Here is a 107,250-nt window from a genome sequence, read left to right on the forward strand (position 1 = left end):
CTCGTGCATATTTTCATCATCTTTTAAAACATCTTTTATTTCAGTTCTTACCCTAGTCATTGTCTCATGTATGTAGCCCATGGCGGGCTTCGCATCACCATCAACCAGTCGAAGCACTCTCATTAAAGGGCGTGCCACCTCCAATGCAATAATTATTTGACTCCAAAAAGATGTATTCAAAATAATTTTTTCAACCTTTCTCCCGTCCTTATGCTTTGACCATTTGCTTTGACTCCATTGCTCTGAAGCAAACATGGTCCTCAAGGCACTTTTTTGTTTGGCTAGGCTTCGAAAAGTGAGAAATGACGTGGCAAATCTAGTGATACCTGGTCTCACTAATTCTCTCTTCTTTATAAAAGACCTCATCATGCTTAGAATTATGGTGTGATTGTAAATAAATCCAACAACAAACATAGCTCTTGAAATCACTCCACAAAATAAAGATGTTGTACCCATTTCCTTAAGCATAAGATTAACACAGTGAGCTGCACAAGGTGTCCAAAACATATGCTTCCTTTTCAAAGTCAAGAAATGCTCAGTTGCAGCATAGTTGGCACCATTGTCAATGATAATTTGTACCACATTTTGGTCCCCAACAAAATCGACAATCTCATCCATCAAGCTAGATAAGTATATACCATCATGTGACTTGTCTGATGCATAAATAGACTTAACAAAAAAAGTACCTGTTGAGCAGTTAACCAAAAAATTAATGAATGCCTTTAATTTGCCATCGGACCAACCATCACACATAATAGTGGCCCCATATTTCTCCCACGCTTATCTATGAGAAATCAAAATTTTATTCACATCAAATAAAACATCCTTCAACAAGGGCTCCCTAACATCATGTAGTGAAGGAGGAATAAGTCTTGGGCCACATTGCCCAATTGTTTGGACCATACATGTAAAACTATCCAGAGTTATAGTATTAAAAGGAATGCCGGCCATGTAAATCCACTTACATACCGACTTCCTTTGTTCTTTCTTATATTTATTGTCAATTGTGGTTTGTTTTTTTTTTTTTTTTCGCTCCTGAACCACAATTTCTGGGCTAGGGGTCAAAAAAGAATCTATTGGCCCCTTAGAGAGAGGTGTTCTTCTCTCAGCACTGCCACCAATATTTATAACCCTTTCTCTTGAGGTTGGAGTATGAGTACCCCTTTGCCTCATAGCAACTTCAGACATATCATCATCATCATCATCAAATAATTGCATATCATCAAGCAATTCCTTTTTTTTTTTTTCTCTTTATCTTTTTTCAATCTATCCAAATATTCTCTAATCTCCTTTTTTATATCATCTGTAGCTTGTGGGCATGCTCTTATATTCCCAGAAATTTCGGCTAAATGCTCTTTTTGTCGAAAAATACCACTCATATAGGTATTTCCACATAGCAAGCATATTACACAATTTCTATCTTTCGGATTTTTTAGTTTAGCATCTTTCCAAGCCTGATCTTTGTTATTAGAATATTGGGAAGAAGACATTGTCCCAAAAATAAGTATAACAATATTATTGTACAAGAAGAAATAAAAAGTTACCGACTCTGTGAAGTAGTGCTCGATTTCTTCATGGCCTCTGAAATCCCCAATTTCTTATCACAAATTCACCTTAACATCCCCAAATCAACAATAAAATGCATCAAATGAACATCCAAGTATCAAACGGCCGCCAAATCGAAGATTTGGATGAAAAAACAATTTTCGCCAATTTTTTTTTTTCCTTCGATTTGATTGAAAAAAAGCCACAAAAGTGGCTGGAAATCTTCGATTAGGGGGTATAGTAACCCCCCAAACAGTTTCCCTAAACATTGGAACAAAAAAAAAACCATTTTGCCCCTCCCCGAGGGGCAAAATCAAATTTTTTTTTCATGGAAACAGATGCGGAAGAGATGCGGTCTGATGCAGCCATGATGCCGGATACGGCCTGATGCGGCGCATATGCGGCTGCATCTGTCAAAAGGTCATATGCGAACGGGATACAGATGCGAGCGCATCCCGCATGATGTGGCCGCATTTTAAAACACTGGTATGCACCTTAGCCCAAGTCGCACCTTGGCCCAAAAGTCGCTGCCATTGGTGATCTGCTCATTCCCTTGTCTCTCTAAAACTGGTACTTGCCTCTTTCTATCTCTAAACTCTCTGTCATGATCTCTCTATCTTCCTCTGATCTCTCTCACATCTATCTGCCTCCAATATCTCTCTCTGACCTCTCTAATTTCTCTCTTTCAGATATCTTTCATCCTTATCTCTCTACTTCTTGTCGTATTTCTCCCATATACGTATTTCTTCCATATATCCCTTCTCTCTAATCCAATGCATCCGCCGATTCTTAAACTTCCTCTGCTGCCGAAAAGAGACCTTTCTGCCACCAATCAAAACTGGTTGCCATCTTTTTGTAATCCTTCATTCTCTCTCGAAAGAAATTATCCTTCTCTCTGAAAGAAACACCAAAATTTCAAGCCTTTTACCGTCTCTCTTTAAAAAATCTATCATTCTTTCTAAATTACAGGCCTTCTACCGTTTTTCTCTCTCTAAGTTGCAGGCAACATGATCTCTCTGGTAAGTTGGGTTTGTATAAACTTGACAAATTTTGTTACAGCAAAGCTTCTCTCTGTTGCACGACTTTCTCTCTCTAGTGTACCACCAAGCCCTTCTCTCTATTACAATGGTTTTTCTCTCTCGAAGCAACAAGCTCCTCTCTTTTTATCTTTCCACAGATATAGCACAATAGCTCACAATAGTTACTAGTTTGGAGGCTCACAATAGACAAAATTATTGGTTCGAAAGCTCACAATAGCTCTCCAAGCCTCTGTCTCTCTCTCTAGTTTCCCCTGTCTTTCTCTCTCTAAAGTCTTCTCTTCTAATTGTAGTGTCTTTTGCCCTCACTAAATTGCTTCTCTTCTAATTGCCATGTCTTGTGCCGAATTTTAAGCATTCTTTCTTGCTCGATTATTAAACTAATCAAGTTACTGAGTCCAACAACTTACGAAATTATTTATCAATGGAAATACATTGAAAGGTTATTTCTCAAAGTGGGGAGAAACACCAAGTGGAATCATGTTAGAATGATTATGAAATAACAAGGTGTCAAATTTGTTTTTTTGTGTTTCCATGCTTTTTAAAATTAAAAAAAAAAATCATTGTTTTTACACTTTTCAAAGTAAATACATTCTAGAAAAAAATAAAGAAATTTCACAATGTTTGAAAAAGTTCTGCTTAAGTATGGATCTCGGCCCCTAGCCTATCTATTCAGATGTGTCCAAGTTGACTCGCCTGAGTTTGCCCTGAGTAGGTCGAGACCATTATAAATTCTCACAAATTAGGGAGAAAATGGTAAAAATTTAGAAAAAGTATAAAAAAAACATTAAGTCTATACAACATTGAGAAAATAATAAATTTAGATAAATCAATTTTATGAATTTAAATTACAAGGATGAATTTTACTCAAAATTTTGAGGCGTATTCTCTCAGTGAGAATCGATTCCTCCCATCTCTGTTAAACCTTCCTCAGATACCTTAAATCAAAACCTCCAAATCAAAATTCGGATTAAATTGGATCTGGTTGATAATGTCGTGAAGGATTGGTTTCCTAACATGATCATTGTCATTTATGGGGATTTAGATAATGGGAAGTCATCTGAATCTTGGGTGAGAAGATTTTGGTCAATCAATTTCTTAAGAAAAAAAAGAAAAAAGATTTTGGTCAATCAAACAGGTTTTGGTCTTCCAATGACCATGATTACTATAAATGTCATGTTATCCTGAAATATCAAAGATAATGTTAAGATTGTGTAAAATTTTGTGGGATGTTGAGATTGTGTGTATGCCTTTATTTATGACTCAATAGTGCATTTCAGTTTTGAATTTTTTTTTAGCTGGTGCCTTGTTGACTTGTGAGTTTTCCTTGATGTTCTGTCTTCAATTAATTTATTAGAATAAACCGATGAAAGTCATCTCTTAGTTTACATGGTTAAAAGTCTTATTTAAAGTTGATCCTTTAAATGCATCTTTTGTTGAGAATAATCTCTTTAATTGAGTTGAATGTACCTTTTGATGAGAGTTGAATGCACCTTTTGTTGAAAATAATGTCTTTAATTGAGTTGTTCTTGGTATTATGCCTTGCAGGAATCTCACCTTGGATTCATGGAAATGAAATCTTGGTCACAAGTGTCACTCTGCAACCATAAAGAAACAGCCCTACAATGCATTGATCATGTAAGAAGTGCTCTTTATTTCTTTAAGTTTTAGGTTTTAGCTCCCTTTCATATTCAAAGAATTTTGAATTATTCCTTATTGTTTTGACATGACTACTGTAGGTTTCTAATCTAATTGAGTGCTGTCTACAAAAGTATATGGATAGAGAAATGGTCAAAAAGGTCCTTTTTGACAGGAAGAAAATAAAGCCTTCAATCACAAATCTAGGTATTTACAGACGAATCCATTTACTATGCTCTCTTTCACAGTTGAACCCTCCTTTTTTATGTGCATAGCATCTTGGTTTTTCTTTAGTTCCTTTCATTTTCATATTGAAATATGTTTATTCAAGTGTTTTATTCAAAAAAGAAAAAAAAAAAAAGGTGTTTATTCAAGTGTTCTTTGCTCTGTGACTCATTTTCTTTTTAAATACTATAATATGAATTATATGTTGTTTCATGTATTGGATACTTAATATTTATGACCAAATGATGAGGAATGATAAGATATGAGTATTATTAAGTGCATTTCTTCTAGTCTTTTAGTTCTTAGTTTGCATTTTCATTTTTGAGAATCTCAAGCTCCTAACCATTATACATTTACTTCATCCCGTTTTACTCCGCTTCATGTCCACATTTTGTTTACACTTTTATAATGTATCACACAGCATCATGTGGAAGGAAAAAGATGTTATAACCATTTCCCTAACTGTACCTGCCCAAAAGAGCATGATATGGTATTCGTTTTAATTATACTAAAAGTCAAATTTTTTTTCCCAATATATTTTCTTTCACCTGTTATCACCTCCTTTGTCGCAGTGATGGTGTCTTGAAGATCTTCATGATATTTTGTTCTTGATTGACCACTTGAGTTTTCTAATTATAGATACTTGATTAATGTAAACTGTTATAAAATTGGCCCACTATACTTGCTTTTATGTATTTATTATTATTATTACGTTTTCTTGTATGCAGTATGTTATAAAATTGGCCCATTAGACTTGCTTTTATTTATTTATTATTATTATTACTTTTTTTTGGATGCACTATGAAAGAAACTGGAAGAAGAAAATCCTGATTTTTTCGAGGCCTACTATGTAAAATTGACCCTGATAGCTCAAATCACACAGTTCAATCAATTGCTTGAGGCACAAAATCAACGTATGAATCTTGAGGGACAAAATTAGCGTATGAATACTGCAGAAACATAAAAATTCTTGCAGCAACATCAAAAGGTCCTGTGCAAAATAAAATACAAAATGGAATCCATCTCATGGCTGTACACAGGTAGTGGTAGGTTTTGTGTGTGTGTGGGTGTGTCTATTGGATTATAAGCTAGCTTGTACTACTTAGAAGGTTTCCAAAAGACTCTAGGACATCACGCAAGCAGCGACCTGTGTGCGAGTGGCAAGTAAGCATCCCGTGCCTCCAGCCGTGAAATGCGGCTGTACAAAGCCGCCTCGGTATCGGCATTTGCAACTCTAAATGGGGGAAGCGAAACATGACAGAGCTCTAGAGGAGGAAGCCTACTCACCTTCATCCTCCTTTGATTGGTTTTCGCTGGAATAAGATGATTCTGATTCTGAAGAGGAAGAAGAGATGTCGTTGTCCCCCAAGGAAGTCCTTGTACTTTCAAAATGAGTTAAATCTCATACACACTTTCAAAATGAGTAATATCTTATATAGGAGATATATTTTTCAGTTCTGTTCATTGATAAGTATCAAAGCTCTATAACATCTGATTGATAGGAAATATATTTTAATTTATTGTTTATATAATCATTGAGATTTCAACTTAATCCTGCTATAGATTTGGCGTTGTCATCAAATTTGTAAAGGAAAGTTACATAAATTGTATGTACTTGATAATCTTGTAATTGATTCAGATCACTGGTTGGGATTATAGTCTTTTTTTCATCACTTGTTCGACTGAGTGAGACTAGCTTGACTCACTGTAAAAAAAAAATAAAAAAATAAAAAATAAAAAATAAAATAATAATAATAATAATATTGGGTTATTCTTTTGGTGGACAATTTGGTAGGTATTAATCTTATTCTACCATATGTTAACTTTTTTTTTTTTTTTTTGCCTGATTTGAGAGAAGCCCAATTTTAGGCTCATGTTTGATAATACTCCTGCTGAGATTGTTCATTTATACTGCTGATATTTCTCACACGTACTTGATGTTGCTCATGCGCCCCAAATAAATAATATAAAGGGGAATTTTATATTGTCTTTGATAATTGTAGTGTTACTTCAAATTTGAAGATTGCCTATTTCATAAATTTTTTTTTAAGGCATCAATTAATAACTGACATTGTTTATGAAATAATTGCAGCTCTCTCTGTAAAAGTATTGACCACATATTTTGGTGCCTTGTTTAGCTTCTTTAGAACTTAGAAAGAATTAGTTTACTCACACAAAACTTTGCAAATGGCAAGTAGAATTGTAATGGCTGAACTTTCTAAAGTTGAAAAATTGAATGGAAATAATTTTGGGATGTTGAAGAGGAAGATGAAATATCTTCTCCAAGATAGAATAATATATGTACTAAGAGAATATCCACCAGAAGTTGGTGATAAACCAACTGAAGAAGAAAGAAAAAGGCTAGAAAATTTTTTAGAAGATGACCTCATAGAATAGAGCAAGAAAAAAAGGTATACAGAGTTTCATCTGTAAACATAGATCTCCTCTTTTCTCTCTTAAAAGGGCAAGAAAAATATGGGTTACGCGATCACCAGCCTCACGACATCCCTTCTCTGATCTCGAATTGGTCTCACGCTCCAATAATTTTTGTTAACGTTTGTATGGTATTTCATACCCCTATCTTATCTCAGGGTCGTGAATGACATCAACTATGCAACAATTAGATAAAAGCTTTGTGACTTACACAAAAGTGAACTTTGGCTTCCACAAGGAAATTTCCCATTGAGTCTTCAAATTACATTTAACTAGTTGCCTTCAATAATAGCGGGTTCTTCAATGTATACTGAGAGTATATTGGCTTCAGCTCCACATAGAATCTTCCATTCTATGATTCCACGAGTTACAATTCTGAGCTGTACTTTATTCTTAATGGTCCCCCCTCTAGCACCCACAAAATCATAAGTGGATGTGTGATTATTCCATAAACTCACGGTAAATGTCCTATAACATAGAAAATCCGTTGGCTAACCCCAGTCCATTTAGCCAGTGATGCGTTTGAATTTTCTCAATGTGGGGATTGATAATGGGACTCAATACATGGGCACTATACAAGTCTGTAAAATAAGAAAAAGAAAGCCCTCTACCCCTTCTTATGGCCCATAATAACATACCAGGTTTAGTTTGCTTTAGATCCACCTTGGTCCAATATGAAATGTGTGTACAGACGTATTGTGCACATAGACAAACTGTGGATGATTCAAAAGCCAGTTACATTGATCGATTTATTTTAAGAAGCTTATTCTAGATTTATAAAACATAGTTGAAATTTGATTACGGACCAGGGGCTTATTGTCTGAACCAGGGGTGCCCCATGATTTGCGCTTTGTTCTGTTTGACATTTTAGATGTTGTGAAGCTGATTGAATACATTAAGAGTAGAACCCTTGTTATTATGGACATATGTGGTTGCAATAACAAACATTCTTCTTAACGTAGAATGACAAAAATAGCTGGAGATATAAATATTTCATTTGCGGACAGAGTGTACTTAAACTGTAGAGTAGCCTGTAGCCTGCTACAATTATGGTGTATTATTTATTTCTAGTAGAGTCTTAGTTTTCTCTTGGCTATGAGATGTAAAATCGCTAAAGCACATGTTCTAGTGATTTTGGTAGCTACTACAATTGTTCTAATTCGATGCTTTTCTATCTCTCAAGTCACTTGATGGGCCCTTATTCTGGTGACATGAGACGTAATATCACGCATGCAAGTCTCTTCTTCTCAATTACAGAGGCTCCTCCAATATGGCAACCACACATTGGTTGTGATTAGGCTCTTACATAAGAAACTCTCTCAGGTTGCAGACACATAGCACTTGGAATTTCAGTGTTTTAGGATCTGAAAATTTACAAGGTTAGCTTTCTTCTCTATGTAGGTTGTGTGCCATGGTTTTGTATAATTCAAATGTTTGCTGAGGGCTAATTTCAGAAGTTTGGAATTCAAATTGCTTTTATCCATCTTTCAGTTTTGAAACATTACTTTTTTATATGGGGTGTTTGAGGGAATGCCATGCATAAAAGAGAATTAGTTAAGTAGACTTCTGTTTGATTTGTCAACCAAAATGTTTAGCTGCTCCTGTGCAAATGTTTAGCTGCTCCTGTGCTGTTTTTATGCAAAGAGCGATAACTAAGTTTCAAGTGACACTCAACGAAATTCGAGTCATGGGCTAAGTATTCTGAGATTCAGAGGGCAAAGATGATCATATTTTTCAGTTGTCAAATTTTGGGTGAAGTTTATGTTTTGGCTTAGCAATAGGTTGGCTGGCTTCTATATATCAGGTTTTATATTACTCGAGTTTGAGCGCTTATATAATTGGACTTTCAGATTGTTTTGAGCCATATTCTTTGGTGTGATGGTTCTAAGAAATTAATATTTTTTACATGAGCCAATGCCTATCCATATTTATGAATTGTTCTACAAGATTGTGAATGGCATGTTTGAAAGTTTTTATTTTTATGGTTATTAGGACTTGAACATTAAAATTAATATGCTGTTGTAGGCATTGACCCCGCACCAAAACCCATATTTACCTCTCACCAAATGCCCATTTATTTGGGTGCAATCATAAGCTACTATCTGCGACTTCACACCATCCAAATGCACCCTTAAACTGGTGTTATGCGATCGGTGAAATCCCAGAATTCTTATATTCCGAATGGTCTGCTACTTGTGGATGAGCGCATCGTTGATAGGTCTCTTGTTGTTAGCTTATTATTGTAGTTACTCAGCTTGTTGAATGAATGATTCATTATATTTTTGGGAAATGTCAGATAAACTCTGTTTTGTTCTTTATATTTAAAAATGGGCAAGCTCCTTATGTTTTCCCTACAACATAAAACTTATATACTTCACCTTCTCCAACCCTCCATTCTGAATGAAGGGCTAAGATTGTCCCAATCACAATGTCACGTCTTTACACTATTTTATTTTTATTTTTTATTTTATGAACTATTTTGGCACCAAATTTTGGACGTTCCATTCTTCTATTAAACTCGTATTAGCGAAAAATATAAAAAAATATTTTCAATAAAATAAAATGACCAAAATACCCCTGAAAATTTTAAGGGGTATTTTGGTCATTATATTTTATCGAAAAATTATTTTTAATATTTTTTATAAGTGCGCCCCAATGAGAAGATGACACGTACCAAATTTTGTATTCATACAATTTGTATATAAAAAACTACAAATAAAATACTTTGAAACGTCGGATCTAATATCAAACGGTGAGTGGCTCTCTTGATCAAAATTGAATGGCTGGATGGTAGGGGGAGGATAGAACTTTTATGCTGTAGGGGAAGTATAAAAACCTTTCCCTTTAAAAATAGCCTTATATATTTCAGATTTTAGAATAAGTTTGATTTTTTAGAGCATAAAATATATTTGAACTTTTACCTCTTTTTCCATAGTTCAGACTAAGCTCAAATTTTGTATATTTATATTTCAAATTAGTATACACCTATAAAAAATAATTTAAAATAAGTAAAATTATTGAGAGAAAATATAGAATGAGATCATTTATCTTTGATACAAGGTGGTTACGTTAATCTTGACCATTAGATGTGAATTTGGGTGGCTGCAGTTATTTCAGTGACCAAGCTCAAACTTCAAAATAAATTTTCTCAAACTCTGTAACATATCCAAGATATCAAATTTCACATAAAATTATTGTAAGGAATTGTCACCGCTTTGTATGAAAGGTCTCATTATATACAATCCCAATTATTAAACTACCCTTATACTATTTAAGGTAATGTGGTATAAAATAATTTTATATATTTTAAATTATTTTAAATACTTTTTGCAAGTGTATGATGCTGATACGTATGAGCATACTAAATATGAGCCTAATTAAATATATTAAAAAATATAAAATTAAAATACACTTTTATATTCTTAAAAAAGGGGACTCGATTGTATGATACTAAATATATCGGACGTATCAACTTGGGAACATTATTTTTACCGGATTTTTGATGTGCACCTTACTTTTACTTCTACAGTATAATGTTCCAACCTTATATAAACTACATCCACTTTTTAAATATAAAAAAGTTAAAAGATTTATCTGTAAACTTCTCTGTAATTTTTTTATAACATTACATCTATATCCATGCATTTGCTTTCAAAGTCCACTAGGCTCAGCCATTAAACAGGTTAACTTAGACTGAAACTTCTGGTATTTCTTTCTTACCTATTCCACGCTATAAAATCTTGAAGGCGGAATAGTCTTCTGATTGTTTTGGTTTGTGATTATCACACTACTTATATAGTTTTCAAAATTACCCGCAGTCCTCCCGATACTATAGATCGAGTTAAGGAAAATAGCAGATCCCCTTCGAGAAAGAAAAAAAACCAAAGAAAGAAACATAGGCTCAGCTCCAAGCAAACTACAGCTCCAAAGAAGCCGAGGATTTGACTCGGCACCTCACCCACTCACTAACGTCCTAAAAATTGAGGTACTATGTCAGGCTTAGATGTTGAAAAATTATTAAAAAATAAGGTTTAAAGGCGGTTCGATGTTTTAAACATTAAAAGTTCAAAACATGAGGTTCAAAATGTGGTCAGACTTTTCAAACATCTAACTGCCTTTAAACCTCATTTTTAGGAGGTTTGAAACATTAAAAATACTACTTTGGAGGTTTAAACCTTTTTAGCGTATCAATCTACTCTCTCTCTCTCTCTCTCTCTTTCTCTTCCCTCTTCTTAACTTCCATTTGTGCATTTGTGTAATGCTTTTACCGCCCTCAAGTTTAGAAGGAAAGAAGTGACAGATGACTCAGTCCTTCTCTTTCATTTGTGGATTCCGAGTTAATGGATGTGAAATTCTTGAACTTGTAAACTTCGCAACAATTATATGATTTTCATTTATCCAGAGGAGAGGGTACCATGTACTTTTTAAATTCATAAAAGATGATTTCTATTCTCTAGAATATAGTTTGTTGGATTATCTGGAATACAACATGCCACTCTTAGCAGTATTTTTTCAAACTTTAACTGAGGTTTAACGGCAGTGTGATGTCTAAAATATGGAACTGTCATTAGACCTCATTTTTCAAGGTTTACGGCGGTTTAAAGTTTGGATATTGGACCGACATTAAAGAGTAATAGCAACCCAAAGCGGTCTAATGTGAGTAACATAGAACCGACCCTAAGATGGTCACCCGACTTGTCGTATACTCCCAAACTTCATTGAAAAAAAAAAGTATTTAGTCCGATATTTCAAACATTGGAATGTGGGCAAATTTAGAAAAAAATTATAGAAAATAGAGAGCTAAGAACTCCGCATATTATAACATATTTTTGGACCTTTTCGTTATATCAGTAAAATAAAACGGTACCGACATAATTTTCCCATGGTCGATAGAATCAAGAATTGGACAGATTTATAGTTTGAAAAGACCACCACCTAGGATGAGAATCATGGAAGCAAGGCCCTCCATACAAAGAAATAACAAAACTCTAGACTGAGCATGTTCCATCGAGACTACGAGATTCGGTGAGAACTCTTAGGTCATCTCCAAAGCTCTGAGACTTGTGCTGTGACAATAATATTTGTAGTTCTAATAACCAAAAGAGATTAACTTACGGTTACAACATCAAACTCTTAACCCTAAAAAGGGGAGCACAAGTAAAAATGAAAAGCGGCCACTCACACTAAGTTGGGCAATTAGATCTTAAAAAGGCATGGAGCCTACCATCAAATCTAATAACTTAAATGTATTTTTGTGTTTCCATTGCATCGAGGCTAGCTCATAGATTCCTAACAAAATAAATGATGAACTGAAAATTTGACTCGAATCTCATTTTTGTCGGTAAATGTTAACGACGATCGAAATTACAAAATGCTGAATAACTGTGTTCGTTGAAGAAAGCACGATTGTTTTATTAAAAGATCTTGACACGATTGTCTTAACTTGGTTTTTCAAATGTCCGCAATTCCCTATATAAAGGAAAATACCCTATATAATCCTAATGACTATGGGAAACCGATACACCTCAAGGTCATATCGTCCGTCCATCGAAATAATGGGTGGTGATGCAAGTGAGACCATCACAGACGTTATGTTGCCCTTCATGGGTAGATCCATAGTTTCTCCATCGCCAGCCACTTTTTCAATGGTTGATGATGATCCTAAATTATATTTCTTAAAGTCATGGTTGAAATATGCCTGGGTTGTGGTTGTGTAAATTGTGAAAGGTTATGGTTGAAGTTAGTTGTTATTCCTTAGATGCTGCGAAAAAACTTTGGGTCTCAAAGTTAAGTTTCCTAAACCTTCAACGAAAAAACTTTGGGTCTCAAAGTTAAGTTTCCTAAAGCTTCAATGGGTGGGATGTGACTTTGGGTCTCAAAGTTAAGTTTTTGAAAGGTGGGATGTGATGTTGTGTTGTGGACTTTTTCCCAATTAAATACGTTGGTATTGAAATCTTTGATTCTAAGTTGCCGAGATCGGTGTGGGATCTTGGGTTGAAAAGAGTTCACATGAAACTGGATTTATGGAAGTCAAATTTTTTATCTCTAGGGGACATGTAACTTTGATGTGTCTAATATGCTAGTTTATATGCTTTCCTCTTGTTATTAAAAAAATTGAATGGTTTATGCAGACTTTTTATGAGGCACTCTTGATGGAAAAAGAAAATACCATTTTCATCTCCTATAAACATATGGCTCTTGTGCTCGCTCTCATACAACCCATTGTCATGCACGCCCAACTCAAAAGGAAAATTTGAACCCAAGTGGGAGGGCCCATTCGTGGTAAAAGGCGTTCCCATATGTTGCTACCTTCTAGCTCAAGCTGATTCTGAAGAGGTTATGCCTCTAATAAATGAGTGATACTTGACTATATATATTATCCATAAGCCATAGTCTTAGCTACAAGACCTTAAACTGCATAGCACTATGGTCCATGTCGCATAACCTTGAACTGTTTGACGATGAGTCAGTCGCATGGCGTTAAACTGTGACATATAGTTTGTGTCACACGACCCTAAACTGTTTGACACCATCCAATAGCCCCATGATATTAAGCTGTGAGCCGAAGTTAAGAGGCACTACCCTATTTTGGTATCATTCGCATTTCCTTAAAAGGCATTCTCAAAATAAAAAGAAAAGATGAACATGGTGAAAATCTACAATGGAACTATGGGTAAAATATATCCCAAAAAAATAAAATAAAAAAAGCAGATGTGGCAAATCCGAAACAGCACCGTGGGTAAAAAAAAATGGCATATCAACCGGCGTGGCAAAAACTTGAAAGGATGTCACGATTAAAAAGGAAATAAAGATAGATTTGGTATCATAGACCTGAATAAAAAAGCCTAAAATAAAAATTTGGGTTCCGTGAAAACTGATTCTAGTGCGTTCCTCTTGACTCAAGCGAACTCGGCAGGGGACTCGAAGTCATAAGAGGTGATGAGAAGAGCACCTCGAAAGTGGTCTCTCACTAATCCTCGGCCCTAACATATGGCAAAGTAAATAAATAAAGGAGAAGTCAAGATAAGCACCTCCATAATTAAAAAAAAAAAAAAACAAGAAAAAAAAAAGAAGGGAGAATTTAGCTTTTGTATTTGGAAGTTGCAATTATTTTTGTCTCTTAAATTTCAAAATGAGTGGTTGTAAGAGTGCCAATGAGTAGACACAAAATTTTTTTAAAAAATTTCGAACTTTGTAACAAACCCCAAGCCATCTATTCGTAACAAACCCCAAGCCATCTATTTTGACATCTAATGAATAAAAATAATTATGATCTCCATATACAAAAGATAAATAGACAATCTCATTAAAAAAAAAAAGCTTCTTTTGTTCACTAAAGTGCAAAGCACATGATACATTACGGCACGTGGCTGTGGTATGCAAAGAAAGCAAGGGATGATGGCACATACATCACAAATGAAAGGCTCATCATCTCTTCGACATAGACAGCAGGCTACAAGTTACAAAACATGGCCAAATCTGTGAGAAGGCTACAAGTTACAAAACATGGCCAAATCTGTGACATTGGCGTAAGCTACCCTATCGGTTAGAATAACTTTAGCAAGAAATAGAGAAGATTAGGGAAGACCACGCTGCCAACGGCTTGAATAACAGTTAAAAACGGAGGCAGAATGTTTTTTTTTTTTTTTTTTTTGGGTAATCCAATAGCGAAGGCAAGCCCCACCCGTTTTTTCAGCTTGAAGGTGTTAGCAGAGTGATATCAATGAAATCACAATGGGGTGATTAGGAATGGGGGTGTGATCACCACAACCCAGCCATTTTTTGGGAAGGCGAAATCTCATGGCCTAGGTCATTCATATTGTGAAGAGTCTCAGTTTTTTTTGAAGAGACTCAGTGTTCATTAATCAATATGAATATGCATGCTTGTTTTATATAGACAATTACAGATGACAATAATAGAAATAAATCAAAAACATCTATACTATATCCAAACTTACCACAAAATACAAGATATTGTATCCACCCTTCAAAATATACTGATTACAATATACACTTTCCGTATTAACCTGATAGATAATATATACTTTCATTTCACACTCCCGCTCAAACTCAAGATGCTATGAGAGAGAATAGAGAATAGCTGGAGTTTGAACACTACGTTGCAGAAATGAACAATTGGATCTTCAGGTGCATAGCATGACCAGTAAGTAGTGGCATACTTAAAATGCTTGATCAACAAGTACAAAGGAACAACAGAACATGTCAAGCTCAAGCAAACAGAGCAATAAACCTCAGAAACATAAGGCAATTGGTTTATGTAAACAAAGAAAAGCTTTTCAAAAAAGAAACCACTTGGTTGTTTGACGGTGGAGAGAGAAGAGGCAACTGGTTTTGTTTGACGGAGCAAAAAGAAAGTGCTTCGAGCTCATAAATAAAAGGAAAATGAAAAATAGGTCGGAAATACTTGCTAGAAAAAAGAAAAAACGTACCAGAAATTACTGAGAAAGTGGATTCAAAAAATAAAAAAAGAGGCAGTTGCAGATTCAAATTGCTTTTAGATGGCGGTTTCTTGATTCAATCGGATGTGATATGATTAAGGAATAACTGAGTAACAAACTCGTCTTGAAAATCGACGATAACAGTACATGGATGCATAATGAACATGGAGAATATAAACCTAGCTATGATACATGTGAAGAGTCTCAATTTTCTCTTAAGAGAATCAATTTCCATTAATTAATATAAATATACAGACTTGTCTTATATAGACAATTACAAATGACAATAATAGAAATAAATCAGAAACACCTATACTATATCTAAACTTACAATCTACACCTTCTATAGTAACATGATAGACAATATGCACGTATTTCCCCACCAGCTTGATGAAACCTCTGCAGCTTCTTTTTCAAATCGGAAAAGAAAAAACGAGGACACTTATTAGATGAAAAGGAAAAAACACCATCCCTTCTCCCTTTGGACAAATGGAATTATGAATCGAAAAACTTGTCTCCTGGATTCTATTATCCGGGTCAGCTATTTTGCTGTTGGCCTGAAGTCCTTCTCTCCATAACTCAAGCCCAAGAAAGTTCAAAAAAAGAAAGAATAGGTGTATGGTGAAAAGAGAGGGTAAAAACCCTTTTTACAACCCGTAAAAGCACAACCTTTCATCATGTCACAAAGACCCATAGTTTTGTCAAAAGATGAGTGTTAAAAATTTACCAGGAATGCCCCATTCAAGGCCATAACGATAGGGGTGGCAATAGGTCGGATTTGGTTGGGTCCGGACTTGGACCTGGATTCAAATCCGAATAGTATTCAGATCCAGGTTTTGGACCCGGCCCCAACCCGTTGGATTAAAAAATTGGACCCATACCCATACCCATTGTCAGGTTCCGGGTCTGGTCAGGTCGATTGTCACCCTCACAATGAGTTTTTTTTTGTTTTGCCCTTATTTTACCATTATATATATATATATTATTGGCAACAAGGTCACAATCATCTACTATTAGATTTCAAGTTCTATGATTTGTTGTTTAATAGCTAAAGATGACTCTAAGTTTTTATTGTATACAATCCTAAATACACCCAAACAAATTAGGGATTGAATTATTTTATTTCCAACAATTTATGGGTATGGGTCGGGTCTAACCGGACCCCGACCCGAATAGAGTTCGAGTCCAAGTTTTGGTCTTGGACCCGACCCCCCGGGTCCAAATATTGGACCCATGTTGGGTATATCCGGAGGGTGTCAGATCCGGGTCCATTGCCATCCCGAAGACATGTTTCGCAAGAAGGCCAAAATTAAGCACAAGACTAATTTTCGAACACCCACCGAGACATCTCTATCACTCACTCGTGTCTTACTAGCACTTACCATCACTTCTTACTTTTAGGTCACCGTCTACCCTTTTCTAGGGTTGGAAACGGGTCGGGTATGGGTTGGGTCCAGCTAAGCTTAGATCCAAACCCGAATAGATTTGGGTCTAAGTTTTGGACCCAGACTCAACCCATTGGGTCTAAAAATTGGACCCATATCTGTACCCATCGGGTCCCGGGTCATATCCATCTGGTCTAGGGTCCATTATCATTATTATGGGCTTCGTTTTTTTTTTTGCCTTTTTTTTTACCATCATATACTTATATTATTGGTAACAATGTCACAATCACCTGCTACTGGATTTCAAGCCATGTGATTTGCTGTTTAATGGCTAAAGATGCCTACTAGTTATAATTATATACGATCCTTAATACACCCAAATGAATAGGGCTTAAAATAAAATATTTTATCTCTAACAGTTTACATGTACGGGTCGGGTCTAGTTGGACCCGAACTCAAACCCAACCTGCCAAGTCCAAATGCTAGACCCATACCCGAGCCGTGTCGGGTACACCCACCAAGTCGTGGTCCATTACCACCCCTACCCTCTCCTTCTGCATTCCCTCTTCTCATAACCCTAGTAAAAAGAAGACCTCACCGACGGAAGCCTTGCCTGCGGCCCATCACCTCTTAACTCCCTCTAGTTTCTTATCTACTTCCTACTTCCTTCTCCATCTTCGAGAAGTGGGGAACCACTACTCGCTCTACTTTCCTGTAGTTTCTCTTATCTCAGCATGTTAAATTTGGGTGACCAGGAGCAAGTCACAAGAACACTTGGCACCACCCCTTGGGAATGATTAGGACCAAGTCACAAAGACAATCAGCATGTTCCAAATTCCGGTTACCGGGAGCTAGTCATCAACACCCTCAACACCTATATGAATTCCAAATTCTAGTGACCAGGAGTAAGTCATCAAGACACTTGGCGTCTTTCCAAATCCCAAAATTTTAGTGCCTTGGGAGCAAATCATCATGACATTCGGTGTGTCGGTGAGCTCTAAGGACAGCTTCAAAAGTCACATTCAAAGCCCTCATCAACCCACCAAAAAGAAACAGCCATGGTACTAGAAGGAAATCACTCTTTCTCGTTTCGAATGTCATGCTTTTCGCATCAATCTAACATGTGAGATTCGAAGGGATACGCCGTTTGCACGTATTTCTGACACACATGGCAAACCCATACCAAAATGCCACTCGGGAACTGAAAGACAGGTATTAGGATGCACCACTCGAATATGAAGGTGATGGAGGTGCTCCACAAAAGCGACAGCCCGTGGCAGCAAACATCCAGGCTTGTCGTACCAGCAAGGATCTGGCATGCTACACAACCAAAAAAACTGCTGCAGATGAAGAGTATGGTAAGAGTTTGACTCCAAACTTAAGAGACTCTCATTCATTGTGTATGCCAGAGGGTCCCCCCGAATCAAAGCTATATAACCCAACAGATCGACCCTAAACCATCACAAAGATAGCCCTTAATGTTCCCAAGATACTCCCTTAATTTTAGCTCGAAAGAGTGTTGGGGTGAGAAGATGTGAAAGGTCAATATATGGATCACCGTACACACGCTGTTCTGGTGAGGCCAGATTACAAAAGAACCTTTGAAAATCAGCTTTTCATGGAATCAGGCCCCTCACAAATGAATTCAAAAGGCCCAAATACCTTAACCCTCAAATCCCATATCATTTCGACATCGTTAGCTGAAGGATTGGTGGTCTTGCATACAATTTGCAAGTTAACAAGTTAGATCAAACGAAATTAGACCAAAAATCTGAAGCGTTGCCCGTTTTCGGGCAAACTTGTTGTCGCAAGTTAACAAGTTGGATCAAATGCCATTTATATTTTTATAATGTTTAAGGGCATCCCAACAATTATATTCTTGCTAATTCAATACGCACCCTACCTCTTATTGTGACATAATGGAGGTATACCTAACAAATCAGTAGGTGTAACAAATCAGTCGGCTCTACGTTTTCTTAGAAATATGCAGTTGTGTGGTTCAAATCTTGGGCCGATGCAGCAAGGAACATCTTAGCTTCTTTTGGAAGATCGCTTAGTACTAGGTTGGATTAGATGTCTACTTGCGAGGGCACCATTTATCACTGAGCATCCTACTTCCCCCTATCTCTATTCCGAATCACAGTCATATGTATCCTAATTGGTATTCTCAGGAATATGTCCTATGGATTTTAAGTTCTCCAGGACCAAGAACTTACTCTAACCAGGATTACGAACACTATATATACCGATCTCCATTGCTTGGATAGCATGGGAACATATGCAAAGATCGTCATCAAACAAAGTTAGAAGTATTGCAACTTGTGAGTTACCTCACTATCGCTCCCTAGGAAGAATTGATTGTTTTTAGGGGGAAAATGTATCTTAGCCTTGAGAACCAGCATACCCCACCAGTAGCAATTTGGCATTCATAAAGGAGCGAGAACCGCACCCCCATCTGCATACACAAACTATCTGAAAGGATAATGTGTAGGCATGGCCATCACAGTGCTGGTGAATGAGTGTTTCCCTCAACATACACCACCCTCCCCCTCTTATTTATTTTTCTGTTTCCCTAGTCCTTGGCTTGGCCCCTTTCCTCCTAGCATGAATAAGTGCCTCCAACTCTGGACTTGATGGCAACTTGTGTGTTCTTGGAAGAATCCGCTAACCGACCCATGAAGAGTCGTGGTAACACACCCGCTTCTAAAACAATCACTAGAAGCAACCCATTATCCCATTGGACCTGCTAGAATCATGAAAACCTGAATTCCTCAATCCCCTCATTCTCATCTATTTGTGAGTCATTTGTTCAAAAAAAGAAAGACCAAAAAAAGCTCAATTAAATTAACCATAGATAAAATTCAGCCAGTTTTACTTTACAGCTGTTTTAGCAATCGATGGGGACCATTAAGTACATTGCTTAAATGAGAATATATCACATTTAATCTGCAACTGTTCATAAATTGAATTACTACTGAGCCTAACCTACGCTGACTCTCCATGGCAGCACCAGGTACCTTAGAATTTCTCTTCATCTGATTGCGAACATGGTCCCGTAATGGAGTCCACAAAAAATTCTGCATCTGGATTAAAACAAAAGTTTATAGCATCTCAGCCAGTTAGTTTCAATAATAATCAGAACCATGGCAGAATCATACATTTTAAATCCAATCCACCAAAAGCACGGAAACTAAAATTTCTAATGGGGTAAAAAATATCTATATGGTTGAGGTAGGGCACTTTTGTGATTAGAATATTGTCCTTATTTCATATAAAGCTTCTGTTAAATTTAGAGAGCTTTTGCAGGATTTCAGCCATATCTTTTAAAAACATATCCTATAACCCCAAAAAGGAAAGAAAATCAAAAGTTAAATGCTGTATCTGAAATCATCATGACATATTCGAACCATGCATAATACGAGAAAAGCTTTCTATAGAAACGTACCAAAAAGTATCCTGAAATTTATAATAAAGCTAACAATAAATAAACTCTTCAAAAAAGTTTATCAAAGGAAGTGAAATGAAAAGGAAAGGGAAAAAATTGGATCTTGAAATCAAATTCTAAAAAGTGAATTTTGGATAAAGTAATTTGCAAAGGACAATGCTAGGCAGTCAAAGCACAGCAAAGCAGGCCTGGCAGGCAAAAGTTAAATCAAGTTGCTTGCATTTCTACAGCGACTTTTTGATAACCTAATTCTTTGTGATCTTTGAATTTTTGAATCAATGTGCATTTTTTTGGATTTTTTTTTGAAGTATCCTTTGTGAATTTCACTTTACATATTCAGTAACAATACCTATATCATCTTGCTCAGGAGAATTGAGCACAATATCAGAACTCGAGGGCAGAAATGGTGAACCAGGGTAGTTCCCCAAGTCTCCAAGATCTGCACATGAAAAACCCAAAAAAAGAAAAGTTTCCAGCAAAGGAATCAGAATAGATATTGGCAGATATTCTGAATTTTGACAGAAGCAAGGCATTCAAATTTCCAAATAAATTCTTGAAGGAACTGTTTTTCTTATTTTATAATTTATACGAGGAACTATCATTAATCTAATGGAGACCAAAAACACCTGATTTTTTCTACCAAGGGAAAAACAATATCACAATCTCTCTATTTTTCCTCAGGCTATGAAGCCCTAAAAAACCAGAAAGCATGTTGTTAGAGAAGATTTAAGTTTCCACCAAGCATGCTCGTTAAAGCTATAAGTAGAGGTTTGCCTTTGCCTGATAAGAGAGAAATTGCATTTCAGAAAATATTTACGAGAGATCCAAATAACTTCTTAAAGTATCCCCAACCAAAAAAAAAAACAAAAAAACTCAAATACAGCACTCACATACTTGACGAAGAAAAAATAAATAAATAGAAACAGTTGAATCTGCATCTACAAAAGAAATGAACCACAGTATTGTAACATGTGTTATGAAATAATAGACCAAGAAATATAGATTTATCTCGAAAGCGGCATGACATTCCCTAGTTTAATATTTTTCAAAATTTCAATAAAATTTGGTTGCACCACTTGGAATGAACAGAACAGCTTAATGCCTGAATTATGCTCTTCTGGTACCCAGTATTGCTACCAAATAGTAAACACTATCCAAAATTTGACAACACTAAACTCAGGAATGTCGCGCAGATTTGACAGCAGAAACACAGAATTTGTTAAAAACAGGTACAATGCGCATATTTTGCCAAGTATCACTCAAAACTCAGACACTGCACTTTGCATCAAATGGCAATAAGGGCCAACATATATACATTGGCTAATAAGCCCAAGATTTCAGAAAATACATTCTATTAGTTTTTTGGAGTAGCCAAATAACTTGCATTTTAGTCTGCATATTCTTTCTGCTTTCACAGAGAGTTTACTCCCCTTAGACTGCAGTATAGCTAAATATAAGTCAGTTTTTTAACTTACTAGCAGTTTACTCCCCTCAGACTGAAGCAGTACACGAGTCAGTTTTTAACTCACTAGCCCCACAAAAAATTTGGAAATCTCAAGCATAGAAACTTGATAGTTGGTACGGTCTGCGTAGAAAAGCTAACCTTTTGTTTTTAAATATATGGAAAAAGGTTACCTGATAAGTTTGTCAAATCTGCAGTTAGATCTGAGAGACTAAAATTCCATGGGATCTGTGCAAGCGATCTGAGAGAGTCCCTTGCATTTCCGGCAGCCCCATCTGAGCCCAGTTGCAAACCGTTGGAGGTTGCCACTTCAGAAGTGAATGGAACCTCAATGGTTGACGACTCAACCCCCATGCCTGGAATCTCAGCGGGGGTGAAGGGAAAATGGCCACCTGATGTCACAGATGCAGGGCTCACAGGCATATCTGACATTGATGACATGGTGCTCCCCTGAGGAATAGCACTCCCCACCTCACCAGCACCAACATCCATCATGTTACTGAAAAAATAGTTAGGACAGCATTCGATTAGAAGCATTGCTATAGCCGAAACTTCTGCCATTTCAAGTGTCCTAAATATTCTTGTTATGACACCCTATGAATAGAGGCCAATGATACAAATTGAGAGATAGAGTACTGAATTACTTGTCTCAGATAAATTAAGAGGCAATCATCACATTTTTTTTTTGAAACAGTTAACTTTGAGGCAATCATCATTTCTGCAATGCAAGATGTATTAATAACTATAGAAATTTCACCATCAATTTGGACTTAACAACAAACAGATTTCATTTGGCCATCGCTGCAAATTAGGGCGTGAAGACTCATTCAAGAAGTAGCCATGTATGGGTTGAGGGAAAAGCACACTGAAACATACAACCTGCTAGAATTATATGTGACAGCCACTGGTGCTTGCCTTCCATCGCACAGAAAAAGGGTGGGGGCTAAGGTCATTGTTGCTTTCTTGGGGAACAGACCCAGGAAGTTATATGGTCCTAAAAACAGTGGCATTTCTATAAATCTTTGATGGGCATAATGGCATTTTTGTTATATGCTGATGTCATTAGTTTAGTTTCCCAAAAATGAATTCTTTGAAATCAGAAGAATAATCAGTTACCATCTAAAGAATACGCGGCAATCCAATGTCAATTACTTAACCAACACTACAAGAAATTAAATCGGTTCATCAGATATCGGAGCAATTCCTTACTCATTTCCAGCATTCAACCGAATCGGATGGTAAGTGCCTGGTGCAGGTACACCATTCACAACATGACAACTGGATAGGCCACAAGCCATTGGATCAAGATGAGGCTGGCCTGTAGCAGGCATTGGAGGCTGTTGCAGAACTGGATACCCCATAGGTAAGTTGTTAACTGCACTGCAGACAGGCTAGAATTGAATAAGGATGCTAACAAAAAAGAAACTAAATTAACAAAAAAAAATAAATCTTAGACTGTCACATATCGAAATCTGGAGAAAACGTAACATCCACCAAAGTTAAAAAAAACAAAGATATCCATAAATATTTTGGAAGAGGAAAATGATGACCCATTTTCCTTTGCAACATTTCAACATGCTCGCAGCCATCATATGTTTTGAAAATAAAATATTCCATACAGAATAGAATCCCCAACTCTTCTCCAACATGTTAAAGATCCTGGGAAGAATATGCAATTCAATCTCAAGTGTGCAAGTTAATCTTTTGGATGTCATTTGGTAAGTTACCGAAAATTTCGAGCAGGCAGACATCTATGGAAAGTAACAGTGGTTCTGTATTGACTGCCAAAGATATAAAACACCTATACATGAAATGAGAAATAAGATTTCATACTCGAGGTAAGATCCCCAATTCTTTCCGTCTTCTTAAAATTTAATGAAAAACCAAACCCACGAATGCTCGCAAACTGAGACAGGTTACCCAAGTATCGAATGAATTTTATAAGCCTCCAATAGAGCACACCCTTACGCATGCACACTCGTTTGCAGGTGCGCACACATGCACATGTGCGCGCACACAGTGAGAGAGAGATTACCAGGCATAGGATGTATCCCATTCTGTATAGGAGCCAATGGAACTTTTGGTGGTACTGGATACTTCATAAGTCGATATTGTTGCTCAAGCAAATGATTGAATAATATGATTTGCTTTTTCAGCTTCAGCCTTATATAGTAGGCCCTGAAGAAATCAGAATTTTCTTCTTCCAGTTTCTGCCATACTGCACACAAATTTACAAAAAACTTTTCATCAAGGAAGAGCCAGTAAATTTCATCAGTTACAGAAAAGTGATGGGCTGATAATAGGTAAAGTAAAAATATAATGGCGTGTGATCTATTCAGAGTATAATGCAAATTCGAAGCTCACTAATGCACATTAAACAGCTTGTTAAAGGTAAATCAAATGGATGAAGTACAATTCATAAGCTTTCTGAAACAACCATATAGTCCATTTGAAAAGGAAAGTATACAGAATATTGTATCAAGAAGTACAAACAATTGGGGTCATGTAAAAGCGTTTGGCAAACAGAACAGAGCAATAAAGAAAGTAAACAGAAGAATCAATCTAATTTGACCCATGGGGATAGAGTCACCAACAATAATGCCATCAATTTTCAAACCCACTTTGGCCAACATGGAGAAGGATATTGTGGTCTACCAAGGCAATTTTTCCTGTTACATTCTTTTTCTTTATGCAGTCCCCATGGGCTTGTGACTTGAAATATCGTTCATTCTCCATATCATTTCAGGTATGTTCTCTTCTTGCATTCTATGCATCTTTGGTTTGTCCCATTAGTAAATAGCTAGTACTAGTACAGATTCTGGAATGTAGTAATAGGCCATATGGGTTGATGGGTATAGGTTATTAGAACTTGTACACCGTCCTTTATTGTTGAGGGTATTAAAGTCATCAGATTGGCATGATTACCTCATATGCAATGTGCGACCTTATTTCGAGCCAAAGGGGGAGGGCATTGTTAATCTCTATCCTGGAGTCTTGGATTGAGGTCTACGATGTGACATATGTAACTCATGCACACAAGAAAATATGACTCCGACAAGTCTGTAGATTGCATGAAGGTGTTTCTCACATAATCCAGAGTATGATGCCAAAACAAACCTAAGATTTGGGATCTAGGTACTGCTTACAGAGTGTAACCACAACTTATAAAAATAAATATAAACCATAACCTTCATCAAGATGCAACAAATTAAAAGTGCACTGCTGTCATGAGTGATGGTCAGTTTTTAACATGAGGTCAATGGATTGTGACAACTGGAATAGTTGACAACCTCCAGCTCAAACAAATCGATGAGCTCTCTCTCTCAAACATGTGTTTCAAACACCCCTCCCCACCCCCCTCCCTACTTCTAGTGGATATTGAATTTCTCTCCTGCCCCCCCCCCCCTCTCTCTCTCTTTCTCTCTCTCTCAAACATGTGTTTCAAACTCCCCTTCCGCTCCGTCCCTCCCAATAGTGCATATTGAATCTCTATCTCTCTCTTCTCTCTCTCTCTCTTTCTCTCTCTCTCGAGTGCATATTGAATTTCCCTCTCTCAACATGTGTCTCAAACTCCCATTCCCTCCCTCCTCTCCCACCAGAGTGCATATTGAATCTCTCTCTCTCTAAAGCCCTCCCTCCCTCCCATGCATAATGAATATCTCTCTCAACAGAATGCATATTGAATCTCTCTCCCTCTCTCTCTCTCTCAAAAGTCCTCCCTCCCTCCCGTGCATATTGAATCTCTCTCTCTTCCCCCTCTCCCTCTCGCTAGAGTCCATCCTCCCTCCCATGCATATTGAACCTTCTCTCTCTCAACAGAGTGCTCCCCCCTCCATATTGAATTTTCTTCTTTCTCTCTAGAGTGCATATTGAATTTTCCTCTCTCTCTCTCTCTCTCTCTCTTCCCACCCCCACCCTTTCCCAGAGTGCAAATCGAATTTTCCTTGCTTTCTTTCTCCCTCTCTCTCTCTCTAAAGAGTGCATATTGAATCTTTCTTGTCTTTTTAGGTTCGCTGGTAGTTTGAGTAGCTGACATCCCCAAATCTTCGGGGTGCTAATAATACTCCTGGCTAGGGTTCTCATAGGAGGAGCACATGTACAGTTTGCTCCCCAGGGAGAATATAATCTTTTCTGAGGAGAAATATGAGTTCGATAGTTATGTTATGAATATTTTATTTTCCTAATAAGTTTTTCAGACCCTGGCTGATACGTTAGGCCCCTAAGCTTTTTGAGTATAAGCTCTAGACGTGTGGGTAGCCTTGTTGTATAGGGAGTTATCCACATGTGAGTAGCCTTTTTTCTTGTTTACTTCTGTACAGAAAACCTTCAGTGTAAGCGCATAAAGACTAATATATACCATCAAATGACAAAAATTAATTGAAGCAAATAAAAGAGAAAACGTTATCACTTGTTATGTGAAGTTAGTATCTGTCAAGAAAATTAATAAAGGGATAGTGTAACAGGAACTAACATCATGCAATGAAAGCTTTAGTGGAAAGAGGCCCAACCTACCTAGAGTTGTGAACCCAGGCTCTATTCTTGCTCTGGTGAGGAGGGTCTTTACCACCTCTGCCCTATTCATATATAACTGTAGACACCGTTCTATTAGATTCTGGACCTACAATATCATTGTGCCCAAGATGTATTAGAAACAAGAGTCAAATGAACAAAACATTCCGGAAAAAAAGGCTCATTGGAAGTCCTCCAATGCCATAAGTAACAAAATTAAATATCAAGGGCACCACCATAGATTTCTTACAAGTTCGATGTCTTCCCGAGAAACTTTCCTATTGTCACTGCTTGAAATAGATACTGAGCCTGAGTCAACTACAGGGCCCTCAGTTGCAGTAGCATTATGTTGATCTGCTTGAGAGTCGGGTGATACTTGTGATGAGGATTGTATTTCTGTAGTACCCTGCGGTTGATCCTGCAAGTCATACAAAACCGTACACGGTTGATTTCATCAATGCAAGCGAAGGGTGAAGAAATAAGGCTAATTTAATATCTCAGTACTCAATAAGAATTTTGAGGATTCCCTTCTAGTTTATAGAAGTAAGATGTCCAAAAATTTCTTTTATTTTCTTAGCTCATGTTGTCATTAATTCAAGCACAAAGGTACACCAGTGTAAACAAGAACTTAACATTTTTTTCATTAGAAAATGCTCACAGTTCAGTCACCACATAGAAAATGAAATGATTATTTGACGACAGCACTTATTGCTAATTCGCACATGCACCCATCCATACACAAACACAAACATACACACACACATACACACACACACACACACGCGCACGCACACACACACACATACATGACCTGGTAGAGCAATATTGATTTTGATCTTTTGATTTGATCAACTTTTTGTAACGTGCAAAGATTTTTATGAGTAAAACTGGATTTATTCTAGTGGCAGAGGATAGCGCTGAATATTTGGAAGGTATCTTACCATTTTATTCATGAACCACTTAAATGCAATGAATCAGGCCTAACGGTTGTGACATATATTGTGCAATGCTGAAATGGAAAGACAGGTGCGGAAGTAATTCCAGGCAAAGGTAAGCCTCTAACAAAATAAGGAAGCACGAGTCATCACTAAATCCATCAAACTGTTGTAAAATATCAAACAGGCAGGACCTGCAAGGTCTTCATTTCAGTTCAACTGCATCTTGAATGCATGATCCTTGACAAAAAAGTATGGATGCCTTCCAGACTGATATTCAAATTACTGAGAGATGTCCTCTAGAAACAATTATGAATAGCATAAATTTTGCATTTTGATAGGTAACCACAGGTGTATGTCCTGCAATTGCAAATAGCAAAAATTAGAGATAGTATGGGAAGATAATTGCTTGAATAAAAAAATATCAATACAATAAGTGCTTTCCACAAAATGTGTTGATAATGAGTCCCAAAAGTAGAACTTGTTAATCATGAATTCACATCTAAATAGGATGACTAGATCAAGAGGAAAATTGTAAAATAATAACAAATGACTTAAAACACACTGTGCAATGAATTCTTACATCATTTTAGCAAAACATACAAGATTTAAGGGAGATTGGCAAGCCCTAGTTACAGGAACCTTGCAACCAGGATGTCACTGCCACTCCAGAAACTCAACCCTTGGATGAAGGACCCATGAGTTCTAGGAACAGGAATTTTAAGAAATCAAGATCATGTCCCACTTACAATCAGGGTCTGGATTTCTAGAATTCATACTAGTGAGACAAGTTATACGTAAGAGCAACTTTCAAGAGATGCAATCATGCATCCTGTGTAAGACAAAAAAAGAGAATTTGACTATTTATTGAAGAGTGAGATATTGAATTACTTGTATTATCACAGAATGACTCACTCTACCAAATTATATATATTTATACAGAAGGAAATTCAGTCATTTGTGTAAATAAAGACATTTATGCAAATAGTAGAATGACAAAGAAGCTTTTCGTTAAGAGTGAGCAAGTACAATGAATCTCACTTAATGGTGACTGATCCAATGGTCTTATATTCAAATGAGTGAACCAAAAAACAGCAAAGAGGCATGTCAAGTAATCTGACTCTCATTTAGGCGGTTGCTTGGCTGCCTAGGAGGGGGCCTAGGTACTAATTGGGTGGGGGGGCATTATTTTATACTAGGTGGCAGCGTGGCTACCTAGGCAGGGGCCCACGTACCATTTGTGTGGGTGGGAAGGGAGAAGGTTGGGGGCTACTAGGTGGTTGCGTGGCTGCCAAGGCAGGGGCCCAGGTATCATTTGGGGGGCATCTGTTTGATATATAAAATATATAATATACATGCATATATATATTGAAAGAAGTGGCTATGTGGAATTCAAGGTATAAAATTTTTCCTTTTCTTTTATTCAATATACATAAATTTCACTTACATGGGCCACTAAATACTGCTGTAAAGCAGTATAAGGAGAGAAAGAGGCTTGTGTGAGAGAAAAAAAATATGGGAGAGAGAAAGAGTGGCTTGAGAGAAAAAGAGGGGCATCTCCTCTCTTTTACTTTTTTTTAAGTACGTGAACAATAGAGAGGGAGAGAATTGCTTAGGGCATGAGAGACAAATCTTGTTGTCATAAGAGAGGGGGCTCAAATCTTGTTTAAATAGAAACAAGATCCATGTCCAAATTTTAATAGGATTCTAATCTAAGTATGCCTTATATAATTTTCAGCTTGATTTTTAAGATAATTAAGAAGTTTGTGGGGTGAGAGAGATTTAATCAGAGCCATCCATCCCACATATTTGAGTGAAAAATAGGAACTTTATCACCTTAAAATTTGACCAATACCCAACTCTTATTTAAATTTAAAATATAATCCCATATCAATATCTAGATATTCAATAATGTTTTTAAGAAATCAAGGATAATCTATATTTTAAAACTCCCACTAACATAAGAAACCAATTCTCATTCCAAAAATTAAGAGATTTTCCATCTTTAACTAATTTAAAACTTGAACAAATTAAAATTATGGGGCGTTCCCCTTTTTTGCTAAAAATGTGGCATGCCATATTGTGTTTAAAAAATGGGCATGTCCCCCTAATGTGTTCACGTTAGCCCAACATTAAAAAAAATGCACACACATGTGGGGTAGGATCCTTAGTCCCACGTGTCATCTAAAGTTCTGAAACTTTCAGAATTACCATTTTAATGAACATTACAACAGAAATAGTATTTTAAAATTATGAAAAAGTAAGTTAAAATCATAAAAACATTTCTAATACCAAAACAAAATATACTAGGAGTAGACTGGTACCAATGGTTCAAAATAGCGACAATAAGGGTACTCTACTCATCCCGAGAACCATAATCCACTATTATTTTCTCATCCAACCCAACAAAGACCCGTGACCTATAATCTCATTTTAGGGATGATGATTGGCTTGTCAAAATTTGACAATAAACAATAGGACCATGATCCAAGAATGTAGATTTCAACTTCTCCCTTTAAGAGCAAGCCTAACACTTGTCACAATAGTGCAAACATGGCTCTTTCTATACACATGGACACAAGTCCCTCTATAGGGCATCTTCCTAGTAATGCGGTTGTCATCTGTATATGCCGTGTGGAAGTTTGTTGAGGCTTTGGCCTTTTCTCTCACAGGTCTACAAGCGCACACAAAGAGACTACACAACTCTCCTAGCCTATAAAGATCCCTCGGCATCTTTACGACGATAACAAGGAATACCTACTGTAAATCCTGGTTGGTAGTGCCACATGCTCAGGGGTCAGGGTTTTGGACATGACCAGAGAGCCATAAACTGCCCAACCCTTGGTTAGTTAACACACACTCCCACTGAAGTGCATCATCATCATCATCATCTTCATCATCATAGCCTTTTCCCAATTAATTGGGATCAACTACACGAATCTTGGTCTACCATTTTGCTCTATTTAAGGCCATAACCTCAGAAAGGCCATAAGTCCCTATATCTTTTTGGACTACTTCCAACCATGTCCCTTTTGGCCTACTCCTTGCCTTTTTCAAACCTTCCATTTAAACTAACTCGCACCTCCTAACAGGTGTTGTACTGGGTTGACGCCACACAAGGCCAGCCCACCTAAGTCTACTCTCGCTCTTATCTTATCACCTATTAGTGCCACACCTAAACTTTCCCGAATGGATTCATTTTGGATTCTGTCCCTTCTAATCTTACTACTTGTCCCACTGAACTGCATATTCCACTATAAAATACCATATTGACAAGCTCTTTAGGCCTTTAAAGGCTGCAAAACCCAACACACAAATATACATATAGGGTTTTACTAATGTCAACTCCCCATAAAATTTTCTAGGTTAAATATAAAAAGGGGTGTGAACTACCAAAATTACTTTAGTTGCTTATTTCGTTATTCATTATTATACGTGAGTATGGGTACTATGTCATTAAAAACTGTAGTATTGATAATTGTACTAAATACAAAAGGTATGTTTTTCATCTCGAGGATGACATTTTTGAAATATTCCTTAAAAGACAAGGGCATTTATATTAAAGTACCTAGAACTTCACTCTATAATTATTGCCTTTTAGCAAAAAATATCAACAATACCCTTCTTAATGATAAAAATGCCCATACTCATTTTATGAAGATTGAATAATTAGTGGGGGCAATTATGGTAATTTTAATAGTTCACACCCCCTTTCTAAATGTAGCGTATAGGACTTTATAAGGTGTTAACAGTAGAAAAAATGGTGTTGTGTGTGTAGGGCCTCGCAGCAAATACTTAATGTTCATCTTCTTTCTTCCTCATCTTTTTCTTATCGAATATATTGAGTGTGAGAAACTCTGCCATGGCCTGTCACAATCCGGTCATGCCTGTCTGTCCCAAGCCCAGATAAAGGAGGGTTGTGTTAGTTAGGGGAGCCAACGTAAAAATTTGCCACATCTTTTCATGAATTCTGAACCTATATGATGGAACATGATTTGTGTAGCCGACCCCAAATAGTTGGGATAAGGCTTAGATGATGAATGATGATGATGATGACATATAGAGTGTGAGAGAGAGCATATGGGCCAAGGTGTGTGAGAGAGAGGTCTCACACCCAACACTTGAAGAATATGTTCATCTTTTCTTCTTCTTATATGTAAAGAGAAAACATGAATTTGTGAGAGGGAAGCCTCACATTGAACACTTGGAGGTCATCTTCTCCTTTTATTTCCTATTATATGTAGAGAGAGAGTATGGGTCCATGCATATGTTTGTGTGTGCACGAGAGAGTCATGCCCCACATCGAACACTTGGAGGCTCTTCTTTTTTCTTATATGTTAAGAGAGAGCACATGGGCCCGTAAGCAATAGAGAGATGGGCCTTAACCATTTGAATAGCCCTTAATAATCTTTTTAGTATTTTAAGGGGGCACGTGTCTTCTTCTTTTTTATTTATTTTTATAAGGTACAACACTAGGCGTATATGGTTTTTGGGGGTTAGAATGCCCCTCAAAACCCTTTTCCCCCCTCTTTAAGGGTAAAAAATACTTTTAAACCTCGTCAAGGGCATTTTTATTTCCTTGACCAAGTTGTATTTAGGTGCCACTTAGGAGCACGCCTGCCTAGGGCACACCAAGGTGCATTTTAAAGCATGAATCTCCAATATGAGAAGCTAACAACACTAAAGTCTTGCTATGAATGAATTGCAAGATGAACCAAAATCCTAATCATCCTTGTGTGGCAATAAAATATAACCTTTAGGTAGTGCTCAGAAACCATCTCCAACAAGCAATATTAAATGAATGAAGAGGCTCAAAAATCATCTCCAATAGGACCAACAATATTTTTTAAGACTACATATATTTAGTTTTTTCTCTAGTTTCCATTACAGGGTCCTTAATTGCATAATTTCTAACTAGAATCAAAATCTTTTTTTTCTAAATAATGCTTTTTGGGGGAGTTGTTGGATGTAACTCTCACATTCCAATTGGACTCACCATAGTGCATGGGCAACTCCCAAGCAGAGCCCAAGTGTCTTCTAACATTTAAATGAAATTTCCAACATCATAAAAACCCCACAATTTAAGTGAGAAGTTATCAAATCGATGAGCTCAAAATGGGGAGATTCTTCTATTAGAAGGCACCACTACCTTTATGAAGACCATTAAGACCATAGTTATAAAGACCGGACTGGACCACTCTGTCTGATTGCCTATCGATTGCATTTTTGGTCCTATCTAAAGTAAAAACTTGGTTTGGTCGAAAACTAATCAAGATTAGTGTTTGACTGGTTTTAGCAGGTCGGACCATCCGATTTTGACCAGTTCGACCGGCTAAACGAAGTTGAGAGATCTCTTTCTAATATATTTCATATTTTTAAACCATTATTCTTATTTATTCTTAAAATCTGGTCCAACTGTTGACTGGCACCGACGGTGGTGGTTGACTTGGTTTTGATTGGGCCAGACCCCTCACCAATTTGATGACAGGTGCAACCACAAGCTCCAAGGCTGCAGCAATAAAGTTGTTTACTGAAAATAATCATTTTGGGAATCTTCCATGCACATGCATCAGAGGCTATACTTTCTAACTTATTGGCTTGGTGTTATTTTATTACGCATTTTTCATAATGCGCAGAAACCATTATGTTGGATCAAAACTTTTAATACAACATTGTAGATGGATCCATGTCAACAAAGACAATCAATTGTCACCAACAAGTAGCATCTAGGGCAGCACATGTACATTAGCACCAAGCCAAGTCATACAAAAACACACGTAACTTGTGTATTGTACAGTTGCACATAAACTTTTTTTTTGCACATTAGCACCATATCCCAACACATTTTCTCCAAAACATGATAAAAAAAAGTACTGCATAAGCATTTCTTGGAAAATTAGTGCACATAGCACCAAGTGTACATGTGCCACTGCGAAAGTAATTCACACACATAATGAGGTGACAATGTATTCCTTGCTCCAACTTACCAATCCATTACGAAATCTACTTGGGAGGGTGCACATAATTTTAATATCAACCACCTAAAACCAAATGTATTTCATTATTGTTGAATCTCTCAACCATATTCTGAAGACATTGAAAGAAATACATAAGGTACATGAACCTGGACCAAATTGACTGTAACGACTACATTTAGCGTGTCACTATCATCATCATCTAAACCTTGTCCCAACTATTTAGAGTCAGCTACATCAATCTTGTTCCATCATTGTGCTCATGGGTTCAAGATTCATCAGTACATTAGTGTGTAGTAAGCATAAAAACCAAAACCATGAGGAACACTACAAAACATAGAAGCCTGAATATTATAGCATCAAAAGGAAATCTTACCATCAACTCTATAAACACTTCTTTGGGCAAAGAATTTAAGAAACAATCATATGGTAAAATATGACTTGCACAAGGCATAATGTGGCTTCTTTGTCTAGGACACATAGGATTTCTAACTAATCTTCATTTCCATTTCAGATTATTTTTTTCCTTTTCTTTTTTTCGTGTTCAACCTGTCATCTCTACTTGTTAATTAAGCCATTTGTTTTTAATAGTGTCCAATGCTAAATTGCCTCTTTTGCGATTATTATGCTCAATACCACATATAAACATAGGCCTTTCTATAGACCCCCAAGCACTTATGTGGTGCACTTTATATCGCATCTCATACTCATCTTCACGTTAATCACAACTTCAAATCCTTTCTAATTCGCAACTTCTACCATAAATGATGAAAACTTCCTTTTATATTCTTTTGCCAATTTCTGGAATGATTTTCAGAAGCAAGATTTACAGCAACATAAGCATCTGGAAGGAAGCGCACAAGCAGAATATTTCAATAGAAATTTGATTCCCTTACGCAAGTTATCGCCATATTGAAGGAGAATCAGTCCTCAAAGGTATGAATGACCGCTAGTATGGTAAAATTCATTAATGAAACCACTTATAATAAGAAATATAAAGTATCTCTGGCAAGACAGGAGCACAACAGCTGCCGGCCACCATAGTGCTTGCCATAGAAGGTAAGAGAAACATCCCCTCACCCTTGCATTATTTTATCATCCGTCATAAAACAAGCCTTTCCAGCTACATTAATGTCCATCCAATACCAAAGATTTTTTTTTTTTTTGATTGCCAACAATTGTCTGAACCGGCAAAAATAAAAAAAAAAGATGGTGTGCGCATTAGTTGCAAAAAGTCATGAAAGCAATAATAGAATAAAGTAAGAAACACGAATTTTGTTAGTTCATCAATAATAAGCTACATTCATTTTCCATATTAAAAACCCATACGACTGAACGATAGATGAAACCGTCGTAAAAAGCTTCGAATAATCCCATACACCATTTACACTAGAAAAGCATTCCATAAAAGCAATTAGAGTCAAGTACTGGTTAGCATTGAACCGTAAATTTAATATATCTTTAAAGCATAAACTAAAAGTCGCTCCTTTTCACTGTTTAAGCATTTCATAACAGCAATTTAAAGCAAGGATAGGTAAGCATTTACCGATTTACCAATAGAAAATATCCGCAACCGCATGCAAATGCTCCTCAAACTTGGTGTCGACAAATTAAAAACCAGTTTCAGGTCATCTTTAACAGCCAAACAGTAAATACCAATTAGCAGCATTATTTATAGCAAAAGGAAACTTCAATCCATTAGAACACGCTCAAAAAAACCAGTAAACACAAGAAAAGTGAGGTATCCCTCTCAAAGCTTCCCTTGCATTTTCCATTTCCAATCATTTCAACCAAAACATTGACTATGAACTCTGTGTCAAATAAAACATCTACTAATAGAAAACACAGTAAAAATACACAAGATTTGCAGAAAAAATCCATGGATCTAACTTCAAAGGATGCATGCAAAAAGTTTCTCCATTTCTTAGAAGAATTTAAAGAAATACTTTACAGAAGTGCGATGATACCTTAGGGACCTTTTTGATGAACCTTCAAAGCTTCCATAAAAAGAGACAAATAAAAAACACAAACACATCAACAAAAACAAAATAAAAAAGAAAGGAAGAAAGGGCCTCACCAACCAAATTAAGCCACTGATTTGCTATATTTATACTGCTCTTGTAGCAAGGGAATCCCGTGGGTGGCTTTGGGGGCTCCGCTCAACTTGGAGCTGAGCTGAGAGCTCGGCTCGGCTCAGCTCAGCTCAGAGTGTTTTTGGACATTTTCGCGAATTTTAGCGATTCACGGTAGAAATCTTGTGACCTTCCCAAGAAAATTAAAAACTACCCTCTTTATATCACGTAATAACGAAAAGCCCCTGAACCATAAAAATATCTTAATGGCCTTTTTGTCAACTGTGGGAGCACGTGGACTGCCAATTTGGGGAAGGGAACGCAAGGCTCTAAATAATCAAAATAAAGCCACCTTCATATAGCATTGAAAGATGTAGTTTCGATATTAGAAATTTTTGTGGTGGTTTGAAAATTTATTTTCATCCATAACTATAAAATTTAAGCTTTAAAAATAGTGTAGATTGGATCTATTAACATTTTGAAAATCTATATTGGAAATTTTTGTGATGGCTTGGAAATTTATTTTCATCCATCACTATAGAATTTAAGAATTTAAGCTTCAAAAATAGTGTAGATGGGATCTATTAACACTTTGAAAATCTTGGAAATTGTTAGAGTTCAAAAATGCATTATAAGATGCACTATTTCCAAAACTTGAAATTTATTTTTTTCTCATGTCTATGAATCTTGAGGTCGAAATGATCAATTTGAAAACTTTTGAGCATCGAAATAATCTTTTATAGTGAAATTTTTGAGGTGCACTTTAATTTGGTTGTTTAGAACATCAGAGTAATATAAACTTTTTCATTCCAATTTGGAAAAGTATACAATAAGACCTTTTACTTTTACTTTAAGGGGGTCACAACTAATCTTGACCATTCCATGTGAAATTAGGTAGTTGCATTAATTTTATTGACTAAGTTTAAATTTTTTTTTTTTCAAACTTTGAAACACCCACGAGCTATCAAATTTCACATCGGATGGTTATTAAGTAATTGTGACATCCATGTAAAATAGATAAATAATCTCATTGTATACAATCCCACTTAGCTTTGAGCATCCAAGTTTCAAATATTTTTCTAGCACTACGCTATGAGTGGGTATTTCCTCCACTCCATAATTCATCATAAAGTTAAGTTGGAGCTAGAAGATTAAGGAAATATACATGTTAAGACTATTTATTTTCCGTGTAAGGAGATTACAACTATTATTGATCGTTAGATATGAAATCAAGTAGCTGAGGATGCATCATTGATTGTATAAAGTTTAAAATAAAATTTCTTGAATATTGTGACACGTTAATCTATTGGATTTTATATCAAATGACTAAAAAAAATTATCACCTCCTTATACCAAAAGTTAATGGTAGTATACAATCCCAATTATTAAAGACTTGAGCATTTGCACTGTATGGAGACCCTTCTTGGAAGTTGTTCATACATGCTATGTTACATATACACAGGCATCGTACTTTTACTTACTTGGAAACATGTTAAAAATTGTCAACCTCAAAATTGGCCTATCAAACATTGTATATTTATAAATCACCTACAAAGATAGCAATGTGAGATTATAAATGAATTTAAGTAGTTTCAAATGCCATTAAAAAATAATGAAGTAAACAAAGTGTCTATATTTGTAAAGTAACAAGCAGAACTATGTCCGCATATGTCAAGAACCATGGACATATGCGAACATGTATTAGAATATATATATATATGTGAAAGAGACGAAGATGAGAAAAATATATAAGAAAAAACAAAAATAAAATAGGAAAGTTCCTAATGCTCCTGTGAACTACCTATTTCATTTATCTCATGAATCAACAAAATCAGGAAATACACCAACTCCATACTGTCTTCCCTGTTTTCCTCCATCTGAATTTATGACCCAACAAGAAATAAGGAAAGAGTTATTTATTTACTATTTTTTTACTTATGACAAAGGCCCTAAGGGTTATGATAAGTACAAGATGGTCCTTGATAGACCAAGGTATTAAATCTTGCACGGCTTTTGCTGCTCCTACAAGCCCTACCCCATGGCAATGATTCTCAACACCCCCTCAGAACGAACTCTCTGCTGCAGATGCTGAGTCCTTTGAACTCAGTAAACTATGTATGCTGTAAACCTTTTTTGAACATGCATGTAGTTTATTATTTTTGTTGCTATGCGCACAAGGTCAGTGTAATCCATTCAACATTTTTTCCCAAATGAAGTGGCTGTGTACTTCAATGTATTTTGTCCTTGTATGAAATATCAGATTTTACGACACACTAATTTTTTCCCAAGATTCTTGCTTCATGTCATCCATCAGTTACATTAGTCACATGCACTCCTGAGCTTGCATAAATGCCAATTAGCACCCAGCTTTTGTTGTAGATGAGGACATCATGGGTTGCTTCCTGCTACACCAAGAGATCGCTCCCAACCCCAACTGAACAACAACCTTGTAGTCAATCTGTGAGTCAACATGTTGCCTGCATAATCCACATCACATGACCCGACTACTTCACATGTGGAAGCCATCACATGGAAACCATATTACATATTGCAACAACCGCTTCCAGATGAGGATTTCATTGTCTATGTATAAACCTGCTCACAACTCACACTGCGGAAGTAATATCTGGTCATGAAGGAGTCAAATACTGCATAAATAATATCTGGTCATGAAGGAGTCAAACAAATGAAGTAGTTGCCTATACATTCATACATCCGTAAATTCCTTCTTGAAATCACTTCTCAACTTTCCATTAACTTATGTGGCTGTTGAGATAGCTTTGGAGTTATCCATCCCAGACTTGCGTAACAACTCCATTACATGCTTATTTTCTTACAAGAACAGCGCCTTTTTGCATGGGTCTACCTCCATATCGAAAAAGTACTTAAGCTCCTCTAGCTTCCTCATCTTGAATCTCACCAAAAGGTCCTCATGACTGTGATTGACCCCAGTTACATCATCACCAATGACGATCAAGTCATCCAAATATACAAGCACAATGGCCAGCTTTCTTGTTCCTTCACAAATAAACTTGAATGTATGGATGCCACAACGTACCCGTTAAACACCGAGAATTTAATGATCTTATCGTACCAGGCAAGTACGAAAGCATGTTATAGCTACCACAAATGCTACAACCTTTCGCTATATTCAAACTCGCGTGGCTACTCCATGTAAATTTCTTAATCTAGCTCATTGTGTCAAAATACATTCTTCACATCTATTTGCCAGAGGTTCTATGCTTTGATTGGCAATTAATACTCATAATTGTAATCTTTACAACTGGGCCGAAAGTTTCATCAAAATCCACAACGTATTGTTGTAAAAATCTTTGAGAAACCAATCATCCATTGTAGCAATTAACGACCCTATCTGACAACCGCGCATCTTAGACATGCTTACAACTCTTTCTACAAGGACTCATGGTCTTTGATTATTTGAAATAAATTTGATGAAAATTCATAAATTTGTAAAAATTCAAAGAAAGAAAAAACATACAAGTAAATTTCACAATCAACAACGTTGTAATATCAGTTGCAATAATTTGTAGAATTAGAGCTAAATGCTGAAAAAATATTTTAGTAAGCCATAAATCCCAATTTGCACTTTAGAAAAGGGGCTGCGTCGTGGTGACAGTACCCCCATATCTAGTCACTACATTGTGATTTCCAATTCTGACACCACCTACTAACACCTTCAAAAAAGCTACAGTTTTCAATTCAAGCTATGATTTATTAAGGGGCTTTCTTTGGGGCTCAAGGAGAGAGGTTAGGACCAAGGGGAAGAGAGTCTCTCGTTATGGCTTGCTAGGAGAGAGAGGTTAGGGCTTTTTCTTTGGACTTTTTCTTTGGGTGGGGGTGGGGATGGGGATGGGGGTGAGGATGGGGATGGGGGTGGGGGTCGGGGTGGGGCGGGGGGAAGAGAGTATGTGAGAGAGCAAGAGTGGCCCCACTTGCTTTTATTGTTTTTGGAGGGGTGGATTCCGATAGTGTTCCAACATGCAACTTGCTTCTTTTTTTTTTGAAGTACCTAGTTTGGATATCCAGCTTTTAGTCCACTTTTAAGAAAAATAAAAAGGTTGCACTTTGAATGTCCGGACCCTTCATGGGATCATCTCTCACTTACAAAAAAACAAAGAATAGGAATGGCATGTGGTCAAGTTGTAAGGTGCAGAAAATTCAATGTCTAGAATTCCATACTTCAGAGGTCCAAGGAAATAATTAAACAAAAAAAGAAAAAAAGGATTTGAACACCACGTCTCCTAACTCGGGGTAATTCGATAATAAAAAATGAGGAAAAGGGGAAGCCTAGCATAAGATGCAAAATAAGCCATCCTTTTTCTTAAGGAACAAGTTTATATAAAGCTCAGGTTCTAAACAATCAAATTAGTGCCCACCTCAAAAATTTCACTAGATGTTGTTTTGATGCCCAAATATTCTCAAATTGATCATATCAGCATCAAGATGCATGAACATAAGAAAAGAATGGATTTCAAATGTTGGAAATAGTGCAACTTGTAACGTATTTTTGAACCGTCAATTTTCAAGTTTTTCAAAATTTCATAGATCTACTTGATCTACATAATTTTTGAAACATTAAATTTTATAATTAAAGATGAAAATATATTTTAAGACTATCATAAAGATTTCTAGTATTGAAACTACATTTCTCGACACTATTTGAAAGTGTGCTTTACTTTGATTGTTTAGAGCCTCGACTCTATACAAACCGCGCCCATTTCCTAAATTTCCATCATTTAAGGGGATTTATTAGTAAGTTTCCTTTTTTTTAAGATTCATTAATACTCTCCAAAAAGTGACCACCCAAAAGCTCATGGCTGCAAAGGATAATAAAAGGAAATTATAAAAAATACACATTAATATATGGCTTATTGGAATAAAAGCCTATACTTTCTTAAACCTCGTCCATACCTTCTTCACTTTTTTTTTTTATCAAAATAACCTTCACAATAGTCGTATGACCGTGAAGGCATCACGGTATAGTAATTATTATGATAATCTTAATATTTTGAAGCATCATAATACTTAAAATGTTGTGATGATCATGAAAAGTATTATAATACTTAAAATGCCGTAATGATATCTTATAGTAATAGCAGTAATAAAACAACCGTGATTATTTCTAAACTTATACTCCCACTTTCTTCTCCTTACTTCCCATGCTTTTCTTTCTCCCAAAATCTTATCTTTCCATTCATCACTCTCTATAACTCCATCTCTCTCTTTCTTAACTCCTCTCTTTCTTCCTTAGCCTCCTCTCTCTCTAATCTCTTATTCATTTAGTCTGATGAGATGAGACCTATGAAAGAGAAGAAGCCCCAGTTAGAGAGAGAGAGAGAGAGAGAGAGCGCCAGAGAGTAAGACGAGTTAGACGGCCCAGAGAGCCCTGAGAGGAAGAAACGAGAAAGCGAGGAAGAAATAGGGTTTCTGATGTCGTTTTATTACTGAAGACCACCACTATATTTTATGTACCGTGATACTCCTTGTAGTAATCACGTCATTTTAAATACAATTATATCTCTTGGTTATCACAACATTTTAAGTACCGTAATGCCTTCACGGTTCTATGACTACCATTAAAACTATTTTGCTCACAATAACACAAAAAGTGAAAAAAAAAAAAAAAAAGGTATGGATGAGGTTTACGAAAGTATAGGTTTTTTTTTCTAATAAGCTGAAAATTAAAATATATTTTTTATAATTTCCCAATAATAAAACAATAAAGCAACGATTTTCCTTTCTTCCCCAGCTACACAGCCCAAAAATTAAGAATAATAACAAATGAAAAATAATAATAAGCACCCTTTTGTTATAAAAAATTAACAATACAAAATGAAAAAAAAATAATAACAATACAAAATGAAACAAAATTACTAGTCACCTTTTCTTATGCTCCCCCCCCCCCCCTCCTCTCAATTATGAATAATAAAAAATGAACAAAATAATAGTCACCTTTTCTTATGCTCTCTCTCAAAATTTTGGCCCCCTCCCAACCCGAAAATCAGGCCTCTCGTCTTTCCCCGCTCTTCGTGTTATAAGCCCGCTGGCTGACAAGCTTTGCAATGGCCTGGAAGGTGTCCTCGGGGCCTCTTCATCCTCCCATCCATCGCCCCATCCTTCATCCCATCCCACCTCCAAATCCGGTTTTCCTGGCCCTGAGATCGGCAAATCAGTCTCCACCTCTTGGTACTTGACACCACCAGGTCTAAGCTTATTACAGCAGAACCAGGTTCCACCAATAAACAATAACATAGAAGATAGAACCGACAAGTAAATGACTGTGGTTCTTGTGCCTATGGTGCGGTAGGTAAGTCGTTGGAAAAGTGTGGGCTTGCTAGACTCAGGTAATACCACGCCACGGAGATCAAGTATGCAGCGGCCTTTGCCGGTGGTGAGGACTATTGCGGAGTTATCATTGTTACTGATACCGATTGAGACCTTCACCTAGGTCATCAAATCCATGGTCATACGTAAATATGCATATCAATGTGTGTGTGCATCTATAGTGAATAGACATGAATATGAATAATATGTCTTATCACATTGGACATGTATCATGAAAACCATATGCTACGTTCCATGCGCTTTCAAAGTAATGGAGTTGGAGAAAGCAACCCATTTTTGAGTTTCATGCATCACATGTCTCTACAATGAATGTATGGTGCATGCATAACCACACTGTCAACAAGCATACATGCTCATAAGATTGCAACCTTCACACACAGCAGCATAAGCATGTGGTCAGCTGATAAATCGGCCCAAATGTGGAACAATACACAAATTGAGAAGAAATGATATTTTAAATTGCATTGTTAAGATAAAAGCTGAAGTCTCTATGCCTAGGTACAAGGGGCCAAAAGAAACAGCCTCCGCAGTCTTTTTTTAGCATAAATAAGAAAGGCTCTTCAGATCTGGGGAACAAGAGAACCTAGACCAAGTCAGGTCAAAGCTAAGTATGTGAACCTGCAACTCAGTGTCATACTGTGCTGCGGCAATTCTCAATTAATGCACATCAATTGGCAACACGAAATTATTGGCAGGGTTTACCGCTTACATGCAGGACGTCCTCGAGTGTCAACAAAATAGAGTATGAATCCTTTGACACAAAACAATAGAGAAACATGCAAGGAGACAATAGAGAAAGTGCTTACTGTTAATCCTCTGCAGCATAGATGGTTCTCCCTCCCAAACAGATGTTCCTTGTGCCTCAACAAGGAGACAATAGAGAAAGTGCTTACTGTTGATCCTCTGCAGCATAGATGGTTCTCCCTCCCAAACAGATGTTCCTTGTGCCTCAACACGGAGGAGACAAACTCCCACTTGTTCCTCTCATGCCTGTTTGCATTCAAAGTTTGGGGGAAGATCCTTTCTCTCTTCAGCATGCAGTGGGTTATACCCAAAGAGGTACCCTCGCTACTAAGAGTCTTCGAATCATATCCCTGGCCCAAGGCTGGGATCTTTCTATGGAAAACAATGGTCGCGGCAACTGTTTGGGCTCTTTGGACAGAACAAAACAACATAATCTTTCGTGGGGAACTAGAAACTCCGTCTCTCATGCTCTCTAAAATCAAGGCTTGGGTAGCCTTTTGGGCCATAAATCACAAACTTCCAAGGTGCCTCAACTACAGCCTTCTACCAAAATTGGAAAACTCTTCTGCACTATTCCACGAGGAAAATTTCTAGAGCTTCATACTAAACCCCAACCGCTGGTCATCTTAAGCTCAACTTCGATGGATGCTCTTTAGGCAACCCTGGCCCATCAGGAATAAGAGCTGTTCTTAGAAACCACACCGGCTCCACGGTAACTTCAACCACCAAGTTTGTAGGCCATTTGGACACAATGGAGGCAGAAGCTACTGCACTGTTAGAGGGCATTAGATTGATCTAACCCTTCTCAAACTCGCCTTTTATCATAGAAGGCGACTCAAAGAATGTCATTGCCTGGGCCAAACATCCCTCCTCTATCCCTTGGGTCTTAAACCATATCTTTGATGAAATATTACACCTATGCAGGCGACTGACTGTCGAATGGAGACACACATGGAGGGAGGGAAACCATGTCACAGACGGCATGGCGAAAGCAGCGGCCGCAGTGAAGATATATGACACCTCACCAAGTGGGGTTCTAGTTCTGTAACAGCCATTCTAGAGGCTTCTCTCTTACGCTGCCTATTGTACCTGTACTGTTTTTAGCTCTCACTAGCTTTCTCTAGCTATCCCTTGTGGATAGCACTTCTCTCTCTCCCCTCTGTAACTCTGCTATCTGCCTGTGGATAGCCCCTCTCCCTCTCTTCTCCCTGTACTCTTCTTTATTATATATATAACAGTTAACATTCTCAAAAACACAACAACAGAGAAACATGAACATCATTCCTTTGAATAAAACAATAGGGCAAACATGAACATCATGATACACAATCATATCAACAATGTTCCTTATGGGTTTTCTTATATCCCAGAAAGGCACAATGAACAGACTTAGGATCCAGTTGTCTGACTTGAATGATGTGGAACACCACAAGTAGAGAAATGCTGTCTAGTGATGTTAGTGTCTGCACAACAGTGATAGTTTGGAGAACAAAAATGGAAGTTTGTCAAAGAACAGTTCTTAATGCAGCTTTTGCCTATGCATATGTAATGTCAAGAATTTCTATTACTTAGTTGGTTGTGTGTAATCAAAATGCCGGCTGCATTATCTTCTTACTAATGGTCTTTTATAACATGATTAACTGGAAGCACATATTTGGTCGTCCTGTTTTAACATGAATTTAAATAATCCATATGCAGTTTCAACCTCAGGTGGAATGAACAATTGGTGGTTTGGCAGTATCACTTGCAACTCTAATAATTTACATGCCATCAGAGCAAGGCTACTTGTGTTCAAAATAAACCCTAAATGCTTGGTCTGAAATCCCAAGCACAGATTATAGTACTATTTCAAGGGATCAACAATAAATCCGGACTTCCAATAAGATTCATGAATTCCCTACCTTTATCTGGCAGCCAATGGCAACCAAGGGCCAGTTTGGATAGTGTGTAAGTCCTCATATACAAGTGCATGACTTACATCTCCTTTTCAATCCCATATACATATATGAATGGTTTATACTTAATTATATAATGTATGAGTTATACCAAAAGCATCAATACATGCATTTACAATAGACATGCATCTCTATTTATACATGTAACACCATTGGATTTCGAGGGTTGCTCAATCAAAGACGAATGGCTCCCTAGATCCAGAATACAATCCAATCCTATAAGGGTTTAAGGGTAAACCCTCAGTTGAGGTCAGTGTGTGCCCCATGGTCAGTACCGGAATCGCATGTTCCCATGTAGAAGAGGAATCCTATGGATATAGCCTGGTCCACAGCATGTGCATATGACAGGTGCATTAGATGCAAAGCTGCCTTCCTAGAGGGTGCCAATGAAGGGATTGCACATGTGCAAAGAGAGGGAACCCCGCATCCTTGTGTGTTGCTTAGTGTGCTTGTCCTTGTGGTGCACTTGTAGTCCACTAATTCTATAACTCCACTACCTATTGGTCGGCTTTTACGGGCCTCTGCTAGAGACTGTTGATCATGAGTCCCGTTGAGTCGATTTGATAAAGTCGTAGAGGGTCTTAGGATAAGTTGTGTGGGGTGCCTTAGATCAGTGGATCCAAACCCAAGGCTTCCAATTTCCCTAGATGATTTTCTTAGAAGGCCAAGCCAATTTAATTTCATTAATTATATTTAAAAAAGATTTTTAAGAATTTTTGGGTTTTTTTCTTGATGAGAAATCTTTTTTTTTTTTATATTGTTAACATTGTATAGATGAAGTAGAGTGAAACAAAAGGAGCCCCGAAGGGAGGTGCAAAAAGGTCACTGAGAAAAGTGACAAAAGCAGCCCAAAAAGAAAACAACACACGCAGAAACCATCAAAGAAAAGAAACATGAAAAAAGGAAAGAAAGCCTTCTTACAAACAATCCCCAAAATTAAAACAGAGCGCTAAGAGCTAGGCCCAACAACTACAGAAGCCCCGAGTTTGGCGAGATAATCTGTGACGTGGTTCGCCTCCCTCCAAATATGCCTCCATGAGACTTGAATATGCCTACAAAGATCCTGAATTTCGCCAAACAGGCACCAAAGTCTCCATGGTGGTTGGGAAGTGCAAGACGCCCAAGAGATAACATTCTGGGAATCCCCTTCGACTAAGAGGAGGGGACCCCAGGAGTGGTTGTAACCCCTAAGACCTTAGGGTAGCTCCCAGCTTTCCGCCTCGGTGGAGTCGGTAAACCTGATAGACGAGGAAAAGGAGCACAAGGAAATACCCTGGGCATTCCTGAAAATTCGGCCCATTCCTGCAGGACCAAGGTTCCCAAGCGACGACCTGTAGAAGTTGAGCTTGATGACCCCCCTATTCGGGGGCCTCTAGGGTGCTGAGCGAGGCACCTTCTTAGGCCAGTGGCTAAGGACATTTGTCCAATTGGAGTGGAAGTCGGAAGTAGGGAGGAATTTGAAGTGACTGTGGTTAGTGGCCCAGAAAGTGACAAATGCGCAGATGGTGGCTTTAATACTGGGGGAGGAGGCAAAGAGATCCTTGAAGATCCTATTGTTCTTTCCTTCCAAATAGTCCAAATGGTGGCGGCAAGGGTTGCTTTCCAAAGCAAGGGCCCAGATTAGGGCCACGGGAGACAAGAAGAAAAGTTGAAGAGTTGAGGCACATTTTTGGGTGTGACCCAAACCCACTGAAATAAAGCAAGAAAGTCCCACCAAATGGAAGCAGCTAGGGAGCAGTGGATAAAGAGATGTGCTTTGGTTTCCTCAGGCTGGAGGCACATCACGCACCTATTGGGTAAGGCAAATCTCTCGTACGAAGCTGGTCGACTGTTAAGACTCTTCCCCCAACAGGCCAGCCAATTGAAAACCTGATTTCTGGGTGGGATGAGGGAGCACCAAGCTGTGGCAAAGTGAAAGACCCGAAGAAATAGGAGGAGGTTGTCCACCTGTGCTCGAGAGACATCAAAGAATAGCAGGATATCGTCCGCATATTGAAGATGCGAGACTGTGGGACCTGAGGGTCCAAATTTAAAGCCTGCAACTAAACCAGCCTCATAGAGCCTTTCCGTTGACCTGCTAAAAACCTCTACAACAATAGTGAACAAGAACGGTGATAGGGGGTCACCTTTATGGGATTTAAAAACTCCTTGAGGGGTGTCGTTAATGATTATGGAGAAGAAGGCGCCTCTGATGCAAACTCTTATCCAGTTTCTCCATCTAGACCCAAACCCCATTCTCCTCTCTGTCTCGTCAAGCAGCTCCCACTCCACATGGTTGTATGCCTTCTCTCAGTCCAATTTGACAATGAGACCAGGGATTTTGGACCCAAATTTGAAGTGTATGCACTTGTGTGCCACAAGGGCTCCATCCAAGATTTGACGGTCTTTAACAAAAGTGCTCTAATTAGGAGAAATGACAGAACTAAGGACAGTTTTGAGCCTTGAGGATAAGACCTTAGCCAAGATTTTGTTCAATCTATTAATGACGCTGATAGGCCGAAAGTCTGGTTCTTCCGCCCCTTCAATTTTCGAGATAAGCGCAATAAAAGTTGCGTTCATGCTCTTGTTTATGATGCCTCACGCGTAGAATTCCGCGAAGAAAGCGAGGACATCAAGTCTGAGTGTGTCCCAGTGACAACTGAAGAGTGCTACTGGGAAGCCGTTCGGGCCAGGGGCTCAATCTTGGCCAAGGTCTCTGATTGCCCTTAACATCTCTAGTTCCAAGCCAAAGAACCTCATCCCCTGAGATGTTCAAGAAAGAGAGATCATCCATAGGGAGACAAGGTCTGTGAGGAGGTCTAAAGAGGTTCTCAAAGTAGTCGATAATGGTGCTCATAATAATGGGAGGGTTATCAATGAAAGAGTCTTGGTGTAGGATATGGGATAATGAATTATCCCTCTGCCTACAATTGCAATTCTGAGAAAGAAGGTGGTATTGAGATTTCCTTGATTGAGCCATCTGACCCTTGACCGTTGGGCCCAAAAAATTTCCTCTTTTCTGAGGACCATTTGGAGGTCACATTTAGACTGTTGACATAGGATGGATTCTTCAGTGGACAGAGCACAAGTATCCTCGATAAGGTCTCAGTCTTGGACAGAACTAAGAAGGGTACCTTTTAGTTCAATGAAATTTTCAGGTAATTGGCGGTACCAAGCTATAAGAGTTGAGGAGAGAGAGTTTCTTTTGAAGCCTAAAGCCCGCCCATCCAAGGGCTAAGGGGGAGTAGGAAAGCCACCACCTAAGCAGAGAGGTGCCGAAGGCAGGTTCTAAGAATCTAAGAATATAAACCAAGGACTTAAACATGTGGGAACAATGAGAAGTGGGGTCCAAATGGCCAATGGACCCCACATGAGTCATTGGGGTGCACACATGGTCCCCTTGGTGGGCCATGAAGTGCATGACGTGAGCACCAAGGACTCATTTGGTATACTTGTATTTGAGGACTCATGGTATTTTGTACTTAAGACACCTGATGCTAGATGAGGGCTTGACTTTGGTCTTTTTCACCAATATCAATGGGCAATTTTGTCTTTGGTCTATGGTTGGACATGTCACAAGATCGCCCATCCCATGTGTAAAGTAACCTAAGCCACATGTTATCTTTTAATTGCAACACGTTAGTTAAAGTGCGAGAAGCTTTATAGAAATTTTCAACTCTTTCCTCTAATGTGAAAGGAGAGCGATGGCCTCTCATTTCTGGTGTGCCCCTCCCTTTCTCTCTCTACCCTTTTCTAAGTAACATAGTGTGTTTTAATTAAAAAATAGAGATATTTCTATGGCTTAAAGACATATCATAAGCAAAGTAGTATGTATAGCTTTAAATCAAGGTGGGAAGAAGCATTTGGAAAGCTAGGGGATTTGGCAATGATTAAAAAAGCGGCCCACCTAGCGCTTAGGCGGCTCATGGGGAGCTGAGCGCATCACCTAGGCCTAGATGGGCTCCATGGGTGGCCGCCCAAGGGCAAAAATGCCCCTCGTGGAGGGACATTTTGGATTTTTTTCTTTTAAAAAGGTTGAAGGGGGGGGGGGGGAATTGGATTTAGGTTCACATGCAACCTACACCCCATTTGAACTATTTTAGAGGGAGGGAAACTACAAAAAATTGAGAATTTGTATCTTCCATAAGATCGAAGCATTTCTCAAAGTTTTGAAAAATCGATCCAAACATCTTCCTTTGAGTTTGGTTTTTTGGGCTTGATAAAGTGTTTTTTATAAGATTTTGGGATTGGGAAACCACTCAAAGGTGGAAGTTTGAACATTGAGCAATCAAGGTTAGTGAGATTTGGGTGATTACATTGGTTCTTCTCCTAGAACTAGTAGCCTCATCGAAAAACGTTGTATTTTATCTCCTTGCTTAAGCCAATTAACTCGGAACCTCTAAACCAATAGATTTCTTTGTGTTTTAGGGCTGTGACTAGACTAGCTCGGGTTCCATTTCTTTTTGTGAGTTTGGCCTTGGACAAAGGTCTAGATTCTTCTATGGAATCCAAATCTTTAACTTTGGTGTTGGGGGACAATACTAGAGGTTTAGGGTTGTTTGGGTGAGAATTTCTCCAAAGTTTGAGAGAGGCTTTTAGGAGTTGCGGCATTTTGGTGAGGCGAAATCTAGCCCAAACATAGATAGAGTAGGAAGACCACCATTGATGAAAGTTTTGGGCGAAACCCGACTCTTCCATTCATAGAAGCTCAAGTCTAAGTGGTTTGTTTTTTCTGGGAAGTTGAGAATCTATGAGAATAGGTTAATGGTTGGGCATGATTTTGGGGGGGCAAAAAAATACCCTAGGAAGATCGACAGGGGCCAACTAACCTTAAGCCAATGCCAGAAGCCGAGATTGATAGAAAAGCAAGGATATGGGCCCATGCTATAGCTATAGGAGCTCAAGTAGGAGGGTTGCTAAAGCTAATAGCCTCGAGACAAACTCCTTTAGCTGCTACTCTGGGGATCATTTGAGCTGCAGATCATAATGCTCCAAGAGAGGCATATTTCGAATATAGAGGAGTTCTTGTTCCCAACCACTCCCAGGTAGTGGAAAGAAGGAAACAGTCTAATTTGTCTAGGTGGGGGTTTGCTGCATGGTTAGACCATGTGAAAGAAGCCCTCGAAAGAGGAATGTCGAGTAGGGAATTGGTTTCAACGAAGTCCAAGAAGTCTCTCATGGGTGTTGGTCTCCCCCCTCTGTTCCTCTTGTGAGTCCATCTGATTACATTAAAATCTCCTCGTAAGACCCAGGGGACAGACAGGTTGGGCAATTGTAATTGCAATTCTGCACAATGCTTTCATCTAAGGATTGAAGAGTTAAGACCATAGCCGACGATGACATTCCAATAAAACCCATTGAAGTTGAAGTTTTTACAGGGAATGAGGTTGATTGGATGAGAAGACAAATTTTGTAGGGTGGGTCCCATATGACCCAGATGCCCCTTGATGCTCCTAGAGCCTCTTTGGCCTCCCATTGGGAAGGTCTTCCCCAAATTGCCCTCACCACAAAGAGCGAAAGCTTAGGAGTTAGAAAATTGGGTTTCTATGGTGATGAACAAATTGGTTGGTAGTTATGGACAAGGGCGCGGATTGTGTTTCTCTTGAGGTGACCATCTGGGCCGCAAATGTTCAGAACTAAGATCTTCATTTTGGAGAGTTAGGTGGCTGAGCGGTGTTCCACCTAGTCCTCTTGCAAGGAAGATTGAGAGAGAACTGCTAAGGGTGAGGGATCTAGGACAGAGGCTGAGGAGGAGAGTGTTATTTGGTATCAGAGACAAGGTTGATTAGCTCCCTAGTACCTTTACCGCGTTGGCCTAGACAAACCCCATGTCTCGAAGCATCATGTCCATGTTTGGCTCGCCACAGTTGGTCCTTGCTATTTCTTGGGGGTCTACAAAGACTAGTGACTAGAGATCGGAATGGGGAACCATTCGCTTATGGATTTCCTCTGGTGGGAGGATCTGCTCCAGGCTTTCCTTCACAATACGCAGTTAACCACAAGATAGAGAGGGAATATTGATCTTAGGTCCAGATATGCTCTACACTAAACCTCCCTCTATGTGGTCCTTGATAGTGGATACAAAGACTAGAGCAAATTTTCAAGCTGAAAAACAAGGCAAAATAGGCACTTTCAACAAGCCACTTGCTAAAAACCAAGCTAAGTGAATAAGTTACAATCCTTTAAATAACAATTACAACCATTTCTAGCCTTGTATAACTACTGTAAATAAACTCAAACACCAACCCCTTATGGGGCAATTACATATAAAGGAAGACTAGCTTATGAATTACACTTTCATAGCACAAATTACATGAACTATGTCCTAAAGCTTAAATACATCATGCAACTAATCTAAACAAAATTCTAAGGAATAATAAACTATGTCCCAAAACTTAAATACATCATGCAACTAATCTAAACAAAATTCTAAGGAATAAAATCAACTAAACAGGGAATTAAAATGCCAAATTAAAATAGGGAAGCCATGTTTCGAACCCCTTGTGTTGGGGCCACGCAATCGGGCCCTATAAGGACTTAATTTTGTCCTTTCGGATTGTACAAAAGTGGTTCAATCTCACAAGAGTGTCTAATCCAAATGGGAAGCAATTACACACCTTAAAATCATTTCTTAAGATCTCGACACACTGGCATTATCATCTAAAATAGAATGCAAAAGGTTTGAATCGAATGGGATAAAGAACAAGAGAGTTATAACCAATCTACACACGGTGGTCCCTCATACCACCAAAACAGTCTTGTATGGAAAGATTATGAACCCCTATAAGTAAAAATGTGACGAAAAAGTTTTGAAAATTGAGTGACACTTTGACACAAAATTATTTGATAGATTTGAAGCAAAGTAATCAATAGATACTATGCATGATCATGGATTCTCATGCATATAGGCTATAATTCATGAAAGACCACACTATGAATAAGCATGATGAAAAAGATGATCAAATGGGGATTCTAAGATCAATGAAGCTTTTTTAAATTCAAAACTCCAGCAACTATAGATGCCAAGAATATAATCTTATGAGAAAAAAAATTCAATGGAGTTTACCTTGATAAACGCACACTATAGACCTAAGCATAAGAAATGAGGACCACCAGCAAGATCACCATTAATGGAACTCTAAAAGCTCTCTCTCTTCAATTTTCTCTCACAAAACCTTAGAAGAAGGAGGGGAGCAACAATTTTCCAAAATGGCTCAAGAGTTGAGATAGTTAGGGTTTGAGATCTCATGATGTGCTTTTATAACTTGGGTGTAACCTTGGACTCAATCAACACCCTTGATGCACTAATCCAAAGGCACATGAGACGCTAATGTACCTAGCCACCCATCCCCATCCAACCACTAAGATGAAAAGATAAGATTTCACACCATTATTACTCACCCTAACTCTAAGTTATGCCACTTTACCATTTTGTCCTTGGCCCATGTTTTTGTTCCAATTGTATTTAATATGGCCTAACAAAATACCCTTAGTTTTTTTAATAATGTATTAGAGTAGATAACCACAAAGGCTAAAGGGCAAAGAAGTAATTGACAAAGCTCACACATGTGGAAATATTCTACTTTATCAAAGCCAATCACTTATAGATCTAAAATTTCAAACCAATCAATTTAAAGATAATGTTCCCTTCACACGTGTGTGAAGATATTTTTCAACTCAAATTTGAAAATGTATTTTCTCTTTAATATCAAGTAAATTAATTAATTGAACTTCACACATGCCATGCATGACCCATGTGTGAGTTAATTAAGACATGTAATAAAAAGGGGGCCTTAATTTATAACATTATATAACAATATATAACAAGACACCATTACACAACCCCTTATAAAACAAGCAACCAAATGCTAATCTAACCCCCCGCCTATGGATCAACGTCCAGCTGGGTGGTGATCTTAGAGTGAGGCATAGGGTGCCATGTGGCAGCCCTATGGCCACTCGGACGCCACATGGCACTACCAGGTCAGAACTAAAGTAGAATTTGGGTCAAACAATTTGAAAACCTTCATTTTTTTAGCAAATAAAATTCCGAAAAATTCTCTAAAATTCACAATAACTATTTAAAGTATTTTTAAGCAATTATAAGGTTTTTCTCATAATTATAAAATCGAACAAAAGGTATAGTGAGATCTCAGGCCAATAATTATAGATATCGGAGTACTCCATTGGGCTAATCCCGAATGATGTCCTGTCAATTCTCAGATCGACCAAATAAACTTATGTTCCACAGTCTAAAGCAGGGACACATAATTGGCCATATCAAAGCCGCTGAGCCAGAACTTCCGATCATTCGGCTCCCAATGGATTATAGGTGTACCCTTGTGGAACATGATCTAACTCAATTACAGGGGTCCTCTCAAAGCACATGTGCACTGGCTCTTCCAAACTCGGATAATGCATTTGGAAGAGTGGCTTTCTGTACGAAATGAAAATGCACATGCCATGCAATGGTCTCCTGTCAGGATATGGACTTATGTCCCATAAGTCTTTACCATTCCATACAGGGTGAATACTCAATAGGTACTCAGGTTCTATTTTCCTCGTTTGGATTCTCCAAGCTCTGGTCGATTACAACTAAACATAAGGCTAACCTATAAAATCCTGACTAGGAGGTGACCCTCACACTTCCTCGAGAAATTGCTTTCTCAACACGTGAACTCTCGATGCCTCATGAGTTCTCGGGGTAAAAGAATTTGGGCTCCATTTCGCAAGACGCCAAGATTTCAATCTCTCAATCTCTCCCACGGAATGAGAGACTACTGGAATTTAGGCCTTGATAGGCCATATTTCCATCATTCTTCCACTAGGCCTTTTGAGGCCTGAATTCGTATATATCTCTCTCTCATTATCGTTCACAATAAATCAAAGCATGCATACTCATCCATGGATTTATCATTTACAAGCAATAGACAAAGTAATAACAACTATGGCAACCTCCTTAAACCCATCCCATGCACATGCCTCACAAAATCATTTGCCCCCAAGCCTTTGGTTAATGGATCTGCATGCACAGACTCAGATGAAATGTAACCAACTTCTACTTCACCAGCTGCTATCTCTTCTCTTACTCTATGATATTGAGCTTTAATGTGCATTGATTTTCTGTGGAACCTTAGTTCAACTGCCACTGCTATTGCAACTTGATTGTTGCACATGATTCTAATAGTTCCATGTTTTAGAGGGTTGAAGTTAAGATGATTCAAGAACTTCTTAATCCAAATGGCTTCTAAAGTTGCGAAAATTAAAGCCATATACTCGGCTTCCATAGAAGATAGGGCTACAGTGTCTTGCTTCTTGGTGCGCTAAGAAATGGCACCACCCCCATAAAGAAATAGATAACCCGAAGTGGTTCTCGAGTCATCCGGGTCTCCTTGATAGTCGGAATTTGTGTATCCCAAAACTTTAAGCTCACTCACATTGCTATAGGTTAATCCATAATTAAATGTTCCTATCAAATACCTCATGATTCTTTTCACGGCTTTCCAATGTTCTAATCTAAGATCACTTTGGAATCGACCAATCAAGCTTTGAGCAAAAGCTAGATCGGGTCTAGTTCACATGGTTAAATACATTAGTGATCCTACGACACTCCGATACGGGGATCCTTTCCATCTCATTTCTCTCAAGATCATTGTTTGGTTTCATATTGATATTTAATTTTCCTCTCCTTTCCATAGGTGTATCTATAGGCTTGGATTCACTCATACCAAATCTCTCAAGAACTTTCTTGCAATATGTAGATTGAGATAATTGAATAGTGCGGGCTGCTCTATCTGTTATAATATGAATCCCTAACACATACAAAGCCTCTCCCATATATTTCATATCAACATTACTTTATAACATTGCCTTTGTGTCCCTTATATGGTCTAGGGTGCTACTCGCTAGTAGAATGTCATCTCATGAAAGTAATGCCAGCCCCACTGGTCTTATGGTATACACAATGGTCATTCTCATTTGGTTTGAATCCATATTTAATCAGTGTTTGGTGGAACTTGAGGAACCATCTTCTTGAAGCTTGTTTGAGACCATAAAGTGATTTGTTAAGTTTGTACACAAACTTTTCCTTTCCTTTCACAACAAAACCCTCGGGTTGGTTCATGTATATATCCTCTTCTATAGGTCACCATGTAAGAAGGCAGTTTCACATCTATTTGATGCAATTCTAGATCAAGGTAGGTTGTTATGAATATGATCATCCTAATTGAAGGTATTTTGGCAACAGGTGAATAGGTGTCAAAATAATCTACCCCTTCTTTTGGAGTAAAACCTTTTGCTACAAGTCTTGCCTTGTATTTGTCAATATGCCCTTTGGAGTTAATTTTCTTTTTGAATATCCACTTACATCCAATGGATCTAAAGTTAGGTGGTAATTGGACTAACTCCCATACATGATTCTTTATGATTGAATTTATCTCATCTTGCATGGCTTCCTTCCATAACTTATGATTCGGACAAGACATAGCATGTAGGTAAGAATAAGGTTCATCATAGGGTTCTCTACTAATCCTCTCATAGTCCTCCCCAAGGTAAGTGAAAAAGGTAGGTGGTCTCCTTATACTCTCACTTCGCTTAAGTGGGATCATTTCAATTTCTTTGTTAGGCTGAAGCTCATGGAAGTCTACTCCCATTTGATTCTCTCTCAAGGAATTCATCTTCAAGCAAATGGGTATCAAGGCTTTCAATCACAGTACGATTCAAGAGGATATAAAATCTAAATCCCTTCCCATGACTTGGGTATCCTATGAAAACACATTTCATGGTTTTAGGATCAAGTTTGGACCTATTTTGGGATGGTATGAGAACATGGGCTGAACATCCCCAAACCTTAAGGTGCTTTATTGAGGGAAGAGTTGGTAAGGAGTTGATTGAATGGCTTTGGTGGGAGTCTGATTAAGGACATATGTGGCGGTTAGAATCGCCTCCCCCTAAAACGCTAATCCAAGATTAGCGGTAGTCATCATACTTCGCACTATCTCAACTAGGGTCCTATTCTTTCTCTCGACAACCCCATTTTGTTCGGGTGAGTAAAGCATGGTTTGGTGGACAATCCCATATTGGACACAAAGATCTTGGAAGGCTTGGGAGGTGTATTCCCCACCCCTATCTAATCTAAGGTTTTTTATGATTCGACCTAGTTGGTTTTCAACTTTCGCTATATATTGTTGGAATTCGGTTACAACTCACTTTTGTTTCTCATGAGATAGGTGTGACCATAACGGAAATGGTCATCAATGAATGTTATGCTCATGTGCCCCATGATAGGCACACTCATAGGTCCACACACATCCGCGTGAATTAGTTCTAAAAGACTAGAGACCCTTTCGACCTTTTGGTGGGACTTCTTTACCATCTTTCCTTTAAGGCAAGCATCGCATCTATTATGAGAATTCATTTTATCAATCAATCCTTCTTTCATCATAATATGCATTTTAGATGGATTAATGTGACCTAACCTTAAATGCCATAAAGTAAAATTTTGTAAATCATCACCCAAGTAAGCAAATTCCTTTTTCATTTTAATTTCATAAAGCCCTTGAACCAAGTGGGCTACAAAAACAAGGTCTGCATTAATAGAGCCATCATGCACATAGACCTTTTCCTCCTTGAACAAGAGCACAAACCCGGCTTTACTCATCTTGGAAATCGAGATGATATTCTTCCTCATCCCGGGTGCATAGAGGGTGTTCTTATGTATGAGAGTCTCACTATTAGTGAGCTCCAACAGATAGTCCCCTTTTTTTAAGACCTTTTCCATTTGATTTCCACTCATATAAAGATTATGGGTACGGGTTTTACATCATAAAACCTTCTAAAGCCCTTCATAGAATTTGTCACATGGATAGTAGCCCCGGAGTCAAGAACCCACACATCCATCTCCTCATTGGCAATTAAAGTCTCATGGACCACGTAAACTCTCTGTTTCCGTGGTCCTCCATCGGTATTAGCTTGAGGCTTACCGGTATTGGGCTTAGGAGCAAAATGAGGGTTTTGTGAAGGAGGAGGATACCTACAAAACTTTTAGGTATGTCCGTATTTCTTGCAACTAACGTATTGTACCTTCAAATAATCTTGGCTTGAGGGCCAAACCGACCTCCCACCTACCATCATGGGTGTGGGTGGTGGTTTAGGCCTAAAAGGCATGGGGCTAGCATGGTTTGGTGGGTAAGCATGGGTTTTAGGAGGGTAAGGGCTAAATGGATAAAGGGAGTAGGATTTTCCCTTTTGCTTCCCCTTCCCTTTCCATTTGCATTTTCCCTTTCTTTTCTTGTTTTTAGCATTATCACTCCCACATTACATGTATTCACCATAGAAGAGTTAAGAAGAAAAGAAGAGATAGGAGTAATGGGTAAGGGACTAGAAGATGACGAGGGTTGGTGAGATTTTAGCATATGGACCATGGAAGATGGTCCATCCATTGCCATCATTCTTTGCTCTTCCCCTTCCATGAAAAATGCAATCTCCTCCACTGTTGTAGGCGCATCTTTGGCCATCAAATTGGCCACAAAGGTCTCCTATGAGGGTGAGATCGAAAGCACAAACATCATCTTTTGTGTCACCTCATCATATGAGTGACCGGCTCTCTCACTCTCTCTTATACAACTCTTGAACTCTCTTAAGATGATCACCCACTTTGGTGTGATCATCCATTTTACAACACATGAGATTCCTCATTCTAATGATTCTTTGAACTTCATTCGGTGTGTCGTATTTCTTTTTCATGCTCTCCATAATATCTTTTACACATACGGAATTCTCATACTCCTTAACAAAGGAATCACTCATGGTTGCAAAAATAATATTCATGGCACTTTGGTTTTTGTTATGCCATGTCTCATATGCATCCTTAACAACTTGAGGAGAATTGATTGCGGGCAGATTAGGTGGTCTAGAAGTCAATAATGGCAAAAGACCATCTTCATGAAACACATAACCAATTTTCCTTCTCCATTCGGAGAATTCGGTTCCATTGAACCTCTCCTCCTTAAGCAATTCGGTGAGTATCGAACGAGCTGCCATGGGTTCCTATTTGGCATTCTATAATCCTCTAAAGACCCTACAAGAGGTTGTAAATGAACCTCAATCTGATACCAATTGATAGTGGATACAAAGACTAGAGCAAATTTTCAAGCTGAAAAACAAGGCAAAATGGACACCTTCAACAAGCTCTTGCTAAAAACCAAGCTAAGTGAATAAGTTACAATCCTTTAAATAACAATTATAACCATTTCTAGCCTTGTATAACCACTGTAAATAAACTCAAATACCAACCCCTTATGGGGAAATTACATATAAAGGAAGACTAACTTATGAATTACACTTTCATAGCATAAATTACATAAACTATGTCCTAAAGCTTAAATACATCATGCAACTAATCTAAACAAAATTCTAAGGAATAATAAACTATGTCCCAAAACTTAAATACATCATGCAACTAATCTAAACAAAATTCTAAGGAATAAAATCAACTAAACAGGGAATTAGAATGTCAAATTAAAATAGGGAAGCCATGTTTCGAACCCCTTGTGCTGGGGACACGCAATCGAGCCCTATAAGGACTTAACTTTGTCCTTTCGGATTGAACAAAAGTGGTTCAATCTCACAAGAGTGTCTAATCCAATGGGAAGCAATTACACACCTTAAAATCACTTCTTAAGATCTCAACACACTGGCATTATCATCTAAAATAGAATGCAAAAGGTTTGAATCGAATCAGATAAAGAACAAGAGAGTTATAGACAATCTACACACGGTGGTCCCTCGGACTACCAAAACAGTCTTGTATGGAAAGATTATGAACCCCAATCTACACACGGTGGTCCCTCAGACTACCAAAACAGTCTTGTATGGAAAGATTATGAACCCCTATAGGTAAAAACGTGACGAAAAAGTTTTGAAAATTGAGTGACACTTTGACACAAAATTATTTGATGGATTTGAAGCAAAGTAATCAATGGATACTATGCATGATCATGGATTCTAATGCATATAGGCTATAACTCATGAAAGACCACACTATGAATAAGCATGATAAAAAAGATGATCAAATGGGGATTCTAAGATCAATGAAGCTTTTTTAAATTCAAAACTCCAGCAACTAGAGATGCCAAGAATATGATCTTATGAGAAAAGAAAATTCAATGGAGTTTATCTTAATAAATGCACACTATGGACTTAAGCATAAAAAAGGAGGACCACCATCAAGATCACCATTAATAAAACTCTAAAAGCTCTCTCTCTTCAATTTTCTCTCACAAAACCTTAGAAGAATGAAGGGAGCAACAATTTTCCAAAATGGTTCAAGATTTGAGATAGTTAGGGTTTGAGATCTCATGATGTGCTTTTATAACATGGGTGTAACCTTGGACTCAATCAACACCCTTGATGCACTAATCTAAAGGTACATGAGAGGCTAATGTACCAAGCCACCCATCCCCATCCAACCAATAGGATGAAGGGATGAGATTTCATACTATTATCACTCACCCTAACCCTAAGTTATGCCACTTTACCATTTTGTCCTTGGCCCATGTTTTTGTTCCAATATATCTAATATGGCCTAACAAAAATACCCTTAGTTTCTTTAATAATGTATTAGAGTAGATAACCACAAAGGCTAACCAGCAAAGAAGTAATTGGCAAAGCTCACACATGTGTGTGAAGATATTTTTTAACTCAAATTTGAAAATGCATTTTCTCTTTAATATCAAATAAATTAATTAATTAAACTTCATACATGCCATGCATGACCCATGTGTAAGTTAATTAAGACATGTAATAAAAAGGGGGCCTTAATTTATAACATTATATAACAATATATAACAAGACACCATTACACAACCCCTTATAAAACAAGCAACCAAATGTCAATCTAGCCCCCCGCCTAGGGATCAGTGCCCAGCTAGGCAGTGATCCTAAAGTGAGGCGTGGGGTACTATGTGGCAGCCCTATGGCCACTCGGATGCTACATGACACTACCAAGTCAGGACTAAAGTGGAATTTGAATCAAACAATTTGGAAACCCTCATTTTTTTAGCAAATAAAATTCTGAAAAATTCTCTAAAATTCACAATAAATATTTAAAGTATTTTTTTAGTAATTATTAGGTTTTTCTCATCATTATAAAATCGGACAAATGGTATAGTGAGATCTCAAGCTAATAACTATAGGTATCGGAGTACTCCATTGGGCTAGTCCCGAATGATGTTCCGCCGAGTCTCAGATCGACCCAATAGACATATGTTCCATAGTCTAAAGCAGAGACACAAAATTGGTCATATCAAAGCCGCTGAGCCAAAACTTCCAATTATTCGGCTCTCAATGGATTACAGGTGTACCCCTGTGGGGCATGATCTAACTCAATTACAGGGGTCCTCTCAAAGTAAATATGCACTGGCTGTTCCAAACTCAGATAATGCATTTGGAAGAGTGGCTTCCAAACTCGGATAATACAGACTTATGTCCCATAAGTCTTGAGCATTCCACACAGGGCGAATACTCAATAACTACTCGGGTTTTATTTTTCTTGTTTGGATTCTCCAAGCCCTTGCCGATTGTAGCTAAACATGAGGCTAACCTATAAAATCCTGACTAGGAGGTGACCCTCACACCTCCTTGAGAAATTTCTTTCTCAACAAGTGAACTGTCGATGCCTCATGCACACTCGGGGTAAAAGAATCTGGACTCCATTTCGCAACACGTCAAGATTTCAATCTCTCAATCGCTCCCACTGAATGAGAGACTACTGTAAGATAGGCCATATTTCCATCAGTCCTGAGACCCTGGAAGGTTTCCAGGACTCTCCAAAGCACAACTTGCTGGTTGCTCTCTCTCTCTAAACTCGTAGTCGTTCTGTGCTACTATTTTTTAAGTGGCAAAAAATGGGACTTATAAAAGCTGTTTTTTTAACAATGATACATTGGATTTCAGTGAAAACTGAAAGTAACCGAGTCTAGATGATGTACACAAAATTTCAGCTCAAAATGATTTGCATTTGTAAGATACTGATGTGTGTGTGTAAGATAATGATTTGCATTTTGTAAGATACAGATACTGTTGTGTGTGTGTGTGTGTGTGTGTGTGTGTGTGGGTGGGCGCACGCTAAAACCATGACCAACATCCAGCACTCAAAATCCTAAATAATCATATGGTTTTTTCTTTTAGAAGAGACCTTAGGGTAACAAAGCTAAACCCTCCAATAAATGTCCAGAAATATTTTGATGAAATAATATCAAAATTATTTAAATTTCAAACTTAAGCAACAGAAGCATGTCAAAGGGCTTCTCTACAGGTTATGCATTGGATGGTAGCCCCTACTTTTTCTTTCTAACCTTCCCTTAAACATATATTCTTATTACGAGAATTGATAATAACATGTTCAAGCCCATTAAATGATATTGATATGGACATTACTTGGAGGTATGCTCAATTTGGCTCTCTGTTTCAACTCATTAAAAACTATCATTCCAACTTTACCAATTATGCAATATATGGATACAACATATTCATTCAACCATATGAATATAGTAGAGCACTGCAGGTCATTAATGGGTGAATCAAACTATAGATATATATTACCTCTCTGTCGTCTTGCTTCTTGAGTTGAACTATGTTTTGTTCCAGCCTCACAAAATTTGGAGCCATAATATTGATCGTAAGAGTTTCGTTGCCTATGTTCTGGATCAAAAGTGAAAGCTCTGGTGACTCTAGCAACCACAAATAGTACCAAAAAAAAAAAATACATTTAGTTGATCATAAATATAAAACATAAGATTCCAAGATCAATATCTAAAAGTTGGGAATCCACAAATGCAAAATTAGATGTAGTTCCAATCCATAGCAGGCTACATAAATGATTTCATCTTATAACCAAGGCATTCACCAAGAATCAACATAAATCCATAAGTAAAATAACAAAATTAGTTAAAAGTGGCACATTTTCAAAATATATATAAATTTTTTTATTAGGTCAGTTAGAAAATTATTTTCCTTCCAAAAAAATATTTTAGTAACTTCATTTAATCAACAAAATCTTAAGAATTAATTCCTATTGAAATCTGAGGAAAACTCTAGAAAACCAAACTTCTCTTCAGATCAACACGTCCATCACATTACATTGTATGGAAACTGGAAAAAATTGATCGCATTTGCTCTCACTTGTGGAGGATATGGGATTTCTTCCTAAAGTTACAGGAGGTTTCTTAATTCATGCATCGAACCGGGGAGGGCCTTATGGGCAGTGATACATAGACCTGGGTACGGGTGAAGTGTCTAGTACGTATGTAAAGCATCTAGTGCATTTGGCCAAAAACTCAGTACAGCCCAGTCACAACAGTGCAAGTATTTATTTATATAATACATTAGTTACATAAAAGTTCAAAGTTCGATAAAACTTAAATAATAAAGCATCAAAAAATAAAGTATTATGGAAAAATATTTAATGTAAGAAAGTAAAACTCTATTTTATTTATATAATTTATTTTTCAAAATAATGCTTTAACTGATAATACAATCTCCAAAAGCTACACAGTAATTGCCATCTATTTGTAGTGACAAATAGCATGATTTGAAGTTAAGAGGGTTGTGGGTTCAAACCCCACATCCGTCACTACTACCTTTTATTGCGACTTTGCAAGCCAAGCCATGTCTGATGAGTCAACACTTTGTATCAGACAGGTTGACATGGCTGTCAGAGTACAAATGAGCCCAATAAATAGGAACAAAGCACGGGGCACATGTAGGACACTGTTGACAATCAAAGTTTGATAAAACTTAAATAATAAGGCATCAAAAACTAAAGTATTATGGGAAAATATTTAACGTAAGAAAGTAAAACTATATTTTATTTATATAATTTATTTTTCAAAATAATGCTTTTGTAATAACTGATAATACAATCTCCAAAAGCTACACAGTAATTGCCATCTATTTGTAGTGACAAATAGCATGATTTGAAGTTAAGAGGGCTGTGGGTTCAAACTCCACAACCGTCACTACTACCTTTTATTGCAAGCCAAGCAATGTCTGATGAGTCAACACTTTGTATCAGACAGGTTGACATGGCTGTCAGAGTACTAATGAGCCCAATAAATAGGAACAAAGCGCGGGGCACATGTAGGACAGTGTTAACAAGAGCCACAAATGCAAAATTCATGCCTATGGGGGGCCACCAGAATTGTGATATGTTGAGAGGCAACTTACCCTAGAAGATGTGTCCGTAGGCCATCTTTTGGAGTACATGGATTGAACACAACAATTTGATTTTGAGAAGCATATATGCAGATTGTTGAACAAATTATGAGGGCATCAAGTATTTCATTGGCATATGGGAAGATGGGACCACAACCTTGAGTAAATATTTAGCTTCTCAAAGAAGGACCCAAAAAATCAAACCAACCTAATAGAACATGAATGCCTAGGGTCCAGTGCAATCCACTAAATGGCATCTTTAAATTCAATTTTGACACACATTACCTAGGGAATCAAGGATCATGTCGATAAGTGACTTAATAAACAACCACTGGGACTCTCATAGGGTTTGCAATAATGTGATGTTGAAGGCAAAGCCTAGCTAAATGGTCCTAAAGCTTTACTATTTCTAGGGACCATAATTCCAGAAGACAACTCAGTTCCCATATTAGATGGGAGACTTGTTCCATACATAAGGTTATGTTCCTTGATTGCATGTTATGCAACCTGGAGTATTAACTATCACAAAAGGAAATATTTGACCAAAAAAAAATTGACAGACTTTAAATAGAAAGAACCGTGCCTTAAAACAATTAAAGAAATATAAAATAAAAGAATTCCAGATAAAAGAAACAGTGTATTACACATATCAAAAATAAAATATAGAAAATGATGAAACAAACACCATAAGAGGTGCATGCAGTGTTTAAACCATAGATCAGGCCCCAAATCCAATCCCTTCTAGACAGATTCGTATTGGTGATTCTAATTTGGGTAACACTATTCGAGGCACTATTCTGGGCGATCCAGGGCCTACTCATTTGGATTTAGGACTTCCTCAGCCTCTAATCCTCATAAACTGTAGATTTAATAATTCTTAGATTGGGTTCTCATCTCCCAATTTCAGAACCACTCTCTTAGCTATATTCGCGAGTTTGGTTTCTTATGACTCATGACTCATGGAGTTATATGTTTGCCCAAACTTCGAACCACTAAGGTCAAACCAAGTTACTCATCTTGATCAGGGTTTATACACAATCCGAGGAGTCCTTATTTTATGCGGCCATTCCTATCTCCAATATAAAACCCCACATGTATTCATGTAGCCCCACATCGATCTCGCATATGCCAATTCCATACAGACAGAACACTCATGACTGACCCACTAAGGAGCTCTCCAAGTCTTTAATAGACCATGTGAGTGTTGGGTTTTGTGGCCTTTAAAGGCCTATAGAGTTTGTAAATATGATAGTTTATACTAAAAAATGCACTTCAATGGGAGTGTGTGTGTTGATTAACCAAGGGTTAGGCGCTTTATGGCTTTGGTCATGTCCAAAACCCTTACCCCTGGGCATGGGCATGTGGTACAACCAAGAAGGGTTTGCAGTAAGTCATCCCTTATTGACGTCGGAGAGATGCCCAAGAATCATGTTTGTAAACCAAGAGAAATATGTAGTCTCCTGTGTGTGCGGTTGTAGGCCCGTGAGAGCAAAGGCCAAAGCCTGAACAAACTTCCACACAACATGTACACATGACAGCCGAATTACTAGGAAGCAGCCTTATAGAACACATATAAATGTACATAGAGAAAACTCATTTTGCATTGTAGTGGCAAGTTCAAGACTTGCCCTTAAAAGAGGAAATTGAAATCCACATTCCAGGATTATGATCCCACTGTTTATTGTCCAATTTGACAAGTCAATCCTGAGCCCCTGAAATGAGAATGTGGGTTATGGGTCTTTGTTGGGTTGGAAAAGATAATAGTAGTGGATCATGGTATCTGGGGCGAGTGGAGTGACCTTATTGTCACTAATTTTGACTCATTGGTATAAGTTCACTCTTATTTCTATAATTTTAAAATATTTTTTCAAAAATTTAAAATATTATTCCTACTGTAATTTTCATCAAAAGGGTAATATATGAAAATTTCAAAACTTGAAATAAACATGTGGGACCAAGGATCTAGGCTCACATGAGTGTGTGTGTGTGTGTTTGTTTTTTTATGTGTGGGGCCCATGTGCCCCCGCCCTCCCTCCCCCCCCCTAGAGGGCCACACCATGTTTTTAGGTAAAAGGGGCACACCCCACTTTCTCGTTTTAAATTTGATTTTAAATTAGTTAAAGATAAGATAGGAAATATTTTTAATTTTAAATAAAATTTGATTTCCTATTCTTATTGGAGTTTTGAAATATAGATTACCCTTGATTTCTTATAGATTACAGAGATCTATATAATGCTAAGTTTGATTATATTTTAAATTTAAATAGGAGTTGGCCTTGGGTCAAAAGCCAAAGGGATAAGGTTATTTCCACCCAAAATTATGATGGCTGATTTATGGGATGGATGGAACTGATTAAATCTCTCTCACCTTAAAGATTTCCTAAATTTTCTTAAAAGGTCTTAGTTAGAAATTAGATAAGGCATACCTAACAGAAACCTATTCAAAATAGAAAGTAGATATTGTTTCTATTTAAACAAGATTTGAGCCCCCTCTCTCATTAGATCTAGATTTCTCTATCATGCTCTAATATTCCTTCTCTCTCATGTGACAAAAAAATTCTCTCCCTCTCTCTCACGCCACCCTCTCCTCCTATTTGCTTTCACATCACCCATCTCCTCATATTTTCTAACACGCCACTCTCTCTCTTACTCTTAGTGTAAGTTCAATTAAAAAAATATAAGAGAAAAGATGAGACATGAAACCCTAAGTGGGATTTGCTGTATTTTGAAGAAAGAAGGGAGAAGCTCAGCCTAGAGAGATGAAATCACAAGTTCAGCCCTATTTCTTCTCATAGGCTTTCCATAAACCCTAGTTGATTTTGAGCTCTCTAAAAACTCTAGATAAAGAAGTATTGCCTACAAAGCTTCCCTATCACAGAATTTGCAGTAACACCTACAAGAGTAAAAGTGCACCATCGGTCAAAAAATCAATTGTGGGGTGTACCAAGGCTTGTTAGGGTAACTCCACGCATCTTCCAGTAACTCTTCCCAGTAGTTTAATTAATTTTCAACATCTTATTATTTTTCTGTGAATTTCCAGGAACATGTATTGTGCTAAAAATTATAGTGGAACTTTGTTTTAAGTTCTTGGATAGTTCTATTTCTTTTAGCAGTCAAAATAAAAATACTAAGTTGTACCTAGAGGATTATTTTAATTTACAGCAACATAAAGTGACCCATGAAAGTGGAATTGAGGCATTTGGAATAAAAATAAAAGAATTTTTTTTCAATTTAAAACCTTGAGTTCCACATAGCCACTCCTTTCATTGGTGTCAGAGCCTCTATATTTTACTGCCATAGTTTAGGAGTTTTTATTTTTTATTTGAGTCTAAAAACATGACATAAAAAGTTTCTTAGCTGAATTCATTAAGTCTGAAAGATTTAATGGGAAGAACTATGCTACCTGGAAGAGAAAAATAGGTTATGTCTTCTTTAAAGGATTTAGCCAAATGCTTACTAATGACTTCCCACTTGTCCCAAGAGGAAATACTTATAAAAGACAGCCTGTAAGAGACACTCATGCTCAATTGGAGCGCAAAAACACCCTAGCATATATGTACTACTTATGGCCATGGATGACACCCATGCTCTCAAGTATGAGCACTTGAAGACTGCAAAGGAGATTCATGAAGGACTTGAAACTGATTATACATCACCTTCTCTCACTAGGAAGACAATAGCTATGAAGCAATATTCAGATTTGAAGACAAAAGAATGAGGCAAATTAACCAAGCATATACAACAGTTCAGAGCTTTAGTCATGGACTTGAGGCTGCACAAGTTAAGCCGGATGAAAACATGCAAATCAGCCAGTTGTTGAATTCTATGCCAAGCTCATAAGAAAGCTTCATTTCAGGCCTTACAGCAAGGGAGAGCATGCCAAAGTTGGACGAGATCATCACCAAACTTAAAGCTGAAGAAGAAAGGAGATTGCCTCGCCATACTTCAGCCTTGAATGACTATATAAATCTGGTAAACCTTAAACGCAACTCTAGTTCATTCAAGAAGAAGAAGGGCCAAGGAAAGAATAAGAACAAAATCAATGAGAATCAAAGGGGAATAATGGTCTAAGAAGAAGAAGAAGAAGTTTAAGAATACGAAGTGATATAACAACTGCAAGAAATTTGGGCACATTGCGAAGTATTGCAAAGCACCCAGAATACATATCCCAAGGGCGATAGGGAGCATGCTTGTGTGGTCCTTGAGTCTATGCTAGCTGACCCAAAAGTGGGGCCATGGTGTTTTGACTCTGGGTCCACTGCCCATGTATCAAACACAAAGAATGGGTATAGAAATTTTAACCATGTCGCCTCTAGTGATCAGTATATTTATATGAGTGGGAATCAAAAGACTGAAATTCTAGGTATTGGAGATTTAATCCTTCAACTTGAGAATGGCAAAAGCATGGTCCTAAAGCAAACTCTTTATGCTCCTTAGCTGAGGAAGAGTTTGGTTTTAGTCGCTAAATTAACTAAGGTTGGCTGCTTCACTATTTTTATGAGTAATAGGGTGGAGGTGAAATATGGAGATGAAATATTCATGAATGGTCATCTTGTAGAAGGTTTCTTTTCAGTTGCAATAAAGAATTCAATTTCTTATGTCTCGTGCTATAATGATAACATTGATGATGCATACATATGGCTCATGAGGCTAGGGCATATAAATCCTAAAAGGATGGAGAGAGTAAAGAGAGAGGGATTACTATATAATCTAAATGGAGCCTTAACCAGAGTTTGTGAATCATGTGTTCAAGGAAAGGTGGTTAAGAAATCCTTTGCAAAAGCTCAAGGAGCTACTGGCATATTAGAGATTATCCATTGTGACATTTGTGGATCTATGAATTTGGCCACTAAGGGCAGCAAGAGGTATTTTATTACCTTTATAGATGATCACTCCCATTTTGGCCATGTCTATCTGTTAAGTGAAAGGTCTGAAGCCCTAGACCGGTTCAAAGAGTATAAAGTCGAAGTAGAAACTCAAACAAATCAGAAAATTAAAGTCCTTAGATCTGATAAGGGTGGAGAATATTCCTCATGACTATTTAATGAACTCTATATTGAGCATGGTATTATACATCAGTACCATGTCATGCCCTCCTTAGCTAAATGGGGTAGTAGAGAGACAGAACAGGACCCCGATGGAAATGGTGAGGAGCATCATGGGACATGCTAAACTCTCCCTAGAATTTTGGGGAGAAGCTGTTTTGATATCCAACTATATCCTTAATCGGACTCTCGCAAAAGTTGTCCCACTAACTCATGAGATTTTTACTGGTCGTGCTGCATCCCTTGATCACCTCAAAGTGTGGGGATGCTCTGCCCATGTCCTAATACGCCATCAAAATAGGACAAAATTAGATCTTAAAAGTGTTTAGTTCATCTTCATAAGATACCCACCACGATACCGTTTTTATAATCCTGACACATGGGCTGTCCTTGAGAGTAGGGACACACATTTTTCTTGAGGAAAAATTCCAAGGTCGTCACACTTTGAAACGAGCCGAGTTTCATGCGATAGAAAATGACATAATTTAGGCCATGGATCTTGAACCACCTCGTCCTAGGAGAAGTAACCGAATTACAAGAAAATCAGAGTTCTTCAACTACTTAGGAGAATATTATGAAAGAATTGAAGAAGAATGCCTACATGAACCCTGCTCTTACCACAAAGCCATAATCTGTCATGAAAAGGCACAATGGGAAAAATCCATGATCGATGAAGTTAACTCGATTAAACAAAATAATATTTGGGAACTGATGAAACTACCTCCTGATAGGAAATCCATAGGCTGCAAGTGGATTTATAAGGAAAAATTCAAGTCAGAAGGACAGTTGGAGAAATACAAAGCTAGATTACTTGCTACAAGCTTTACCCAAAAAGAAGGAATAGATTATGACGAGACCTTCAAAATTCCCTTCCATTAGAATCCTAATAGTCATAACAGCTCATTTCGACTTCGAGCTCCACCAAATTAATGTTTTTTAAAATAAAAAAAAAAAAAAATTTAATAATTTTTTTTTTTTGAAAGTTAAGACTACATTTTTTAATGGGGAGCTAGAAGAAGAAATTTATATGAGACAACCAGAGGGCATCAAAGAAAAGGGTAAGGAAAACCTAATGTGTAAACTCAACAAGCCCTTTTATGGCCTGAAGCAAGCATCGCAATAGTACATCAGAGGGCACATCATTCAAGAAATCGAGCATATGAGATGTATTAAGTTCTATGGAGGTGACCCTACGCACACTCAAGTAAGTATTCCCAATAGTTTGTTTTATTTTTAGCCATATTTGTATATTTATTCAATTCCCGACTATTTGTTTTATTTTTTTAGTCATATTTGTATATTTATTCTGAATTTTTAGGAACATTATTTGTACTTAAATTGCTAGTAAAAGACTGTTTTTCAGTCTTGGATTGTGTCAATTCAATTTTGCAGTAAGAACAAAGGTCCTAGGTTGTATTTACGGTTTGTTTTCTTATTTACAGCAGTGTATTCTGACAATTTTAAGTGGAATTCATATTGATTAATAAAAGAAAAAGAGAATTTTTTATTTTATTGCCTTGAATTCTACATTGCCACTTCTTCAAAGAGGGATGGGGATTTTTTAGATTTAGGGCTCATTTTAGATTAAGAAAGAAATTAGGGTTTCGTCCAGATCTTATTAGAAGAGATGTGGGTTAGGCTTTCAAATGAAGATAGGAAGTTTCAGCCTCATAATTAGGTTTTCATTTTAAATCCGATCTGAAGCTGGATGAAGGTGAAGAAAGAAGGGAGAAAGAATGAGAGAAGGTTTAACTGAGATGAGAAAGAAAGAAGGAAGAATAAAGGAAGATTTAATGGAGAAGAAAGAAAACTTAATGGAGAAGAGAAAGACCTAACCTTACAATTAGAGGCCTTAGAGACCAGATTGCCACTCTATTACCATTAAGTTTGATGTTTGTCACCAAGAAGAAATAGAGTAAGACAAGAGAAGAGCAAGAGAGAGTGGTCGGCCTCCCAAAGCAGTATGCTAGCACTGCATCTTCATTATGTGATATAAATATTACATGACTAGATGGTAGGGTTTGTAGAATTACAACATGCCCTTCATATCTAGGGATAGTAGGGTTTGTAGAATTACATGTCCTTAATATCTAGGGATATTACATTGTGAAATAAACTAACAAATAATAACAACAATAATGCCCCTTATACAGGATACATGGTCATGATGCATAGACTAACATACAGTGCTTTCAAGCGTGAGCACAGAAATGGAACCTGCAACTAAATGGTAAGGCAAGTCAAATGCTAAGGCAAGTTTGAGGAAATAGACTAATAATTTCATTCCAGAGGTGTCCTAGTAATTCATTAAGGATGTTGAACATACTGATTCCTCAATACAAGCTCATCTTATAGTGTGATTGCCATTATTTCAATTTTGGAACCTTAGATCAGGTTTCCAAATTGCAATCACTACATGTATCAAAATTTATTCCACAAGGAACCATACAAATATGTGACCATCTTTGCCCCATTTAAAGAATAAATGACCAAGCGACATGATATGTAATGCACAAGATAAAAAAAAAAGAAACAAGGACAGAAGAGAAGATAAATAAAATGAAAGATCTTGAAAAATTTATAAAGGACACGGTTTCTATGAGTCCCCGAACTCATATGTAGAAATGCGCCCCCCTCTTAATAGTGCATTTTTTAAATAGATTTTATTCTAACATGGAGATCATTAATATATAAAAAATAAATTTTTAAAACTAAAAAAGATAAAAAAATTTTAAGGAAATATTTATAACTATTGGTTTTAACGTTTTTTTGGAGGGACCACCCTTTATATCCATCTTTGAGATGGATCGTTTATGCCTCGGGGGATGCAAATGTAGTCCCTGATGCATATAATACTTTTCCATTTATAAATATCTAACAACCTTCAAGCAAAGAAAGAATAGAACACGCTAGGACGCAAATAAGACTGAACAATCAAAATAGTCAGCATTGATTATCATGTTTTCAGGGTCAAAGTTAAAGTTCAGCTAGAAAACATTGAAGTTGAGCGAGTTCATAACATGAGAGGCTCCACCCATTCCCATGAGTTTTTTATCTATGGTCTCCACACAATAATATGGTCAATAAGATAATGCAAAAGATGCTATTCATACAAAGATATGAAAAAAATATTCAATGAGTTCTTAAAGCATGGACATAACAGAGTTTAACAAATGAAAAAAGCAAATTCTATGTAATAAAACCATTTAGTTCTCATACCACGGCGTGTGAGATGTGTTCCCTGAAGACCATTTCTCATTCAAAGAGAAGAAATTTTATACAAAAAAAACAGAGAGAGAGAGAGAGATTTACCATTGCCAGGAACTCTCAAACATGCAACCAACTTCTTCTTCTCATCCATGCACTGGTTAGAAGCATCACACTCTTCTGCTCCATATTTATCCTTTCTAGCAGGCTTGCTTGAACTAGGAACCCCCTTTTGAACCTTTGGTTTCTCACTTAAATTCTCCTTCTCATTCCCCTCTTTTTGTGGATTACCTTTGCTTCCCTCTACCGTCATGTTTTCAGGATTAGATTCCTCATTAGGAACATTAGTTTTATCTAACTTCTCATTTTTGACATGAGAAGTGTGTCCATAAGCCATTTCACTGGATTCTTTCTCTAATGTCCCATTTTTCACATGAAAATGTATCTCCTGGTTAGATTCTTTATCATCTTTCTCCTTAACTCCTTCACCCTGGCTTGAATGGTTCATCACCAGTTCAGCTCCACTGGAGTTGAGCAAGGCACTAGAATGTGATAGAACTTCAGTGGATTTTGCAATTGGCACCACAACAGAACTGCCATTATCTCTTTTTTCAACTGGCGAATCATGTAATGGGGTAAGATTTGACTCAGAAACAATGCTTGAATTTGTTGCCTTAACCTAAAAATTACACTCCAAAAATCAAATGAAAGGAATACAAAGACCACAATTTATTGGGGGAATGTCTATGCCAGAATACCCAATTTTTAAACAATGGCCAAAGAGCTTTCACCCACAATCATCAGCATGCACGTTACTGTAGTCTTATATGGGCAAACACTAACTGAACAATTTAGAAAAGCATATACGCTCGCAAAATGACTAGTTAACCAACTAAAATCATTAAAAATCAACTAGTTCTGGTTAAACAAATGCAAGAATTTTTTCACTTCTTCTTACTGCAATTAGACGCATAAACACATAAAAAAGCGACCTTAAAGGAGAGGAGTGAAGCATGACGTAATTTGGTCTTTTGCAAAATATCAGAATTAAAGGAAACAAAAAACTTAAGTATGGCTCTCAAAGCACAATCACTAACCCCAACTTAATATATCTCAAAAACACGATAACTGGCATTGGCGACCTGAACATTTAGCTAATAACTCTCTGTTTTTTTACGAAAACAGGGGAAGTATTTAGCAAAGTTCCTCCCACAAAGTTATTATTAGATGGAAAAATAGAGAATGAAACTTTTGCTGGAAACATTTTCTTAAGAAAAAGGGAACATTTTCTTAAGAAAAAGGGAAAGAAAGACCGCAAACTTTGATATCAGTATTTCATGCTTCATTTTATTTTCTCTTCTATAACTTCAAAGAAAAAATAGAAAAAAATTCAATTTTCTAGTGAACTTCAAGTCCAAAAGAATATCAAGGTTACATTCTCTCCAAGCCACAAAAAACAAAGCAATTAATCTCTGCATTGCCTTGATATAAAATCAGGATTAGCAGATTCCTCATGACAATCCATATATTTAGCTGCTGCTTAAATATTTCAAGAATAATTTCTCTATAAATTCCAACTAATAAAACCAGGTCAACTACAAATTAAAACTGCATTGAGATTGACCTTTTCTTCTGCATCATCTCCATTAACAAAAACCAGCAAAAGGACGAGCACAAGACGAGGGATATTATTCATTCCCATCTATGCCGCAATAAACCCACTAAAATACAAGAGAAAAGGAGAAGTTGTAACGCAAGACCATGGCTTCAATGAGTTCGATCTCAAAATGCTTGTTTCAGTGATCGACAAATCCCAGTGAGATCAGATCACAGAGAGTGTGCGTCTGGGGAGAGCGTTGAAAGGCAAAAGCAGGCAGCGTATCATCCACGTAAAGGACAGCAGCAGGTCGTGGTCGCGTTTTAAGTTCTCCGAAGCGACAGGGATGATCCCTGTATTTTATTGGAATGACCCGATTGTACATGTATGATATTTATTAAAAGAAAAAGTTCAGGGTTCCTATATAGGAAAGCCTTTTATATTCTCGTTTTTATGTTCTCCCTATAAAAAGTTCTATCCTTCCTTTGCCGTTTATTTTTTATCAAGAGAGTCATTTATGATTTGATCTTAGATCCGACGTTCTAAAATATTTTATTTTTAATTTTTTTAATACAATTTTTTTTAATATGAAATTTGGTACATATCATCTTCTCATTGGGGCAGGTACATGTCATCTTCTCATTGGGGCACACCTATAAAAAAATATTAACAATAATTTTTTGATAAAAAATAATAACCAAAATACCCTTTAAAACTTTCTAAAGTATTTTGATCATTTTATTTTATTAAAAATATTTTTTTTTTATTTTTCGTTGGTGCAGTTTAATAGAGGAATGAACGTCCAAAATTTGGTGTCAAAACAATTTATAGAAAAACTTTTAAAAATAAAATAGTGTAGAGCCGTGACATTGTGATTGGGGCAATTTTAGCCCTCCATTAAAAAATGGACGGTTGGATAAGGAGAGGATAGAACTTCTATATAGTAAAAGGAACATAGAAAGCTTTCCCCCTATATTATACACATGTCATAATCACTCATAGTCATTAGATGTCAAATTAGATGGCTTAAACTGTGGGAAAAAAATTATACAAGGATACAGCCTTATAACATAGAACTACGGATTCACCTAAAAAATCCATCGAAAAAGGTAGTTTTAATGTTGAAAAACCCTTTGATTGATCATCTCGATATCAAGATGTATGACCATGAAAAATAAAAAGATTTTAAGTATCAGAAATAGTGCATTTTACAACATATTATCTACAACGTCCATTTTCAAGATTTTCATATGTTTATAGATCTCCTTGATTTTAACCATTTTTTTAATTTAAAATGTTATAATTAGATATAAAAGTAGATTTTGAGATAATCTTAAGAACATTTTACATCAAAATTATATACCATGATAAAATTTTAAGGTGCACCTTACCTCTACAACTACGGATGTACCCATATGCCAACTGCACCCTAGACTGTGTCATAAAGATCAAGAATTTTTTTTGTTTTTTATCTTTGAATGACATACTTACAACCACTTGATTTGAAATCTAATGAATGACAACAATTATGACCTTCTTATGCTAAAAGTAAATAGGTCACTTTGGAAAATTTCCAAAAGTTTATATAAGGTAGACACCTTTAATTGTAGAATTAAAGTGCACCTCAAAACTCCATAGGAAAATGTTATTTTAATATTAGAAAATCATCTAATGGATCATCTTGGCATCAAGATGTATGAATATGAGAAAAAAAAAAAGGATTTCAAGTCCAAAAAATAGTACATCTTACAATGGCTTATCTGGACCGTCCATATCAAGATTTTCATGTGTATATAGACATATTTGTTTGAACTATTTTTGGAGTTTAAAAGTTTATAATTAGAGATGAAAATAGATTTTCGATTCCAAATTGCCTCTTATGACAAATTTTGGTTAGCTTTATTATTTGTTCAAAGGAAAAAGTTGTAACTTTATACTATATAAATAAGGTGCATCTCAAAAATATAATAGAAAATACTATTCCAAAGTTAGAAAACCATCCAATTAATCATCTCAACTTCAAGATGTTTCAAGTTTTAAAATTAGTATATCTTGTAGCAAGCTATCTCGACCGTTTGCTTTCAAGATTTTTAGGTGTTTATAAATGTGTAATTTGAAACATTTTTTGAAATTTTAAATCTTATAATTAGAGTTAAACATGGATTTTCAAGCCAGGGTTTTTTACTCTAGAACTACATCTTCTGACCGAATTTAGAGGTGTAGCTTACTTGTATAGTAAAGGTGTGCCCCTTATACAAACCTCACCTTTGTTCATATTGACAGAAAAATATACCATGAGGAGGTTGTTGAGGCAGTCTATTGCCGTGTATGTGGCCATCCATGCAGTGGATGCACGGCTGGTAGTGAAGTGATAGTGGGACCTAATGCATGATCATGGTGAGTTAGCTCTCTATCCAACACCATCTTACACATCCATTGGATGGCGATGAAGCATACTGTCTGGATTTTTATAGCCACATTGATCATAGTGTATTTCATGCTTATCCATACGTAGGTTCACTTGTTGAACATATTAAATTGTTAGACCAATGCACTTTTGTCTATTGGCTACATGCGGCCTAAGACTAGGCCACATGCAGCCTCAATCTGGCTACAAGCGGCTTAAGACTAGGCCACATGCAGCCTCAATCTGTCTACATGCGGCCTAAGACTAGGCCACGTGTAGCCTCAAGCTGGCTACATGAAGCACCAACATGGGATTGATTTTGGGATGCATGTCAAATATATATAAGACCTTGATATCTTAGATCTTTTGGTTTGGATTGTCTATTTTCAGCCTTAGGGTTCTAGCCTTCAATTTATAAATACACCCTGGGCCCTCCCAACCCCTAATCTAAGAGAACACCTTCGTGAGAATAGCCTCATACTCAAAACCTAATAACCTCATATCTAAACGAGAGATAGCATAAGATCCTAGAGCCCAATTAATTTTTCATTTAGAGAAAAAACCTAGCCTTAGGATGGGAAACCCTAGATCAGACCTACATCAACCTTGACCTTGACCCTTTGATCAACCCCTGGATAGATCCAACTTTAGGATCCCATAAACCTCATATTTAACCATAGAAACCATGAATCTATCCTCAATAACCTTAGATCCATCCCCATAAGCCTTAGATCTAATGTTACTAACCCTAGATCTAGTGCATAAACCTCAAATCAGCCTATTCCAATATCATATATCAATCCACGCTTGTTCCAGCTACACCAACATTAGGAGATTCCCATATTATTGTCTTACGACATATTTATTACGATATGATTCATTTGATTTCATGCCGAAAATTCTTTTTCATCTTATTAATTTTTCTTTTATTCCTTCTATTTATTACTATTATTTTTTCCTTCTTTTTTATCACGTTCTTTATATGAGTTCCCTTTTTAATGTATTTTGGGAGACTTAGGATTACTACTTAGGTGGTGTGGTGGTGTGGCGGTGTAGCAAGAGTAGCAGTATCCTACTATATTTTTGGTGGAACTCTCTCTCTCTCCCTCAGTCCTCTTATTCTTATTTTCCTTCTAATTTCATTTCTTTCAACTTCTAATTTAAAAGAGGAAATCCTTCTATCCTACCTTTCCCACAATCCAAGAAAGGTGGGGGCGAAAGCAAAGGGTAAAGAGTGTGGCATCTCCATTGAATCTTAAAGTTTTCAAATAAGGACTCGAGTGAAGAGACACACATCCTAAATGTGCGTGTGCAAAGCAAATTGGGTAACCCACATGACCATCAGCTTAATCTGGAAACCCCTTCTCCTGTTGGGAAACAATCCAAGCCAAATTGTGATCGGTTCAACTACCATTTTACACGGTTCAAGACTGGAGTTGGCACATGAGGCTAGGAGATGGATGCAAGTGACCAAGATCGGCCCACAGAGAGACTAAACATGAACACATCTAGAATGAACATGCAGTCCTTTGGGGCCCACCTACAAAGACTTGGCTACAGTCTACATCGGGTCTTGACCATACTCATGCTTACATCCGCACTTCTACCCTAGTGTCAATCAAGTCATGTATGATTGACTTTATGGTTTTGGTAGACTAACCAATCCAAACCCACGATCACCACCATAAAGTTACACCAATAGTGCCACTAGATTAGCCTATTTTTGCATCACATGCATGTGAGACCTTGTTCTGTGCATCCATATTATTTTATATTGTTCTACATCTATTATTAGAATGTCACCATCAAGTTTTCTTATTAGAATGTCACCATCAAGTTTCCCTTCAACTAAGAAATGAAAAAACATCCCACCCAATTTAGGTGATTAGCCTTAAACAGAATTTTTTTATATATTTTTAGGTAAAAGATTCCAAGGCTCCTCGGATACCTTCTTAATTACATTCATACCTCAACCAATGAAGGGGCAAAACATATTTGTTTAATCGATTAAAAATGACAGTAGTTTGAAAAGAAAGCTACAAGATACTTCCTTCACATACGTAGAGCCTTCAGTTTTATTGAATCTTGCTGATTGGCCTGTGTATATGTGTGTGTGTCTCGAGTTGTGCATATATTTTCAGATGTTTATGTGTAATGTCTCTTGCCTTTCCTGCCTCATTCCTTTTTGTTGCTCTTGTTGTTCTTCTTATTGGAATGGAGATGGCTAGCCTTTTTGTAAACTTTGCACTTGGTGGTTATCTTAACATGCCCAGAAGGTAGGTAGTGCTTGTGGTGTATCACTGGGAAATGATCCACTAGTCTCACAAGATGTTCGTGTATCGACTGACATGTGTCACATATATGCTTTTGTGGGGCACACAGTATTCCAGATAAGTCTATAGTAACATTTTCCTTGTAGTCGTTTGCCAATTATAAGGAACTGGGTATATATCATCCTTATCGGTAGAACATTTGTTGTTTGATTGGGAAGCTTTCAGAAGGTTTGAAAGCCTTCAATTTGATTTTTCTGAAAAAAAATATTGGCTTAAAGTGTCAACAGGTGTCAATTTTTCACTAAAACACTTACCTCAACCTACGCTAGCTATAGCAACCACTGCAAAAAATTAGAAGATGGACACCCTCCCAGCTTACAATTAAGCCTTAGATATTTCAGATCAAGAGCAATGCAACCAGCCCTCCAGTCCCGAGCCCTCTACTAAGAGATACATAGTCAAGCAATGACACATAATACCAAAATATAAAGACTTGACCTACAAGACCTACAAAGGACCATATGGTACCTTAGAGACAAAGAACATGCTATGGAGTAGCAATTGGCAACACTTGCACTGGTCTCCTATGCTAACCAACTATAGTCACCAGCCTACCTATTCGTTTTGTGTATGTTGCACCTATAGTATCACAAACCATACTTCAGCAGGAGCAACTCCCTCAAACTACTCTTCCACAAGCACACTCAAGGAACAAATGGCTAAACTCAAGAGAAGGGATAATCTACCTTTTAAATCTTACATCTAAGAAACCCTCGTGATGAATAGCCTCTCCCCCTGGATTCATTCTACCAGACTTAAGGATCAAATACAACAAACAAGGTGACCAATATAAAAATCTCTCTTGATGGTCCCATTTCTCAAGTATAGGCCCAAGTAAGTGAAAGCAGCATTTATCCACAACTTAGAAAGTGAACCCCTTTTTGTGCCACTATCACCATCGACCTCACGGAAATGTTCCGATGTTATGAACATACTTCTAAGAACAATGATACTCATCCAACAACACTATCAGAACTCTCTCAACTCAAACAAAAGGCTGGAGAATCCATGTTAACTGCATCAATCAATGGTCAGACCTGTATGCTAGGTCAAGGTTCAACTAGGGAATCTCACCAAGATCAGCTTGATCCTTCAAGGGGATCATTGTAAATACATGTGTTTCATTACATAGGGTGCTCTCTTTGATTGAAAGGCATTCTTTGTATGAAAAGACAATCCTCCTCAATTGTAATCATGAAGATCCAAGAAAGTAAGAAGATAAATGAACCTGCATAGAAGCCGAGAAAGCCAAATCTTCCATTGACGACCACCAATGTCAATGAGCTTAACATCACTAAGGCCTTACGGAAAAGCAAACTAGCCAGCCACTTTTCAAGGTCCAAACATCACATACCCAACCGGGCCCTGACAAAACAAACCCCTTGAAGATCCCCGTCCCCACAAGAGGATGCATATCAACTGAAAATTCATCCTAATTGAAGAGAAGTAAACCGTCTAGAGAATATTTCACTTTTAGCTATGAGGTAAGAGATAAAAGTAGGTGGTTGTTTGGATGTGAAAAAACACAAAAACAACTCAAGAAGTCTTTAGACAACACTCTAATAGGGAATATCCTTAAACACGATCTTCTGGAAGTACGAGGACCTAGTATGAGAGTTGTTGCCTACACCCCTGACGAGCACGTCAAGAACCGTTGGTAGATGAGGCTTGTTAGGACCCCAGCTAGGTGTGTGTGTGCTAGTCAATGGCAAGGGTAACAAACCTCCCTTGATGCACCATTCAACCGACCAAATAAACCACTTGAGCTTTCTGCTAGCCTCACGCACCAGCCTGGTGCACCAGTGAGCCTCATGCATTCATAGCATTCATCTATGCCATGTTGCAGTAAACAACATCAATTCATGGATAACTGGCTTTTTACGTATACACCTCTTATTGAGGGGATGGTGTGAGCCTTGGGTTGACCGGCAGGACAAGGCGGACAAGGCAAGCGTGCATCATAGTGCGTGGGTGCATGAGTCTACACACCACATGATTGTACAACTCAAATGTGGATTGAGCTATGGACCAAGGCACCTCGGCTGAGCAAGCGCCAAGTTCAAATTCAATTTTGACGTAACCACGAGATGTTGCGACATGGGTGCAATGGCCATGATGTGACCCGCTATATTGGTGGAGACAGTTACGGGATATGACCATGCTAAATGCTAATTAGCTAGTGGCCTCACCTCAGGATTTGGCTTGAGGGTGGCCGTTGACCATAGGAGGTGGTGTAACCACTCAGGATGTGGGCAACCTGGCTAGCTTCCATGTGGTCTTGATGTATGTAATTCAATATTGAGGTGGTTGTACTCAGGGTCTATAAAACCCCGGGCCTAGACCCTTAGTGGACACTTGTGCTTGTAATTGTACAGCTTGAACAAAAGTGGGCAACGGTCCTTAAATCTTTATTTGTGCTTTTTACGTGTGAGTGTGGTGATTTTGAACTTAGTGTACATTGAGTGGCTTGTGTTGCGCACAGTGCGCAAGTACACAAGACTGTGTACTAAGTGCACTTATATATTACTTTGTACGCATGTGTTTGGGGTAACGTAGTGCAAATCATATGGTGAATAAGTATTGAGTGGCTTGTGTTGTGCGCGGTGCGCTTGTACTGAATACTAAGTGCACTTATGCACATAAGAGTGGGCTGAACTGGACCCTTATTGGCCTAGCTGAGAGTCAAGGCCACACAGTGCTCAGTGAAGCAATTGGCCCCACGATAACTATTGCCACCACAGAAGAATAAGAGCATTTAATATTCCTCCAATTACCTTATGTGGATAAGTTAAAATTTCTGCGACGATCTTCAACGAATCTCGAAACCAAAGTGGGCACACAATAAATCATGTATACCCCAAAAGCCAAATTTCCATCAACTCAATCGCCACATGTTGAAGGACACAAGAATGTGATGATATAAGTAAGGGTATAGTTTGTATAGGGCCGAGGCACTAAACCATCAAAGTAAAGTACACCTTCAAATAGTGTCGAGAAATGTGATTTCAATACTGGAAATATTTGTGATTGTCTTAAAATATATTTCTTCTTTAATTATAAAATTTAAAGGTAGATCGAGCAGATCTATGAAAACTTGAAAATTGACGGCCAAAAATGTATTACAAAATGCAGTATTTTCAAAACTTGAAATCTATCTTTTTCTTATGTCCATGCATCTTGAGGTCGAGATGATCACTTTGAAGATATTTGAGCATCAAAACAACCCCTTCTAGAGAAATGTTTGAGGTGCACCCTAATTGGATTGTTTCGAGCCTCGCACTTATATAAACTTTTTCCTATAAATAATATTCATTTTAATTAAGATTAGTAGAAGAAAACTAGGTTGAGTCGACTCAAGACTCGCCCAAGTCACTCAATTCAAACGACTGCCAAGAATGGAATAAACCCCAACTCAGGATATATGTGGTACATTCACAATTAATTATTACTAATTTATAACTAATTTAATATTTGATTTATAACTAACCTTGTATACATTTCTTCTATCTGATTTTTAATTGTTTTTATTTTTTCTCAATTTCCCAAGAATTTTCTAAGAAAATGATATTTAACCAGCTTTCAGTTTTTCTATTTTTTGAAAAAAAAATTCCAATCTTTTATACACTTTTATGTTGGTTGTCAATTTTTTTGTTTTTTCTGAATTTCACATATTTTCTAGATTTCTCCAAATCTTTATTGAACCTTTTTGACAGCCAAAGGCCTGAGTTCCATGCCCTTCATCGACTAAGCACTTTGTTTTGCTGAAGGACACAAATTTGTTGAGTCTGAGTCACCAAGACATGTGCGTCTCCTCATGCATATAAGTCCATGTTATTGATGGACGTCAAAATATGATGATTCGACTATACCGGTGGAAAACCATATTCTAAAAATATAATTTTACTTCTTCGTAAAAATTAAAAATTCCAAGTTCATAATCATTATGATAGTTGAGATTAACAAATCCAAAAATTTTAAGATCCAAAACCTATCTTGTAGATGAGTTTTGATGGAGGGCCGCACATCGAACAGGTGAGTCGGCTGACTCACCAAACACTTTTCCTTTGCTTAATTCATTTGAAGGATAAAACATGTACTGGAAAATTATGTTTGCCGTAGAAGTACAAATGCTGAAGGGCATGCTGGAGAGTCATGGCGTTTTTGTGCCATCATATTTGGCCCATTTTGCTGTGACAACGGAGTGCTTAGTCTATGAAGGGCTTGGCAATGGAGGGCTATGATTTGTATAGGACTGAGGCCCTAACCGATCGAAGTAAGGCACACCTTCAAATAGTGCCTAAATATGTTGTTTCAGTATAAGAAATCTTTTGTGATGGTTTAAGAATTTATTTTTATATGTAATTGTAAAACTAAATATTAAAAAATATTATAAATCTAGCAGATCTATGAACACTTTGAAAATGTTGAAAATTGACGATCTAAATTATGCAAGATGGACTATTTTCAAGACTTGCAATTTGTTTATTATATCCATGCATCTTCAGAGTTTTTTAGCATCGAAACAACCCTTCTAGTAAATTTTTGAGGTGAGCCTTAATTTAATTGTTCAGGGCATCACCCTTGTCTAAACTTTTTCCTTGAGCAAAATGGAGCCAACAAAGCATAAAAGATAGTGTAATGGATGGAAGGTGGCTAAAATAAATAATTCCGCCAGATAATGAAAATTTGATGGTTTCCATTGTCAAAGATAATGCGAATTATGGCACATTACAAGGATATGATTATACAAAATCTTATGGCTATATTTATTATGAAAAAAATTTATATAAGGTTTTTTTTTTACAATATCAGTTACTTTTAATGATAGTGTGCTGAAACATCATGGGATTACAAAGTGGGAATTAAGGTGTCAGAAATAGACAAGGAGGGTAAAGAAATGCCAACTTTAGCTAGGCAATCACCTGTCCCATTGGCCTTACGATAAACATGAGAAAAAGGGATGAGAGGCCCTGGAGTTTAGCAAAGATCGAATATTTTCAGTCCAAAGACATGAAAAGACCAAGGAATACTTTAATCCTGCTTGTACTATTTGATGACATTTAGAGAGTCACCTTCAATTAATACTGGACCTGAAATACCTTTGCTGACAATAACTTCTAGCCCTTGTAAAAGTGAAGAAATTTCGGCATGGTTAGCTGTGTTATTGCCACATGATCTTGCATAAGAAAATATTATTGTCCCTTCATGATTGGTTGGGCCTTGATCTCGTCATGTGCGGGGACCCGTATGTGGGGTCCGGCCCGAGATCGCTCTCTAAAAAACCGCAGTGCGTGTGGGTGTATGTGCAGGCAGGTACCAACTAATGAGTGAGTTATAGAGTGTGAGGTGGGACCTACCTCATGGTGAGTTTGTGACACACTCGAGCGTGCGCTGCCGCCTTTTTAGATCACGATGGAATGCCCCCCAAGCCTAAAGCTGGTTCGACTCTAGCTCCCTTGCTCCACTCTACGTCTTATGAACACACATGCGTAAGATGGCTAGACAAGTGGGTCAGAAGACCCTGACTTGTCGTTATATGGATAATTTATCAATAGAATAATGGGGGGATAAAGGAGATGATGAAAGAAAAATAAAGAATTATTTGTTAATTTGATGGCCTTCCGGCATCATCTTAACGAACAACCTCATAGTAACAATAATAAATAAATAAAAATATATTGTGGAAGAAGCAAAGATGGAGAGTATTTTTAATAAAAGAAGAATAATGCAATGATGAGTGAAAAGAGAGTAGGAGACATCAAGAAAGGGAAGACGAGAGAGGGAGAGAGAGAAAAAGAAGGGAGAGGAGAGAATTGAGATAGAGGGAGAGACTGAGAGGGAATGGGGTAAAGGAACATGGAGAGAAAGTGAAAACGAAAAAAGAGAGAGAGAAAGCATAGAGACGAGAGAAAGAGAAGAAAGAAAAGAATGTAAGAGAGAGAGTGACGACGAGAGGAGAGAGTGATAGTGAAGAAATGGAGTGTGTAAACAAGAAAGAGAGAGAAATTGACGATAAAGAGATACGAGTGACGATGAAAAGAGGAAAAGAGAGAAAAAAAGAATAGAAGAGAGAAACAATGACAATGAGATAAGGAGAGAGAGTGATGGTGAAGAGAGAGAAAGAGAGTGTGCAAACTAGAAAGAAAGAGAGCGAGTGACAATAAAAAGAGAGAAAAGAATGGAAAAGAAAGAGAGTGATGATGAGAGAAGGAGAGAGAGTGGTGATGACGACAGAGTATAAACAAGAAAGAGAGGGCGACGATGAAGAGAGAGAGTGACGGTGAAGAGAGAAAGAGAGTGTAAACGAGAAAAAGAGAGTGACGATAAAAAGAGAGAGAGTGACAGTGAAGAGAGAGAACGTAAAGACGAGAGAGGGCGAGACGAGAGACGGAGAAAGGGTGAAAATGGTGTAGAGAGAGAGAAAGAGTGATGGTAAGAGGGAGAGAGAGTGACGATGAAGAGAGTGAAAATGAGAAAGGGAGAGGGTGACGGTAAGAGGGAGAGAGAGAAAGAGAGAGTGACGGTAAGAGGGAGAGAGAGACCGAGTGAGGGAAGAGAGAGAAAAGAGAGTAAAAAAGAAGAGAGAGAAGAGAGAAGAAGAGTTGGGCCCGTCTCTAGGTGCTAGCCCAATCCCTGGGCATGGGAGAGAGAGAGAAGAGAACAAGAGAGAGAGAGAGAGAAGGAAAGAGGGAGAAGAGAGAGCTAGGCCCACTTTTAAGTGCGGGCATAAGGCTTGGACATAACAGAGACAAGCAAGAGAGAAGAGAAAGATGAAAGACATAAAGGGAGAGAAGAAGAGTACGAGAACCGGGCCCGTCTTTAGGCACGTGCCTAGAGCTCGGACATGAGAGGGACAAGAAAGAGAGAAGAGGAGGAGAAGAGAGAAAGAGATGAAGGGAGAGAAGAAGAGCAAGAGAGTTGGGCCAGCCTTTAGGCACGGGCCCAATGCTCAGACATGAGAGGGAGAAGAAAGAAAGAAGAGATGGAAGAACGGGTAAGAGAGAGAAAGAGAAGGAAGAAGAGAGGGAAGAACGTGGTAAGAGAGAGAAAGAAAAGGAAGAAGAGAGAGAAAGGGAGAGGAAAAAAAGAGAAAAGGGAGAGAGCAGAAGAGAATAAAAGAAAGAGTAGAAGAGAAGAGAGAGGGAAAAGAGAGAAGAAGAGTTAGGCCCGCCTCTATTGCGAGCCTAGAACATGAACATGAGGGAGAGAGAGAGAGAAGAGAACAAGAGAGAGGAAAATAGGGAGAAGTGAGTGAGAGGCTAGGCCCGCCTCTAGGTGCGGGCCTAAGGCTTGGACATGAGAGAGGAGAAAGAGTGGAGAGAGGGAGAAGAGAGAAGGAGAGGAAGGGAGAAAAGAGTAAGAAAGTTGGGCCCTCCTCTAGGTGCGGGCTCGGAGCTCGGACATGAGAGGGAGAGGAAAGAGAGAAGAGAGAGAGTGGAGAAAATAGAGAAGGGTGAGAGTAGAAGAGAAGAGAGAAAAGAGTTGGGCCAGCTTCTAGGTGTGGGCCCGAAACATGGACATGGGGGAGAGAGAGAAGAGAATAAGAGAAAGAGAGAAGCGAGGAAAAGAGAAAGAGAGAGAAAAAGGGGGTAAGAGAGAGAAGAGAGAGAAAGGGAGAGGAGAAAAAGAGAGAAAAAGGGGGAGAGTAGAAGAGAAGAAGGGAGAGAATAGAAGCGAACAGAGAGGGAGAAGAGAAGAGAGTTGGACCTGCTTCTAGGTGCGGGCCCAGAACATGGATGTGGAGGAGAAAGAGAAGAGAACAAGAGAGAGACAGAGGGAAAGAGGGAGAAGAGAGTGACAGGCCAGGCCCGCCTCTAGGTGTGAGCTTAGGGCTTGGACATGAGAGAGAGGAAAGAGAGAAAAGAGAAGGAGAGGAAAGAAGATAAGAACAGTAAGAGAGCTGGGCAAGAGAGTTGGGCCCGCCTCTAGGCGCAGGCCTGAAGCCCAAACATGAGAGGGAGAGGGGAAGAGAGAGAGAGAGAGAGCAAGAGGGAACAAGATGAGAGGAAGTGGGAGAAAGAAAGCCAGGCCCACGCCAATACTTTGACTTGAGAGAGAGAGAGACGAAAGAGAGAATGAGAGAAGGAGAGAGAAAGAAAGAGCAAAGGGGAGGGGTTACCTTAGATTGGAATTAGAAAGTTCTAAGTGAGAAATGGGAAGTCTAAGGGTAGTCCTCAATAAGCAAAAGTTTTCTCTCTCTACCCTTTGGGATGAAAAAAATGGAATAAAAAATCACCAACAAAGGGGAGGAGATCAATGTATTTGATTAATTTTTTCCCATACTTTGAACTTAGCAAGCTAATTTTAAACTTCTTGAACTTAGGGTTACAAATGAGCATATGATGCTTATATAGTATCCCCTTGAAACAATGGAGGATGCTCAAAACTAAACCAAATTGTCAAAAATTAACATTTTCTATGAATTAAATCTAAATCCTGTTTTTGGCCCTACACACAATTTTGAAAATATCGAGATGGTCCCCAAAAAGGTACAATGGGCTATCGCGATCGTTCGGAGCGCATTTTGGGCTCTTCTGATAACCTCCCACCAAAAATAATACCGTAAAAGTGATGGTCTCGATAAGATGATCATTTTGATATATAATTCGATCCTTGAATCGAGGTTTTGAACTCTTCTTGAAATCCGACGAAAGATGGAAATCTTGCCATCTTGAATGCTTAATTTTGAGGTTTTGGGTCAATCTTTTCATCGTAGAATGACGGGGAAGCCGCCATGGTCATTTTGTGATAAAAATGGCTCGATTTGGTCACCGAATCATCAATTTTTTAATTGGGGAAGTTGTTGGAATGTAGATTCCGGTCGCTGGAAAATTTTCCTATTTGCAACTTCAAAATACAACACTTCTGGTATTTTATCACATGTGATGTTTACTTTGAATCGAAGCCCTCAACGCCACGATCGCAACGAACTCGTTTTCAAGACGATCCGAGGTCGGGGCTTCGTGATATGACCATTTGATCAAGGGGGTCTTTTTCTTGCAAAAATCTGCAACACATGAGTTCTCTTATGTAACTTCTATCTAGGAGTTCTTTTGTCTTGTGTCGTGTCACGGGCTGTGTCATATATCAAAACGTGCGCGTTCTTAAAACGAAAAAGTTAAGGCCTTTGGAAGACGATCCCGAAATCATAAGGTACAGTTTCCATAAATTATAACCTATCTTTTTCAGGTAAGTTGACCATAGAATGGTCTAGAAGCACTCGAATGGGCTGAAACTTGATATCTAGGGGTTTTCGAACCTTCTGAATCCAATGGAAGCAGTATGGTACTCATTTGATACCCTGATAATGGGGTTGTAGTTACGAGGAACTTTTTCAGCATGCTAGGGGCTGAATTTGAAAACTGGTTTTTCATCAGATCTGTCTTAACTTCGTCGAATCGCGATGAAACTTGGTGGTTGTTCTTAGGGAGTCAAATGCCACCCCCACATGCCTTTTGGGACCAATCTAACACCATTCAAAATTCATTCCAAATCAGGGTCTACTTTATTAGTATCTGTAGTCCACAGGTGTTTTGGTACGTGCAGACCTAGGTCGCAACTAGCTTCCTCCTTATTGTACTGAGGATACAAGTGTTGAAAAATGTCCTATAACAATGATCTTTGAGCAAACCACCAACTTCAGCCGGACCTGAATTTCCAATGGAGCTACCATCGAAGTTTAGTTTGAAAGAGCCTGCAGGAGGAGGCTTCCAAACAGAGTGAGGACGACAGTCAAAAGTGAACGAGAAGACCAAATTCTTAAGAATAACAAATACATCAACCCGAGTAACTCCATGTCCATCAGGGGTGGACGAGTACGAATCCCAAATAGTCTGTAAGATGATCTTTGATACTATCAATATTAAGAGAAGCCCTATCAAAGGTTCGCTTATTCACTCCAACCAAATCTGCCAAAGGATTACACTTCAATAAATTTTTCAAATCAAAGCTCCGTTAGAAGGTAGACAGGCCGGACTAAGATGATGAATGATATCAATTAAATTTGCTAGAACCATAATGAACAGACCCAAAGTACTGAAAGCCCATCACCAAATACTCATAGCAAAAGGACTATTCAAAAATAGGTGGTTACCAGATTTTTCATCATTTTTGCACATAAGACAAGTATTTTGTAAGATCGTACACCTTAAACGAAGATTGTCAATCGTAAGGCATTTACCCTGCAAGGCTACCCAAAGAAAAGCTTGAATTTTCGACGGAATATACCACTTCCAAATAGAGGCAAGTGCATTGTTAGACCATCTCACTCGGTCCTAAAAAAGTAGTCTATAGGCAGACTTCACCGAAAAAAGACCATATTTTTCAATGTTCCAAATTATCTCATCTGAACTTGATGAAGTAGCTTGAGTGAATTATGTAGTTGTAAAATAACATTGTCTGGTAATCTATTGTAATTGTAGTCAATGTTCCAAACAATACCCGAAGAAGAATAAGAGTAAAGGTCAGAAACTTTAGCAGCTGGAAGTGATACTCTAGAAAAGAGATCTCGAAATAGATAAGAAAAAAAGTTATCCCCAAGCCACTTATTGAACCAGAAAAAATATCCTCCCCATTTCCAGTCAGCGAACGAACATTGCTAGTAACCACTTTCTTACAGCTAAAAATACCTTTCCAGATTTGCGAAGAAAATTTACCACCCCTTCATTTTTTTTATGAGATGAGAAATATGGTCCAACCCATATTTTGCTGCCAAAACTTCCTTCCAAAGCTGATTTGGGTCCTGAATAATTCTCCACCACCATTTAGAAAGGAGAGCCCAATTCATCAATTTCAGTTTTCTGATACCTAGCCCTCCCATATTAGTAAGTCTGTGCACACCTTATCCTAGCTGACGAAGTGGAATTTCCTATGATTCTCATCAACTAACCCCCAGATAAAGTTGTGCATGTATCTCTCAATAATTTTAATCACATTGCCAAGCATCAGTAGAACGGACATCATGTAAATAGGAAGGTTAGCAAACATAAATTTGACCAAAGTTATTCGGCCTCTCAAAGACATAGTCTTTGTCTTCCACAAATCAAACTTAACTTGATATCTGTGAATTAGGGGGTCCAAAACTGCTCTAGTCAGATTAGAATCTGAAATGGAAATCCCCAATTACTTAAGTGGAAAGTTATCAATTTTACAACCAAGGATAAGAGCAAGAGGATCCAAGAGATCCCGACAACAAGAGACTCCAATCAACGAAGTTTTATGAAAATTAACCTTCAAACCAAGGGCAAGCTGGCAACAAAAAAAAAAAAGTGCTAAGCTTCTGGATTTGTCTTGGGTCTGCATCACAGGTAAATTAAAGTATTGTCAGCGTATTGCAGATGTGAAATAACAAGACTATTCTCCGACACTTGGAATCCCGTCACACATCCTTTTCTTTTAATATTTTTAACCATTATACTAAAACCCTCAGCAGCCAAGGTAAAAAGAAAAGGAGATAGGGGATCCCCCTGCCTAATACCCCTAGAGGCCTTGAAATTTCCTTTCGAGCTAAAGATAGTTATGGATAGAAAAGTGAGCTAAGGGGAGAGACAACCCAAAATCCAAAAAATCTATTTAGCTCCAAAACCCTTACGTCTCATTATTTCTTATAACACCTGCCATTCAACTCTATCAAAAGCTTTATCCATATCTAGTTTGATCACAACCCCAGCTTTCTTTTGAAGTGTTCTAGAATGGATGCATTATTAAGCAATGAGACTGTACAAATGAACCCAAACTATTCGCCAGAAACAACAAATGGACAAACAACTTTTAGACGTTCAGCAAGTACTTTGGCAATAATTTTATAAAGGCTTGATAAAAGGCTAATGGGTTTGATATCTCCAATGTCAGCAATGATATCTTTTTTAGGGATCAAGGAAATATACGTTGAATTGATGCTTTTAAGCATATGTCCACTGCCCAATAATTCCTTTATAAGAAGCATGAGATTTGTTTTAAGCAAGTACCAAAAATTTTGAAAAAAAATAAAGGAGAAACCATCTGGTCCAAGAGCATTGTATCCGGGGAAAGCAAAGACCGCCTTCTTAACTTCTTCTTCAGTTACCTCCTTTTTCAAGTTCCTCAGCCATGACAAGGGGTAAGGTTTTAAATGTAATACCCTCCATAGAGACCCCAAACTGATGCTAGCTAGAAAAAGTTTATATAAGGTTGCAACTTTAAAATGTAGAATTAAAGGTGCACCTCAAAAATCCGTCATAAATAGGTTGTTAGGATGTTGGAAAACCCTTTAATTGATCATCTCAACATTAAGATGTATGAATATGAAAAGAAAACAAGATTTCGACTCCGCGAAATAATGTACATTACAACACATTATCTGAACCGTTCATTTTCAATATTTTCATGTGTTTATAGATCTACTTGATTTGAACCATTTTTAGAATTTAAAATTTTATAATTAGAGATGAAAAGAGATTCTCGAGCCATCTTAGGAATCTTTTACATCAAAATTACATTTATGATAAAATTTAGAGGTGTGCTTTAATTGGATTGTTTAAAGTTGCAACATTATGCAAGCCACCCCATTTATTATTGCCCGATGTGCTCAAGGCAAAATGCTTTAAGGATTTTATACTATGATATCATTTATCGTTGCTACAAGGAAGTCATAACAACCCCTATCCATTGCATGTCAAATGATGGCTTGGGGAGTGTACAAAGTTTAAGAACTTTTTTTTTGAAGTCTAGAAAATGACACTCTAATGACAACTCGATTTGAAATCTGATGTACAAGTGTTTGTGGCCTCCTTGTACCATCCTTGTAACAAATGTAAAGTCTATTTGTGTATTTTTCAATTTTTTATTCGGTGGTCCCACAACCAAAATATATGTTAAGTGAATCTAAATTCTCGAATCATCTTTATACATCTTTAGATAAATTATCAAGAACACAAAATCAACCAAAGATTGACTCAAATAGAGATTACCAATATACGTCTTTAGATAAATTATCAAGAACACAAAATCAACCAAAGATCGACTCAAATAGAGATTACCAATGCTTAAACCCATGACAAAGACTACGGACGATCCATTTGGACATGGATGATCAGATCTGGGGTCTAAAAAGCCCAAAATCATTTTTCCGTTTTTGTTTTCTTCTTTGAGATTGATCAAGTGAATAAAGATGATTTGAAAAATTCAGTTCATGATAGCCCCCACTAATTACATGTTTTGGCAACACAACTAGGGCTGCCACCGGGCCGGCCCAGGAAGGCCCAGCCTCTCAAGTATTCTTTTAGATAAAAACCAAAGTGCCACTATACAGGGTTTGGAGTCCTGAACAAGCATGAAGATTTTGGTCCTTTCGGCCAATAAACAAGAGGGCAAACTTACCAAGATGACGAGACGAGATATTAATTAAAAAACACATGCTTCAGGATTGGAACCCAAAACAAACACTCAGGCCACTTAAGTCGAGCCAAATGACTAGTGCTCCTTGTTCCAAGTTCCAAACATGAAATAAGAGACTTCAAATAAAAAAACTTGTTCCAAATGTGAAACCTGGAACAACAGGAGTGCTTACATGATTTAGCTTAGGCCAAATAAGTGGACAATTGCTAGAGTATCCGCATTTGTTCGAGATTCCAAATCTAAAATTGGGCTACTTCCATGTATTTTTAACCAAATAATCTAGAATAGGGCTACTTTCAGGTATTTTTAACAAATAATTGCGGCACTGTTTCTAACAGAAAGCTAGGGAGGCACTTTTGGGTCTTTTTTTTAACATAATAGTTGAGAAGGTACTTGATTGAAATCAAATTTTTTTAAGTAACCACCTTGTTGATAAATTGGTTGAGTGATTTTCTGAGGCTGATTGAAGAATGTAGTTGTAATTTCTCATTCATATTGAATAAAATTCTATTAGAATCTTATTTCCACTAAGCTTCATAAACCTATCTGAGATATTGATGTTGCTGATGCATTTATTTATTTACCCAAAAGAATTAAGTTGAGAATCACTTTGATTAGTTGGAACATCTAGAAATTAGAAAACAAGATAGCAGATCAAAACAATGAAATTGCTGCACGTTACCTGCTTGCCACCTGCTCTTTTTCGGATTCTCCAGATTGTGTAATTGCCAGAGCAAAATCCTTCGCCTCAAGTTTGTAACCTCTTGATGCACCATCTCTTAATAGTCCCAAAGACAGCCCAAAATTTGAAAAATAATTGAGTTTAAGAACTTCGAGAGGGAGCTATGAGCCATGAATTAATTTAGGTCTCATTCCATATAATCTGCAAAATTCCAATATTCCCAATTTTGCTACTCAATGGCTAGCCTCACTTTCCACAGTTAAACATGCATCCTGCGTCTGGCATATTCTAAAAATTCCTAAATTCAATCCATTTAATCAGAAAAAACAAGTCAGATGCAAGATGGCAAGATTGAACAATAACTATTTCAGCTCACCTCCAATTTCATGCTAGATTTGTGCAGATCATGCTTGGTTTAGCAAATAACCAAAGCATACTCTACAAGTAAAAGCAATTACATTCAAGCAACAGGATGTTAGTATGTTAATATTCGCAAGCAATAAAACATATAGCAATCCCTTCAATACCCATGATATAAAAATAAAAAAGCTTGAAGATCTAGAGAGAGTGGACACATAAGGAACTCCATGGTTTCATCCCGACAGCCACCAAAATGACGCTTTAAATGACAGAGTGTTCCGGGATTTTATTGTGGGTAGGATGCATGCTTTGGGTTTCTTGACTTATTTGTTTCTTGGGTTCACTTGTGTATTTCCACTACTTCATTTATCAGTTCTGAGGAATGGATCACCCAAAGGTTTTTTTAAAGGTAAGAGAGGTTTGAGGCAAGGGGATCCTCTATCTCCTTATCTTTTCTTGTTGGTCATGAATTTTCTTAGTAGATAGCTTGATTGTGCTATGTTGCAAGGCATGGTTCCCAAGGCATTTCCTTCAGGTTGTGAATATAGGGTCTCTCATCTTTTCTATGCTGATGATATGCTTATTTTCTGTGAGGCATCCATCTCTACTGTCACTGCTTTGCGTGAACTTATTCATAATTTTGAGAGGAGTACTGGTCAGATTCTGAACACATCTAAAAGCAAGGCCTTTTTTTTTGGTGCACCACGGAGAGGACCGGGGAGAATACTGAGGGAGTTAAAATTTATTGAAGGGTTTCTTCATGTCAGCTATTTGGGCCTACCATTATTTCGTGGACATCTGAGGCACAGTTATTGTCATAGTTTGGTGGGTAAGGTGTTCGGAAAGATTGGGTCTTGGCAACCTCTATGCCTCTCATATGCTGGTCGTCTCCAATTGCTTAAGTCTGTATTGGGGGCTTCATCAGTTTTTGGGTTGTTATCCTTCATTCTCTTGAAGAAAACATGTAATATGATAGAGAGACTACAGACAAACTTCTTATGGGCTGGTGAAGCAGGAACAAAAGGTGTCCATCTCATAAAATAGAAAACAGTGTGCCTCCCCATGGCTGAAGGAGGTCTTGGGATAAGGGATATGGTGGATTTCAATATCGCAGGAATGATGAAGTTAGCATGGAGAATTCTGGAAAATCCCTCCTCGTTGTTGGCACGATTCTTCAAACATCGATATTTTAGGAATTCCTCTATTTGGGAGGCTGAAGAGAGAAGAGGATGTTCTCATGCATGGAAAGGGATTTTGCTTAGATTATTTCACTTGAGAGGCAATGTACAGTGGAATATTGGTCAGATGGTGAATTTTTGGAAGGACCCATGGTTAGCAGGTCAGTCACTTTCAGACTCTCACGATGATAACATTCAGGAATATTTGGGGACTGTTGTAGGGAGTAAGGTTTCAGACTTCTTCAGAGGAGTACCTCAAACTTGGGTTCTGCCATATCCCACATCTGTTTTCTTGAGGAATATATGGAGAGAGGTAGAGAACTATACTCTCCCTATACAGCCCAAGAAGGATTCACTGATCTGGATTCATTCTACTGATGGATCATTCTCTATTAAAAGGGCATGGAATTTTATTAGGCATCAAGGTTCATCACAACCTAGTTTCCGTGTACTTTGGTCCTCCAAATGCCACCCAAGGACAAAATGGTTCTCATGACTGGCCTTGCATAATCGATTGCCCACTTTCTTCCTATTACAGCAGCGAGGCATGCAACTGGACTCTTTATGTCCCTTTTGTTGTAACCATGACGACAATTTATTTCATCTATTATTCCAATGTACCTTTGCACAAGGTGTATGGAAATCACTCGCCTGGAGATGTGGTAAAAGGTTCGTCCTCGGTAACTCCATCCCTGATTTACTAAGGTGGGGGTTACTTTTTAGGTTTAAATCACATGGGCTTCGCAATATTTGGGCTTCCATGTTTTTTACGGCTATTTGGTTTTTATGGAAAGAGCGCAACAAAAGAGTGTTCGAGTCAAGACCCACCAAGAGAGAACTTATTGTGAAAAGGATTACCCTATATGTTCAGGCACTCACAAAAGTTAAAAAATGGTCTTTTCATTTATCAGAAAAGGCCATCATTGACAACCTTCGAATAACTTTGCAGCAGCAGAGGGCTGAATCCTCTACTTCAGTTGCGTGGTCTCTTCCTGGGACTCATAATTATAAACTCAATATTGATGGTGCTTCCTTTGAGAAATCCAGATTCAGTAGGTGGTGGTGAAATTATCAGGAACAGTGCGGGCGGTTTTATTGCTGCTTTCGCAAAGCATTTTGGTTTTGCTTCTAATAATCATGCAGAATTCTTGGCATTTGAGGAAGGACTTCAATTGGCTATTCAAAGTAATTGTTTTCCAATTCAGATTAAAAGTGATTCGGCCTTGCTCATGAATTTCATTTAAAATCGATGCAATGCTCCATGGAGGCTAAAGACAATTGTAGACAATTGTTGCACCAGATTGTCCTCTCATCAATTGTCCATTACACATGTCTTTCGTGAGGCTAACATGGTTGTTGATGCCCTAGCTAAGAGGGCAGCTGCTGGCCCCGGTGCTACTGTTTAGCGCCATAGACCACCAGATTTTCTTTCCTCTCTTTTATTATATGATCAGGCTCAATTGTACCTTAATTGTTTTTCTCTGCTCTTTTATTAATGAAAAAACGGGTAGGGGGCCTCTTCCCCCACTGACTTACCCAAAAAAAAAAAAAAGTGAAAACATAAACTCCAGTTGATAGAACTAAAAAATTACTGATGAGCAATTGATATTGTAAGGGGAAAGGATAGCGATGAGGGCATGACAAAGGAAGCCTTCATGAGCCCAAACTCGGTATATGTCAAGGAAATGTCTCTCCGTTTGACTAGCAGTTTTCAACAAGATCCTCATGAGATTTTCTCTAAGAATGAGAAAATTGCCACAAAGGATCAGCATGGACTAAGCATGCAAGTTTGCAGGTGAAGAATATAAAGGTATCTTCTAAGGATCTCTGAATAGCTGTACCTAGCTAAGATGTCATCAACAGCCTTAAGGGCATTTGAGAGTGCCAAGTCCCAGCATGTTGAAGCAACAATATGGATTCCATTCAGACACAAAGCCACAAGAGACTTTGAAGCCACTGCAGTGGGTGCAAACCGATCAGGTCCAAAAGTGCCTGTCCTCCTGGATATAATGGCTTGAAGGAGAGCACAGCTATCAAGGTAGGACGGGACTGTTATGTACTATAAAATACTAACCACTGAGGTGAGACCACTTTTGAGAAAATATTTAAAACATGGCGGTGACCTGAGATGGAAACTCAAGTATGATGCCAAGGGTTATCGACTTTGTAAAGGTTAAGAACGACTTTTGAGATAAAACCAACTCAGAAGACATGGAATGGATTGATCAACTGATTAATTGATGCCCAACAAAAGGGTTTCTCCTCTATTTATTAAGGAAAAGAGCCCAGCATGCAGGCCATGGCAAGGACTTTGGTGTGGCTTCCAGTAAACCCATGTAGCAACATGTTCTACACAAGGGCTAGTTACGTCCCTAGAAGGGGTTAAAAACCCTAGCAGTGACCTCTCATTCGAGGTGTTAACTCCTTATGACAGCCAGGTCAATAAGGACAAATGGCCAAGAGCGACAGTGAACTGAGTATAAGCACTATAGGTAGACAGGCCACATTTTACCATGTCATTGAACCATGTTGCCTGGTTCCAACCACTGTGAGCTCATAGGAATGGCCTAGTGGTTCTTGGTAGACTGGATAAACAATCATAGATGCAAATGCCTCTGTATGGCTAGGTTGGCCAAAAGGCATTAGTGATGCCGGGAAGATAATTCAGGGCCTCGTTGAAATATGCATATCAGGTACCTTTTGTCTGCTTCTTCCCAATAGGAGAAAACGCTATGTCATTAGTGGGCCAGGTGAAAAATTGGAGAATAGCGTATATAATAGAGAAGCTATTCAAGAGAAATAAATATAAATCTCAAATACTGGGAGACGTTATTGGGGAGATGGACTCCTCCCAGGTAGTACTGGGAAACACCCCATGGATCAAGGATTATTTTCTACCTTTACTTTTCTCTCTATTTCTTATCAAAGAATAGGTTCTTAAAAATCTCATCTTACATGAAAATCTTATATGAAAATCTGCCTATAGTAAGACAAGCAATAATGTTTACTGCTTACTTTACTTCTCAAGTTGTTCAAATTTTTAAGAACCTGTTACAGTGGAGTAACTTCTTTCTTTTGAATTGAACTTCTCTTTGTTGAATACAGCTAGAAAAGCATCTTACAAGGCAGTAAGTGGACATGCCAAGAGGGCTGTTCTCTTCTTCTAATTCTTCCGTCCAACTGTGAGCCTATGCCAATGCTGACCAGACAGGGTGCCCCGGTACTCAACTCTCGACCACTGGACGGTACATATTTCTCAAAGTCTCCCTCATATAATGGAAATGTAAGAAACAACACACTATTGAGATCCCCTGCGGAAGCCAAATACAGGGCCATCTCCTCAGCTTGTAATTAAATCACTTGATTGAGAGGTCTATCAAGCGGCCTAAGTACTTTTCCTCAAATCTCCCATGCCTTAATATGCTGATAATATGAGTGTCATTTGTATTCCCTCTAATCCAGAGTTACATGAGCACAAAAAGAATATGGAAGTTGATGTACATTTTATTTGTGAAAAATTCCTGATTAGAGATATCACACTCCCACAAGTTGCCTCAAAAAACAACTTGCAGAGATTTTTACCAAGGGAATGACTTGGGTTGGATATGACTATCTCATTGATAAACTGATGTCTTTCAACCAGCTTGAGTTCGAGGGGAGCATAGAGATTGTTGAAGATCTTGTATTACTTAGTATATCATATCATATATAGTGTGGTGTATCATATATATAGAAAGTAAGGTGGTGTATTACACTCCATAACTATCTTGCTATGCAGGTTACCCTCATGTTGTATATTTATGTTGATAATAATGAATGGTGATACAAGTTTCCTTTTTGCCCTTTTGAGTGTTTTACATTGTCTTACAGATAGCCCCCCCTTGATCCTACATCAGTTTTGGTATGAGAGCAGATATTCCTTGGGAGTTGGCTTAGAATCTAGCTATGTCCACTCAAATTGATCAAACCTATAGCTGCCATCTCTCCCCAAAACAAAGAGATAAGCCTTTCTTATAATTAAGGGATAAGATGAATGCCAAGCACCACATCTAACTGCCATGTTTGAGAACATGACCATCAGCTGCCATGTTTGAGGAAAAGACCTCACTCTACAATTGGCACCTCATCCTGATGGAAATGGACCAAAGATGGAGGATAGGTAGTAAGAAGAACACATTGTCGAATATCCTCCTTCCAAAGGTAGGAAAAGTACAATGCTGCCCCCTATAGCTGACTCAACTTCAAAGGTGACCAATACAAACCCTTCAAAGGATTGACATCTTCAAGTAGGTAGCAATGAAGGTGCTCCAAATCCAGACCAGCCACTTCACAACGTAGCGAGCTCTTCAAATACTACCCCAACCATTTCCTTCTAAGCCCACCTTACACTCATGTAGGAGCCAAGAACCTGTGCTCCCACATCAAAATTTTCACCTTCTGCAAATAAATAAAATGTTGGTTCAAGCATTAGGTATCCAGCACCAAATGGAGTCCAGTGAAATTCCATCCTTGACGAACACGAAATCACTTTTATGGAATAAAAAAAAAAAGAAAAAGATTACTTCAACAAAGAGGCGTTCTAAGTAAACAGACAAAGATGTATCCCAACTGACAACCGAGCACTAACATAATGATGATGAATAATATTGAAGGTTAAGAATCTAAACAATAATTGCAGTTTTTATGCCCTTGAGAATTTATAAGCAAGGTGTAAAATAATATTCTCACAAAATTCCATTCCCATTCGTTAGCTAACAATTTTCATCAGGTGATGGCTCATTTGTATAAAGAACACACGTGGCATGCAGTCGAGTCTTCATCATCAAGATCCAAAATCTCGACAAAACAAGGATATTCATTGCGAGGATTATAGGATTGCAAGATCCAAACAATTGAAAATACAGAACAGAGGGAAGTAAATGGTGATCACTGTTGACATCATTCAACTCAATCCCCATTTATTAATAATAATAAGAGCAAATCAGGCATGTTGCAGACAAACATGCCTCATCCAAAAAGCCTAAATTGATCCTTGATGCCTATCATTCCAAGTGCAAAACATCTACCAACCAAGATCAAATAAAGAGGTTAAGATTGTTGGAACATGTCCTAAAGCCAGAAAGTAATACATGGTTAAAAAGAACATATATGGAATTATATAACCTGAAACACACATAATCAGATATTCCATTTAATGAAATGAGAATAGATAAAACAAAATTTCAAGGCTACATTACCAAAGGTACAATGTATCATAAAAACTGTCAAAAAATAAAGAAAATAAAGATACAAAACAAGTATGAAATGCGAGATAAAAAGACCATCAGTGAGCAATATGCAATCAATCAACAACCAACGTAGCAGTAGCATGCATGAAAGGGTGGGATCTTATTTCATTCGATGACAATAATGTAATTTTTCAAGGAAATCTACTGGAAGGAGATTGTTATATACTTTAATCTGACAATCAAACTTACACAATCTAATTGTAATATCCATGTAGTTGATCAAATATTCACGTAGTTGCAGTAAGAGCAATTATGCACAAACATAGACTGGTTAAATAAAGGAAAACGTTTATGTAAGGGTGAGGCCCTAAACAATCAAATTAAGGCACACCTCAAAAATTCACTAGAAGAGGTTGTTTCGATATTGAAAAACCATCAATTCAATTGTCTCGACCTCAAGATGCATGGACATGAGAAAAAATAGATTTCAAGTCTTGAAAATGGTGCATCTTGTAATATATTATCTAGACCGTCAATTTTCAAGTGTTCATAGATCTGCTCAATTTACACCATTTTTTAATCATAAAATTTTATAATTAGAGATGAAAATGAATTTTCAGGCCATCATAAAGATTTCTGAAACTAAAACAAAATATTTCAGCACTACTTGAAGGTGTGCCTTCCTTTGATTGTTTAAGGACTCAGCCTTATACACACTACACCCTTAAATAAAACTCAAATGGAAAAACCTACAATCTCAAACATATCAAACATAACTCACTTAAATTTATCGTGTCCCGGCAAAGCAAAAACATTCCACAAATCCAGTTGATCAATCTCTCTACAAACTAGAAAGAAAACATATCATCCAGAATAGAAAAACTGAAGTCCAGGAAAAGAAGAGCAACATTTCCTAACTAGGTATATCCAAAACACATTTCACAGTTATCTACAGACAGAAAATGTGAAGGGGAATATATTTCCAGGTATATGTTAAATTTAAAACTTGGAATGGTCTGCATGGTCCACGAAAGATTAGTAAACTACTCCACCATAGTATCGATCAAAAACAGGAAAAAAAATTATACTAAAAAAATAAAAACACAGCTGTGCCATAGTTAAGTATCGATGAAGAGCCTTGATATTAATAAATAAATCATCAAATATGGAGAAATGACAGAAATTCTATAATCTGAAACTAGGAAATTTAGGTGTGACAGGATCACAACAAACTTATGGTTTCTTCACCCAGGAAATACTAAATAAGCATTCTTGAAAGGCATCAACTGATAACGTTTCCTAACTATCATTATAAATGTGGGAAAAAAAGAGTGTAAAGAAAAAGTTTTGTTCATTATAATCCTTCAAACATGGAAATTTCTCAAAGTTCCCAGACACAAGCTACCATATATTTTACAAACTGAGCGCCTCAAGCACTCAATAATTACACAGAAGAAGATGGATTGATTCACTGAACAAAGGTATTCCCAAAGTGGAACCCAAAAAAAAAAAAAACAACAAAACCTAAACTCGTCTTTAAAACCCGAGCAAAGACTACAAGTGTTGGGATTCCTTTTACTTTCTTTTTTCTTTTTCTTTTTTTCTTTTTCCAGATATACGACACTTAAGGATGAAGAAAGGGACATAGGGCCATTACCCCAATACTAGGAGTAGCTTTTTTATCATTATCCCTGAGTCCCATATGCCAAAAATAGAGGCAGCAGAAGAAGAGCAACCTTCGGCCTCCAAGTGAGTTACAAAAGGAATATACTCTTGCCCAATATGAGACCAAGCAAAATCATTCAGCCTGAGAAATTGAAGCCACCAAACTCCCTGAAATACCCATTTCATTGGCTGGTATGAGAGAATCAAGCTGAGTTTCAGCAGAGGAAAAAGCGCGAGATGCTATGTCTGAATTCGCGAGCTGACAACTAATAATAGGGGGCTCACAATTTTCCATGACCTTACCTTGAGGATGAAGACATGGGGGCACATCATCACCACACCCAACAAGATTCAATCCCACCTCACCAACTCCATGAATGGATCCTAGACTACAATTCCCTTCTTTGAACCCACTTCCACAAATTGTCGAGGCCCTTTGAACTGGAGAGACCCCCAATTCTCCATCAATCTTCCCTCGAAGATCCATCAATATCGTTCTCAACCTCACCACTTCAGCCTCAAGCATGGCCTGACCCTGCAACGTCCTCAGAAGCTGCTGATTCAGAGCTCTAAGCTTCTTCACCTCCTCTTCCAAATAAGCAGTGTGGGCCTTCTTCTTCTCTCTATACTTTCTCACAGCCTCTCTGTTTCCTGAAGTTTTATTGGGTTTAGAAGGAGAATTAGAGGGCTCTTCATTGGGTGAAAACAGTTGTGTTGTGTGGGTGTGGTAACAGGTGTGGGTATGGGTGGAGTCAGGCCCAGGGGGATTGCAGGTGTGGGTGTGGGTGCAGGTTCGAGCCGAAGAGTCCTTAGTAATCCTATTCTTTTCACTCATATTCTTCTTCTTACTCTTCGACATAAGGGCATCCAGCATTGATTCCATGGGGTAATCATCGGAGTTACAGAGGAATACATGCTCCGAAGAGAGTTCCACCTCTCCATCATCCATCTCCCTTGTTTCAGGCAATGCTCATTGATGGAGAATTATGAAATTGGATGTGAGAGAAAGAGAAGGTTCGATATATACCGAGAGAGAGAGAATTGGTGGAGATAAACAAATTTTGGGCGAGAGAGAAGCTCCGGAAAGAAAGAGAGAGAGAGAATTGGATCGAGAAATGCAAAAATGGGGGAGATCGAAAAGAGTCTCTCAGAGACACTGACGATGAACGAAAGAAAGAAAAACAGAAAGAGAAAGAGTTTCAGTACAGATTAACTCCAAAATGAAAGGAGGCAATTCATTAGAAATTCGGGATGAGGATTTTTCAGAGAATATTTCAGCCCATCCAATACTCTATGGAACTGAAGATCAGGTGAGGGTTAGAAACCCCATTACAAGTTCACTCTGCAAAACCAACAAGCGAGGGAAAAGGCGCACACAGAATTAATAAGTGGGAAAAGGAATTAAAAGGTGTCAAGAATAATAATCAATAACAATTGAAAAGGAAACTTTCTGGGGCTAAGACGAATCTGAAGAAAAAGAAAATGGCAGTAGGTAATTTGGGGAGGAGAGATGCTCTCTCTCTAGACCTGTGAATAAAACAACTTTCTCTCTCTCATTTCCTGCAAAAGTTCCCCATGCATGACTGAGCTTCCGTCCAACAATTTTTTGTCAACGAGCACCAGTCTTTTATCCTTTGTGGCATTAAATTATGCAAGTTTTGATTTTTTGGCATTGTATAGAGCCAAGGCTCCCAATAATCAAAGTACAGCGCACCTTCAAATAGTATAGAAAAATGGTTTCGGAAATCTTTGTAATAACTTTAAAATATATTTTCAACTTTCATCATAAATTTTAAACCTTTAAAAATAGTGTAAATCCATAACTGTAAAACTTAAAAATTTTAAAAATTGATGGTCTAAAAATGCCCTACAAGATGTAATATTTCCGAAACTTGAAGTCTATTTTTTTTTCTCATGTCCATACATTTTGATGTTGAGATGATCAATTTGAAAATATTTGAGCATCAAAACTCTTCTAATGAAATTTTTGAGCTAAGCTCTAATTTGATTGTTTTGAGCCTTGGCTCTATATAAAACTTTCCCATTTATTAATAAGGAAAAAGTTTTCCTCTCAACAAAAAAAAAAAAATGGGAATCGTATACAATGTGACAAAGTTCGATTTGGAGATTGTATACAATGAGACATAAAGTTCGAAAAAATTTCTATAGCTTGGATGTGTATAAATTTTTGGGTATTGTATACAAGGTCATAACACAATCATCTGATATGAAATTTGATAGTTTGGATGTATCATTAAGTTTGAAGAAAATTCTTCTGAAGTTTGAGCTTCGTCAATGAAATAAATGCAACTTTCAAATTTCACATTTAATGGTCATGATTAATTGTGATCACCTTATACTAAAGGTAAATCGTTTCATTATACTTTTTAAAAAATTTATTGAAAAAAATTATTTTTTTAAAAAAAGTATCTCCATACCTTTTATTTTTAGGTTTCATTTCACAATAGACATAAGGTTTTAAAAGACATTTTCGAACATAAAAATTGTAGATTTTATTTCTTCTAATCTCTTACGTTAATTTAAACATGTTTTTTTACCCTAAACATATCTAAAAAGACATGATTTTTCTAAAAGGTATCCTCCCAAACCTTTAGAGAGAGAGAATTTCATGGAGGTGAGAGGAATAAATATTGGAGGAGAGACAGAGAGTGAGAGAGATGTAGGAAGAGAGAAAAAAAGAAAGGTTTTGAATATATAAGTGAAGAGAGAAAGGATTAGGTTTGGGTTTAGAAATAACATGTCTTTCTCACATTTGTTTAAGTTAAAAAATAAGTTTAAATTGATCATCTCAATATCGAAATATATGAATATATAAAAAAATAAAAATTTTGAGTGCTGAAAATAGTATATCTTTCAATACATTATCTAGATTGTTTATTTTCAAATTTTATTTGTGTTTATAGATCTACTAGATTTATCTAGTTTTGGATTTTAAAAATTTATAATTTGTGAAAATAAATTATAAGGTCATACTAAGAATTTCGATACCAAAAGTGTATCTTTATGACAAAATTTGGATGTCCATCTTACTTGGATTGTTTAAGGTCCATCTTACTTGGATTGTTTAAGGTCCATCTTACTGGGATTGTTTAAGGTCACAACCAATGTAGAAAAAATCAGGCGGTCCAAGTTAGATCGCGCAAATCAGGCGGTCCAGGTTAGATCGAACAATTTTGGTTTCAATCGATTTTGGTGAACTAATGGGGTATTTTACAAATAACTCAAAAATTTATATAAAATATCAAAAAATAAGAGATTTTGTTTATAAAGGATTTTTTAATGTTTTTATTATTTTGGAAAAGATTGGAAATTGTTTTGGCTATTAATATTTATTTTCATCTCTTTCTTCTTTTTTTTGAAAAAACTCAAAAATACCCTTGAACACATATAAAATCTATTTTTTTATTTATTTTTAATTTTATTTAAATATACTTTATTTAATCATGCTTTAAATATATTAGTCGCAGCCTTATACAAACCACACCTTTTATTAAAGTATTGAGTAACACAGTTAGCTTTATATTTTTTCTTCTTTCCTAATCTTTGTTTGCTACTTATTTTTTGAGAGAGAGTTTGCCGGTGTCCCTACATTTCATATTTATGATATGAGTGAAATTTAATGAAGGATAGATTTTTGAAAAAATATCTCCAACCCTATTTTCAACTTTCATTTTTTTATTAATCTAAAGCTGTAAAACCTATCTTACTACATAAAAATTCACTTTATTATATCTTCTAACCCTCTAAACATATTTTATTTATTTTTTATTAAATTTTTTGACCCAAACAAATTTATAGAAACAATGTTTTTCTAGAGCCCTCTCTCCTCGTTATTTCCTTTTCTCTCTCCCCCAATCAACCTCCCAAACCCCTCTCTCTCTCCCAACCCCCCAATTTTTCCTGCAAACCTTGTGCCACTATAATTTTCTGCTCTCAACCCCCCAAAATTTGCCGTGTTTTCCTGCAAACTTCCGGCCACTATAATTTTGCGGCACTGAAACTGGTGACAGAGCGCTTCAAGAGAACGCGCTTGTATATACTTTGAAAGGTGCATTCACCGTAGTGAATCAGGTTCTGCTGTTGGAGATCCCCCATCTATAGAGAGAGAGAGAGGCTATTGATCAAGAGGGTGAGAGTAAAATGCCCGATCAACAGAGAGAGAGAGAGAGAGAGGTAAAAGGGGCTGCAGCACAGTGGCAGTGATCTTAGAGAGAGAAAAAGGGGCGGTAGTGGTTTTAGAGAGAGAAAAAGGGACATCAGCAAATTGGCGATGGCGTTGGTAGTTTATGGAGGAACAAAAACCTTCGGCAATTCTCATCAAAATTCCGGCCATTCAGGCTTTCCGGGTCAAGAAAATCACAAACCCCCCTGAAGAAAATCACCAATCTTCATTCTCCAACGAAAGTTTCCGGCCAAATGATCCGATAATAAATTCTGGCCCCCTACTCAACCCAAGAAAAGAAAACCTCTGATAAACCAGCGAATTTCCCCATCACCACCATAAACCAGCCTATTTTGCTCACTTTCCGGCCAAAATCGAGCCATTCTCCCCCAAATTTCACTAAAACTACAACAGTAAATATACCAAAAAAAAAAAAAAACTCAAGAATAAAAGCAACGCCTAATTAAACAAGGCACCCAAAACCCACATCAAGAATCCATACAGAGCCCCACTTTCTGGTCTAATTTTGGCCAAAAACACAATGGAAAAAACCTTTATCTTACCCTGACCTGATCAAACCTTGGAACCCACCTTGTGATTCCATAGGGGCGATGGTGAGGGGGTTTTTAGAGAGAGAAAGTGGGAGGTTGCAGAGAGAAGGCCAGTGAGGTGAGGACGATGGCAGCTGGTGGTTAGTTGAAGGACGCGTTCAGCCAGGTTGCTGCCGGAAATGGGGGTGAAGGATGGTGGAAATGGGGCAGCAGAGTGGCTGAGAGGAAGAACAGTCTAGAGAAAGAAACACGTGAGGAAAGAAAAAGTTCAAAAAAAAAATGTCTTTCTAATTTATTTGTTTTGGGTTAAAAATTGGAATAGAAATAAATAAAGTTGTTTAGAAGTTAGAAAATAAGTTTTGAAACTTGGGTTAAAAAGAAATGAAAATTGAAAATGGGTCTATACTCTATACAGATATTTTCCCTTGATTTTTAGGGGATGAGGTTCTCATGAGTCCTAGGACTCCTATGTAGAGGTGCATCCCCTTTTTACGATTTATTTTTTAAAATAGATTTTGGACCTAATTTTTTAGATATATATGATTTCTAATATATAAAACATAAATGTGTAAAAATAAATAAATTTTAAAAATTACAAATATTAATGTTTTGAAGAAAATTCCAAAGAATTGGGTTTACTTTTATTTTTGAGGAACGAGATGGATGTGGGATGCCTCGGGGGACCGCAAATGTAGTTGAGTTTACTTTTCTATAGTCTCATGGTCTCAGGCGGCATGCACAATTTTTTAGGTGATTTTCAGTATCTAAAAATTTTGAGATTATTTGTAAAAAAAAAAATTACCATGTATAGTACCTATATATCCTTTTTTTAAAAGGGTGGGGTTTGTATAGAACCTAGGTTCTAAACAATCAAATTAGAGCCTCCCTGCAAATAGTATCGAGAAATGTGGTTTCAATACTAAAAATCTTTGTGATAGCCTTAGAATATATTTTCACCTTTATTTATAAAGTTTAAAGCTTCAAAAATAGTGTAGATCGACAGATCTAGGAAACTTGAAAATTTTGAAAATTGACGATCCAAAAATGCATACAAAATATACTATTTCCAAAACTTGAAATATATTTTTTTCTCATTTCCATGCATCTCGATATTAAGATGATCGGTTTGAGGATATTTGGACTTCAAAACAACATCTTTCAGTGAAAGTCTTGTGATAGGCTCCAATTTTATTATTTAGAGGATATTTGGACTTCAAAACAACCTCTTTCAGTAAAATTTTTGTGATAGGCTCCAATTTGATTATTTAGAGCCTTGGCTCTATATAAACTTTTCCCTTTTTAAAATGTATTTAATCTTGATTTAGTTATTACATTTGTACCCTTTTCTTAGTTGGCAAAGGATCGGGTTGACTCTTGGACCTGGATCTGGACCAAGACCCAAAAAAATATTATGGGACCTGGACCCGAAGTCACAAGACTCGGACCCTGACGCTGACCTCAACCCCAACAATTAAAATATCTAAAAATATTCAAAGGGATTGTCTACAAAGGGACCATTATCTTTTATACATAAAAGTCACAATTATTCGCACTCATTAGATGTCAAATTGGATGGCTTGGGGTGATTTTTTGTTTGGAACTTTGTATCCATTAATGGCAATCATACAACCCGCCATTAAAATTTAAGAGACAAGAATGATGGTGACCTCTATGTATAAAAGATAGATAGTAGCTCTGTAGACAACTCCATCTTGTTTTCTTGAGAGAATTGTAGATGTCCTCCAACTTGGACTTTCTAGACAACGTCTCCCAACCAATCTTTTTATTGCAACTTTTACCTCAAAACAAAATTTTCTAGCAAATGCTCCCCAAGTCAAAATGACATTCTTTTTTGGACAAAAATGCTTTTGTCTGTACATAGTGGTGTCAAATCCCTGCAGGATACTCAACAAATAGAAAGAATATTGGTCTGAGTCCACAATATGCCAGACCGAGTGCACATGTCAGACTGAGTGCAAATTGTCACACAATAATTGCTGGAGCTTCGGTCATTATGGTTGTAAATTATGGATCTAGTTGAACCTATTTCTGTTTCTTTCAATCATGTATACCGGGAAGCAAACTCCATTGCCGATTATTTGGCCAAGGGAGGTGCTTCGTTGCTTTCTCTTTTGATTTTTTTTGATGTAATATCTTTTATTTAGTCATTAATAAAATTTTCGAATATTTGTCAAAAAAATTAATTGTCGGACTGCATGGGGACATTGTCGAATAGTGCTTTGGGCCTATTGCCAGACTACATGGGCCTGTTGCTGAACCGCATGGGCCTATTGCCAGATCGTTCTTTGATAGTGCCGAACTGCATGGGTCTATTTCCAGACCGCTTTGGGATATTGCTGGACCGCTCGTTTACATTGCCGGACCACCTTTTTGTGTGTGTCATAAGAAAAGTTAAGCATTTGCTAGAAAAGTTTTCTGTGGTGGTGAAAGTTGCGAAAAAAAATTGGTTGGGGGAGATTGTAAAGAAAATGAAGTCAAAAGGAATTTTTGTAATTTCCCTTTAATCTTCTCGTACAAAAGTCAAAAAATTCCCATGACGGATTTCTACTCAAAATCCATATAAATCCCACAAATATTTCCAATATCTTCAAATACTCCCAAATTCCAAACATAAAAAGGTACACCCACCTCAGCTCTAAACTAGACCACCTCAAGAGTAATAAAGGATGAACAAGGATTTGGTTTCCATGGCTTTGTTGTTAGCAAGCATCTATTAACCCTCCAATACTTTGGTGTTGGCAGTTTAGCACCCTGTAAACCTCTTCCGCCCCATTTGGAAAAGCTCTCAACCAGCCATCTTAACCTAGGTTGTCTCTACTCTCTAGGCACCGTACCCAAGAGGTCCAATCCTGTTTGTCCTTCAGGTTATCAGTGGGTGGTGAGAAGGACCCTACTAATATAGACGGAAATATTTTGAGCGTTTCGTGAATAAGTATTGAAAAGTAGAAATGTCTACAAAGTTCTTTTGGAAGAATACACAAATTTGTCAATAATATTTTCATTCACTACACGGATTTAGCATCTTTTCCCCTTGTCATTATT

General features: G+C 37.5%; 3 protein-coding genes and 1 long non-coding RNA gene across 16 annotated transcripts; 1 reads left to right on the top strand and 3 right to left on the bottom strand.

The window, feature by feature from the left end:
- Positions 1-3,430: 3,430 nt before the first annotated feature.
- On the top strand, positions 3,431-10,757 carry LOC148783821 (uncharacterized). 5 transcript variants are annotated; one of them, XR_016053806.1, is made up of 5 exons: positions 3,431-3,653; positions 4,131-4,220; positions 4,322-4,427; positions 8,062-8,257; positions 10,697-10,757. It is a non-coding gene; the product is annotated as an uncharacterized LOC148783821 (long non-coding RNA). The 5 variants fall into 5 exon arrangements; XR_016053804.1 differs by lacking the exon at positions 10,697-10,757 and adding an exon at positions 8,904-9,301; XR_016053802.1 differs by lacking the exon at positions 10,697-10,757 and having other exon boundaries at positions 8,062-8,744.
- An 8,787-nt stretch (positions 10,758-19,544) lies between these two features.
- LOC18440344 (uncharacterized) lies at positions 19,545-35,130 on the bottom strand. Of its 8 annotated transcripts, none has more exons than XM_088864358.1 (11): positions 35,016-35,130; positions 34,603-34,680; positions 27,268-27,433; positions 27,080-27,147; positions 26,389-26,556; positions 26,142-26,247; positions 23,665-23,847; positions 22,839-23,004; positions 21,803-22,128; positions 20,517-20,606; positions 19,545-19,805 (listed from the first exon to the last, which is right to left on the bottom strand). In XM_088864358.1, the coding sequence occupies exons 4-11, from the start codon at positions 27,089-27,091 to the stop codon at positions 19,741-19,743; spliced, it is 1,116 nt and encodes a 371-aa protein (XP_088720484.1). In that variant the 5' UTR covers positions 27,092-27,147; positions 27,268-27,433; positions 34,603-34,680; positions 35,016-35,130; the 3' UTR covers positions 19,545-19,740. The 8 variants fall into 8 exon arrangements, with proteins under 8 accessions (XP_088720484.1, XP_088720508.1, XP_011625631.1 ...); XM_088864382.1 differs by having other exon boundaries at positions 22,839-23,009; XM_011627329.3 differs by having other exon boundaries at positions 34,595-34,680.
- Positions 35,131-40,923: 5,793 nt separating this feature from the next.
- On the bottom strand, positions 40,924-72,653 carry LOC18440343 (uncharacterized). 2 transcript variants are annotated; one of them, XM_006850491.4, is made up of 4 exons: positions 72,254-72,653; positions 70,735-71,308; positions 60,767-60,894; positions 40,924-41,585 (listed from the first exon to the last, which is right to left on the bottom strand). In XM_006850491.4, exons 1-4 carry the CDS (start codon positions 72,329-72,331, stop codon positions 41,112-41,114), a joined length of 1,254 nt encoding a protein of 417 aa, XP_006850554.2. In that variant the 5' UTR covers positions 72,332-72,653; the 3' UTR covers positions 40,924-41,111. The 2 variants fall into 2 exon arrangements, with proteins under 2 accessions (XP_006850554.2, XP_020526679.2); XM_020671020.2 differs by having other exon boundaries at positions 70,735-71,244; positions 72,254-72,596.
- A 26,469-nt stretch (positions 72,654-99,122) lies between these two features.
- LOC18440341 (basic leucine zipper 24) lies at positions 99,123-101,538 on the bottom strand. The gene has a single exon (XM_020671005.2). The coding sequence runs from the start codon at positions 100,400-100,402 to the stop codon at positions 99,587-99,589; it is 816 nt and encodes a 271-aa protein (XP_020526664.2). The 5' UTR covers positions 100,403-101,538; the 3' UTR covers positions 99,123-99,586.
- Between the last annotated feature and the right edge of the window lie 5,712 nt (positions 101,539-107,250).

This window comes from Amborella trichopoda, chromosome 1, assembly GCF_054954075.1.
Source record: "Amborella trichopoda isolate Santa Cruz 75 chromosome 1, AtrichopodaSantaCruz75HAP2 v2.0, whole genome shotgun sequence".
NCBI lineage: Eukaryota > Viridiplantae > Streptophyta > Magnoliopsida > Amborellales > Amborellaceae > Amborella > Amborella trichopoda.

Excerpts from the sequence above, each read along its gene's own strand:
- LOC18440344 (XM_011627327.3), bottom strand. Across the intron at positions 20,607-21,802 it reads AGATTTGACAAACTTATCAG|ATCTTGGAGACTTGGGGAAC; the intron begins GTAACCTTTTTC and ends TTTCATGTGCAG. Across the intron at positions 19,806-20,516 it reads TCCTGAGCAAGATGATATAG|ATGCAGAATTTTTTGTGGAC; the intron begins GTATTGTTACTG and ends GTTTTAATCCAG.
- LOC18440343 (XM_006850491.4), bottom strand. The coding sequence starts at position 72,331 with ATGGGAATGAATAATATCCCTCGTCTTGTGCTCGTCCTTTTGCTGGTT. Across the intron at positions 60,895-70,734 it reads TTTGAGAGTTCCTGGCAATG|AGTCACCAGAGCTTTCACTT; the intron begins GTAAATCTCTCT and ends TGTGGTTGCTAG. Across the intron at positions 41,586-60,766 it reads AGAAGCAAGACGACAGAGAG|GTGAAGGTCTCAATCGGTAT; the intron begins GTAATATATATC and ends TTGATGACCTAG.
- LOC18440341 (XM_020671005.2), bottom strand. The coding sequence starts at position 100,402 with ATGGATGATGGAGAGGTGGAACTCTCTTCGGAGCATGTATTCCTCTGT.